At 38.0% G+C, this 144,179-nt stretch overlaps 2 protein-coding genes across 2 annotated transcripts; both read left to right on the forward strand.

The window, feature by feature from the left end:
- Positions 1 to 831: 831 nt before the first annotated feature.
- LOC128514173 (cytochrome c oxidase subunit 4 isoform 1, mitochondrial) lies at positions 832 to 18,735 on the forward strand. Its single transcript, XM_053487905.1, has 5 exons — positions 832 to 973; positions 5,143 to 5,242; positions 7,945 to 8,106; positions 9,831 to 9,962; positions 18,488 to 18,735. The coding sequence occupies exons 2-5, from the start codon at positions 5,143 to 5,145 to the stop codon at positions 18,619 to 18,621; spliced, it is 528 nt and encodes a 175-aa protein (XP_053343880.1). The 5' UTR covers positions 832 to 973; the 3' UTR covers positions 18,622 to 18,735.
- Positions 18,736 to 20,886: 2,151 nt separating this feature from the next.
- Positions 20,887 to 84,194, forward strand: bcl2a (BCL2 apoptosis regulator a). The gene is made up of 2 exons (XM_053487592.1): positions 20,887 to 21,973; positions 76,767 to 84,194. The coding sequence occupies exons 1-2, from the start codon at positions 21,467 to 21,469 to the stop codon at positions 76,899 to 76,901; spliced, it is 642 nt and encodes a 213-aa protein (XP_053343567.1). The 5' UTR covers positions 20,887 to 21,466; the 3' UTR covers positions 76,902 to 84,194.
- The last annotated feature ends 59,985 nt before the right edge of the window (positions 84,195 to 144,179 follow it).

The raw sequence follows: 144,179 nt of genomic DNA on the forward strand, positions 1-144,179 counted from the left end.
CTTAATTCACTGGGCATTCCTTTTTATTTAGTAAGTGAAAAAATTAAGTGGCTATTGACCTAATGGCTATACCATGGATAAGTGACTTTTCTTTCCTTTAAATAATAACTACAGTAAGGAAAATATTTTTTGTCAGCTTGGTGAAATAATAATAATAAGGAAGTTATACCGGGCAATAATAAAATGTTCTACCGGTTAGGCAGCTTTTAGATCAGGACCAAGCTACATTTTTAAGAAGGGTGGATTGAAGTGTGTTCATGAAAAGAGATCCAAAGTAAAAGATGAACAGTCAGGATAGAACGTTGGGTTAAAAATAGAGCAAAATGGCAGTGAGGCAGATATGCTATCTGTTTGGGGCTGAGTGTCCCCAGATGTATATGTACTGTATATGAGAGACCTTTGCTAGCTGAGTTACACAGCAACGCTGGAATATGAACCGGAAGTGTCACTTCCTACTCTCAAAGCGTTGTTGAAAGAAGATTTATTTGTGGCTTAAACATGAATACAAGTAATCAATCTGTGGACTAAATATTCTGAAAATAAATTCAATAAATATAAATATTTTATTTCTCAGGACGCAATTTGACGTCATGTCCACATTTAATACAACGAATAGATATAAATAATGAGGGAAACCATAACTGTTAGATAACTGGGTTAAAGAAATGTCCGTGTATATACATACAAAAAAAAAAAAACAATAGTGATGCTCGAAGAATAGTATACGTGAGGACGTGATAACGCTCACGCGCACCGACTCTACTTAAAACGACATTGAAGGCAAGGAGGAAACGCGCGTGCAGTTGGTGTAGCGGGACGCGTGCCAGAAGTTTCCTCTCTCCTGATTGGCTGATCGCACCGCTCGCGGACAGCACCTGCTCTATTCTAACAGGCGTATTTAAGTAGAGATCCATTCTCTAACGCATACACAGCACGTAGACAAGTTCAGCAACAGCACGTCTTTTCAAACAAGGTAACCTATAATGAGTATTTAGTTCTATGTATGTATACAGTATATATTGCTTGGTTTTGTATGCATACTCCATAATAATAGTAAATTCTCTCTGGAAAATTGCCAGCATGCCCTGTAGAGTGATGCATAATCAGTAATTATAGGATTGATTAATAATGTGCAAGACTGTTAACTAACCTGATACTTCACTCGCAGTTATTTTCACTTTAAAGAAAAAAATATATATATATATATATATATATATATATATATATATATATATATATATATATATATATATATATATAACTACACATATGCATAATAAAAAAAAAATACACAGATAGAAGATGCATTGAAAAACGACCTGTTTAACTAGGTCTATGCATGACCTATATTTTATATGATTTAGGTTACTAGGCAATAACATGGTTGTGTCTGTCACAGCGATTAATAATTAACCTTTTATATATTTGCTTTGTTTCTGTCTGTGTGCTTTGTATTCATTGAGTCTCATGTTCTAATTTGAGTTTTATACGGTGATCTAGAAATCAGGTATGTTGCGCGAGGGATTGTCGTAGCGCGTTTTGTTTGTGTTTGTTATCATTACTCGATTCTTCGTGTAAATGATCCAAGTTTGTCACATTGGCTCCTTATAGTGTTGTTTTGTTTAAAAGTGACTTTTACTTATACTTGGGTACAGCAACAGGTTCGATGTACATTTTTCTTTAAAATTTAATTAACAGATTAATCTACACGCTGTGGTTTATACCTATTAATTTGGCTACCTACCGAGTCTTGTCTGAGAATCGATTCTTCGGAGTCGTTTAAAGAGTTGAATGCGCGTGAACGTCCGCGCCCGCGCCCGAGCGTTTCAGCGCAGATTTTCCTTCTGCATAATCATTTTGGATGGATGACATAGTTCATAGTATTAACATTAAGCTGTTTGCATTTGCTATGAAATCCTATATCTTCGATTTATTAATTGTTATTAAATATTTATTTATTAATTCAACTTCAGTGACAGCTTTATCCTGTTGACTGGATCACAGTGGATCCTATATAAGATGTCATTCACTCTCCTCAAATGCACTCTCATTTGCATTTAACATGGAGGTCTCTCCACTGACAATGCATGTGTGACGGTGGCAGTGGTTTGTGGTTGAACAATGTACAGAGATGAGAAATGTTACAGAGCTGGAGGTAACACGATCTGCAGACACTGCTAATATGGGACTGGGTGGGAGCAAAGATGACCCCTGACCCCATGAAGTAATTTTTGACCTGAGTGGAGGGGGGGGGGGGGGATTGTGAGTTTGAGTGTTTATTACATTTAAGCAATTGATGAGACAGAAGGATGGAAGAGTATGGTCAGGCTTTGTGGGCATGTAAAGTTGTGTGTCATCTGTATGACAATCAAAATGTACACTGAATTTTCAGAAGTTGTGATCAAGAGGGAGAAGGTAGATGAGGAGAAACAAAAGAGGGCCAAGACCAGAGGCTTGAGAACACCACAGCTGATGGCTAAAAATTATTATTATTTTTTTATATATTAATATATTAATTTATTATTATAAATTGAAAAAACTGATTATGGTCTGAAAGTTATGAAGTGAACCAGACGAGAGGGATAATGATGAGCCCTACTGTATAGCAGCTAAGCAGACTGATAGTGTGAGAGAAGAATTACTAGTCCAGCATCAGCAGTCACCAGTGGCCGTTAGTGACCTTCATCAAAGCAATTTCTCCCTTTTCTTTTTTTTTTTTTTTTACAATTGAGACTGAAATGATTCAAAAAGTTTGTCTCTAAGGTGATTATGAACTTGTTTTAAAACTCATCTTTTTCCAGGATTTTTTAAATCAAAGAAAGATTATTGAGATTATTATGGTTAGTTATTATGTTTTTTAAAGGATAGGAGTTATTGCAGCTGGTTTAATCCGGGTAACAATACCGGAAATGAGAGCGGAGCAAATAATGCGAGTTATGAGCGAGGAGAATAAGGGGGTACAGGCTTTTACAAGCCTTTAAAATGTATGCAATGTATATAGTGGCTAGTCTACCTGTTTAATGCATATTTCACACTTTTTTTTTGTGTGGGTTGACTGTGGGTACAAAACTTTTAGATTTCCCAAAGCAATCTGAAAGCAATCTGGGGTTATAACAAAACCAGCCAGTTAGATTTTTTTTTTACTCTCATTTTTAAATAATGAAATTGGTAACAACAGATATCATGATTTTTGGAAAAAAACATGGGAAAAAATCTATAAAATTTAGCTTGAAGTATTGATTATGAAATTTTTACATCAAGCCAGTGCTTTAGTTAGGTGTGCTTTAAAACAATAAAAAAAATTCAGCAATTAAATACAAATATATATTCATATCTTGAAATCCATGAAAAGCTAATTACATAAATGCATCTAAATTAAAACTCAAACAAGCATAAGGATCTGTGCTCAAAGGGGATGATATTTGACCTAAGTTGAAGGAATGTGACCCTTCAAGAAAATGTTTCCTCCTGTAACAGTTGTACAGTATGCTCCTTGAATAAACTCCTCCACTGTGTGATTAAAAGCTGTGGTATAGAATTGACTCACATAAGGCTGAATTTAGCTGTACAGTGTTTGCTTAAACTGAAAAAGAAGAATAAGAAGTTATTTTAACACTGTTGGTGTTGGTTGAGTATTGTATGTATTTGTTCTTTTTTTTACTTACTTTCAGTTTAATTTAACACTGTGAGAGATGATTTCATGTACAGTAAAGGCTATTCCTGGGTAGACCACACGTTCAGCTTGTGTTTATCAAAAATACACTGATCTCTGAACATAACACCAAGAGAATGGATCAACAATACAGTAGTGTTTTCCAAATGCCTAACTGTTAATATAAATGTGGAACAACCTAATTAGGCTGCAGGGCAAATTACAAACAGGGCTTTATGGAAAAACTATATATTTTCATGTCAACCACTTGATTTCTCTGATTGTACCAGCCAATACAAACATAGCCACCGCAGACTCCAACTGTCAGTACACACTCTCAATTCACCAAAATACTGATTGCACGCACCCCGACTCAATCACAATTATACACATGTACAGTAAGCACGCTCGCAGCGCTAAGACTCCAGTTCAGCTCTATTCATGCAGCTGATATAGCAAGCGTTTGTTTCCTGTTTGATTATTCTGGTTATGACTACATTTTCTTTTCTTATTTCCTTATTGTACTCTTGTCTTGCCTGTGAATATCTGGCTTGTACATTACCTGGTGCTTTGCACTGTTCTGGGTTTTGATATTAATATTGTCTTTCGGATTTGTTTGTGCATGCCTGTCTTTACGAGACTCGTATTTTTAATAAAAGTATTCATGCATTTGTCAGCGTCTCTGCTACCCACATGCTGTTTTGATAACTTTATGCTCACAGTATTAATTTCTGTCCAGAATTACATCAATTTTTGGCAGAGATTTTTTTTTAAATTGATGAACTTCTCCACAAAAAGTCTTTTTCAGCACATCTTAAATACTTTCAGCCAGGTTAAGGTCAGGACTCACTGTTTATGTGTTAAAATGGTTCCTTAGCTTTTTTTTTTTTTTTTTTTTTTTTTACAATTTCAGTTCTGCAGTATGGCTATAGTCACTTTTCTTCTCTTTAATCTTACCAGGCCACTTGAGCTTTTTCCCCTTTGCCTTATTGCTTAGAAGTTATTCTATTTAGCAATTTTTTTTCATGATAAGCTTCACTAAAATGTGGTTTTCTTATGGTCACACAGCTGTTTAAATCATGTAAGATCTGGTTGCATTGTGTGCATGGAAAAGCTCTTACTTTTACTACTAAACCTAGCTGTGATTTCTGTTGTTGTCATTTACAGTAAGTGATCTCCAAATCACAGTCATTCACTGTTTCCCTCTGACCACAATTCTTTAACAAAGTTGAAGGTTCAGCACTGTCCTTTCAGGTTGTTTTCTTTACTTGACTTAGGTCAACACATTGACCCTTCTAAAACTGAAACCAGGATATATGTACGTCTTCCATAATGGTTGCTTATAAAAAATTAAAAGCTACTTATCGCTCATGTTAGGGTTAAAGAAAGTGGCAGCTGAAACATACTTCCATATCTCATGTTCATTCACAGGATATACTATTTAATAAGATCTCTTCCTTAAACACGAAACCTGTAATCTTGTGCTCTAGATGCTTTCTTCCCGTGTGCTGCTTCGTGGTTTGCGGGCTGAGACCGGGTTCTGGAGGAACCTGACCACCTCGACCAGAGCCCTGGCTTCACATGGTCACAGTGAGTCATTCATACACATTCGCATTCGTGTCATGTGTCAACACATTGGATAAATTTTTTTGTATGATTTATTTTCACTTCACATTTTACTCTTATTGCAAGATCACTTCCACCTCCTAAAACGCCAGTCCACAGGATACATGCCCACTTCCTACAGAGCTCGTGCAGCTAAGTCAGATTGTCATCTGATTTTTGTTGTTACAGCCATCTTGTCAGTTGTACTCACACCTATAGAGTTGTCCACTAGTTAAAGCACTCAGGACTGGTTATTATAGGAATTAAACCACTCGGGACCAGTTATTATAGGAAAACAATCGACTATAAGTGGTGATACGCATGATAAGCATTTCACTACATTTCGTACTGTGTATGACTGTGTATGTGACAAATAAAATTTGAATTTGAATTTGATACAAGTTAGGATTATTTACTGTACTGTAATCCATCAGATCAAAATCAGATGTCCACTAACACTATGGGGGACAGCCGTTGTTTGCCTGATAGGTGTAAGTTTACATAAATGAATAAAAAAGGCCTTTGTCTTTTAAATTGTAATACTCTTCCTGTATATTTTACAATGAAAGAGCATTTTTTATTTACTGTCAGGTAATACAATCAATTAATTTATTAATCAATCAATAAAGAAATTTGAGATCAGATTTTTTTTTCTGTTTAACATGCATTTTTCCATCCATTGTACAGCATTAACAATTTACTAAAGAGGCATTAAATATAAGTTTAATTCACAGACCTTAATGAAAAAAAAAAACATAAACAAAGAAAGTGCATATGCAAAAATTATATATAATATAGGTTCTCCAAAATGGGAAAATTAGGGGAAATTAACATTTTTAAGTGTCTTTAACTGTCTTCCTAAATATTTCATGCTTAGTTCCATTCTATTTATGATAAGGTTTCCATAAAAATATCTATTTATGTAGTAATGGAAAGATGTACAGACATGGACAGAGAAGGTGCATGGCTTTAAGAGCTTTAAAGGTCGTGTCCTAAAGCAGGTGGATAATCCTTTATGACCAGGAGCTGGTCATTTCTGGATTACAGCAATAGAGAACAAAGAGAAGCAAAACCAAAACCAACAGTTGCACAATCCATTGCACAACTTTTTAAAATTAATTAAAAAGACATTACAAATTAAAATGAAATAAAAAAAAAACCCAATAATAATAATTCCAAAAGATCCAACTTTCTTTTGTGTTGTTGCATTATGTAAAAAACAAATCTCTTGTGAATATATTGTGATAGATACTTTCTTAATAATAATAAAAAAAATATTGATGTAATGGCTGGTTAAAAGCAATGCATCTCAATTGAGGGCACATTTTTCGAAGGAAGCATTTGAAGGGTGAAATATGTCTTGTTGCGTCTAAAGCTGTCACATTTTGAAAGCTCCATCAAATGAGGTGCAGCTTTGTTTTCTCTGAAAAGAGGGAAGAGAAATATTATTAAATATTTCATAGATTTACTTACTTACTCATCGTTTATACCGCTCTATCCTGTATACAGGGTCGTAGGGGCCTGAACCCTATCTCACATTTTATACACAGTGGTTATTCAAAGTGCTTTACCAAAAAGAGAAGAAAATAATCATAATTTAAGAGGTGGGAGGAAATCCTTCTTTTCCAAGCACGAGGAGAGGAAGCAAACCCCATGCACACAGACCCGAGGCCGGAATTGAACCCAGACCCTGGAGGTGATTTTATATATTAATAAAAATAAACCATTTTAAAAATAATAAAAGGGGAACAATAGAAACTAAGGAAATTATGTGGAAATCCGCTCCAGGAGAAGCAGGTTTCACTGTTACATAATGAATAATACATTATATTGTGTACAGTGACTTCTCATTTACTGGGGATCACAGGGATCAACTATCCATTATCTCGTCCTTTATCGTCGTCATACTTTTTTTATATCCACAACTCCTCTGAAACTATTCGTGGGAATTTGACCAAACATTCACAGCACCTTTATTAGGAAACATAGATGTGCACTAGCTACTTCATTTTCGAATAAACATGATTTTTCTGAAATAAAAAAAGACAATAAAACAGTTACATGTTCAGTGGACTGGTGATACATGTCTTTGTTGCTGGGATTATAGGAGCAATATTACACTTTGAGCTTGTAATCAACCCTGGCAATGTATTCTTTCCTCTAGTATACTTCCTCTAAGTTTTGAAATCATGGTCACTGATTGTGTAACTCATGCCTTAATATATTGGGATAACATTATACCTAGTACATGGCCTTCAGTTAGTTATTTGACAGAAACAGGCAAAACCCCTTTTATATATAAATCACATAAATCACATAAGTCACAGATTGGACTAAAAAAAATTTAAAATAATATTAGTCATCCCATTCTTTTTGCTCACCTGGTCTAATTAGATTGATTTCACTGTATTTTGAAATACAGTAATTGACTTGTCATAAAAATTTCATGGCCAAAAAATATTAATAGAGAACAATACCAATAAACTCCTTCCATTAATTCAGGGCCACACACTATTAAAAAAATAACTAGCTTGCAATTTAAATCCCTGGTTTACAGAAGTGTACCGTCCAGAGGTTGCCCAGCAGGGGGCAGTGCCTGATAATAAATTTTTGGCATCCATGTTAAATGATAAACCTCCTGGTAAGGTACTACCCAAGTTTTAAATTTTTTTAATTTTTTACCTTAGGTGTAGATGTGATCGATTGCACTGTTCCTCAGTACAATAACCGCCTGGATACACCACTGCCCGATATTCCATTTGTCAGAAAACTCACTCCTGAGCAGAAGAAGCTGAAGGAGAAGGAGATGGAGCCATGGACCAAACTTTCCAAGGAGGAGAAACTAGCATGTAAATATGACCTGTTGTAGTTTGTGTGTGATTAATCATTATTATTGTTTGTTTTACTTACTGTAATTAACCGGTGTGACATGCTTTGTTGCAGAGATCCATGCTTGTGTTATAAATTTGTTTTGCAGCTGGTGAAAAACAATCTATAAAGATATAGCTTTAATGCATTAGACTTGTATCCAAGTATATTTTTCTATTCGGTCAGTTTTAAGTGATGCACCCTACTTTATGTACTTATGTACTTTATGTTAAAGTTCAAATCCTCAGAATAATTGTCACATAAAGGTTAGATACTGAAATGAATGCAACTACAGATCAGCACTGGTTTAATGATTTAAAATCATCAGGAAAAAATCCAAAACATGAAGTCAAAAACATATAGAGGTCAGGTCAAGGGAGGGCAAAATATCACAGGCCAAACTAGAAATCAGGATCAGGAACAGAGTCAGAATTAGAGTGCGAAGGTCACAGTAATGTCAGACAATGACTGAAACCGATCACTTTTTAAATAGTTGTGTTGTGTAATAAAAGTAATGTGTTGAAAGTTATAATTAGGGGACCTTCAATGGAGAACAGAGTGTTGTTGGGAATTGTCGTCTGTAGCCTGTAGTCAAGTTTGTAGTTGAGTTTCTTAATGACAGATAAGGAAAGTGAGACAATAATCAGATTACTAACTCATTCATTCACTCGCTCATGTGGGGCCTAGGAGAACTATGTAGGACACAAGGTGGGGTACACCCTGGACGGGGTGCCAATCCATCGCAGGGCACACACACACACACACTACAGGCAATTTGGGAACGCTGCTTAGCCTAATCTGCATGTTTTTGGACTGTGGAAGGAAACCAGAGTACCCGGAGGAAACCCACCAAACATGGAGAGAACATGCAAACTCAGATCCGAGGACCCGACCCCAGCCACTAAACCTCTGTGCCGCAGATTAATATTTTAAAATAATAAAATTTCAGTCTCTAATCATGTGCTCTGTATATAAACGTATGTATATGTATGTAAATATTTTACCATTTTTTAAAATACATGACATTATGATGGAACCGTTAAGTGAAATGTGTATCATTTATGATGTGCTTAGTAAATTCAGAAATTGTTTATTGGCAATCAAAGGCAAACGCTTAAATAATTATGCACTTCACATACATTATATGCAGTATATGTAATACAGGTTATACTAACACAGTCAATGATTAGTATTTTATATCTAGACTTACTATATATCGAGGCAGTTTCTGAGTTTACTCTTCCACCGTGCATTTTCCCTTATTCATTTAGGATTCAAGAGCAGCCAGGTAATAATTCTTTATCAAAAATACTGTAGGTTACACCTTGGACGCGGTGCCGATCCATCATTCATTGTAATTACATTGAAGCACACCATTGTTTATAAACAGCTAGGGAGTGTAATATGTTTTGTGCTGATGTAAACACATTCAACTGCACCAGGAAGTGGATTACTTATTTATTTATTTGTTTGCTTATTTATTCAAATGTGAAACTCTTTGTGCTGCAGGTCTAGCGGTAACCAAAAGATGGCAATGTTGCCCAATCACAATTGCTAATACTATAGCAGTCATTATAATGCATGTTCACAGCAATATAAAACTGAAATGTCTTTTTATTGTGCGTGGTTGTCGTTTGAAACAGGTTTGAGTGCTGAATACAGTATGTGTACGTGTAATGCACAGTGTTCATGTTTTTTTTCACAGTGTATAGGCTGACGTTCGAACAGAGCTATGCCGAGATGAGGAAGAGCTCTGATGAGTGGAAGACAGTGTTGGGAGGGGTCCTCTTTTTCCTCGGCTTCTCTGGCCTTTTGGTGTTGTGGCAGCGTTGGTATGGTGGGTATCATGAAATAGTAATAATATTATTATTAATAATAATAATAATAATAATAATTTGCTTTTATTAATTCTTTTATATCAACATCATCAGATTCCACTTGAACTTGTTATGATATAGACTGAGGTTTAAATAACATTGTATAAATGATACAGAAGACTACCTCTTCATCAAGCATCGAAGCTGACACTATCTATTTTAAAAAATAATCATTTTCGCCTACAGTATAAAACTCCCCAGCAAGGTTTTTCGGCTTGATGGTCTTCTTAGAATTAACATGAGAATGTGTTTTTTAATATAGACTCAAACGTTATGAAACTGATATAATGGCTGTAAATGTAAATAGTTTTATAATTGTTTAAATATTTGCCCTAATAGGTGAGAATAAGTACAATCTTTCGTAAAAATGTGAAATATATGAAATAACTAACAGTGATTAAAAAAAAATTTTTTTTTCAATAACCTTGTTTTTGATTGTCTTAAATGGTTAGATAACCATATAAAGGATAAAAGTGTAGAGGCAGACTAGCTAAAGTAATACCATAAATGCTTACAGTGGCCATCAGAACTGGACCATAGAGCATTTATTTTACATCATGTGGACAGCCTAGTGTGTGTGCGCGATGTATGCCAGCATACAAGGCAAGCCAGTTAAAGCAGCTGACATGTAATACCTACCTTAACACTGTTATGGACCAAGTATAAGCCTTTTGTGACACCAGTATTTCCTAATGGCAGTGACTACTTTATGCAGGATGATGTGTCCTAATGTATTCAAAAATAATAATTAATAGAAAAAGAGTCCCGAAATGGTTTAAGGAACATGACAAGGTAATGTTTAAGGTGTTGACTTGGACTTTAAAACAAGCCTGATCCATGGAGGCCCCACCTTGCCTGTACTGTACGTTGCTGTACCGGACATAAAGGATCTGCCTTTAGATGTCCTCTGGAGATGTCCCGACAGAGTTGTTTTGGCGGCACATGGGGGACCTACAGTACACACTACTATTGTGGTTAATGGTTTTAATGTTATGGCTGAATCACCTTTAATCCCATACCCACCTTGAATGTTGCCAGGCACATACAGTACATTTCTGATGAAAGAAAAACTCTGGTCCACTGTCTTAATAGCTTACCTATTTGCAATGCCTACAATTGCTACCGAACCTCTATAAGTATATAATGCTTATATCCCTAATGTTTATGAATTTATACCTTTATGTCTCCTAAAAGTGACTATTAATCTTATTCATAATGGAATATAATGTCTAGTCTTTCAAACTATTGTATATTTTAGCATAATTTGGGTTAAACGATCTTAGAACTGCAGCACACTGTACACTCAGATTTTATGTTCCTGGAATTCTTTCTATATGTAGGTAATTTGTTAAATAGAAGAATATTTTCCTTTTATCCTTCACGTCTGTGGCCTTGCAGACATAACAAAAAATTGATATCACCATCCCTGTCTTTTTGTTCTCTGTTACTGAGCTGATATTCCAGAGAAGTTGCAGTTTATTCGTTACTATTATTTGGTTACTGTTGTTTGGCGCTAGATTTCAAAAACCCTTTTGTTTCACTTCCTACAGCCTTAGAAACAATTTGCCTTCCCTGACGATGTAAGACTTTTCTTGAAAGCATCATATTTCTCCTGAAACTTAAATGTATACTTTTACTTTAAAAAAAAAATCATCCATTAACATTACTGAGTGATATTGCAGTTACTTCCTGAATTCTTCTTCCTACATCTAATCGTTTTTTTTTCAGCAAATCAAGGAACTGTAAAAAGGTGGGAGAGGGTGAAATCATGTAAGCGTTTTTTTTTTTTTTTTTTACCTGCAGTAGACACTCTCTGTCTGTCAGCCAGTCCTTTATACTCACACTCAGTAATTGGACAGTGCTGGGTTTGCTGGCCGTTGCTTCCAGAAACAGAAAGGGACACACACACAAAAAAAAATAAAAAAGGCTAAAGATTTAGGTGTTTGAACTCAGACTTCATTTAGGAAAATCTCCAGACCTCCAGACTAGCACCTCTACTTTTTCCAAGGCTATCTGTGTGTGTGATTGATGGTGAGCAGTTGATAATGAGCACATTGGAGCAAAAGGCTTTTTGTGTATGTGCTGGGAGTTTGAAAGAAATCAGGCGTGCGTGTGATTTAGAAGCGCTGTCGGATGCGGTTGAGACTTGCATCTCCCACCTCCTGTCTCGAAGGCCTTGGCTCTTTGAGGAAGGAAGTCTGGAGAGAAAAGAACACTGCGGTGGAGTGTAGAGAGTAGGGTTGTAACTGAACAGAAGTTGTTATACTGGTGTACATCAGGCATGGGTTGGAGCAAACAGTGGTAGCGGGATTTGCATGCAGGGTCAGACAAAACTTATTGTATAAACAAATGCAATGCTTATTGTGTTCAAGCTTTCATTAGTTGTAAGTACTAACACAGGAGTGTTGGTTTAAATGAGGCTACAGGATTGATTAGATTTTGATTAGTGCTGCACAATTAATTGAATTAAATGTAAAAGGCTGCAATTTATTACAGGTAATATACACATAGTCTGGAATTTATGTAGAGGTTGTCAATAATATTAGTATTTAGTTTTGAAAATAATTTTAAGCCGATAAATATTGACACTTGCTAACTAATGTTCCCAAATTGCCCCGTAATGTGTGTGAATGAGTGTATAAGTATGTGTACGTGGGCGAGCCCAGCAATGGATTGGCACCCCATTCAGGGTGTACCCACCTTGTGCCCTAAGTCTCCTGGGATAGCCTCCCAGCCCCCGCAAATCTACAGTATATACAAAATAAAGTGAGTCAGACAGTTTTATCAGGAAATTAGCCACTTAGTTTTACAGAGCATCCTGCAAAACCAGCCCTTCTTAGGACTTTGTCACACCTGCCTCTTTCATGCATGCAAAACCTCCAGTAGAAGCTGTTTATTTATTTATATATTTATTTTATATATATAAAATCTAAGATGTACTGACATAATAATGAGGTCATAAAATAAGCATGTATAACAACGTTTGTACTGGAAAAACACACAGGGTGCCTAAAAAAATATTCTAATTCCTACTAAAAATAGAAAGAAAAACAACCTTTCTGCTTCATGCCAGGTCTAATTCAGGGTTAAATCTGTACAGATATGGATATTTTGGGTAGGATACAGACACAGATAATGGCTTTGCTCTACATCTACATTAGACATAGAGTAGAGAGAAAGAGCAAGAGGAGGAAACTAGCAAAGCAGAGAAACATTTTTTGTTTTGAGTTTTAAGTCAAAGCGAAGGAAAAAAAAAAGTGTTAAAGTCAGTTTAGAATTTAAGAATGGGTATTTCCCACGATGTCTGCTTCATGTTGGAACTTGAAAAGCAAGGGAATGCACCTCTTCAGGCATTAAGCACTCGTCTGCCGTTGACTTAAGACACGCACCAGACCTGAAGGCTTGAGAACAGATAAAAGAAGTGATGAAAAAATGTGTGCAGAATGGGACAGAATTATACCTGGCTGAATGATAAAGTATAGCATGTGACTGAGTTTCACATAGCATTTGGTTGTGCGGCACTGTTTATTCCATTCCTGTTTTCTAGTCAGAAGATAAGATGGATTAGATATTCCATCGGGTGCAGCGTCTGTTAGGACAATTAATAGCTCCTTATCTTTGTTTTGCTGACAACGCTGATGGCTGTTGTGGTGTGCATATGTGTGCGGTGGGGTATTTAGGGGATTTCACACAATTAACTGTTTCTTTCATTCCTCTTTTTATTTCCTTTTTAGATTATGTTACAACATTGTTACTACTGACACCCTGGGATCGATTCTATTCAAGGCAATGAGGGTATTTACCCAAAAGCAGTTTCTGAAAATATTCCAAATAGTTAGCAAGTTAGTGTGGGAAAAAAAATAATAATCCCCCTCCCCCCCCCCCAAAAAAAAAGAAAGAAAATAAGACCATTTTCACTATTACCTTTTTATTTACTGTTTAATTTACAAAAGAAAGATAAAAAGAAATATATGTTTATACACAGTATATATATATATATATATATATATATATATATATATATATATATATATGATTGGATTTGTAAACTAATGTAAATGTGCACTATTCAGACACTTGCAGGCAGCACAGCATCCTGTGTGATAGAAGCAAATAATTAGAAAAGTTTGTTAAGAATTTTGACACAATCTAAAGTCATTAAAAAAATAATAATAATAAGAGTTGGGATATTAATCAAATTGTAAAACTAACAGAATTGCGAAAATAAATTGAATTGGGACCTAGGTATCATGAGAGATCCTGGGTGATTCCCACCTCTAATAGCTACTCGGCTACATGAGTGCTAATGTTGTAGAATTTACTAGTGTAGAAAGGGGACTTTGCAGTGAGCATGATAATGATGAATTGATGTCACTCTGTGGAGAAGGAACTGGTAGGTGAGTAGCTTAACCCAAGCTGAAGAATTGAAATTGTAAGTTGAGGGGGTGTTTTCGGTGGCTTTTGCCAGTTTAATCAGGGAATTTAGAAGGTGCATTTCCCCTCAAATGCTGTATAAATTTCCAGCTAAGTGTAAGTGAGTGTGTGTGTGAAAGTCTGATTGTGTCATGCAATAGACTGTATCATCCGAGGTGTATTTCTCCCTTAAGTCCCATGTTCCTGAAATAATCTCCAAAACCAAAGGGACTACAATAATGTGCTTACTAAATGATTTAAAATAGATACCAGGAATATTAATAAAGAAACAACAACACATTTTTACAAAACCGTTAATACTGTAGAGAATGATTAATTCATTTGTTCCTTCAGGAACCCTGTGAGGAAACCTACAAAGTACAGTGTTTTCATATCAGAGTAGGGTCAAAGTTGGACTCTTTATGGAAGCTAAGAATCCTTAATTATATAACAAATGCTTTGGTGCACAGATATCTATGATGGTGCTTTGTTTTGCTTCGTCATTCAGAAGACATCACCTGGTTCCTGAATGCAGCTGACTTCTCAATAGGTTTTTGTCCATACATTCATGTTATCTTTGTTCATTTTAGGAGGCATTTAAAAAGGTTCTATAATTTTATCTTTAATAATTTCTCCCCTCACCGTGACACACCCACATCAAACAAAGAAACTGCAACCACAGAATCCAAAAAAAAACAAAAAAAAACACCACACACACACAAAATCTGATCCATACAAAGTGGACTTGTCATCAATCCAGACAAGCTTTCTAAAATTGGTTTACAGATACAGACACTGTTGTTGTCTCTTACTTTGTCTACCCCACTTTTCCATTAACTTCGAGCCTACAACAAACTGCGGAAAGTGAAGTCTATTTGAGTCTCACAGCTTTGAATATCTCTGAACTGGAACCCAGATTAATAGTAACGACGTATCTCCAGCTTTCTACAAGACACTGTTTTCACATACTGTACATTCTCCGTTTAAATGCAATCTGTTCATGCTATAACAGTCAGATTCCAAAATGAGTAATATTCTAACTAGCTCTCACAAAGCAGTTTAGACTGAGTGCTTGATAAGTTATCCTTTGTGACCGTTTTGTCTGTGCAATGTCAAAGTGATTAGCATATTAAGTGAACTCACCTTAATTAACATCTTTGTACCATGCAGCACACAATAGCATGCCTAATGAATGTCACTGGTTTTAAATTGGAAATTTAGTTTATAATTTACCATTGGGTTTTCCTTAATTAAAATGAGAGTAACAATGAGAATAAGGTGCTGATTATTAAGCAGGCTGTATATAATCAGAATTCGGGGGCATTTTAAAGCACATTTTTAACGTCGATGCAACTGACAGCTTTCATAGAAAAATATTTTGTACTTACTTATACTAGTAAAAGAGACATTAGCAAGTCAGTTTTTTTGGGGCTCTGAATTATTGACCAGAAGGTCGGTGGTTCAAGCCCTTGCTTCATAAAGTTTGCCCCTGTTGGGCTCTTGAACAACCTCCAGGGGTGCAGTCTCGAGGTTGATCCTAAGCTCTGACCCGCACCTTCCTGACAAGCTGGTATGTGTGAAGAAAAGAACTTCACTATGTATTAATTGTATGCGACGAACAAAGACTTATCTTTATCTGAATAACTTTATAAAGTAATCAAATCAACTAAATAACTAAATTAGCCAATGGGGGAGAAATATACCTTCTATCACTAACTAAACAGTTTTAATATCCTTAATGTACCCACCCAACTCCCCGCGATCCAGTCTGTCAAAATGTAGTCATCTGTTTTTAAAAAAGAAGAAAGAAAATGCTCATTTGGTGGAGTTATTTTGATCCATGTAGATTGAGAACTATTATGATTTATGTGTTTTTTGCTTCCTGCTTCTTTACTTTTCCTTCATACTGCTAGTAAGGAGTAAAATAAGATACAGCATGCTAGTATAGGACATAATTAACATGCAGGGTCATGTGACGTGATACAGCTTGTTACTTCCTTGAAGTTGATCATTTACTGAAAAATAAAGCACATCTTAAGGGCGTTTTACTCCTTTTATATCAAAAGTCATTATCTCACCATAATTCTTTTTTTTTAATTATTATTATTTTTCTAGGGATTTTTTCCTAATTTTCTCCCCAATTTAATCGTAGCCAATTCCCACCCATCATTGGGGTACTCCCACACTAAGGCTACTAGTATAAGTCAAGGGAGGGCTAAAGACTGTCACGTGACACCAGCCAAAAGCATCTTTTTAAGCTCCAAAAAAGAAAAGGGAGCAGTGAAACACACTTGAAGGACAGTGCTATCTGTTCCTTTCGCTTACATGAGCTCGCAGATGTACATTGTGATTGTGGCTATAGAGCCGCAATTGAAGTGAACACACTAGAGTGCCTGACTTTCCCCCCCTCTGGGTGAGCTCAGCCAATCAGCTCTCTACAGGGCCCCGGCTGTGGGAGGCTATAGCATCACCCAGGATTCGAACTTGCTAGCTCTGGATGATCTTGTTGCCACTGCGCCACTCAGCATAATCTTTACGTTTCTATGAGAGATGGCATGGTCGCCTTGCACCTCCTGGGTTGAAGGTTCGATTCCCACCTTTAGGACTAATTGCCGTATGCTTAGGGGGTTTGGCACCCTCTTTACGATGTATCCCTCCTTGTGCCTGGTGGTCCCTGAGATAGGCTACAGGCCTCCTACGACCATGTACGGGAAGATGTCTGTGAAAATTCTTAGTCATCCAGGTGAGATTACCTAGAAGTTGAGTCATGTCAACTGGACGACTTCTTAGTACAGTAGAAACATTTCACTACTTAGACTGAAGAAGCTACTTGGATGAGTAGTGAAACATTTCTACTGACATGTACGGGAAAGCACTTTTGAAAAAGAATGAGTGAGTGAGTAGGTGTTTTAAGGCTTAGATCACTTAAAGCATTTGATATACGAAAATCTCCCGTTAATCAGCTTTCACATAAAAAATGCTAATGTATTAAAACACTTTAAGATTAAACTTGAATAAAAATTTTAATTCTGACTAATTAGATTTGCGAATTCATCAGTGCTGTGTTTCTGTTAGTGTTTTAATTTCACATGATTTGTTACTTTGATCAACATACCATAGAAATGTCTTATCTTATAATGCTCTTAAATTTAGATTCAGAATTTAAATTAGATAAATTTTCTAACAGCAGCTCTTACAATAGCTCTGGCTGAAAGGTTTATATTTTTGCTCTAGTTTTAATATTTTAACAGTTAGTAAATTCCAACATGTATGACAGATGTTCACTCACTCACCTTCTATACCGCTTTATCCTGGGTCACCTGGACAGGGTGCCAATCCATTGCAGGGCACACACACAAAACACACTACGGCCAATTAGCCTAGCCTGCATATTTTTGGACTGTGGGAGGAAACCGAAGTACCCGGAGGAAACCCACCAAGCATGGGGAGAACATGCAAACTTGATGCACACACAGACGGGAATTGAGCCTGGCCGGGTATCGAACACAGACCCTGGAGGTGCAAGGCGACAGTGCTAACCACTACACCACTGTTCACAAAAATGGTTTAAAGGTTTGTTAGCAAGGTAGTGATGTCTGGAGCAATGTGTTGTGTTTGTAAGGAGTCCCCAGTGTCAGTGCTTTGGAAGTGTAAAAGGTACAGTAAACATGAAATTTAAAAATGGAAGAGTATTCTCTTTTGATGTATCATTAGCTTTGAGGGAAAGAAAGAGAGAGAGAGAGAGATGAGGATGGTGAGGAAATGAATGTTTATGGCTGTTATAAAGTTATAACAAGACCTACATAGCCTGTGGATGGTCTGCAATATTAAATGTATCTACTTTATAAATGGATGAAATGTCTGTGCAGTCCTTGTAGAAATGTAACTGCTGGCAGGTAACTGTGATATATCAGGGAAATAACCGCACCACCACTTAGGGGGGGAGTAGCAGTAACAGGCCATACACCATTCTGTCTTTCGCCTTTTTCCTATAACAGTACGGACTGTTTTATTTTGTAATCATTGTACCTGCCTGTGATCAGCTCACACCTTCATTCTGTTTGTTCTGCAGTTTACGGAGATGTGCCACACACACTTTCCTCTGAATGGGTGGAGAAGCAAACCCAACGGATGCTCGACATGAGGGTTAACCCCGTGCATGGCTTCTCCTCAAGCTGGGACTACGAGAAAAAGCAGTGGAAGTAGAATCCCACTGTGGAAAAGCACATCCAGAGCCGACTTTAACCCTGGATTTAAATCTTAACAGATTTAAAATGTATACACTCCTTAAATAAAATAAATGACTTGGCTTGAATATAAGCTTGTGTGTCGATTTTCTGCTCGGAAGACAAACCGTTTGTCGGGTTTATTTAAAACATCAGTCAAGAGTTGTCCACTTTAGCATTAGGTCAGCATGGTAAATGTACATTATTGAATAATTTAGTGTTCACATTCATAGTGTTTTGTTGTTCGAAAGGCATTGTTGTTCATGATCGTACAAATAATTGGACCATTATCTGGGGAGTGTGACTGTGTGTTATTAGGGTGGGTCACATACACGTGAGAAGCCTGTATGCGATTTTAAGTAATCATTAACGTGACTTTGAAGTCACTAGCAAGATTTGAATATCTATTAAAGTATAGTTGGAATATCTATATAAATAAAATAAAGGTCTTATCTGTGCATTAGTCAGAAACTCACTTTTTCAATATATTTTTAAGTTTCATACACTGGAGGACCAGAAACCAGTTTCAGGAAATTTTCTGTCTGTATGTATGTATGCCTGTCCAGCAAGATTTCTTTTTACAGCATCACGCAAAACTGCCTAAATAGAATTTAATGAAACTTTGCCAGTCCTTTATTATTTACCTGATATTAAACCTGCACTATAAATAAAATCTAAATAAATGTTGAGAAAAAGGAAAGTTATGAGCAGGTATGTGCCAGAGTATAAACCGCAAATTTGGACAGCATATTAAGCATGCGTCAAACTGTGGGTGCGTCTTTAAACAACAACCAGACAGAATTTAATAAAAGTTTTGCAGTACTTAGATATCTGCCTAAGGTTTAACCTGCACCATAAATGTGCATAAATGTGAGTAAATTAATGTTCTGAACAGTTATGTGCCAGATTTATTAATTATGTGCAAGATTTAAAATAAGCTACTAATAAACTACTTGCTCAATGTAAACAAAGATCTGCACCAATAGATATTAGAAAATCTAAATCTGAATATAATTACTCGAATTACTTAACATTTTTACCACTGAAATGAAATTTTAAACTGCTGAAATCATTTTAAGGCAAAACTAAATCTTTGTCCAATCAACTTTTTTATTTTCTCATTTGTGATTCTCTCACTGATTACAGAACAGGGAGTGTATTCGGCTGACGACAAAGAAGTATAACTTGGCACAATAAGGCAGAAGATACTCAACCTTATAAAATTTTATTTCTGTTAGTTAGGCAGAGAGTTCTGCCATTTCCCCTCAATGACCGTAACAGTAGGTAGCATCGTCTACGATGGAAACTGATGCGTCGGGCTGTATATCTTATAGCTACTGAAACCCCAGATCAGTCTGAAAGTGTCTACAGCGATGGTGCATACAATTTCGTGAATGCAACCCTGGATTGTACTTAACTGTATGTACTATATCGTTAAAATGGCAGTAAAAGCCTACAGGACTTGACAAGTAATTAAAAAAAAAACAGGCTAAAACATGAAGAATGTACAGTATGGGTATGTATGTATTTTTGGATAAAATTCTGTTTATTGAATGTTGCATAATTACAACCTTAATAAATTTCAGCTCAAGTGATTGCTTTCTTTTTAACTGTTAATAGTGAAATCAATGCTTTTGTCTTATATTTAGAAGCTACTTTGGCTTATTTATTGCTCTTATATGCTACAGTATGAAGAACACTGGGAGCAGTATGTCAGACTGCACAATATGTTTAGCCTGCTCTATTTGCAAGTTAAACTACTTGAGCCTATGAGATTCAAATTTAGGAAGCAAGGCACAGTAAAACGTGACTATAAACACTAGGGTTATAAATAGAAAAGGAAATACAACACACACACAGGCCTTATGCCATGTCCATTGATGGGCCAATCGATGAGGATTCTAAACCACTGTCCTAACGTGCAAATAGCGCCCTACTGGAACAGCAGCGGGTGCAAAATGTAAGTGTTTCAAATTATTTTAGTGCCCTTTGGAGGAGCACGGGGCTGTTTGGGATATGGCCGCAGTCAGTAACCACTGCGAAACATTGAATGGGTGACGTAGAGGAAGTGCCGGCCCTCAGGAGCAACAGCCTGCGCGTTCACAGCGTCTCCAATTACACACACACAGACTGAATGAGGCAAGCTGTCGGGATCTTCACCGCCTGACGTTACGTATCGCTTCAATAGAAGAGGGGGGAAAGTGTAGCGCGTGCGCTCACTTCATACCGATCTCTCTTCCGTCTTTTTTTCCTGCGGTGACGCGGAGCGCGCGTGAGATTCTACCGCGGAGGAATATATATATATAAATAAAAAACATTTTTCGCGGCACGAATTTGAGCTGGAAACCCAAAGAACACACCACTGCGCATTTTTTTCGACCAGCAGCGCCTGAATGAGCCGCAACTTTGCTCGGTGAAAAAAAGGGGCGTGTACGCGCGCTGCGCACAAGAAGCTCTCGCGGTGGTCCCGCCGCAAAAGCGCAAAAAGCGCGTTCTCTCTCTCTCTCGCTCGCTCATCAGCTGCAAGCTTTTGCGCCCACACAACTCCGGGATCTCTCGTGTCATCGTAGCTCTCAGCCTAATGCTCCGTGCAGTCGTCTTCAGTCCCCGTCGGGATCGCGCGCAGATCGACGATGTGACCGGCGTGAAAGTGGGAATGGATCTGGTGTTGGTTCTGAGGTTCTGCTCTGCGACAGACAGTTTTCAGGTTGGTTCCGAGTGACCCCCTGCGCGAAATTACGCATTCCCCTCTCTTTCTCTCTCTCCTGTGCGTCTGATCTTAAAATAATAATCAATAATAATATATTTAAAAAAAACAAGCAAACATGGCAAACCACAGTCCCTATGACAATCGGGATATCGTTGAGAAGTATCTCTATCACAAACTTTTGAAACGAGGCTATGTGTGGGAGTTCCGCGCCGGAGCGGCGGAGGACGACGAGGAAGACGACGACGGATTGCGGGAGCCGCCGCCGCCGCCGCCGGCGGAAGTTGTGGATCGCAGGCCGCGCGCCGTCCTGCCGCTGCACCGCGTTCTGCGCGAGGCCGGCGACGAGATCGAGCGGACGTACCAGCGCGACTTCGCGGCCATGTCGGACCAGCTGCACTTCACCCCGAGCACGGCGCAGCGCCGCTTCACCGCCGTCATCGAGGAGCTGTTCCGGGACGGCGTGAACTGGGGCCGCATCGTCGTCTTCTTCGAGTTCGGGAGCACCCTATGCGTACAGAGCGTGAACCAGGAGATGGCGTCCCAGGTGGACAACATAGCAAGTTGGATGACGGATTACCTGAACGGGCCGCTGCAGAACTGGATTCGGGACAATGGAGGCTGGGTAAGAAAAGTGCACGTATATCTTAGAGCGCGCAAATTCTTTATTTATTTTTTATGCGCAATGCTTACATTTTAATAGTCAGGGGTCTTTTTGATGTCGTAGTCTCTTAGGAAGCTTCATCTTAATGCGCATGCGCACTAACAACCTCCCTGTGAAGGAAAAAACTGGAAATCTGCTTTCGGTTCCACGTGCTCCGTGTACACATGTTCATGTGGGGAGTGCTCTTTCGAATCGATCACTATGACTGCAATACATATTTTGATTCTTTATAATTAAGGTAATATAGTCTTTGCAGTTTGCTTTCTGGAACTCATTCATTCATCCATCGATTCATGCATACATTCATTTATTCATCCATCCATCTATTCATTCATTCATTCATCCAAATATTCATTCATTCATTCACCCAAATATTCATTTATTCATTCATTTATTCATCACAGGGTACCATGCTCTCTCTCTCTCTCTCTCTCTCTCTCTCTCAAACACACACATCCACAGGTTAGAATAGCCAGTTCACCCACCTACATGCATGTTTTTGGGAAGTGTGGAAAACTAACAAACCCAGCGGAAACCCAAGCAAGCATGAGAAGAACTTATGAAACTCCGGTCAGGCACAAACTAGTGACCCTGGAGCACCAAGGTGGTGACACCACCCATGCATCATCTATAAAGGCATATTATTATTTTATGCACATATTTTACCACACATTTGAGAGAGCTTGTTGTATGTTTTTGCCTGAAATGATGCCATGTTCTCTAATTGCCTACACACATCAGAGCACATTGGACTCAGCTCCACACTAAGCTACTGCAGTGCATAGTAGAATCCCTAAAATGAGTGTGTCACATATTTTTCAATATACATTTAGAGTTTGCAGATTTGAGGGCAAAACTAAAAAACAACAACAAATCAACATAGCAAAAGTCAATTGGTTAGGATTTTAGACTCATTATAACATCAGTCAAATATGCAAAATGAATGGGAGTATTTCTTCTTTTTCTTTAGTTAGTAGTGATATGCAGAGATCTTTGCACAGCTTACTGCACTGCAAAGCCAGTGTGCTGAATAATTTATAGCTTAAATTGAAGAAGCCAGTTACAGGTTTGTGCACTTCTACATGAAAAGAGGAATATATAAAATCACTGTGCCAGCGTTCTATCCTATAAGCAATCTTAAATTCAACATTAGAAGTTACACACTTTGTTTATTCATGCACGTCTTCAATATGAACATGGCACAAGCATCAGTGATGATACAGTCTCGAATCCACTCATGCTTCGCCTAGATATTGTTTTTATTTTTGCCTGAGTGCCATCAGGTGGCAGGGTGTTGCCCCAGTGGGACCATTATTTCTGTCTGGGTTGCTGATGGACGGGGTCAAAATTAATGGTGGTCATTACTTAACACATCTGCTGCAGGTTACTCCGAGATGGAGTAAAAGCCTTTCTGACAGGATGGGTTGAATAGAGCGTCAGAGATGAGAGAAATGACCACTCAGCAATGCCACGTCACCTACTGTATTTCTGATGTACAGAGGGGCGTGTTTATATCCCACTAACAAGCGATAATGGTCAATGTGGCGAGACATGCACATTTATGATGCAATTAGCTTGGCAGTATGTTAATGATGTTTTAACTCAGGTTTGCATTATTCAAAAAGCAGCTACTCTCTTGTCTTGGCCTGGGGCAATCAATGCTTAATTTAGTTAATTTTCTTAAGATGCAAAAAAAAAAACATGCTTAGGTTTTTTTACCCTAGATATTGCAGAAGGAATCTGTGTAACTTGTATATATTTTTTATCTTTAAATTTCTTTTTAATCTTACATTTTTTTTCCCCCGTCTGTGATACTGGATTTATAGCTTCCTGTCAGTATACTCCGTCCATGAGCATATAGCTTGTGCTACATTTATGTATTTATTTTTATAGACTATTAATATTAATTAAGATACCACACTTAAGACATCACTCACCCTCTGTGACCCTCATAGCCACCACTATAGAATCAATAAACTGGTGCCTTTAGTAATCCCCTCTGTTTAGTTTAACCACGTGTCTTTGCAAGCAAACAGAAGCATATACAGGGACTGAATCATCACAAGACATGTGTACTCAGGGAGACAAAAAAATGATGCTGACTGCTAATGAGTGTTCGCTAACACAGAGATTGCATCATAGTTTCAATATATAAAATGTACTTAATGGTGCTCTTGTTTGATTATTTAGTTTATAAGAAAAAGTGCAGATAGGTTCTTCATCCGTACACTGGGTCACGCTTAAATTATGTGATTTTTAAATTCAGGGATAAAACCTATGGAAGAATCGCTCAGTATGCGGAGAACATTGCACGTGATTCTGCCTTTATCTCGTTGCTTTTTTTCCTGACCCCCTGCTGAGGCTTGCTTCTACCCAACACGTGATTGAGACCTTCATCTTTTTTTGGTTCATTTTTTCAATCGGATCCGCACTCATACACGGAGCAAGAAGCAGCTATTCCAACTATAGTGTGGAATCGTGTCAGCTTTGATTTAGCATAATTGAACATATGACATAATTGAAGTAAATTGACTGGATTGGTTGGATAAAAAAAACTAAACATATATACTGTATGATTCACGTTTAGGTGGCTAAGTGAGGCTAGTTTTGTCTCTTTACAGTTCCACAGTCTCCGGTTTGATCCTGAGCTAAGTGTGTATGGACTTTTGCATGTCTGTTTAGAGTTTCTCAGGGTTTCTGGTTTCTTCCTAAAGCAGCATGCTGGGAGGTAGCTCAGCTACTGTAGACTGATCCTAGGTATGAAAGTTTATGTGCCAGGATGCCTAGTATGTTTCTAAGTTATATACTCAGAAAATAATTTTAAAGTGGAAACTGTAGTCATAAAGTGCTTCCAGAAAATGACTTAATGCACAAATGACTCGGCGGCACTGTGGCTTAGTGGTTAGCACTGTCACCTTGCACCTCCAGGGTCCGGGGTCGATTCCAGGCCAGGTTCAATTCATGTGCATGAAGTTCGCTTGCTCTCCTCATGCTTGGTGGGTTTCCTCCCACAGTCCAAAGACGTGGAGATAAGGCTAATTGGTATTTCTGGTTGTGCCTGTGGTGTGTGTTACGTGATGGAGTGGCACTCTATCCAGGGAGTACCACGCCTCGTGCCCTAAGTCTTCAGGCCATCCTACACAGGAGAAAGCGGTATTCACGATGAGTGAGTGAGTGAGTGAGTCAGCACAAATGATTCTTGTAAATGAAAACCATCTGACTTAGAAGTGTTTCGGAATCTTTGTGACAGATCAGGTATTTAAAGTAGTAGTAAAGCATTTTAACACAAATTAATCATATGACCAAGTTTGACCGTAATGGCTTCCCGTAATGGCTTCCCGTAATCACAGCGCGGTTGCCGCTGAAACATCACCAGGTGTGCTGAATGGCAAGTTGCATTATAATAAACTAGATGGAAGTTTGGATAAAACCAAGTTGTGTGCCTGAGCATTCTCGAAGGGGAACTATTTTTTCACAAGAATACATCAAATGTAAGCTGTGGGAGTGGTGGCTCAGATGGCTAAGGCTCTAGGTTGTTGATTTTTAAAATCTAATGATCTGGCTTCAGGCTCCGCAGTCGGTGGGTTTGCCATACCCCATACTACCCAGCCACTGCATGCAGTGCTGGTCCTATTCAAGAGATTTTATTTAACATATGTTAATGTTTCATATATATGCATTGCAATATTTTAAAATTTAAATTAATCATAATTAATCAGACTATGACTGGGATTAACTAGATTGACAGCACTAATTTAAAGCAACACTAGATTAAATATTCTCTGAGAAATTCAGGTTTCTGTGTTGAGTATGCGTGTGTGTGCTGTTTTCTACTTTTAGCACAAGATCAAGTTTGAATATATAGATAGATCCTTGTGCAAGAATTCACCAAAAGGCCCTAATGGAAGGGTTTTTTGCTTTGAAACTCCGCATTTAGGCCACATCTCTGTTTAACAAGGCTCGAGTTCAAAGACTCCTGAGCATGCTGGGAAAAAAACAGCTTAGACAAGCAGAGCCGTTCACTAGCATGACCAGCATAATGCACCAGTGGAACCATGTTAGAGTTTTCTACTCCAGTGCTTTGCAAGAGCGTGCTGCAAACCCAGCACCAGCACCATCCAATATAAACCTGCTTGAAAAAAAACAGTATAAAATGTATTCTGAGGAAAGGATTTTTTTTTTCTTCCCCTAATAAATAAGCTTTCTTTCCCAAACAACATTTTTCCCTGACTGTTCTTCAGAAACAGTTCTCATCATCCCACATTATCTTTGAAATAGAGACCTATCTCCGACAAAGGATTCCAAGACAAAGAGCAACACTTAATCATGAACAGTGAATGACAGTCGGCAGTGTCGTCTGTCACAATGTACAAAAGTTTGAATCCGTGTCCTGTAGCATTCTCTTGCTTTGTATTCTGTCTTTAAATAAGTACCTGAGCTGTGTAGGAGTCTAATAAAGGGTATGAGCTCTAACCGAAAATTTATGCCTCATAAACCTTGGTAAACACTGTTCAGCTACATGCGAGTTCTGGGTTGTAATGTTCGCTACTTGGGGGTCTCATTAGTGCACTTGCTGCTTCGAGTTCGTAGTTCGTCTGCTTCGCTTCGTTTCCCCTTTCAACAAATGACCGGGTACTGTTGTTTGTAATTGCCAGGTTGTTAAAATGCGTGTTGGGGGGTCCACAGGCCATTCAGTGGGTGGTTTGTTCTATTGCGACTCGTTCTACGCTTACAATCAACAATAAGAATTAGCAGTCCTGTTTATTCCATGCCCCCCTGGAGATAAGCGAAGATTAAAGTGTGTTCCCATTCTGTCCATGATTATAGATTTACCTTGAGGCTTTCCTTCTCCTGTGTTAATACCACGAGTGAGTATATTACACGGTTTCAGCGCAAGCAAAATCCAAAATATGTGAGAACACCTTCTGGATAACGCCTGGGTAAATTCTGCAGCAAAATAATCAAAGGTTACATGGTTTGATCAGAATTGTACATAAAAATGGTTTATTTAGGCTACTCCGTAACCTCGCCTATGCTTTTTGCCCCCTGAGATCATGTTAGATGATGTCTGAAGCTTGCTAGACGGTCATGATGAAATGTCCATGAGCTGAGATACAAGCTGTTGAAATGTACATGATGCTTCTGCAAGTCATCAAATCAGATAAAAAAGCGCTTACTCTATAAAAAGTTTAAACAATCTAATAAAAAAAAAATTATTTGAAGTAAATATTTAAACATAACTGAATTTATTCCAGCCAAAGTGTCCATGTCAAAAAGTGATCAGTTGAGCAAAGGTAATTTCTCCCTTTTCAATTAAGGGAATAACCCTAACGTTTTCAAATACTAAAACTGGGGGGAAAGAAAAAAAAAAACCCTCAGTTCTCTAGAAAGTAGAAAATAATAGTTAATAATTCCCTTCGTGATGGGTTTTTAGAATGTGACTGGTGTCTCTGACCTTAACCGTTGAAATAAATTCCCCAGTAACATCAATGTGAAAAACGTGGGTAAGTGATCAGATCATCAAGTGACCGTTTTAAAAAAAGAAGCCAAAAAAAAAAAGCCAGTTTTTCCTGGTACTGTTTACTAAATCAGCTTTAATTCAAAAATCTCTACTTAGCCATTCAGACAAAAACACAGCGGCGCCTCCTGTATTGAAGTTTGTTTAGTCGGACTACAAATGCGTAGGTGCGCAGCCCACACACAAGCACACCTGTGGTTCCTGTGTTCCTGTGCGTATGTGTATGTGTGTGAATGCGCGTGCGTGTGCATGAGTAAGTGCGCGCACACACACCACCTACCTATGTGTGTGTCAATACAGTAGAATTGGTGGCTCCTCGCTTTTAAAGCACATTTGACCCCACCTGCACCTTTTTTTATTTGGGTGGGTGTTACGTTCGAGCGTTTACCAAAAGACAACGAAACACATCAGAAGCACTGCCGCTGCATAGCTATTCATTTTCCAGAACATGTGTTTCAGTCGCTCCTTTCAAGTGACATTGTTTGCGAAAGCCATGTAGACACCAAAGCGAGTATGTTGAGAAAAAAAAAAAAACAAAAAAAACAGCCTCAAAGAAAATGAGAGAAAGGAAGGGGGTTCTTTTTTTGTTTTTTTGTCTTTTTTGTCCTTTCTGACAGTTTGATAGTAATCGCTGCAAACAAAGCTGCTGCGCGTTCAGATAGTTGGCACTGGCTGTAAAGGCCGATTGAACATGGTACAGGACGGGAAAATGAGATGAGACAAAAAAAAAAAGTAGAGTGAGACAAGAAAAAGGGGGGAAAAATGAGCCAAGATATTAGAGATAGCCAGGATGGGTGATAAAAAAGGGGATGTTTGTTTTTGTCTTTTCCTGCCCAGATGCTCTCAGGGAGTGCAAGGTGCAGCGCCGAGGTACAAAAATCTGCATAGTGTTCAAAATGCCTTGATTTAGAGAAGGTGCAGGATCGAGCCGTCGGGTGAGTCTGAGCAGGGGAGGAGCGAGGGAATTCCCGAATTCGTTTAGAAACGTCATTCCTGTTGTTAAACCTATGCGCATCTTTTCTTTGGTGGATATAACTGGTTTCGTGAAGTGAAGTATGCGCCACCATCCGTAATTTCCACAAATAGCCTTGTGTTGTGAATCAGACACAGAAACCAAGAGGACAAATTGGATGTGAGAGACAGGCTGAGCAAAAAGTGAGAGCTGAGTGTGGGGGAAAAAAAAAACACACACATACACTCACCCACAACTACAGAAATGACAGACTATGTACCAAAACACTAAAAAGAAAAAAATAAATCATTGCACATATTCTTGCTTTATATTTTATCTGACTTTCAGTTTAAGTCACTGAATTCTGCGATTAATCAGACAAAAATAACCTGAGCCAAAATGAAATGTCCCGGGTCTTTTTAGTCATCGGTTTTTCTGAACAGCTCAAAGCCACGGGGAGAAAGTAGCTGGGAATGCCCCTGTGTCTCCACACATATTTTTGATATCATTCAATGATATAATGCCACTGTTGCTCTAGTTGCTGTCAAACAAGTCTGGCACGAAGGAACATTATCCTGACCATCATACTGTCTTCATGAAACATAAAGACTTTAAACTTCAGTTTCTCATACTTGGGTTCCTTTCTTGCATACTCATGGTTGTCACAGAATAATTCATAAAAATTTGTGAATTACATGCTTAGCTATTAATAACTGAGCAATTAATTGGCATGATGATAATTTTTTGGGGGATAAATGCATTTTACAACAAAGCAGTTCATATTCTCTTGACATGAGTTAAATGATTTGTTAATCGTGATATTGATATGCAGTCTTATCACTCGGCACTATTGTCCACTATACTGTATCTTTGTAAAATTTTCATAGGAAGATGAATGATACATCTCTACAATGTCAACTAGGGCTGGGACTTAATGGAAAATTAACTTAAAAAACAGACATTCAGACTGTTTTATCCATGTAATCTTGCCCATGTCAATTATTATTATTATAATTATTATTATTATTATTATTATTATTATGCACTATGGTAGAAAAAAAACATGCTCCAGGTTTAACAGTTTAAAAAAAAATTTTTTTATTATAAATTTAGTCCTGTCCAATTCTTTTCCCCCCGATTTTCTCCCCAATCTAGTCGTGGCCAATTACTTCCCGTCACTAGGAGGCTCCCACACACATCAAGGCTACTACAACCACTCAGTCGGGAGGACGAAAGCTATCCCGTGTTTCCTCCGAACCACGTGACGTGAGCCGACCGCATCTTTTCGAACTGCTCGCTCACGCACCGTTAGGGGCGGAGTAACACACTCGGAGGAAAGCGCTAGCCGCTCCTTCCGTGTGCGCGAGCTCACAGACGCCCCTGATTGGCTGTAGAGCCGTGACTAATGTGGGAGCACAAGTACCTCTCATCCCTCCCCCCTGAGAGAGCTCGGCCAATCAGCTCTCTCTGTGCTTCCGGCTGTGAGAGGAAAACAGCATCACCCGGGGTTCGAACCAGCGATCTCACAGGTTTAACAGTTTAACACAAACTCTTGTCAGTAAACTACAAAGGCAAAAACAACCCCAGAAAACACAAAAATTAAATAATCATTAATCATAATCGATGTTAAATGTTCCGTTAATCATGATATTGATATGCAGTCTTATCACTCAGCACTATTGTCAGCTATACTGTATCTTTGTAAAATTTTCATAGAAAGATGAAAGTATTTTTTTGCCTAACTTCTTCCTTTTTAAGAAGTTGATTACGGTCATAGTTGTAAGGTTGAAACATCATGGAGAAATTATAATGTGCATAATAGTATAGGTTTAAAGGAAAGATTTAATTCAGTTCTAAGATATAGTAGGAGGATGGCAGATCTGGTAGTGTGACAGCTGTGGTACTACTATTGATTAATTTTTTTTTCCAGTGAAGCAGCTAAAGCAGATTTCATGCTTATTAAAACGGTGCATCCATAAGCTAATCACAGATAATTGAGGTACATCCTAATTAAATTAACTATGTATAAGAATAGTGCTTGAGTCTTTATTTATTTATTATTATTTTCTTTTATAAGATGCTTATGATGGCCTGAAGTGACTTGCCATGCTGATCAGAATGGCTTTGTATTAGTTTTAAGCGTTTTTTTTTTTTTTTGGATGCGGCAGCCATGTTTTCCCTCCCAGTTCCAGTTCTGATCTGTGCTTAATGACCACACTGGCTTAGCTTTTCTGTCAGAATCTCAAAACCAAGCACGTATCTGTTGCCCTGTGACTCCAGTTCCATTCTGTCAAGTGGTTCTCAGGCTGCATGCTTTAGGTTAATGACATAATCATTATCTCTCTCGCTTGTTCACATGGACACAGGGACACGCTGTGCCAAATGATCCGTGGCGTACATCAAGTATCTCTCCTGGCAGCTTATACACATCCTGTTGAGCGTATCGGTTTTGTCAGTGCCAGGTTTTGTTTTATTTTTTGTCCTGAATTAGACTGAAAAAAAAAAAAATAATAATAATTCTGGTACTTTTATGAAAAAGGCAGTGCATCCTTTTCCTGGCGCTTTGGAGTCAGCTGTCAAAGGGAAATCCGGATTATTTGAGGGGAAGAAAAAAAATGTGATTGAATGGTGCCTCTTTGAGATGCCCAATTCAACCTCCTACACAAATGTTGTCAGTTTTGACAGTTGGTTTATAGAAGCATTTTACAGTAAATCCACATTCCTCCATCTCATGCGTGCACACACATGCATACAGACACAAAAGAAGGAGGGAGAGAGAGAGAGAGAGAAAAGATCACCGTAGGAAGTAACACTCTTGCACAGACGCACTCAAAGGATCGCAGGCAGGCTTGTATCCGAATGGTATAGCTCACATAGGTTTAAATACATGGCTAAGCCTTTGGTAGTCTTTTGCTGCCGGAGGCTTAAGATGAGGGATTCTGTGTAAGAAATGTTGAGGAGGATTGCTAATGGAATTAGCTTGGGAGCAGTGTATGGATTTCTTCCTTTCTTTTAGATGCATTCTGCCTACAGAGTCTGGTTTTATTTGTGTTCTTATCCTACTTTCCCCTGCTGTCGGTTTGTTAACCACGGTATTCTTTGCGTACAGCCGAATATGTTTGGAAATAGACTCCCAGGTAGGCGTGTACCTGGTAATTTGTTACTATAAAAAATTATTCATATAAACCCTGCAGCTGTAACTACTGTCGGTTACATATCTAAAAAAAAAAAAACAACTGAAAAAAACTAAACAAACACCTAGTGACCAATCAGAATCGAGCATTCAGCCATGCCCTGCAGTGAAGGGCCATATGTAGGAGTGTGCTACATCTGAAGTGTGCAGAGATGTCTGTAAAATAATGACAAGCCTCCGTGACACTGGAAATGAAAGCCAACCCAAACACCACAAACGAGATCGTCAGTCAAGTCTTTAAGCCGAGCATGAACACAAAGGACGATTACGACACAAGAGGAGGCACGAAGGCGTTCTTAATAGCCACCCTTCCTTCCACCTGAAGAACCTCAGCCTAGGAAATTTGGTACGAAACACAAGAGCTACAGGTTATTTCCATCACAAGTCTGTAAAGGCCAAAACATTTAAAAGGAACTGGCTGACATAGTGAAGCTTGCCTTGTTATTTATTAACATGTGGGAGTTTTTGAAGGAAAAAAAAAAGGTTGTTTTTTTTCCATAACCTGTTTAGTGATCTTTGAGTTTGTCAATTAAAGATGAACTCCTGAACTTTCAAGTGCATTTTCAAAAATAAGAAAAGTACAACCACGGTTTCCATTAGCACATCTGTTGTCGGAGTATTAGATACCTTGATGATATAAAACAGTTTTTGAAATACGAAGTCTTCTGTTTGTGGATTAGGGACGATCATTTTCAGCTTTTCATCACTGCTGGTGCTGCTTTGTCTTGTGAAAACAGATCCATTGAGACTTGTAAGGCATTAAGGATCTGCAGCCAAACGTCTCTCTGGGTTAACCCTGGCTGTTTCGTCTGCCAGCTGCCATGGCTTTTGCACCTGGCACTGCAGGCCCTTCAATCTCCTCTTTCCTTCCAAAACGATTATCTGTCCATCCTAGAAAAGCATGTCTGTCCATGTTGTAAAATGTCACTATGGTACAGTAATTCCTTTTAACTAAGGCTAGGCTCAGATGCAGGTTTTGGTTATTTATTTATTTATTTATTTATTTATATAGCCAGCTTACTGTTTATCTGTGGGGTTGCGCTCTGATTAACAAAGTTATTTCCTGATAATGCCGAGCCTGCACGGTGTTGATGAGAGATATGAGAGAACCAAGCTTGGATGAATCTAATTATATGCTTTAGGTTAATGGCAGAAAAATTATTCACAGGCTTGGTTGAGAGTATGGAAAGTGGAAACAATATGTACGTACTGTATATTTAACAAAAAAAATGCATCTGGAGTTGCAGATTGTCTGGGATCGTAATGACTGAGATCAAGTAGTACTTGACCATCTGGGGCTTTACTCAATCCTTCTTTAGAGAGTTGACTGGCATATAGGACGACCTACAGACCTACAGTCATTACTAAATCAACTGTGTCCTGTGGGTCTAACTTAAATAATTAATGATGGGAGAATACACTTACTTAATGCATGACTTTTTTTTCAACTAGGTTAATCTGCAACCAAACCTCTATAGCCCAAAACACTCTGGCTTTTTCAAATGACTTTAAGAATCCATTGGGTAGACTCCAAGGATGTAGTATGTGGGAGATCTCCAATGAGGAAGAAATGCAGTCAGAAGGCAATGGACCACCATCTTTTAGAATTAGGTAGACTTTTGTTCTTTTCATTTGATTCATTTGATGGGCTATGCCACGTTTTTGCGAGCTCTTCCTTAGCAAAGGTCAAACGGTTCATATGTTTTGTGATTGAGCAGCTGAAGTAAAATTCATTTCAGTAAACACTTGACCCAGGTTAGGGTTGCAATGGATTTGACACTGGACTCTGTGCGTAATCCAGTTCGTTGTACGGCACCAATTTGAAATGGCCTATGCGTGTACTGACATGAGGTGTGGAGAAATTTTAAGGAAACGTACTTTATACAGACAGGGGATGACCATGCCAAGCTGCAAGAATAACATAAAGGATTACGTGTTACCTGATGTGCTGCCAATGCACCACCTACTACAGTAGTTGTCTCCTTGGAATAAGTCTTCATTAGTAGACTAATGAACGTCAGCTTAGGGTCTGATTGACTGTCTGGTGCCACGGCCAATTCTTAGCGGCTAGTGCAAGTAAAGAATTATGATAGGATTATTGCTAAAAGGCTGCCAGTTTAACATCTTGGATTGGAGCCTTTCTTGTGCCAATCATTTAAAATCTGTAGTATAACTATAGATTTGTGTTCAGAAAGGACCTTGCTGGGGTTAAACCTGTTATAATTACTCCAAAACTTGGCAGTAACACGGCACACGTTCAAATCACACGTGAGGATTGCCTGGTATGTTCCATATGACTCACCGTCAATGGGAGCTGATTATCTTGCACAAGTTGCCAAATGGTTTCGCCACTTGAGCTTGTTGAAGGTATTTTTGATCTGTTGTTGTCTTCCAGTGATTCTTGAAGTGCATGTGCAAATAAAAAAAAAAAACTTGAAAACTTGCCGAATCATGTCATGTCCGAATTTCACGTTCGCTCTTTGATCTAACTTGCTGTCTGTGATGCAATATGAGACGTGCTAACACACACCAGTTGCACATACAGCTCTAAATGTACATAGAACACAGTCTTTTGGCACACTGACTTATTCATTAAGGTCGGTGCTCCCTGTGACTGTGCGTTAGGAGCCTTATGCTGTTATTCTTTCGGCGTGTTACAAAACTATTTGATACCAGCTCATAAAGCATCTTTTTTTTTAGGTTATTGTTAGGAGTTCGGGTTCCATGAGGGGTTGGATAGTCCAGCTCGACCTTCTGTAGTTTTGATTCTGTGGTATGTCATGTGGTACACTATACTGTTCCACATTCATAGGAATCAGGGAAATCACCAGGAACCACTAGATCCAACATCATCACGATACCTAGGTTAATATTGGGATTCTGTTAGTATCAGGACACTGTACTGCCTGCCAATGTGTAAATAGTTTAGACACCCCCACCTGTAGGTATATAGTGGAATGGCAACATTTTACCACCTTAAATGCAAACATACTGTACATAAATTACCAAAATTAATAAAAAAAAAGTTTTTAGATAGCATGATTTAGATGAAGTGCTACAAAAAGAATTGCGATACATTACTTAATCAACTTTTATTATTATTATTTCTTTCAATGGAATTGATCGTTTCTGGAATTGATGTTATACTGTGCCACGAAAACATTCTCAACATACAGTGCTCTTGACAGTGCAGCATCCTGTGATTTTCTTCACCATCCTGGACCACTTGTCTTCTTTTAGTTCTATCTTTTTTTGTGGATTAACATATAATCTTTCCGATTATCAGCAACTTCTGTACTATTTAAACTTTTTTACATGAAGATAACTTGATAACGTTCAAGTTACTAAATTATTCTCTTCAAAAACAAAATGACTTCTCACATGTCATAGGCCAGCAAGAATCTTGCCCCTAATTGCAGAAAGTTCCATATCCCTGCTCCAATGCAAAAAAAAAGAGCTTTGATACACTTGTTTTTGGGATTTGTAAACCCACGAGAGAGGGCTCTTAATCATGTAAATAGGTGGCAGCGTGGGCTCAGGGAGCTCAACCGGCCCATGGCGCCTCCTCCTCCCTTGGCTCAACTGGGCTCTTTGATGAAAGCAGATGGGGATTGAAGTGCACGGGCCTCACCTGTGTAATGAGAGAAGATGAAAGAGGGGAACTGTCACAATTCCGCTGTAGCGGGATGTTTGGGAGTCTGGAGACGAGCTCCGATTTTCTCTGTGACATGCAGGCCAATTGAATGACTCGCACACATCTTTTCTTCAAGCAAGAGGAAGGGGTGTGTAATTCGCTCCCAACCACCTTCCATTGTGATGGTGTACATTATATAAAGGCATTCAAGAAGGCTGGGAAGTTTTGACTGAGCGGTGTCACATTTCTGCATTCGGCTCCTCTACTGTTTGAATACGGTGTCAAGCTTATCATCCTATTAGTCAGAGCATTGAGATTACATTGAGATTCCTGCTTTTCGAAGACTTGGACCGTTCCATATTATCTGGATAGCTTGTTTTAAATTGGTTTAGTGTTCGAACTTTGTCAGTGTAGAAGCTTAGGTTTTTGTTGCCCTTTTTCACTGAGAGAAAAAGTCAGTGTCTAGACGTGGATAACAGCAGCAATAAACAACGTGCACAGACTCCTGCAGTTAATCCCAGTGGTCAAGTAAGGCCAGAAAAGTTTCTCTTATTCCTTTTCATGCTGGAGGCACATTTTTATTTAATGTGTAATAGATGAAATATTTGAGGTAGTTTGTGGAAAAAAAGAAAAAAAAAGACAATCATTGCCCTGTCTCATGTTTTAGGTCACTAGGTAGCATAAAAGTGGTAACTAAAACATGGTTTGGGTTTAGGTAAGGTAATGAAGCGGACATAATCCACAGCTCTTAATGTTTGGACCAGATGCCGAATCGCCAAGCTTTTCCTTTTTGATATCGGTGGTTTTGTGGTTAATGTGATCATACAATGACAGCCATCTACAAACGAGACCCAGAATGCTTTGCGGGAATCGGCTCGGTGCTGAAGCAGTCCCTGGAGTCACTGATGTGGCTGGTGGTTGGGAGTGGCTGTACACATATTCATTTGGGATGGTTTCACACTGCTGCACTGGCTTAAATACCCCTGGCCAAAAATACCAGTCTGCGATGCTTATGAAAAGATATACAGTATATATTAAAAGCCTGTGGATAGACACACAGGACTTTAGCAGAAATGCGCCGAAATCGACTTGGACACATAGAGCAGCTGCAGTGGAATGAAAATTAAGGATGGGAGAGCGAGCATGAGGGGCGGATATGGCATATGGGTGATTTAGAATGCAGGCAGCCTGAAGGAGTTCTTCCATCCTTTACTTTCCCAGCTTCCCTCGTGTCTTCAACTTTTTCTTCTTCCACAGCACCCCATACCCATTCCCAAGTCTGCATGCTGATCAGAGGCAGAGGGCTGAGGAGTCAGGGTAAGACGGTGAAGCAGAAAGCCAGAAAAACAGACCATCTGTGCTCTGTACTCGATGTGTATAGGTATAGTGGATGTTTTTTGGTTGTAAAAAGGTTTATAGCCAAGACTACTTCATAGGCATGGACTATACCATGGACTATATTTTATCGTGGTTCTGCTGGCTTGCCATTTTTTGTAATAATAAAAATTTTGCAGAATTAAAACCAGCTATAAGTTGCTTAGGACTTATAAAACTGGGGACTCTGCTGAGTCTCAGCATACCTAATGCAGAAATGCATTAAGGGTTGCATGAAGATAAAACCACCTTTTGTAAGTTTACCAGCTTGCAAGCTCTCTGCAAGTTCATAATTGCTACTCGGTAGAAGTGCAAGTACAAGTATTGCAAGCAGGTGGTATTATTAAATTTTTTTGACAATTTTTATGATTACAGCAAGAAGATTGGCGTAACCATTAAATAAATCCATGTTTGCGAATGATGCGTTCAGCATGCACGTGAAATCAATATGATGCTTGGGGTAAAATGCTTTGGAATGGGTTGTTTGTAGATGATCATTCACTGGCTTGGAGTTAACCCGGTATTTTATCAGTTATTCCTACCCTGTTAGAATTTCAAGGTTAATTTATAGTATGGAAATGTGTAGTTGCATCATTCTGCGCTGCTTTCTCAATATTTTGTACCTACAGTTTAGCAACGTAACATTTCCTGACATACTGGTGTCATTTTGTGTGTCGTTTGTAACATTATCAGAATACAATCCCTGTCACTTCAAAACTGGTAGCAATATTTGACAAGCTGATTTAATGTTATCCGACAAGCCGCTAGTTGACTGTTCAAGTAATCATGCAAACAAAACAAAATGTGCAATAAAGCACATAAATTGGTAAAAAACAAAACAAAACAAAAAACTTCCATTACTACAAATAAACCCACAAGTTACTTGGAGTAGTAGCATGGATTTATGGACGGGGCTTTAAAGAAGCAAAAGATGACATCATTTTAGTCTGCGTATGTGAGTTAACCGTGGGTAGGACAGAGTAATGGGTATGACGCATTTGTAGAACACCGTCTCCAATGTGCATGACCCAGTGAGCTCATGAAGTAAGAAAGGCTTAGAAAATGGAAAGTAGTCAAGGACCTGCAAGACATTGACGTCATGACAAGTTCAATCAAAGCAACTACTCACATGCATTTTTTTTATTCCACTTCCACTTCAGCAAAGTGTGTATGAATGTTGCACAACAGTATAATGAATAATCTCCATTACGACAGTTACAAGACGTAGATATCAAAATGCATATAATATAATATATGCTTCTCCTCATTTGTCTATCATATGACGTTTCTGTATTCAGTAAAGTGCTGACCTCTGGGATTGCTGCATGGAAAGTTTGTGTTTAATTTAACTAGTATGGAATCTAGTTTCCTGGTTAAAGATGTTTATGTATTACCATGTACAGTATTTATCATTAACTAACCTATGATCCGTCGTATAAAAAAAAAAAAAGCTCAGGCATTTTCTGCAGAAGGTCTTTGAGACTCATCCTGAAAGTTCAGATAAACTCCTCCTACGTCTGCAAGCCTTTTTCTCAATATACATTTGAAGGTTTCAAAACTAGATTTTGAGCCAAACGGAAAAAGGGGGCCAAAAATACTGTTTTGATGAGAATGCAAATGAATGCAAAGGTAAAAATCCCCATTGTAGTTTGTGCCATGTTTTGCAGCTAGCCAAAAGTCCCCTTTTGGTATTCCCCCTACAAAAGGAGAACCAAGTCAGAGATCCAGCCCAGCAGTCAGGGCCTCGCAGGGTATACCAAATCACCTACTGGTGCTCATGGTAAACTAGAAACAAGGCTGTGACGTTAATGATCATTCAAAGCAAAAGAAATGTTTTATTCATATTAAATGTTAGTTTGGTATGAAGGGGGAAAATACGCAAAATTGCTTTTCTCCAAATGACTGTATAGGGTTGGTGGAAAACATTGACCCTCCTTTCATAGTCGTCTGCTTTTTGTAAGTGTGTATTCAGTTTTGAAAAATGTCTTAGGGTTTTATGTCATGATCCAATACCGAGCAGTATTACACCGACTCGGAACTGAGCCACGTACCTTTTTTAATAATAATCAAAAAAAATTCAGAATGAAACTTGCAGCGAAGGTTTTTTTTTTTTCGTTGTATTGCACAGTAATGAAAAACATATTCAGATAATGTTTTTTTTTTTTTTTTTTTTTAGTAGTGCGGTCTTCAATTCAAATCACACGTTTACATTACTGTTTCATTCAAATAAGCTGTTGTTCCTTTAGTAACAGTTAATGCACTTGTAGTTAATGGGCGTGTACTGTATGCTAGATATTCCACATAATATAATTCTTATAAACATATCAAATTAAAAACATGTGTTGAAGTTGAGTATGGTTATTGGTGTGGTGGTGTTTCCTGTGATGGAGTAGGAGACATTTTATGAAACATAAAGAAAGTCTTGGGTGTCAGCACTTCGTCTTGGGTGTCAGGGCCGTAAGTTTACTGCTGCAGGAAAGTCTTCAGGATGGAGGACCTGTCTATTTGAAAAGCCTTAATTGAATAAAAAAATCGTATTTAATTTTAAGAGACAGGTGCAGAAATAAATAAACTGCTATAATGTGCGGTAAGTGGATGTTCCACAACAATACCAATGAATTAGGAATGTCCCTATACCGATACCGGTGTCGGGTGTCAGTCCCGATACTGCGCTCGTCTACTCCTACTCGTAATAGTTTTCCGATACTATTACCCTGACAACTTGTACACTAGCTTAGCAGTGCATCTCTCCTTATAGCCTGTCCAAGCCTAACTGTGTATCTCTTTCGTATCAGTGTTTCATTTGCTTGCCAGTCCCTTCTAGAGATGTGTTTTGTGAAAATAGTGACAAAAGTGAGAGTGAAATACAAGAGTTTATTTCAACGGTTTCGAATAAATGCTATATTGGTAAAGATAACCGCGTCACGAGTCGAAGCGCTTTATTTGCGCGTGCGAATGATCACGTGCGCGCCTGCATGAACTTGTGCGGTGTCACAGTGCTACCAAAATAATATTTCAGTTTCCAAAATATTTATCTTTGGCTTTCAGATGTTGGCAATGGTGGTAAATGGATGTCTTTCTTTACAGACATGTTGATTTCTTTTTTAAATGAATAATTTTTTTTATTTTTCTTCCCACGTTGTTTATTTTACGACCGCAGCGATAACGTCTCGGTGCTGTTGTTATGGTACTTCGAAGACGCCATGAATGCAGACTGGTCAATAAAGTATATTTAATCTTAATTACAATGATTAGAATTGTAATAGTGTATATATAGCTTTTAAGTGAGAATGTAATCTAATTTTTTACTTTACCCTAAAGACAAAAAAGATGTCGATTAAGTGTGTGAAAACAAGCACTTGATTGATGAGGAGTTTACTCCACAAAAAGTTGCTGTTTAGCGTTCATACACTAGTAAAGCAGTATGATGTGCTTTAGAATGTGGGGCAATAGTTGTTTTCACGTTGCGCCCGAGGAGATCTGCAAGTACCAATGCTTGGTATTTTTGACTTCTCAAATGGAAGCATTTCTATTCGGTGTAAAAAAAAAGGGTTTTAGGCCATCCTGACTATAACTAGTTCAAATTGTGGTATGTCATGAAAGATTGTGATCGTGAGCAAATTGCTGACTTATGAGGTTATAATTCAATTCAATTCGATTTTATTCGAAATAGCGCTTTTAACAGTTGACATTATCGCAAAGCAGCTTAACACAATCAAAAGAATTATTTAAGTTTGTATGAGATATTAATGTGTATGAATCAAAATGGTAAGAACGTCTCTGATGAGCGAGCCGAGGACAACAGTCCCAAAGAACCCTCCCCCCCACCGAGATGGCAGTAGGAAGAAACCTTGAGAGGAACCAGACTCAACACGGAACCCATCCTCATTTGGGTGATAATGGATAGCAGGGATTTGATCTGCATCATACTGTGGGAGATGGAAGTTCGGTATAACAGGAGATGTATTATAAAACACGGCCACTGGTGGCTTAGTGGTAGGTTTCTCATCAGCCATGCAAAGGGGCCCGGGTTTGATTCCCAGGCAATGCCCAAATTCCAGCCACTCGATGCAGTGCCAGTCCCAAGCCCAGATAAAATGGTAAGGTTGCGTCAGGAAGGGCATCCGACATAAACCCTGTGCTAAGCTTGTGTGCGGATCGGATGGTCCCCTGTGGCAAACCCCTGCCGTGAGCCCCCGTAAGACCAACGATGACAGTGCTTCAGGATATACTGTTATTCGATGATATTCATCTTTATGGTGGCAACTATTTACTATAACAGCGTGAGATTTTGTGCTATATTCCTTACAGATAGCGCATTTGCGTTCCTTCTTCTACTGAAAGCACTGGATTCTGGTTTTCGGCAAAGTGATGTTTTTGCCTAGCCCGGCATATTGAAAAAGGAATACAAATAAAGGACAGCGTGTTAGGATAAATTGTTCCTTCCAAAATTTTTATCCTGATTATAAGGTCACAGATGTTGCCACGGCCCATTGTGCATTGCTGCTTAATCAAGGATTACGAGTTAATTGTAGATAGCGCGAGGACCTTGGAGCATGTTAGTGTTATTCTTCCGTTTAGAAACAGATAACTTTGAAAGGGGGGAAAAGTCCTGCCTTTCTCACTAATTGGCTGCTCTGGCATGCGGACAGCTTGTTAGAGGCTTTCGGATAATTGTGAGCACAACACTGAGCCGGTGTTGTTACAGTTAAACTGCTGTTATGACACTCGCAGTTAGTTATGCGGATTTCACCTATGAGGGTTGTCTTTAAATTCCCCGTTCTCAGTAAGGCAGAATTAGCTGTGGTTGCTGTAGGCCGGGTCAGTCCACCGGCACTGCTCAATAATACATGATACAGACTCAAACGACTGCTCGATTTGTTTGCAACCCCACAGAGGGCCTATCGCTATTATGTCACTCTCTTTTTTTTTCCCAGGCTTTTGCACCAGTCTTTTACCTACATTCTACCTTGAGGACAACAAAGCAAGATTGTCTCACGCCCACATAACCACATTCCTCTCATAGTTTTTCCTGAGACCAGGGCGAGATCAGCTGATAAAGAGAAAGAGGAGGAGGAAAGAGAGAAAAAAGAAAGGTCATTGAACCCTTTCTGTTTTCTCCATTGTCACATGAGGGGAAAAAGAAGTGGGAGAGTGTATGTGTGTGTATGTGTGTGTATGTGTGTGTATGTGTGTGTATGTGTGTGTATGTGTGTGTGTGTGTGTGTGTGTGTGTGTGTGTGTGTGTGTGTGTGTGTGTGTGGTATTGGGGTGGCGTGGGCGTTGGGGGAAGCTGGGGGTGGAGAAGGAGGGAGAAGTTGATTACAGAGCAGCAGGGCAAAGAGAAGAAGGAGAGGGCGTTTTGGCAAAAGCACTTCCAGAAGGGCCCCTTCTCCTCCAGTCTGGCTGAGCTAATGCTGGAAAAATGTTTTCCTTCTCTTACAATCCCACCATCCCCCCCCCATCCGTTTGTGGGGCCGAGTTGGAAAGACAGAGGTGGGGTGCTGAGTCTGGATGAGGGTGGATCTATGCATCTCTGCCGCCGCATGGTCGCCACCCACGCAGAGTCTGTGAGCTGGGGCTCAACTTTCTCTTTCTGTCTTCCTTCCCTTTTCTTTCTTGAACTGTTGTTACTTATACCCCCCCACCACATTTCAACGTCCAACGTTTCCTCAGCCCTGTAAACTCGATGGCTGTGTGTGGTGGCTTTTGTCCCTGTGTGTCGTTTATCTGTGCTTTTCTGTCCCTCTCTCTCTCTCGCCCCCTTCCTTTTTCCCGCACTGGCATGTGAGCTTGGTTGAAAGAGTGAAAGAATGTAACCCCTACTGGAATGGCTTATGGTGGCGACAGAGCTGTCAGGAAGCAAGGCCTTCCCTGCTGCTGCAGCTCAAGCTTTCGTTCTTTCCTTCTTTTTCTTTGCTAGTCTCTTTGGGTTTTTCTGAGCCACCCCCCACCCGGCACTTGGTGATGCCTCTCGCCCTGCTTGGCATTTTCAACTTACTTCTTCCGCACTCTGCTTTTTCACTGAAAAACAGAAGTTTCCGTATAAACACCAATTAAGGCTATTTCTGCCAACTGGGATTTGAAAAAAAAAAAAGGCTAGGCATGTCCGCATTAGATCTTATTGGATCCAAGCCAGCCCCCTGTTTAACTATCAGCACACTTCCAACCAATATACAGTATGTTGCTTACAGTTTTCTGTATAGCAATATTAAAAACTGGCTTGCAGCTTGGGCTGGGAAACATTTGGGTCCTCATGATGAATCATTGCTCGTCTTTTTGTGAGCTCGTGCTTGTTCTTGCGCTCATGTTGACCTTTTCGTCCTGCATCTTTAAGACAGCTGGAACCCTGAATATCAATAAAGGCGACATTACCGCTATGGCGAGGGCTAACATGCTCTGTTTGGCTGCAGCTACTGATGATTCATTCGTAGCACCAAAATAAGAACCCCTCTTCTACAGGGACATTTCCCTAATTTGCACAGGATTACTCATACACATACAGCCCTGCAGTCTGTGCTGACCCTGTTAGATATATTGCATTTTTGATTTAAGAAAGAAAAAAAAAAGAAGAAGAAGAAGAAGGAAAAAAAAACTGTGTGCAACATGTCTTGGTGATAACCACAAATGCATTGTTTCACTTTTGTCTGGCCCGCTACTGTGTTCCGATATACGTGTTCTGGTATTTCTGTATTACTAAGCATCCCATCTTTTGCACTTTTACATGATAATTACACATCCCCCTAGGAGTTACAGTACCGACACCTTCGATATGAAACCGTGTGTGTTTAGAGCCTGTTTTCGTAGGTTTCAAAAGCAAGAGCCGCTTACCATGGGGAAACGCAGACATTGCAAAAAAAAAAAAAAAAAAAAAAGTAAAAAAAAAAGAGAGAGAGAGAGTGAGAGAGAGATGGGAATGCAACTTTTGTAGGTTTACTGAAGGATGGCGGTAGAGAGCGATGATGATGATGATGAAGTGAGAAATATATAATAGAAATAAAGGTGGTACATAATTCTATTATTACCATTCTCTCTCTCTCTCTCTCTCTCTCTCTCTCTCTCTCTCTCTCTCTCTCTCTGTGTTTAACCAGTTAAAAGTTTGGACACACCTGCTACTTCCTGATTCTCATGCTGAAGACATCCATAATATGCAATAATCTCTTTTGAACTGTTGATATAGAGATGTATCTGCTACTTATGCCTTGTAAAGCCTTCCTAACAGCTCTAATCTCAGGTGCTGTTAATTGGTGGTTTTTGAGGCTGGTAACTCTAAATAACCTCCTCTTCTGCAGCAGAGGTACGTTTGGGTATTGCTTTCTTAGAGATGGTCTTCATTAGAGCCAGTGGTGCTCGATGGGTTTTGCAAATGCACTTGCCAATGCTGTTCTTGCAAGAGTTGTTCTAGGAAAGCTGATGTTTGTGTCTTAAAATAACGACTGACTGCTGTTGGTATTTTTATTTAATTACCTAATGCCATATGTCATAGTTTAGAAAGGAAAAAAAAAAAGTCCAGTGTTGTTCAACTAGTGTCCAAACTTTTGACCGACGCTAACAGTTCATCATAGTTCCGCTTTATTTCTCTCGCTCTTTAAACAATAAACACTGCCACAGTTCAGACTAAAAGAAATCTGGAAGTGGGTTCAGATTTCTAACGAGCAAGTGTGAAAAGGTAAAACTCCCTGGAATAACACGAGAAAAAAAAGTATAAAAAAAAAAAACAGTATTGCCTTTTGTGAATTAGACTCCTGAACAGATGATCATTAATATAGTAAGGTACAAGTCTACACTATCCAGGTTAGATTATATATTAAAGCAAGGGCAAGATTTGGAAAAGCAGTGGAAATTCTTTCTGGATCAGGCAAAGATTCATCAATCCACATCAACAGAATTGTGCCTGGAGGATCAGGAAGCGACATCGAGTTCACGTGCACCTCAGCAGAGACAGAACAGATTATTACAGTAGATATGCTTTTTATCTGACAGCGGTTTAAAGTGTGCAAAGGGAGAAAAAAAAGGGAGAGCCAGAAAGTAACACATGCTTGATTTCACATAAAGCATACCAAGTGTATCTCATTACATCTTATGAATCGTCCTGCACCTTTACAGATCAGAAGAGCAGCGATTGAGAGAAAAGTTAAATGATGAACTGACTAAACGAACAGATTTGTCCGCATGTTTGAATGGCAATTAAATGGCCGGTGCATAGCTTTGGGGAATTTGTAGGGAAAAAAGCTCCGTAACATTGCGCTCATGTTGTAGGTTGTATTGTTGTAGGTCCTGATGAAGAATCTTGGAACAAGTGTAGTATGGGTAAGACTTTTCTGGTTGGTGCATCTAAAACTACAATACTCAAACCTAGAGGTATAAAAAGCATGAGCCAGTTTTCTATCATGCACATGTTTTAGCTTTTGGAGATTAGTATAAATTGCAGAAACAATATACTGTATGTGGGACTTGCAGAAGAATTATGTAATACTGTCCAAAATTCTGCATGTTGTTTTTGTTTCCTTATATGTTTCCTTATACTGTATAGCTTATATATATATATATATATATATATATATATATATATATATATATATATATATATATATATATTATATATATATATATATATATATATATATATTATATTATATTATATATATATATATATATATATATATATATATATAAGCTATACAATAACCTATGCAGTGTAAAGAATAGACTAGAGCTGGGGGACTATTCTTGGGTTGTAAAGCAAAAACTTTTGCTTTCGGTCTTTTTTAAGGTTTGGTGGTTAAGCGTCACTTTTATCTCGCACTTAATTAGAATTACACATAACGTCAAGTTACAAAGAAAAGCCTTTCCAAGTACTGAGGCTGGCTTCCGGCAGCACGCAGTCAGCTGATCTGAGGCTTCTGTCTGTTTAAGCGGCAAGAACAGCTGGAGGCTTTCTCGAGCGAAACACCATGTGTGCAGCGGCAACGCGCGCACTGTTTACGGAGACCCGTGGTGTGTTTGACCATTGAATGAAGCAGCTCTCGTCATTCATAGAAGTTGGAATATGTGTAAAGAGGAAATAGGATGGGGTAAGAATAGAAGTGGGCAGAGTTTAAAGGAGGGGCTGAGCTTGGTAATGGACTGAGACAGAGAGAGATCACATGATCACATACAGGCAAAGAAAACCTCGAAAAGAATGACATTAGTGCACGACATTGACATGACTAAAATGCATTTTATTTTGTGGTGTGTGTGTGTGTGTGTGTGTGTGTGTGGAGTTAGAGAGAAACACATGCACAAGTTTGTGCAACCAAGTGCTCTTAACCAACAACCGAGTGGGAGCAGTTCTGAAGAAGTCATTACGTTATGCTGTCCTTCTGTTCTCACGCTTTTTTATCATGTGTAAAAAGAAAAAAAAAAAAAAACAATGTCATCTCATGTGCGCTGTCATCCACCTGCTTGCTGTTTCCTCATACATCTCAACCGAGACCCACAGTTGGAAGACTGATTGAAAGGGTGACGAGTTAACAAATACACTGAAACTCTCTTGGCGAACACCCGTGACTAATATAGGTCATGTGACTTCCTCGATGATCTTTGTTATTGAAGCACATTTTACATTTCTTAATGGTGCATTTCACCTTCAGGTCGAGAACGTTTCAAACTCTGAACCGATTCGAAGTTCACTGTCCAAAAAAAAAAAAAAAAAATAATAAAAAAAAACAGTTATATTAGGATGCACTTAATAGAAAATGAGAAAAAGGATCGAGAGAGTTTGTTTCAAAATGACAGTGTGCTTGTACAATTTCTGTAATTAGAAACAATTTTCAAAATTCATGCCTCAGCCCTAACTCTAAGAATACCGGTTGTGGTGAGACACGTTCTAAGAACTAGGCTGAGGTTTCCAGAGAATCAAGCCTGTGACATTTCACAAGATTAAAGGGAAATCAAAAGCAAACACAGATACGCGCTGACATTATTGCCAGAGAAAAAGTCAAGATTGGGCAGTAAACCAAACAAAATTCTCGCCTGCACCATCCAGATGTTAGGTTCAGAAGCTGCCGTAGAAAAAACGTTCCTTATTGCAAAAAACACGCGTTCAGTTCTGCGGTTGCGTTTCGCCCCGTCAATGAAAACGTTCTCTTTATTCCGCCTGTTAAATGAATGAATTTAAGCTCTTGAGTGATGGCTGAGGTCAGTGGTTTCATGTTTCCTCTTGTGCATGCTTGTGTTTTTGCTGAGTGGGCAGTGTCCGTGTGAAGTTTACTTTTGCATCAGAGTTTAAGAACAGTCCTTTCCTAAAGGCGTCATTATTATTATTGTCATTATTGCTATTATTATTATTATTATTTTTATTTAAAATTACTTTAAGAATTTAAAAATACCAAAGTTAAAAATACTCAACGTGAATGTTACACCGGTTTCTAATTACAGTGTAAAATGATGGCACGCTGTTGATTCCGATGCTTAACGTGACATTTACGCAAACAAACCACAATGTTAATTGCAGGGTTATGCTGTGTTACAGACGTGTGAGTCTGTGTGTGTGCGCGCATTTAAAATGCATACTGACCTCTACCATGAGTTGTTGCATGAGTAAGAAGAGACTTGTGCGAGGTTCTAATCATCAGCCCAACTTGCACATACTGTATACTGGTGTGTATAGAAAGAGAGAGAGGGAGGGAAGTTTTGTTTTGTAACTGCTCTAGCCAAAACCGTACATTCTTCATTTGTTTTGTCTGTGTTCAAGCCGACTTCAATAGGGACCAATGTCACTAGAGGCAACGACATGGCTGCCAGAAAAGCGCAGGAGTCTGTTATGGCCGTTTCCAAGGGGAATAAATAAAAAAACAGCCATTCTATACTACTAATCACTTTAACGCCAATTTGGATTTTGAGATTTTTCTTTCCAGGAATCGTGATGTTTATTTCGTTTCATATATGTTGCTTCCTGCAGCCCGTACACTACTTCCTTACTTCGGCTCTAAATAGCTTTCTAAGTAAGGAGCTTTGCAATTACCTGCAAGCGAAATAAACGCCCATCTCAGTGAGGCGTCTCAGCAGTGCGTAAAATGAACACGTACGTACGCGGCCACTCGAGGGGACTTGTGTCTAATTTGTAGCGTTTATGGAGATTAAACTGTGCTCAGGAGTACCACCATAACAAGGTAATGTCTTGCTTAGCTTATACAGTCGACTCCAGGAAGCTGCACTTCGAAGCCCGGCGCGTGTATTATATATAAACATTATGCAAATTGTTTAAAGATTATTCTCTACAGAGTATAAAGAATCACTGGATAAATTTCCCAGCGCTCCTTTAGGAGCAGCATCCTGACTAGCTTTCTTTTCTTAGCCGCACTACAAGTGGCTAGATGTTAATGAGTTGAAGTGCTGAAGGTACAATTGCCTGATTTGATCCATGTGGCTATATATAGAATCGGACAAATTACTAGCCCACATGCCTGAGGTGCAGCAAAACTCAAAAGTTTGGTAAGTCCCACAGGACCGGTAGGTTCGCCATAGTGATGGGACGTTTTCATGATTCATTTGGTTTATTGCAATATACAGTGGTATCTCAGCATATAAACGCCCCGCCTCACCAGTTTTCACCCTAAGCACTCAAATTTTGCCAGTAATTTGGCTCGGCTTGCGAAGCATTTTTGGCATATGAGCGAGTGAGTTAAGCCAAGCTGAGCCGAACTAAATGCTGGCCGGCGCCAACGTTGTGTGTATGTCCGGCTTACGCCTACGTTGTGTGTATGTCCGGCGTACGCCCACGTTGTGTGTACGTCCGGCTTGCACCTACGTTGCATGCACGCATAAGTTGCGCGCACGTCTGGGAACTATTTATAACTTGTTTAAGGCAGTGCATCATATTTGCAGACTTTTCGCAAAGAAAAAGCCAAGCGAAGAGAGCTTACATATTTTTTGTGGGGTTTTAAACTCTTGCAAAATTTTGTGAAGACATAACACCATGGGTTCCAAGAATGTTATCAATAGTAGCAAAAATAAAACAGAGCCACTTTCAGGTTTGATTTTAAAGCAGCTGGTGCCAAGAGGATTCATAAATTAAGGTTAAGTGAGGTTTAATGTCTATTTATTTTAAATTTTACTTTATTTACATGTGTTTTTTTTATGTTTTTAATTGTTTTTATATGCAAAAAGATTTTTTAAAAATTGTTGAAAATTGGTAATATTGGTGGCTGGAACAGTTTATCTGCATTTACATGCTTTCCTATAAGAAAATGCGTTTTGCAATACGAAATTTCACCTCAAGAACTCGCCACTACACCACTCGCCAGGGACCACTGTAGTGTTTTAATACCATTTTTCGTTATGAGATATAGGTGTACAAGTTTACATATGTATATCTAATTTAAAAATAAACTCTAGGAATGCGATTTTTAGAATTTTAAACCAATACAAAAGAAAAACACAGGTTTGATAAATGGCTCTCCAGTCTACACTCCCACACACTTACGTAAAAAAAAGAAAGACAATTAAATAAAATGTCAAAATAAACAGGCAGCACTTTACCTTGGCAAAAAAAGGTTTAAATATCAATTCAGACATATGAAATTGTACAGGTTTGCAAAGCACAGTGCTGCTCTTAACTTAGGTTGGAATTACAGAATTTTTGACCTTAGCATGCTGAAAAAACGGACATGGCATCCACGTTCATCTTCTATCGGCAAGAACTTCGCCCTCTAACTGTGATGCACGGCATAATAATTTGATCTAAACCTAATGCATGGAAATACAGTATAACTCTTTTCAACATAAGTGCTACTTCGTTTATTTTCGATGCTGTGCACACTCAGTAAATGGGGAAGGAGTTGAAAAGACTACTTCAAGTTGACTTCTCATTTTTTGGTGACATTGCATGTTGTGAAAGACATGGTCCTCATTTTATCTGCTGAGAAAAGTACCATCTTGATTATTCTTTAATTAAATAGCCTTTGTTTAAAAAGATCCATAATTTGCATGAGCCATTATACTCACCCACGAACTGACTCATCGTCTATATCACTTTATCTTGTATACGGGGTGAGAATCAAACCCCGACCCTGGAGGTGCAAGGCGACAGTGCCTCTAAGCCACCATGCCGCCGCGAACCATTATAGATAATGGTAATATTTCAACACATCTACATTTTTCAAAGTCAGTTCGAATGAAGAAGAAAAAAATTACCTTGCAAAAAATCTTAGTGAGTGAAAATATCTAGTAGCTAGTCAGATTTATCTACAGTTTCCTGATATAAGATTCTAGCAAACCAAATATAAGACTATTTAGCCTATTTCTAGGCAAATATTTTTATATTATATTATATTACATTAGATCCACTTTGTAGACCAGACAATTACGTTTTCAGGTTAGAACATAAATTAGAACCATGAATTGGTGGGCTAGCTTATGAATTTATGATTTGTCTACCCTTGCCATGTACGCTATCAGTATAAATCACAGCTATGTTTTTAATAGTAACACACAGTATAAGGAGAACTCATCGTATTGGGATTAAACCAGTGTGTGGCTATAAAAAAACCCACTTGTTAGTGAGGCTAACCCGTGGTTTTCTTTTTTCCAAAAAAAAAAAAGGGGTGGGGGTTAAATATGCTGGTTTAAACATAGCGATTTGACTTTGGAGCAATAGAAATAGGTCATTTAATGTCATGAGTCTAGATTGGGTGTGGCAGGATCAGAAGGGAAGCACATCTTGCATAGTCCCCACTGTAAAAGGCTCTCAGGTCTCGGCTTAATGGGAGACCTTGTAGCAATAAAATGAAGTCAGCTGACTACCTGAATGTACTTAATGACTTGCGTTGACCCGCTCTGGTCAAGGCAGTGGCCCTTATTTCTTTGGCAGAATCCATGAAACGCATTAAATGTGAGACCAACTATGAGTTGCCACATCAAGTCAGGTTATTATGTCGTGTTTTAGGTGATTTGAGCTATGCATATTTTCAAGCTCTATTTTGATACCAAGTTTATTAATATATCATGTCCAGTTGCTGATATATGGCCAATGCAAGTTTGTTTTTTAGAATATTTCAATGAGAATTCCATGAAGTAATAAGAGAGAGAGTGAACCCTGAGCTTCATTTTGACATCAGGGTTTCCCTGCTACCCCTAAAAAAGTTTTTGTTTAAAATGTTAATACTTTATTAGGGATAAAACATTCTCTTTTAACGTTAAGGTGTTGATCAACCGATATATATTTCACCTACAGCTCACTATTGGCCATGGAGCAAAACTAACCTGTGCAACTTGGTAATCAATACCTGACTTGATCGCAAAAGTCGATTATTTAGGATCCCAAAAGAAACATTACTTAAAGTTAAAGATAAAAACAAAACCTCTACAATTTAAACTCCAACTTTGAAGCAGAAAAGCAGACTGTTGTTCTGATTATTCACTCCCAATCCCAGCGCGGCTACACGCGCCTTCTACCGCAGCTCGAACTGTTTCTGTACGAGAATGACTTTATCTGAAACTACATGGAAAGTTAAATTCTAGTATGTTGTACATACTAGGAACATAGGGTGACATATAAGAGTGGAGGCAGAAGCACTCAGGTCGACTACATCTTGTGTCGACGTTGTAACCTGAAAGAGATCAGTGACTGCTAAGTGTTGGTAGGGTAGAGTGTAGCCAGACAACACAGAATGGTGGTGTGTAAAATAACCCTGGTGGTGAGGAAGGCGAAGAGGATAAAGGCAGAGCAGAGGACAAAGTGGTGGAAGCTGAGAAAGGAAGAATGTTGTAAAGTCTTTAGGGAGGAGTTGAGACAGGCTATAGGTGGTCAGGAGGTGCTTTCAGTTGACTGGACAACTACAGCCAATGTTATCAGGGAGACAGGTAGGAGGGTACTTGGTGTATCATCAGGTAAGGGGAAAGTGGACAAGGAGACTTGGTGGTGGAATGAGGAAGTCCAGGAGTGTATACAGGGAAAGAGGCTAGCTAAGAAGAAGTGGGACACTGAGAGGACTGAAGAGAGTAGACAGGAGTACAGGGAGATGCAGAGTAAGGTGAAGGTAGAGGTGGCAAAGGCCAAACAAAGAGCATATGAGGACTTGTATGCTAGGCTAGACAGTAAGGAGGGAGAGGGGGATCTGTACAGGTTGGCAAGGCAGAGAGATAGAGATGGGAAGGATGTGCAGCAGGTTAGAGTGATTAAAGATAGAGATGGAAATTAGGGATGCACCGAAATTTCGGCCGCCGAAAATTTTCGGCCGAAATAGCATTATCGGTTTCGGCCGAAACGTAAGAAAGCGCCGAAAATAAAAGCCGAAATTGTCGCCACGCTTCTCCCATCCTCCCGTCTCGTTCGCGCTGTCATTACGCATCAAACACGGAGTATGTCGGCGGTTTGGAAGCACTTCAAAGTTTCAGATGAGGACAGCAAAGTTGCAATATGCAACATTTTTTTTATACAAACAAAAAGAAAATATTTTAAACATGTTTTTTAATGAAGCCATTTTCGGTTTCGGTATCGGTTTTCGGCCAAGTGCATCCAAAAATTTCGGTTTCGTTTTCGGCCCAGAATTTTCATTTCGGTGCATCCCTAATGGAAATGTACTGACAGATGCCAGGAGGGTGATGGGAAGATGGAAGGAGTACTTTAAGGAGTTGATGAATGAGGAAAACGAAAGACAACAAAGAGTAGAAGAGGTGACTGTTGTGGAACAGGAAGTAGCAAATATTGGTAGAAGTGAGGTGAGAAGGGCGTTGAAGAGGATGAAGAGTGGAAAGGCTGTTGGTCCTGATGACATACCTGTGGAGGTATGGAAGTGCTTAGGAGAGGTGGCAGTAGAGTTTTTGACAAGTTTGTTTAACAAGATCTTGGAGAGTGAGAGGATTCCAGAGGAATGGAGGAGAAGTGTATTGGTGCCAATTTTTAAGAACAAGGGAGATGTGCAAAGCTGTGGCAATTACAGAGGTATAAAGCTAATGAGCCAGACAATGAAGCTGTGGGAAAGAGTAGTGGAAGCTAGGTTAAGGGCAGAGGTGAGCATTTGTGAGCAGCAATATGGTTTTATGCCTAGAAAGAATATATCAGTTGCAGTATTTGCTTTGAGGATGCTGGCGGAGAAGTAAAGAGAAGGTAACAGGGAGTTGCATTGTGTCTTTTTAGATTTAGAGAAAGCGTATGACAGGGTGCCAAGAGGGGAGCTGTGGTATTGTATGAGGAAGTCTGGAGTGGCAGAGAAGTATGTTAGAGTGGTGCAGGACATGTATGAGAGCTGTAAGACAGTGGTAAGATGTGCTGTAGGTGTGACAGAAGAGTTCAAGGTGGAGGTGGGTCTGCATCAAGGATCGGCTCTAAGCCCCTTTTTGTTTGCTCTGGACAGGATGACAGATGAGGTAAGACAGGAGTCCCCATGGACTATGATGTTTGCAGATGACATTGTGCTTTGTAGCGAGAGCAGGGAACAGGTGGAGGAAAATTTGGAGAGGTGGAGGTATGCTCTGGAAAGCAGAGGAATGAAGGTTAGCCGCAGCAAGACGGAATACATGTGTGTAAATGAGAGGGACCCAGGAGGATCGGTGAGGCTACAGGGAGCAGAGGTAAAGAAGGTGCAGGATTTTAAGTACTTGGGGTCAACGGTCCAGAGCAACGGAGAGTGTGGAAAGGAGGTGAAGAGGCGGGTACAGGCAGGTTGGAATGGGTGGAGAAAAGTGTCAGGTGTGTTGTGCGATAAAAGAGTATCAGCGAGAATGAAAGGAAAGGTGTACAGGACAGTGGTGAGACCAGCGATGCTCTACGGCTTAGAGACAGTGGCGCTGAAGAAAAGACAGGAGGCAGAGTTGGAGGTAGCAGAGCTGAAGATGTTGAGGTTCTCTTTGGGAGTGACAAGGATGGATAGGATTAAGAATGAGTTTATCAGAGGGACAACCCACGTTAGATGTTTTGGAGATAAAGTCAGAGAGGCCAGATTGAGGTGGTTTGGACATGTTCAGAGAAGAGATGGTGAATATATCGGTAGAAGGATGCTGAGGTTGGAACTGCCAGGCAGGAGGTCTAGAGGAAGACCAAAGAGGAGATTTATGGATACAGTGAGAGAGGACATGAAGTAAGTTGGTGTGAGAGAAGAGGATGCAGAGGACAGGGTTAGATGGAGGCAGAAGATTTGCTGTGGCGACCCCTGAAAGGGAACAGCCGAAAGACAAAGAAGAGGAGACGCTTTATAATGACACTAAAGCCTTCTTCTTCTTCTAACCGCAACCCTGGTGCAATGCCTTTCGCCAGTCTTGTTTCCTTGACATTTGTTACGTGAGGCTGCTGCATTTAGATGATGGGTTGGGTTAAGTGTGGTAGCCCTGAACCTAAGGAAAGGAAGGATCAGTGTATCCAGCGTAGTTGTCGATTTTATATTAGTTATATTGTGTTGTCAGTTATCACCTTGATGCTTCATGCCTGTCATTTGTACAATCATTTGTTTCGAATATCATTTAGGCTTTTAGAATAACTGAGTATTTAGTACCGTATATACAGTATGTTGTTGTATATCTTTTCCTTATTGCAGTGCAAGATCACTGACTAATATCATCAGCACAGAACCTACGGCTGTTGTGATGTGCAGCGGAGGAGGAATGCGTTTGACACGGTGCGTCATGCCTGTCAGGGTTCTTACACATCTATCCCACTCTGTTCCCACACTGTTTGAAATCTGTCCCAGGGCCAATCCCATTCCTTGGCTTGAAAAAAAAAAAAAAAAATCACCCCCGCCTGTCCTCTTACAGCCACCGCACATTCCTACACGCCAGAAATGCTGCACCAACAGCTAACCCCATTCCTGAGGTGTCGGAAGCAAATCCAGGCTGTACCAGTTGAGCAGTCACCATGGCATTTCAAGGGTTTCTTGTTTTAATTTGTCTGTCTTTGTTCTGTCGTGTTGCCATGCCGACAGATGTGCTAACCTGAGACACATCAATGCTGTATCAGACACAACAGCTCAGGATCAATCAGCCAGCGACGGTTAGTGGAACCAGTATCGATAAAGCCGAGAGGAGAGCTGACGCACAGGACATGATGTATTCCGAATATTGAACTTCACACAGTCACAGTTTTTATCTGAGAGGATTGTGAAAGTAGGGATCACAAGTTGGCCAGCAACTGAGTCTGGACAGGACAAGAAAATAATGCTTGTCTAATGTTTTCTCCTGGTAAACAGCACAAAGATGACTGAGTGCACAGGGATTGGGTGTCACTAGCCAGCTGCTGATGTTTTTGTCTATTCGCCATTAAATTGGTGTGTGAAGGTGTGTTTTTAAGGTTAAGAGGTTAAGGTTATGGTTACATTTACATTTAGTGTCTAGGCATAAAAGTCATTAGATATATTATTAATTGTGCTTATTGAAAAAGCCATAAAACAAATGTGTGTGTTTGTGTGTGTGTGTGTGTGTGTGTGTGCTGGATGACTTACAGTTCCAGTAAGTCTGGCCTTACATGATCTGGTCTTCTGGCTGGTTCTCAGAAGGACATCGTGATTATCAATGAGTCATCTGTTCTTGGAAATGTGCAGAGCAAACCTTAATTTATATTGTTTGCATCATCTCTGTCATAATGAAAAGTTTTCTGAAGTAACCTTGGCAAAGAGTTGCGAAACTTGAAATTGAGAAGTGTAGGCCACAGTGAAGTTTGTTTCTATTAAAATACATGTAGAAACATTTTAGATCATTATGGACTTAAAAGGGTTAACCCTAACCCTATTATTTAACAAGCTTTTAAACACACTGTTTACTGTCCAAAATCCATTTGTATCATTGTAGATATGTTTTTAATCTTCGAGGGGCGTTCGAAGTGACCCAGACCCTTAAATTGTGCTGAATGCACTCTGATGAACTTATCTCGGCATTTTACTAGTGCTCAGATACCATCAAAGTAGAAAGCCTTCTTAGTACACCGGAGCCATGTCTGCGTCACGCATGTCTGAAACGCTGGCCTCCCAGGAGCTCCATTAATGACCTAGACATGTGCAAATGGCTTGGAGCGAGGTCAGGACTGTACAGAAGATGTGACAATAACTCTCAGCTGAAAGTTCAAGTGGTGTTAAGATAGGTGGCTCAAGAGTTGCACTAGCCCAATGTTCACGGAATGACAGGAGTGGGCTCCGAACCATGTCGACTGGGATCGTCAGTCACGGATGAGTTTTATCACCGTATTGCGCTTGAAGTCTTCTGTAAAAGTCAATCAGTTTTACATCCTCATTCACAGTTAGTCCCAGTGACTAGAGCACCCTATAATGTATAATGAAAAGTATTAATATGAATTTTGACTGATAGGCGTGAGTTTACCTTGTCAAGTGTAACTTGGTTATTTATTTAAGTTATTTCACAAATTTAATAAAACTTTTTAAATATCAAGTTATTTCATATTAACGACTTGGAATAAGTCAGAACACTTTATAATAAGACTAGCTACTCAATTAGGATAAAATAAATGGCACTTCTATATTGGAATACAAGTTTGTGCCTGTGTTTATGATGGCTGATGTGCTGCAATGGCTCTATTAGTTGAAGCCCTCCAGGTGTCATTTTTTTTTTCTTTTTTTTAATTGAGTTTTATGGTCATCACTGATGAAAATGAGCTGTTCCATGAATAATCTTGGTAGCTCGGTAAATAAAAAAAAAAACTGTTTTACTGAAATTTTTCTCAGTCTAGTATGGATTTTTAGCTTGCATTGGTCTGTGAAAACATTTACACACGACTTTAATAAAAGATTGATGAGGTGCAGTGAGGCCCTCCAGGATCACCTCTCAGACTATACACTCCGCAGCAGCTCGGCTCTGAGGGACCCTAGTCGCATAGCAGCCACCTGATCCCAATACATTTTCACTGCCTGGCGGAAGTCCACTAATGGCACATTAATATAACTGGGCCTCCACCTTGAGCGAGGACTGTGAGGGTTAGCACTATCTTGTAAATGGAATTGCCGTCTGGGGGCTGGTGACTCGGTGTGCCAGGCTGGTTTCTGCAGGCTTCGTCTCCTTAAGCCCTTCATCTCTGGCTGCTATCAGCTTTCCGGACAGATAAAAAGAGTCTTAGTCAGAACCACCTGCTCCCTACCAGAATCTCTGACGCCAGCAATATTCTACCATGTAATTCGAATTAGCAAAGCCTGGGGAAAATTCACCATGTGCTGTAGTGATCGTAAGCCAAAGGATGCTAATCTACAGCAATTGTTTGCAACCATGGTGCAACCACGTAGAAATATCATGTTTTTCCCATCTTTCCTGCTGACTCTTAGTCAGCTCCAGCTGAACATGACTCACAAGCCCCGACACTGTTCTCAGTCCCACCACCTTCCCTTAACTCTGTCAGGGAAGCCGCCATACCCCCTCACCATGGACCTTTTGGTGCCTCGTCAATGGCAGAGGTGTCTACAATTCAGGAAACGGGTGCTCTGCTTACCGGAAGCTTAGCCTCCAGGGTTTATACGCAAACAAATTTGATATATTGTATGTAACACCATCTTAATCCCTTGGCAGATGAATATTTTATGCATTTGTAGTAGTAATAAGAGAGTATGTATTTACAGAAGCCATCGAGCTATTAAATTATGCATAAGCCACACTGATGCTCATCAGGTTGGGTTTCATGACTGTTGTCTGCTCTGGATGGCTAAAACAAAAGTGAATGCAGTGAAAAAAAAAGAAAGAAAACCTATAATTTTTCTCAGATGAAAATCAATTGATAGCTTTTAGCAATTAGACAAGGTTAGAAGGCATTGCTTCTTTTCACTTTGTAATTGTATGTATTTCATTTCTTATTAGAAAGAATTCTGCACAATTATTTACAAATGCAAAAGCTTGATTACGATTATTGTAAGATTTTTTTTTAATGAGAATTTATAGGGAAAAGGAAAAATAATTTCTTGTATTTCTTGTATTTCATCTCACAGTTTTGATGGTTTTGATTTAAAATTAAATGGTTATATGGCATATGAAACGGAGTCAGAATTAGTTTTTTGGAGTAATTTGTCAGAATTTTTTCTTCTGAATTGCACACAATTACACACATGGCAGCGTGCATTAATTGTATTTTTTGATAAAACCGATGAAATGAGAGTGCGTGAGGTTCGAGCAGTGTTTTTCCATTTGAAAATATCTTTCAGGTGTTTCTAATGGTGTTGTTTCTGAGAAGAAAAAAAAAGTGCTAAGTCATTTCACTCCAAAAATCTCTTCACGGCTATTGTGCTTCATCATTTATAGAGTGTGCTGAAAAACATTTAAGTTACGTTTTGCTTTCTTTAGTGCTCCAGGCCCAGTTTGCTTGTAGACAGGCAGACAGGAAGGCAGACAGGCAGACAGGCAGACAGGCAGACAGGAAGGCAGACAGGCAGACAGGAAGGCAGACAGACAGACAGACAGACAGACAGACAGGCAGACAGGCAGACAGGCAGACAGACAGGCAGGCAGGCAGACAGGCAGGCAGGCAGACAGGCAGACGAATGAATAGATAGATATATAGATAGATGAATAGATACTTCCTTGTTCCTAAAGAAACCTGCATCCAAATTGTATATCTTACACCCTGTATAGTCAGTAGACACAAGGTAATTGTGAGAGCTGATCAAAGTTACTACTGCAATGCTAAACTACAGGAATATATATAGTGCAGTATAAAATGAGTCATAATCATTTAAATAAATTAATAATAATAAATGAAATGCAGTGCAACCCTTGATGTGCAGTTGTATTTATGACTAAGTGACACCAGTGCAAATAGCAATTAATGTGCAAAAACAGCTAACATATGAAGCGTATTGGCATACCACGTAATACTGATTGACCAGGGAGCGACATGAACATGAAGTATGGGACCATTGAATCCACAGCTACAGTCTAAATTGCCCAGCATGCCATTTTGCCATTGTGCCAGGCCTCACATGCCATCTCAGTGTCCGGGCCTCCCATCTGTTGCCCTGCCAAGCTGACAATGACCTCTCGTCAAAGCCCAGCTGAGTGTGTGTGGCTAACAGTCGAAGCAGTCTGAAAAAAGAGACAGATGGAGTGAAAAAGTTTAGAGAGTGAGAGAAACCAGGATATGAGTAAATATAAAAGACAAAAAAAACTATATAAAGAGGAGAGTTAGCCATAATGAGATTGTTTTATTCATTTAAATAAATGATATATAAACTCCAACGAATATCATTTTTTGACAAACAGACTTCACCTTACACCTCGTCCAGCTGCTGAGGCTGGCAGCGAGCTTTTTGCGTGTTGCTCGAGTTTGTGTGTTGGTTTGAGAAAATTTCTGCTCGCACAAACCTTGCTGAGCGCGCACGGCCGTCTGTGCAGGGATTTCACCTAATGCAAATGCACCGCTGGTCCGCTGATCCACGGTGTGACTCAGAACCTCCACTAAAACACCCACACCCCAAACACACAAGCACATACACACATACATGCACTTCTCAAAATTACTGACTAGCTGGAATCCATGTCAAACTTCTTGGTTGCTGACGTGCACTTTTTTTTTTTTTTTTTTTTGAACATTGGACTTGTTTGTGGCTCGTTTCAAACAGCTGGTCATTTTCAAACGGGTTTTTTTTTATTGTTTAAAAAAATACATATACATATATATAATAATTATTATTATTTTTAAAATCAATTAATTAATACATTTTTCCTTTTTTTATATCCCAATCTACCATAAAATATCCCAGTAACAGGTGCACTCCAAGGGTGATTATTCAGGAGCGAGCCCTCTTTCCACAATAGCTAATAACATTTTGATTATCTTGCTAATCCCGTTCATTTGGTTAATCCGCCTGCATTAAGGTAATTTGCATGAGATGCTGATTATTCTTTGGAGCTGTAAGATGGGGAAATGCTCATCAAGGGAATTTCCTCAGTTCAGCTTCGGGTCAGGCTGGACTTTAATATGCTCAAGAGCTCTCCCTCTATTTTTCTGCTCTCTCTATTAATTTTCCTCCGATGGAGAAAGCATGCCTTGGCTGTGGTCCCACTTCTGCATTTATATCACTTTACTGCTGGGTTTCCCTGTTGCTCTATTTCTATCTGCTATGTTTAGACAATCATCTATCTCATTATTTCTTATTAAATATCTCTCCAGACTCTCTTGTTTGGTTATGCCACACCTGGAAATCCCCTTCAATAACTGCTCTGAGTCGGGGTGTCTCCCCAAACTCATCAGTGAGTAAACGTTAGCACTCGGCAACACCTCATAAATTGTTTTCTCGCTCTTCCGGTTTTATAAAAAGGTACCGATCACCCACTTTTAGCGTTCATTTCCACTTCAATGGACATCCAGTTAATTTATAGTGCCGAAGATCCTAATAGCTTTCATATCTCGCATCTGCGGTACAGCTGAAGATTCATATGATGTCCCATGGATCTTGGATACAGGCCCAGTTCATAAGAAAAGAAAATCTCCTAAAGCTTTTTTAGTCTGAGAAAGAATGGCAGGAGGAAGTGGTTGGAGAGTTGTGTTTGGGGGGGGGGTCGGGGGGAGGGGGGGCAGGCAGTTATGCTGTCATACCCAAGGGCACCTGGCAAGTCTTAGGTTAACCTCCTCCCCCAACCCTTCACCCAGACATACTTCTACTACAACAGATTTTTTTTTCTGGCGGGCTTTTAAATACGGCTCAACGGTTTTTAGAGTATTCGAAACGTGTTTCAACAGAAAGATGAGTGAGGGGGGAAAATAAGTCTACACTTATCAAAGCAACCCACCCTGTGGCATGGCAGTTGAGCTTCCACTTATCATAGACACAAGCAGAGCTCTTTCATAGTTTAACAATACAAAGAGTCAACCCTCAATGCTTTGGGTTGTGGCAATCTTTTTGTGAACTCGTTGCTTGTATAAATGGGACTGAAAAACCAACAAACAGTCGTTGGTGCTACCGATGTCCACCTTTTACCCTTGAGCTGAACATCCGCCTTAGTGAAGCATACACAGAGTGTATCTGAATGCTTGGAAATTGAATCGATTATAAAGGATGTAGCGCATGAGATCAAGTAAAAAAAACAACAACTTTAGGGTGGATTATGACTCTAGCATCATAAAAAGTAGGGTTGCATTGATATAGACTGATTATGAATGTGAATGCATGTTTTTCAGATTGAGTATGGATATGAATGCAAATGTAAATGATTTTTTAAACATTTGTTTGCTTCAGCATGTGCACACAGTATGTTACGCTGCTCTTCTCATTTAACATTCAGCGTTCATTAGTTAGAGTGAGTTAGCAGTCAGAAAAACTGGGTTTGTTGGCTTACGGCTGTCCGCTGCCATCAGAAGACACCAAGTACTGACTTGTATGTTAAAGAGGCAAACTGTGGATTCGATTTTTGGGCGTTGTGTTTCAGTTCCATTTGATTGAATACCATTAAAGCAACTTGTCTTGTTTTTGAAGCTTTAAAACTACCAAAAGTATCTAAGTCTGTATACATTATGTTGCTGATGATTGCGATAAAGTCGGCACTGTGGCTTAGTTCTTAACATTGTCGTCTTGCACCTCCAGAGTCCGGGTTCGATTCCCGGCCAGGTTCAATTCTCTTGGATGCTTGGTGGGTTTCCTCCGGTTTCCTCCCACAGTCCAAAGACATGTAGGTTAGGTTAATTGGCGTTCCTAAATTGCCTGTACTGTGTTTGTGTGTGTGCGCCCCGCCTTGTGTCCTTAGTCTTCTGCAATAGGCTCTAGCCCCCTGTGACACTGAATACAGGATTTAGCGGTATAGACGATGAGGGAGTGAGTGAGTGGTTGTGATGAACTTTTTTTTTCTACCAAGCTTCTGCTACTTTTGGCCGGATCAGTAGGTAACTGGCCATATACACAAAATTCATAGACGGCAAGCTAAACAGTATTATGAGAGTACTTTGCAGAAGATGGATGCAGTTTGTGCAAGTTTACCTAAATAATTTAAAAAGTAAGAATTGATTCTGAATCGACCAATAAAACAAGCACGGTCTAGCTGTCTTGGAGCTGCTTGATCATTGGTTCAACAGCACAGTCTATACCGTCATATGTAATGATGAGTCAACAGATAATGTACATGTCTATACTCTGATCGGTATTAACCCCAGAGTGATTAAGACTATGTTCACGTTACCAGCCTGAAGTGACTCAAATCTGATTTTTTTATTAATTAATTAATTAATTTTTTTAATCTAATGTGATACAGATCTGATTTGATGAGCGTATGAGCTGTATGAGCACACCAATCAGATGTTTTTTAGATCAGATATGAGTTCATTTCAGATCTTGTCCTTGATCCGATACATGATCATGCAACTTGAATGAGAATGAGATCAAAATACATTTTTGCTTTTTTGACTTTTTGCCTCTGCGCATGAATAGGATGTTGATGTCATCAGTCAGAGATTTCATGGCAGTGCTAGCAGTAGCTGCTAAAACAGCTAAAGCGAGGCATCTGGCTTTGTTCCTTCTTCTGGATCTCAATAAAGACAGCTGACTAACTGCTTTCCCAAGCATATTTTTGTTCAAATCACATCCATTGTTTAAACTGTATAAGAGGTTGCACAAATATGAAATCTTTTAACAAAGATGGCACAAAGCAAAGACTGTTTCAGAAAACAGACGCATCCACATTAGGGTCAGATAAAAGTCACTTCTAATTATGACTCTGAATCGTCTTGACATACAAAATAGATCTGACCAAATAATCATGATTGAACAATGTGGCTTGTAATGTAAACGTAGCCCCTCTGTAAAGACACTTTTAGATTCTCAACAGAGCCATTCAATTGTTATTATTATTATTTTAATTTTTAGATTGCTTTAGAATATTCAAATTGATATTAATAGGGTTTTCATTGACCAAATTCTCAAACAAACGCTAGGTGCCCTTATAACCTCATCCGAACTCCAGCTCCAGTTTTAGGGCCGGATCAAAGACCTCTCATGGATCAGAGGTCAAAATGCCGTTGTTTTTTCCCCATTTTAAATTCATTGGGGTTTGGAAGCATCAGAAGGTTTAAATTAGCAGACCGCAGATATAAATGCACCCTGGGAAAGTGTAGTTCACTTGGTTCACACTGCGAGCTGAGAAGTAATGTTTTTTACAACTAGGCCATGTGGGCAACAACTTAACTAAAAACAAGACATCGCAAAAGCTGAAGTCAGCATAGGTGCATGTGAAAAACGTTTCACGGCTGTGTTGTTTTTCTGATTCGATTTCATGATGACATTTTGTTCTTCATTGATAAGATCCTCAGAGAAGAATCTCGTGTCTAATTATCACATACCTTCAGTGCCTAAAGTCTGCCTAGAGGGCATGAAGCTTTGTGAAGTCATGTTGCTGCTTTTGTTCTGAACGAGTCTATTTAGAGAGTTAATGTTCAAGAACTCAGAAAGGAAGAATGCAGATTATCTGACAGTTGGAAACTGATGAAAACGTCTTGATCATGTGTCAATTAAACATATACAGTCGAGCAAGAACTAAATCTGGATTAGATATAAAATCCAGCATAGCAAACCAGGCCTCTAGCTTCGCTAATGAATCTGAGGGAATAAATGCGTCCAAGTCCCGCCTACTTAGGCAGAAAGAGGCGAATTGATTGACATGCCAGATGATCAACCGCACACCATTTTCCAGTAGCCCATCAACAAACATGGGGTTATCTTATTTACTTCCTGCGCTCACAAATCTCTTTTAATGAAAGGATTGTGTGACCATTTTTCAGTCCAGTGACTATATCTTGCTTCGAAAAGCTAATTTTAGCACTGTTTTTTCATACTGTCTTCGTCCACACATGGAATTGCAAAGAGCCAATCTGATCGCAACCTTCAGGATTAAAGATGGTGGCCAGAAAAGTGTACAAATGATATCAGAGATCGCATAATCCTTTTTGTGGTGCATCTGAAACTAGGGCTAATGTGGGTCCCACTTTGATGTTAAAGCCAAGAAAACTGCTGTTCTGCAGAAAACCCACAGGCCCTACAGTGGGATCGAGTCCTTTATGGTCCGTGAGATGAGGCAGGAAGTGTGTTTATCCTTGTTAAGCAGTCTGTAATAGATAGCGTGTCAGAGTTGCATGTTTGTATGGTGCTACACTATGAATCGCTCTGTGCCATGGGAAAAAAATTGCTGCTTTGAGGAACTTTTAATAAAAAAAAAAAATCGATTGGATGTTTCCTGAAAGAAACAAAAAGAGAAAGCATATGCAAAACAACTACAAGCATGTCTTCCTGTGTGCATGTTTGTCTATGTGTGTACTGTACTATTAAAGTTTCAGCATTATTTTTGGTCCAGCCTTTGTAAGCTATACTACACAATATTTTCAACTATAATACCAATCCCTTGGAATACACAGCAGTATGTGAACATTCAGCGAGTGGAACGCCTGATCCTGATCCTGCCTACACACAATCATTCACAAACACCACTTGCACGTTACAGCAACTCATTTTTTGCCACATTCCCCGTACAGTCCTGATCTTGCTCCAAGCTGCTTGTTTACGTGTTTCAGTCATTGAAGGGGTTTCTAAGAGGCCAGCATTTTACCACTGCCCACACGATTATACCACTTTACAGCACACTAATGGAAGTGATTGCCTCCCTTGTTCCAAGCCTTTTCCACATATTTAGACTGTTAAAGGAGTTCCTGGGAGGCTAGCGTGTCAGACATGAATCAGGCAGTACGATCATGGCTCTGACATACTAAGAAAACTTTCTACCTTGATGGTACCCAAGCACTAGTGTAAGGCTGGGGTAAATGCATTAATGTATATATTGTTATAAAGGTAGTTCTTACTCTCATAACTGTCTTCTGTTATTCAGCGCATAAAGTCAAAAAGTCATAGTTTGGCCTGAATGAGCCTTGTAAGATGGACCGGTGTTCCATCCCAGGTGGATTGCAGCCTTACGTCCAGTATCCCAGGATATCCTCTTGATCTGCAACTCTGACAATGACATATCACTGAATCAAAATGACTAAACCATGGAATCTCTGGTTTAGTCATTTGAATATGGCAGGTATTCTGTCTAAACAGTAGTGTAATAGTAATATTTCTGCCACCGAACACAAAAGGACAAGGCCAGTTTTGGGTTCACATGCATGTGTTTGTGTGTGTGTGTGTGTCTGTTCGCATTTGTGCAGTATATCACGTATCTTCCCCCTTAGAAAATATCCAGAGTCAGGTGGTGTGTTCAGTTTAAAAACATGAGAGGTTTAAACTGATTAGCATACATTACAGTTCTGCAAAACAAAAGCACTACATGGGTGGTTTCTCTCAAGCTGCAAAGCACTCTCAGTGTATAGTGAAAAGGGGATGAAATGTGTTTTAAATCTGTTCTTAGAGGTAGGTTTTACTAGATAGTACACTGCTGGTATTTATGAGGTAAGGGCCCTCGATTTACAAGCTTTGATTTTTTTTTTTCTTGACTGTCTCTCACCTGGAGCTTGTTTTTTTGTGCACATTTCTGACCTCTGCATCTTGCTTTCCCTTATTTTCATCCCTCAATCTGCTCCGTATTTCTGCTGTAACATGCTAAGAGGCATTTTGACTTTTTTTTTATGTTTCTTTAGATTGAATGATTTTTAAAGATGGAAAAAAAAGGACGGGATGAAACCGTCTTTTAATCCTTCCATGTCCTCGAGCAGTGCTACATGAAATACTCTTATTTTCAGCATTGACATATTACACAGGTGCTGCATTTAAACACTGATCATTTTGCTACCTAAGGCTCTTGTTTTTACCATCTGCTCTTGTTCGCAGTTATATACTGTCTACTAATAACTTGTCTACTTCCATGCTGAAATTTTTCATTGTCAAAACGTTGTGGCGACGGTAATTTGACAATGTTATGGATGTTGGGACAATGCTGGTATTAGGTTGTTTTCGCAAGTTAAAATGACTTTGATAAAAGAATGTGGAAACAGTGTTGACTATATGATGATGAAAAATATAACAAATAGCGCCACAGACAATATTTTATAGTACGGTAATTTGAAAGGTTAGATTTTTCATAGGTAAAATTTACTAAATTAAATTAAACAGAGTGGTTACATTATATCATTAAGAGATGTGTAAGGAGGTACACACGCAGTGTGTAGGAAGCTGTTGCATTGCATCCCGATCTAAAATAGAAATTCTAAGCCCTGTTAGAAATATAGGAGACCATTAATGTACTTACGCCAGATCTTGTTTAAATATGTTAACTGCCATAAGTGCTGAAATTAACAGTCAAAATGTCCTGTTTGGATCATTCGTTCAGGGATATTTCAACATCATTTTATGTCAAATTTATTGCCAATTTCCACCAGTTTAATTCACCAAATCTATAAGCAGTGAATATAGAGAAATCTTGTAGCAGGACACACAGCAGAATCGAGCCTTGAGCAAGACAAGAAATCATGAAATGAAAGGGAGGAGTCGGAGTACAGTTTGGAGACTGCTTACTGCTGCAGCACAGATGTCAACTATCATGCTTGGAAAAGCAGATTCCAAAATTACATTTCAAGAACTGTTGACAAAACAGTGGACTAGGATTGATAATAGAGGCACTGAATTTAGCTCTGAATAAAAAGGCTCTACTGTGTAGTGAATATAATAGAGGGCGTTTAAGTCAAATCGGGACTTTTCATCGTCAGACAGTAAAATCCCCTTTATTTCTGCTACACTAATGCACTCATCCAAGTGTTTTACTAGTGCTTGGATACTATCAAGGTAGAAAGTTTTTTTTCAATACACTGGAGCCATGACCTAACATCTTGGACTTCCATCTTAAAATGTTCCTTTACTTCACTGTAGATTAGCGATCTTCTGTGCTGGTTGAAGGCGGAGAGCTTTCTAGGTACCACCTTCTGGAAATGTTTGCGAATATTAATTGTGCGTACCGTTTTCAGAGACAGATGCATATCTCTGCAAGCTGGCACTACGTTAAATGTGAATTTTTGAGGATCAGATATTCAACTTGCGGAATGATAACGGCTATGACTGCAATGGTCTTTGACCCAGCTCAGCCAGGATCATCATTCAGATATGTATGGCCCTCCTTAAAACGTTTGGGTGAGTCGGGGATGTTTAATTCTGCTATCTGCAGAACGATATGTGTTGTTGAAGCAAATAACTGGTTAAACAAACAAATTAATAATAATCTGTTGATAATAAATATTGTTTGTGGAACTGTTGTATAAAAGCGATATCATACCTAAGGTTGTGCTGTTGTGCTGAATATCAGCACGGATGTGATGCTTTCAGCCCTGGCTTCACCCTTGTGTATATAATGAGAATTGTTCGTCTGATTCTTAAATGATAGGCCTGACTTTCAATTTTAAGTATCAAATTTAACTTGATTTTATTTCAGTTACACTACAAATTTAATTAAATTATAATATAAATGTTACTGTAAACTTCAATCAGTTCACTTTTCTGTTCATTAGACGACAATTCACGGTTCGAGTTGAACACCCCATGTTGTACAGTATAGTGAAAGAAAAGCCTAACTTTATGAAGATGGAGTTGGCAGTCCCTGGTATTCTGCAGTATTAACTGCTATTCTACTCTGCTTCTGGCACCAAATAATTTATTCATTCATTCGTCTTTAGTATTCACTTTATCCTGATCAGGTCCACTGGGTGTAAGATGGGAATATATACCCTGAATAGGATGCCAGACTTTTTGTAGGGCAACCTGCACACGGACACACTTGGCCACACTTCTGGGTAACCCAGAAATCCTGAAGCAACCCCAATTTGATGTAAGGATTAGATAAAAAATTAGACCAGACATTAACATGAGCTCAGGAACTAACTGGAGAGCTGCGAGAAAACAACACCACCCTCTATTAAGGGATATTTTTAATTCTTTTTTTTTTTTTAAATGCAATCACTATAAAATGTTACGCTTATAGGAATTTGTTTATTCTGGTTGTTGGCGGACTTGGTAATTGAATAGTGAGATGTGCTGCAGGCTCTGAGCATGAACGAGTGTGTGTAGTGGCGTTGTCGGGACCGAGAGTGGGAGAGACAGTGAGGGATGGATGTTCAATGAAGGAAGTCTAAAGGCTGAGGGCTCTGTTTTTTGTCTGTGCTGCCCTGTATTATGCCGGGAGTCAAACAGAGAGCAATTACCTTTTAAGGGTACATTAGAGTAAAGGGTCAAGGTGCAGTTCCGCTTGTTCTTGTGTTCCCATCTATTTCTGTTTTATTATTTATTTGTTTTTCCACTTGATCTACTAGGGAGATTTTTTTTTTCCCACACCGAAGACAATGAACCTTAGACTAAGTTTAAACTCTGGACGTTATGCAGGTTTAGGGTGTTGATTCTTTTGCTGCTAGGCTTGTTGGTTGGCTAACTCGTGTCACCTTGATCAGAGACAGGGATCAGCTGTTTCCATCACTGCCACCCTGGTGAGAAATTAGATACTGTTCAAAGACCAGGGCCATGGTAACGGTCTCATATGTACAGTATTTCTGCACAATGTGTTGGGGAGACTTGTGAAAAGAAAGGTCACAAGTCACAGTACGGGTATATATATACGATAAAACAAGCATTAACTGTAAATATGTAAGGACATTTCTTTCAACATGCGGCATGAATCACAATGAGTGTGCTTATTCTGTACAGGGTGCAAGAAGCCTGCACTGGGATCTTGGGATACACCCTAGACAGGGTTTCAGTCCTTTTGTTGGGCACACACTCATTCACACATTGCAAGGAATTTGGAAATGCCAGTTAGCCCACTCTTTATGTCTTTGTTACAGTAAATAGGAGAAAACCCAGCAAGCACAGGGAGAACATGCAAACGCCATGCACACAGACCCGAGGCAAGACCCTCAACCCTGGGGGTGCAAGGCGACAGTGTATTGTCACTATTATGTAAAATTGCAGTCCAAATGAATTTTATTACAGGTAATTTTTACAGTAGTTGTATTGGAAGATCATTACTAAGAAGTAAGATAATATACAGTATATTTTTCAATTTTGTTTTTAGGTTTTGTATTACTTTACACTTGTTAGGAGAGAGCAGAATGTTACTATTAGTAGGGGAAAAGTGGGATATGAATTTGAATAAGAAAGAATTATTCATTATGTTTCTAATGAAAAATATAGTGATGTTAAAAATTTCATATTGCTGTCACAGTGTACTGTACTGTACATGTGTCCCTGTGCATGTGTGATAGTTTTATCTCCCATGTATGTTGCTGGCCACGTTCCACTATTCAGTCCTTTTGCATTTGTTGCCCAAGTGACCAACAAATGCCCTCTAAATAATTTGGAATGAGAAAGGGGGTGCAAGAGGGCACAATTGCCCGCCAGTGGTGATCTTATTTCATTCAACGTTTTGACAGTGGATATCCTGAATGACCTATTACACGTGATGTGTGGGTAACGGAAATGCAATTATATCTATGTCCAGCTGCGGCCTCCTAAACTTACCTCTTCTCCATTGTGTTTTAGGGAACAAAGACTAAAGGGCCGCGCATAAAGCCATCAGTGCTTTCTGTTCACCTTAGGGAACATGTATTGAGAAATTCAGAATGTTGTGATTGTGTTACGTCATAAACATTGCATATGCCTACCATAAAGGTTGCATATCCACTGTGTTGTAAGTATAAGCTATGAGAGTCTTAAATGCTCTTTGTGTGTGTGTGTGTGTGTGTGTGTGTTATAGCATGCAAGCATCATCCCTCTACTTCAGATTCTTTGAATTGCTTGAGTGGGTGACACAATTATACTCCTCAAAATGAAAGAATGAGGAAGTAATTTGGCATGATATTTCCGCGAGGTTCATGTGCCGAGGCATCCGTTCCAGTGAAACGAATCAGGTCGCAGATGTTCTTTAACGAATTGGGCCAAAATACTCTTCAGATGGGCTTTTTGAGCATGCACTCATTTGTAAAAGGGAAAATCGAAGGAGTTGTACCCCCAGGGTGTGCGTGATTGGCTGACGCGAAAGGCGTGAGGTCATCTCCTGGCCATGTGCCCAGTAAGGAAATCTGGAGGATGTGATGACAAATGCGCTGACACTAAAAACCTGCCACTCTTCTGCTTTCTTATAAGGGCACAGCCCTGAGCATCTCTGGGTCAAATGGCCATTCACAGAGTTTATCTTGGTGACTCAAGTAATACAGGTTGTGTTGCACTCTCGGAGTACAACCTAAAATAATCTTCACACAGACCAAGTGAGAGTACCACGGAATGTCATTAAAGAACATGGGGAAGGTGTAGTTTGTCACTTTCACAAGGCACACCAAATTAGTTGTAATAACGGCATGCACACTCAAATAAACCCAAGTGTGCTAATATTTTACCATAGTACCAGTTAGGCGTATAATGCACAGGATACAATCAACACCACCACCATATTAAACTCTGTGCAGCATTCAAACAATAAATGGGATTCATCTTTGCTTTGAAGAGGACTCCATTTATTAGGTCTATTAATAGGTAAGTCAAGCTGTGCTGTATATCAAGTCAATCTGTAATTGTTCAGAATTTTTAATTTCCAAAAATACTTAATATAGATATGATACAATTGCACAATTACTCTCAGTCATCCTCTATACCACTTCTCCCGTACAGGATTGCAGGGGGCCTGGCGCGTATCCCAGGGGACTGGGTGCACTAGGCGGGGAATCCATCGCGGGGCCCAAGCACCCACACACTCACTCACTCACTCACTCACTCGCACACTACGGGCAATTTGGAAACACCAGTTGGCTTGTCATTCGATCGTGGGAGGAAACCCACTAAACATGAGGAGAACACACAAACACCATACACACTGACCCGTTAGGTGGGAATCGAACCCTCGACCCTGGAGGTGCAAGGCCACAGTACTAATCACTACGCCAATGCCAATAAGATTTAGTTCATATCAGTGTGATTTTTGTGTCCTTGTTCACATATGCTCACATGATGTTTTTGTCCTTGATTATGTTTTCTCTTTTATTGTTATTCCTTATATTGTGGCCTTTGGTTCATGCTTCGAGTACTCGGCATAAGACAGGGATAAATATGGTTGTTTTACAACTCGTGTTTAGTCTATATTGCACACGCCGACTAGTTATCTTGTTAAACCCTGGCTCCAAGTCTCCTGATTCCTTCGTCTCCCAGTTTGCTGGTCATATCAAGAAGGATTTACAGTAAGATCACAGATTTGTGGCTATACTATACTATACTATACTAGAAAAAACATTACATTATATTTAAGCCCACTATTTTATCAGTTTGTCAGATTTTTGGAACTGTCCTATATTTTGTGAGAGAAATCCAGATCAGTAACTGTTTTGTGATAGCTTCTCTGAGGCTTGTTTATACTAGTGAATAACCTTTTTTTTCGCATAATTTTAGTTTAATGGCTGTTCCTTATACTTTTACTCTACCCCTAAAAATACAATTCCTTGTACCAGTGTTGTAGTCATAAACAAATATAATAAATGATACTAAAGCAATATTACATGAGAGGAAATGCTGTTGGACACGTGGTGGAACTAACTAACCGCGGATGGCAGAGCTGGCGACAGACAGTTAGTGTAACTAACAGGGGTGAAAAAAGTTTTAAATCCTTACCGGTACTACAGTATGTAGCCAAAAGGTGACAAGAATAAACCATGGAGGTGGTGCACAGTCCTGTAAATCTCATTAGTTTTTTCTTTATATTCCCACTCATTCCACTCAGCTACAATAAATATTAGTTCAGGGTTGGAGTTTTCTACAGTCTACCTCCAATAGGGCCTCCAAGAACAAACTGGACTCCATATTACCTTAAACACTTCCAGCCTCCTAACACTGCAGATCAATCCCTGGTGAGTCTGGTTCCTCTCAAGGTTTCTTTCTATTACCATCTCAGGGAGTTTTTCCTTGCCGCTGTCACCGTCGTCCTCGGCTTGCTCATCAGGGACATTCTTAACATTTTGAGTCATACATAATCACATTTCATACAAACTTGAATAATTCTTTTGTCTGTGACAATGTCATCGTTAAAATCGCTATACAAATAAAATTGAATTGGATTAACGTCCGGGTTCCAGGGTTGAATCCTAAATAGAGTTAAATGGAAAGCAAGTGTGCTAGGGTATTCAATCACTTCCACGCCCCAAGTAGTGCCCTTGATTAGGAGTTAGAGAGTGATTTGGGATTCAGCCTTGTGTTAGAAGCTAGTTAGTTTTGTCACTCGACTTAGTCATAAATAAAACAACAGGGAGGCGATTCGGAACGACTTAGACGTAGTTATTAGAGAGTCGGTGTGTTAAGATGACAACGCTATCAGATGCGTAACCCAAGGTTTTGTCAGGTAGCTGCTCTGCATACAGACCTACTTTCACCCATGCTGGTGACTGACGATAATTAACAGTCATCAGAACACCTTTGATGCAGAGTGCTTATACATATAGTTAAACATTCCATTTCCACCCGTGGAATATTTCACGTTCAATCAGATTATTCTGTGGGAACTCACTTTTGTATAATAAATAATATCATGCATTATCTGTACATTAACATCCCTTTTTTTTTTAATGTTTGCTGAAGCCGCGCCTCATTCAGAATTTATCATTTTATTATTTAAGGAACTGCTGTCGACCAATCTATCCAGATGAATAATGTTCATAGGCATAGGTTTCACTGGAAATGATTTAAATACCATCAACCACAAAAAATAGAAGAAGTTTTGCATCTTGCAGGTCGTAAAAGAAAAAAAACAACAACCAGGATTCAGCCGCAGGATTTTACTGGGTTCCTTAGTAGCTTTCAATATTGTTTTTCATCATAACAGGTGGTATAGCCTGTTATAAAACAAACCACAAGATGTATTCGTTTGATGTCTGGGGTTGGATTAGTCTGGAGAAATCATCATGATGAATGGTGAACATCTTTATTAACATAATTATACACTAATTACTGCATGAAGAAACATTTGCTTCATACATCATGTGAAAACCTTGATATCTGATAAGGAGCTTTTTATCATAACTACTATACAGCACTGTGTAAACATCTTAAAATCCATTTCTCCTCAGCGTTTAAATCAACCCAAAAGTTCCTTTTTTTTTTTTTTCACGATCACAACCTGACGATTTTTCGCTCGAGTCGCGCTATCTAATATTTGTATCTCCGGAGCAATAAGCTTAACCAGATGAACAGCATAAGATGGAAGTGTGACTGACAATCCCTCTGTGCTCCCTGCTCCACCTTCCTTACCTTTCACTGTTGCTGAAAGCCGGGGTCAGAGACAAGGCTGTGTTAGCGAGGCCATTAGCAGCGGCCTTGGGCAAACATAGGCAGTCTGTTCAAACACGGAGCGGAAGCAGCTCTAATGAGGATGTTTACTGAGGTGGAAAAAAAAAAAAAAACCCGGCTTGAGCAAACAGACATGTGGACACACATCGACACTTCGTTCTTGTCACCTCTCCTGCTCTGGGGCCTGCCACAGGCCCTAATCACACCAGCACACAGAAATACCAGTAAAGAAAGGCACATAGCACTGCCAGGTTGCCACAGGATGACATCTCAAATGGAACAGGGTGTCCCTTCACTTGTTAGTGTGCTATTTTATGCTTACCTCATCCTTTTTTTCCCCCCTTTTTTTTCTGTTGGAGCTGAAAAAAAAAGAAGAAAAAAAAAGCTTGTCCTTCAAGCGGGGCTTATTGCTTAGAGCCAGGTGTGTCGAAAATGAGATGCTGATAACCTGCAGGAAAGAGAGGTGGCTAGTCAAGAGATAGACAGCGCAGATAACAGCGATGTATAAATAGAAAACGGTAACGGAAGCATCTTGGGAGATCGTGCCAGTTTTTTAGTTTTTTTTTTTTTTTTCGGTCTGTGTAACAAGCCTGGTGCCCATTGTTAGTGGTGTAAACACACTGTAGGCCTGACTCTTGTGTCATCGTTAAATACGTTGTGCTGGCTCAGCAACACATGCTGGAAGAAACTGTGATCTCAGTCCATCTGTCCTGGTAGCGAACAGTCATTAGATGATTAGGGTGTGACCTAGTGAACTGTTGGTCATGTTGATGATTGACACAGCTGATGATCTGCTGGTGTGTGTACAATGACTCGATTGGACGATAGTGCTTGGCGAGAGTGAGAGTTTAGCCAGATGAGTTGGTAAAACCTGCCATACTGCCTGTCTTTTATACTCAGCGGCTAATTAAAACAGGGTGATGTGTGTGTGTGTGTGTGTGTGTGTGTGTGTGTGTGTGTGCATGCCAGATGTTATTAAAGAAGACAGTTGGACAGTGCATTCATGGTGTGGTTGGAAGGATGGCGCTTAAAGTGGCTTGCACAAGTATTTACTCTTTTGAACGTTTCTATATTTTATATGGAAGCAACATGTACCTGATTGCGATTATATGGTACAGGAGCTTTTATTTACAAATGAAACTAGTAAATAGTTATTGCAGTTATATGTATCATTAGACCTTACTGTTCTCCCTATTGCATTATTATGGCTTGTTTTTGTTCGAGTTGTGATGCAGTGCAATCAGAGTTAAGTGCCTTCCAAGCCCAAGGCTACAAAGTGTGGAAAAGTTTGAAAAGAACCACTAGGCGAGCACTATGTCCTTGTTTTTTTTTCGGTCACTCTTATAAAACAACTCCTGCGTACAGTACCTTAGACCTTTACCTCACACAGAGCAGTATGCCAAGTGCAAACTGAAGCAGAGTTCGCTGTCTTTCACAAGGCGCCAGCTAGTTAATATTGCATTAGCACATTTGGAGAAGCTGTTGAAGAGAAAACATGAAACCCTTTTGTGCGAAAGAAGCAGGGTTGCATCCGAACACCTACACACACACACACACACACACACACACACACACACACACACACACACACACACACCCAAAGCTGACCACCTGTTTCATCTTCATACGTGTAGTTTGATCTAATGGGTGTGTACCTGCGCCTTCTCCCCGCGTGAAGTGTGGAACGCCTGCAATGCAGTCTTTCTAACTCCCGCCCACTGCCTCCCTCTGTATCTCTCTCTCTCTCTCTTATTTGTTTTTTTGTACAGTCTTTCTTTCCGTCTGTCACTTTGTCTTGTTCTCAGTCTGCCTTCTTTCGTCTCTTCCCCTTCCTTCGCTGTTCAGTTTCTCCCTCTGTCTTGAATCATACGGTTCCCTTTTCTCGATTTGTCACCTTGTCTCTCTCAATCAACCCCGTGTCTGCTTTGTTTCCGTCTCTTCTGAGCATTTTCTTTCTCTCCCCATGGGCTTTTCCAGCGCCCATGAGACATGGTTTCATCTAAAACAAACAGTAGGGCATAGGGTGGCACTGCACTGTGCCATCTAGAGGCCGGCAGCAGGAGGATGCTCTGGTGCGAACTGTCATAAAATCCCTGATTTTTGTATTAGGCAGCATGCATTGGGGGATGAACACATGCTCATGCATAAACATACATGCATATACGTATGCATAAGCAGTTAATAATCTCCCATATTTGCATCAACAAACTCATTTATTTCGCCATTATTCATGCATGGATGACTTATTACCGAGCACTCTATATCTGACGCTAGAGGCACTATCTCACATTATCTGCATAGACTTGGGGCAACTAAAGGTACTTGGGTTAATTATGAAGAAGAAAAAACACTGGATTGTATAATGTGTGCACATTTACCCTAAGAAAGAGAATGTCAATGAGGCTCTTTAGCGTGCCTCGACTGCTGGGAGCCATGTCCTCTATTTCCACTAATCTATGATAATATATCACTGCAGTAGCGCCAGTTCGTCTCAGGCCAGGCATAATTTATTTTATTTCTGGGAATGGGGTTTAATAGGGGTTCTCCCGCTATTAATTCGCAGTCACCTATCTGGGGAAAAGAGGCTCATTATTTCCTTATAAATGGTCCAGCGAGCAGGAAGGGACGATGAACTCGGCTGTTTCCTCGTGCCAAAGGTTCAGATAAGTGGTGATATTTTGGGTGCAGAGCGACAGCAGCCCGCAGAGCAACACATGCTGTGGGTTTTGGCTGCACTGTTCTGGGTTTTACCTAGTGGCTTTTAAGCCTGCTGTCTGAAATGCTACAGGACAGGGAAGCAACAGATGCACTGCGGGTAGGAGGGAGGAGATGGAGAACAGACTAAAGAATAAGACCCAGATATTTCTTTTCAGTTTTTTTTTTTTAATTACTGTATATAAAAAAGAAAAGCATTAGCAAGAATAATCTGAAACAAATTAAAATAATAATAATAATAATTATTATTATTATTATTATTATTATTATTATTATTATTATTATTTTAGATATATGTGTCAGGTCTGATATTTGTTCTGTGATAAGTTTGAATTAAAAATGACACGTTCTAGAAATCTGTCTTTATTCCCCCATCTGTTTCCATCCTTCTCCCGTTGTATCTTTGTTGGGCTGACTGGTGGCCTGCAGGGATTCTGGTTGCGCAGATGTGAAGTGTCTGGTTTATAAAACTGTGAAAACTGGGAGGGGCAAAGACGAAAGGGATCCCCAAGTCCCCAAAAATGGCTTTCAAACACTGTCTATAGTAAATGCCCTACATAGTGTAGTGTATAGTATATCATGCCAGAGAATTGGAATAGGACGTGGCACAGTGTTACTCATTCAGTTCCATTTCATTTGTATACTGTACAGACCTGGTCACAAAGCAGTTTAATGGAAATCTGGATAGGTTTCTAAGAAACAAGCCAGAAAAGTATTTGCCTTTTTTTTTTGCATTCTTGTCACACTTCAAAAAAATATATATATATCGTCAAAAAATTTTTTATTTTACACAAAGATAACTTTAAATGCCTGTAAACAGGTTGAATCCTCCAATGTGGCTGAGTTTAGACAATATCTGCAAAGCAGAGTGGGACAAAATTTTTCCCCTGTGATGTAAAAGACTCATTGCCAGATATCGCAAACGCTTGATTGCAGTTGTTGACACCAAGGGTTTTACCACCAAACCACCAGTTATTAGATTTAGGGCCAGGCAGGTTTGTGTAGCTTTTTTCTCGTAATAAATCAAATCATCATCCAAAAACTGCATTTACAAAGGTTATGTAATATAAAAATTTGTTCCATGATATAAAAAATAGTTTGAAGTGTGACAAATATACAAATAATCACACAAGCTAAAAAGGAGTTATAATGTCCTGAATGACCTTTGTTTCTCTATTTCTTCCCCTTTTTTTCCCCCCAGGATGCCTTCGTGGAGCTCTACAGTCATCAGAGGGCATCCATGTTCCACCCCTGGCCCTATTTAAAGACAGTTTTCGGCCTGGCAGCACTGGGGGCAGCAGGAGTCACCATCGGCGCCCTTTTTTCTCAGAAGTGATCATCCGGACAGTCAACACCTGTCCTTTTTTCTTTTTTTTTTCCTGTGTCTCTTCCTCTGGCTTATAAAGACACTTGGTTTATCAGCGTAGCACTGCCCTGCTGTTCCGTCCAGCTGTTTTTTAAAAATGAAGAGGGAGAAATGCAATGATAAAAAAACAAAAAAAAACAAAAAAAAAACAGAAAAAACAATACAAAGTAGTTCCTATACTACTTTACCTATCCATGCCATGTATAGATCTAGGCCCAAAAATCTAGTTACACTTATACACAGACTCGCAGCAAACTCATACAAAGTACAACTTTGAAATTCATGGACCACATAATCACAGATGAATGACAGTTAGTTCTTTTATTGTGTACGTTATTATATATTTGAACTTCTATGAACCTACAGACTGCGCTCCACATGATCCTTATTATGGTTTTATTACTGTGTGTAGCATGGAATGATAGATGTTGGAAAGCAAAAGAAAAAGAATTGAAACGAGACTGCTACAAATGCTCCACTGTCTGCATGCATAGTGGGAAGCGTTTTTTTTTTTTTTTTTTTTGTGCATGATAACCTTTTCAGCATGGAAAAGCACCACCTCTGTAAGACATTGTTGCGTGTGATTTTTTTTTTCTTTTCTTTTTTTTATATATATTTTTTTATTATTTATCTGTCTTTCTCCTTCCCAAATGTTTTTTCCAGCATACCTCTTAAAAAAAAAAAAAAAAGCAGCAGATGCTTCCCATTCCCCATTAGGCATGCTCGCCTGTTTGATTGGCGGGCGAGTCTCTGGGTTCGTTCTTGCCGGATAACCGCTAAGCACTCGCTTCACTTGCTTTCAACAGCTTAAAAGTTGTGTTCTGTGTTATACCACACCTGAATGTATAATATTTGTCTCTTTGTATGGTGTGACTCTGGGGACATTTAACCCTTCTCATCTCATCTCATCTTATCTCATCTCATCCGCTGTCACTTTTATTTCATGTCATTTTTATTCGAAGAAAAAAGACATTTTAAAGGCTAAAAAGCCATCGTGTAAAATTATTTAAGGGGTAGCAGCCGAAAAGGCAGGAACCAGTCAGAGAGATGTGTGTGTGTGTGTGTGTGTGTGTGTGTGTGTGTGTGTGTGTGTGTGTATGCATGTGTGTGTATTTGTAACTATAAGTAGAATGTTTTTGAGTTTAGTCAGAAAAGGTGGGTACCTTCCAGTCTATTGCAGCACCAGAGATAAGGCAGGGCAACTGGGGTTAGCCAGGTGTGGGATGGGTAGGAGGAAGGTCAGGTAACATGGAGGGACTCCATGGACTCATTTATCCTGGCATATAACAGCACTCATCCAGGGAGCAAAAGCTTTAGAAAGACTATAATAATAATAATAATAATAATAATGGCGGTGTAGTAGTTAGCACTGTCGCCCTCACCTCCAGAGTTAAGGGCTTGATTCCCATCTTGAGTCTCTATGCGTCGGCTTCCTCCAGGTACTCCTGTTTCCTCCCACAGTGCAAAGTCATGCAGAATAGGCTAATTGGTCTTCCCAAATTGCCTGTAGTGTGTGTGTGTGTGTGTGTGTGAGCACCCTGCGTTGGATTGGCACCCTGTCAAGGATGTACACCACCTCGTGCCTGAAGTCTCCTGGGATAGGCTCCAGGCTTTTCGTGATCCTGTACAGAATAAGTAGAAAATGAATAAATCATCATCATCATTGTAATAATAATAATAATAAGTAAAGTATTATGATTATAGTTTTTTTCTTCTTTCCTGCACACACATAATTTTCACGCTGTTAGAATGTTATACGTTGTGACCCATCTGGACCACTGAGGCGGTCCAGTGGAGCTCTGATGAAACCTCGACCCATCACCCTTTTGGACCTTCTAGTCAACAAATCCGGCACCATGACTGCAGAGTTAACAATGCACCACTGATAAACCACACACCACAGAAGTGCTTGGGCTCTTTTGCCTGAAGGAATTCGTTTGAAACTAGACAACCTGATCCTGTGTGCTTCTGCTGCTGCTTTCATCCGGAACAGAACCTGAGCAGTATCGGATACACCAGTGCTCTCTATTTGGAGAATTTGCAGACATTGACATTGACCACATCTGACTGTCACGTTCAGCATGGGACCTATAGTTTTCCCTGGCAGGTGGAATCTTTGACAATCATAACATAGTAAAAATATGTTTACTTGTAATGTAATGTTTTTTTGTTTTTTTTTTACTATCATTTAATCTCGTCTTAGTGGTGCAACCTAACCTATCCAAAAGTGAATTAGTTGTGTCTTCAGAATGCACATCATTGAGTCAACTGAAGTTGATGACAGAACTCATGTTTCATGTTCTAAAGGTACAAAAAAAAAAAAAAAAACATGGACGTAATGCAATTTTAAGCTTCTGCTATGAACGCAGAAGTATCATGTATCTTATGAGTATCTTACGGGAGAGAGTTGAAGACTCGCACTGTAACATCATGTATTTTAATGGCTGCTAATAAGACGTGTAGCTCTCAGCAATGTAACATCTTTGTCATTAGGACACCATATGATGCTGCTTTACAATACAGCAAAAACTGCCACTTCTGGGGAACTGTAACGAAAACTCCCTATTCTGTAAGCTTCAATAGCTCTCAGCAATGTAACAGCCTCGTTATTAAGACACCATATGATGCTGCTTTACGATACAGCAAAAACTGCCACTCCTGGGGAACTGTAACGAAAACTCCCTATTCTGTAAGCTTCAATCGTCAGGAACGAGGAGGGTAAAAGGGGGTAAAACTCAGACAGCCTTAGTGTGATTGTATAAACACTCTGGAACAAGAGTTTGACAAAATAGATCAGGGCCCGAGTCGCCCAATATAATCATTCTGTAGATAATAGTTAAGTAGTGTGAGTTTATTGAAAACAGTTTTCTTTTTTTTTTCTTATTATTTTTTACTGAAATCATTCATTTCTAAGACATTTTCAGGCAACTCTCCACTGTATCTTATAGAGAATTTGCAGAAATGGTAGCAATCTCAGATTTTAACCTTAACTTCGGTTGAAATATGTTACAAATTATTATTATTATTATTATTATTATTATTATTATTATAAAGGTGTTGGGTACATTTAATATTTCCCTGCCCAGTGCTTTCTAAAATGTAATTTGAACCAGGAGTATGCCTCTTTTGTCTCCTTGAGCTATTACAACAAATACAACAAAGTGATGTAAAGAATCATAATCCTGGCACAAGCCTCATGTAGACACTGAGAACCAGAGTGAGTGTAGCTAAAGTAAAATACCTGAGGGTAATCGGGTCGATCCTGGAGCCGCTAAACATATTGAAGCTCACATGCTTTGCAGTATGTTCTTTTTAATTGGTGCATTTTTTTTTTTATTTTATTTAATTTTTTTCATGATCTCTTTCTCATAATAGTTAATGGGGGGGAAAGTGCGTTTTTATGAATGAGCTACCTGGACACAGTTCCTTGTTGTTGTTATTGTTTTTTATATATATATATATGTATATTTTCTTATACTTTATTAGTTCTCCCATTATCGAGACATTTTAAAGCCAAAATGGGATGTTTTTCAGTTTTATAATTGGAACAATGCTAAAATGGCACAACAACGTTTATTATGATGGCTCTACTGTTCTACTGTTGATTTTGTGTCCTTCTACCACTATGCATTGGTACCGTTCATGTCCAGTGATAAAGCGTGAAAGCATCTCCCCAGGGTTTTTATCAGTTCAATTTATCGAAGAGATAGTGCTCAGCCCTAACGAGTAAAGGTAAAACATTTTCGCCCAGTTTGAATTGATCTGTTGTAATTTTTGTCCTCACGGCAACGCCAGTTGGTATTTAAGCCTGCTATTTACATTATGTATGAGTGTGATTTGTGTTTATTATTATTTTTCTATTATTATTATTATTTTTGGTTGCAGCATTTTAGAATTGCTTTCAGCTATGTGATTTTTATATTCGTTTCTGCAATGTCTTATTTTCGGAAAAATACCCGAAACAGTTTCTCTTGCATTCTGAAAAAAATACATGCACTTTAAAAAGAAAAAATTTAATAAAAAAATCTGTTTAGGCAGCTAATATCATAGAACCGTTTATAACATAAACCACGCCACAATGAAAGAGCCAAGCCAGTTATCGAATCCATTTTGTTTTGTTTTGTGATTTTATTGCTTCTCTTTTTTTGTACCTTCCATTTCAAAGGGTAGCACTAAATTTAATTACAGGACCTTTAAACCTGAACAAAATATTCATGGTATTTTGTATATTAAAAAAAAAAAAAAATCATACCTAGAGGATCGTAGTTTATACTGTACTTTATTACCAAATCCTCTTGTCGCAGTCATTATTTGTTCTGCTTTCGAAATGTAGCCTGCATAATTCACTATTTGCAATCACCATTGTAATCACTGTTGCAAAAAAAAAAAAATGTTGTATTTTGTTTTAATTTATCTTTGTAACACTTCGGTGTTCTGATGTGCCCACATTATTTTGTCAACTTCTTCCTATCATAAGCTAACAATGATGTGTCTTAATTAAAAGAGAAAAAAAAAACACCTTACCATATGTGAGCTGTCACTGAATCACTGAATCATAAATTTCAACCATAGCACTTCATATATATATCACCATATTGCATACTGTATAAAGTGAGTCGGTAAAAAAAAGAGATGTTTCATAAGCAGATTGTGTTCCAGAAAATCAACACAGGATTGAGATATCACCTCTAAAGAACGCAGCGCTAAATACAATTCCCCGCTGAATCTCTGCTGTTTATTCTGTTTTCCTCGAGGGTTCATTGTTGTGAGACTTAAGATTGTGAATAGAATTATTGGGAATGTGATTTATTTCGGTCGACAGATCACAAACAGCATAGAGCCTCGGAGTGGGGAACCTGTGTGTGTTCTCTAACCTACCGAGTATATTCTCAGTAGTTCTTAGTAGTTTCTATCACTCTGTCATACAGTAAGTGATGCAGCAGGAATCCCACAGCTTGTCAGATTCCATCTAAATCTCTAAAGTGATGAGGAAGATGGTCACGATAGCTCCAGCACATGATGCTCACACTCTAAGCATTCATTTCTTCATGTCAGTTAGGACAACTGGGACGGCGCTCGAACTGCACACAGCGTTCCCACTGGAAATCTCCATCGTTAGACATTACACCAGATTAACCTCCTCCTGCATTCAAAGCCCTGCAGCCGATTCACAACATCCTCTTTAGAAAAAAGGAATGAGAAAGTTTAGCGTAGAGAGTTTAGCTCATGGGAACGTGAAGGCAAAATTAGCTCAGGTTTTAGAGTTCTGTGTACAAAATACTATTCTCTCAGCACATGAAATATTTAAATTTATATTAGACATTTTTTATGCTCCAAGCATTCATGCTTAAATGTGATGACATGATTTATGAGCATTTGAGAGGAAATGCTCTAATTACAAGCAATCAATGCAAGTAATATTTTTGGATGGGAGATTTACATGTATATAATCTCATAATATCATCTGCGAGATTGATTCAAATTTTTTCCCACTAATCCTATATTTTACAATAACACTTCAGAAATCTGTCATATTTTAGATTTAAACCTATTACAAAGAACATTGTAGATCTTATTTGCATGAGACAGGATTATACAAAATAACCTATTGTGTAACAAAGCATTTTTCCTACCTGCATTTGGTAATCACAGTTATGCATGAATTAAATTTTAAACCTGCCTATTTATGTAGACAAGGTTTTCCCAAACACTTTGTACATGTAAAGAATAAAATCTGACATGGAAAAATGATTTAGAAAAATAATAAATGATGGGGTGTGAGATGTGGCCTGAAGTGAAGTGGAGAACCTCTTACTAGTAGAAAAGCACATTATTTTCATTTAACAGCATGTCCCACAAGTAATATATCCCACAGGTGATTGTGGAGGCCATGTCATCTGTCGCCTTCCTTCACTCTTCTTCCTGGACAAATAGCTCTTACATTACCTAGAGATATGTTTTGGGTTCGGGTTTGTCCTGTTGGAAAACAAATGATGGTTCCACCAAGTGCAACCCAGATCAGATGGCATGTTGCTGCACCCCCACACCATCACACCACCTTCTCCATACTTTACAGTGTTCTCCACATCTTCATGAACCATCTGTTTACCCTGAGTATGTCTAGCAAAGACATGGCAGTTAGAACCAAAAATCTCAAATTCGGCCCTATCAGACAAGGTCAGTGTTGTACTGATCTATTGTTTATTCCTTGTGTTTTTTGGGCCAAGCAAGTCTCTTCTTTTTGTTGTTTTTGCAAAATAATGATTTCTTTCCCACAATTCAATTATAAAGAGTCTTTTCTGAACAGTGGATGTCGAAATTTGTCTGCTGCTTGAACTCCGAAAAAGCATTTACAGTATGGGGGCTCTTATCTGATGTGCTGTAAATCAGCTTTTTTTCGGAGGCTGGTACTTCTAATAAACTTATCCTCTGCAGGAGAGGTAGCTCTTTATCCTCTTTTCCTCGGACGGCCCTCCTCATTATAGCGTTTGAGGTTTTTTTGCGACTGCATTTGGAAATACAGTACATTCAAGCTCTTAAAGCAATCATGGACTGTCTTTTCCCTTTATTTGACAGAGCTTTTTTTTTTGGCCATAATATAGATTTATACAGTAGTTGTAGTACTGTAGCACTAATAAGGGTATTTACTCAAAAAACACTTTGGACTGTTACTGTACATACTGTAACAGCAAATGACTGTCACTCCCTCCTTGAAGTTAATTGGACAAACATATTCTGCTTGGCAACTTTTCTAGAAGTTGAAAAACTCTCCATCCTGAGAACTTTACCTTTACCTCTGACTGTTATAAAGCTCTAGCACTGACTCTATACTTGCAAAAATAGTTCATATTTGTCTCGTTTAAACTTTTAATGAAGCCACAAAAGTCTAGAGGTTGTTATTGTAGAAACAACAGTTTATTAGAATGCATAAATATTAACCTGTGATTTTAATTAACAAGAAAATAGAAATTGAATTAACAGCTTATTGGGATTTTCATTAACACAAATTAACTATTTAACATTATATCATGGACACCAAATTGAATTATAGATAGGAGGATTTTTATGATCTGATCTATAGTTTTATAATTACAGTTAGTACAATAACATCTCATTTACCTTGTATTCTTGACACGCCACTGTTCAGAGGTGATATGTCTATTAAAAAAAATTAACTGTTTTTTATAATTGTTTTTAATTAGATCTACTAATCGAAGTTTGAAGCCAAATTACATTTTAATATGTTTATATTTCTATTGAAAGTCTGAGTGGTACACAGACACTTTCTGTTTAGGGTATTTTGTATTGACCTCAGTCTGGGTTATGAGTAACCAATTTCAGCATGACATTGCAACCATTTTTCTTGTATTACTTTAGGAAAACTGCTGGAATATATTTTTATAATTTTCTTTTGCCAGTCCAAATTGCCATAGGCATGTTTTTTTTTTTTTTTTTTTTTTAAACTGTAGGGTTAAAATAATATATATATATATATATATATATATATATATATATATATATATATATATATATATAAAAAACCTACTAACTTTGTCACTGGGGTGTTACCACTTACTTGGGAAAGAGAACGTAATGTTTCTTTAACAGTAATTACATTAAGGTACACAGTGTTATTCAAAATGACAGAAAATTATTACGCCATTGAAAGTACATTAACATTATTTAGAGTTTGGTAAAGTAGGATTAAACTGAATAAAAATTTTAAAATTTTCAGGATTATTCCATGGGCCTTGTAAATAGCATTATTATCATGTAGTGTATAATATAGCCCCAATTATTTTATCATTTTTTTGTGTCATTGCTTAACAGAACAAATGACCATAAATAGTTTTCTTATTAAGACTGGGAATCCCTATATAAATCAGGTCATGTTCCTTTCTCAGAAACAAGTGCAGTTTGCACTGTAAGAGTGACAAATCATCTTCCTCCCTCCAAATTATAGACATTTAGAGTTACGGTTCACTGTTTGTCCATCTGACAACAGATGTTACTAATGCACAACAGACTAATGTCACTAATGCCAGACAATGTTAGCTCAGTGGTTAAAGCTTTTGGGCTGTTCATTTTATATATATATAATATGAATATAATGTGTATATATACAGTGGTGTGAAAAACTATTTGCCCCCTCCTGATTTCTTATTCTTTTGCATGTTTGTCACACGAAATGTTTCTGATCATCAAACACATTTAACTATTAGTCAAAGATAACACAAGTAAACACAACATGCAGTTTTTAAATGATGGTTTTTATTATTTAGGGAGAAAAAAAATCCAAACCTACATGGCCCTGTGTGAAAAAGTAATTGCCCCCTGAACCTAATAACTGGTTGGGCCACCCTTAGCAGCAATAACTGCAATCAAGTGTTTGCGATAACTTGCAACGAGTCTTTTACAGCGCTTTGGAGGAATTTTGGCCCACTCATCTTTGCAGAATTGTTGTAATTCAGCTTTATTTGAGGGTTTTCTAGCATGAACCGCCGTTTTAAGGTCATGCCACAACATCTCAATAGGATTCAGGTCAGGACTTTGACTAGGCCACTCCAAATTTTGTTTTTCTTCAGCCATTCAGAGGTGGATTTGCTGGTGTGTTTTGGGTCATTGTCCTGCTGCAGCACCCAAGATCGCTTCAGCTTCAGTTGACGAACAGATGGCCGGACATTCTCCTTTAGGATTTTTTGGTAGACAGTAGAATTCATGGTTCCATCTATCACAGCAAGCCTTCCAGGTCCTGAAGCAGTAAAACAACCCCAGACCATCACACTACCACCACCATATTTTACTGTTGGTATGATGTTCTTTTTCTGAAATGCTGTGTTACTTTTACGCCAGATGTAACAGGACACGCACCTTCCAAAAAGTTCAACTTTTGTCTCGTCGGTCCACAAGGTATTTTCCCAAAAGTCTTGGCAATCATTGAGATGTTTTTTAGCAAAATTGAGACGAGCCTCAATGTTTTTTTTGCTTAAAAGTGGTTTGCGTCTTGGAAATCTGCCATGCAGGCCGTTTTTGCCCAGTCTCTTTCTTATGGTGGAGTAGTGAACACTGACCTTAATTGAGGCAAGTGAGGCCTGCAGTTCTTTAGATGTTGTCCTGGGGTCTTTTGTGGCCTCTCGGATGAGTTGTCTCTGCGCTCTTGGGGTAATTTTGGTCGGCCGGCCACTCCTGGAAAGGTTCACCACTGTTCCATGTTTTTGCCATTTGTGGATAATGGCTCTTACTGTGGTTCGCTGGAGTCCCAAAGCTTTAGAAATGGCTTTATAACCTTTACCAGACTGATAGATCTCAATTACTTTTGTTCTCATTTGTTCCTGAATTTCTTTGGATCTTGGCATGATGTCTAGCTTTTGAGGTGCTTTTGGTCTACTTCTCTGTGTCAGGTAGCTCCTATTTAAGTGATTTCTTGATTGAAACAGGTGTGGCAGTAATCAGGCCTGGGGGTGACTACAGAAATTGAACTCAGTGTGATAAACCACAGTTAAGTTATTTTTTAACAAGGGGGGCAATCACTTTTTCACACAGGGCCATGTAGATTTGGAGTTTTTTTTCTCCCTTAATAACATAAACCTTCATTTAAAAACTGCATTTTGTGTTCAATTATGTTATCTTTGACTAATAGTTAACGGTTTTTGATGAGCAGAAACATTTAAGTGTGACAAACATGCAAAAGAATAAGAAATCAGGAAGGGGGCAAATAGTTTTTCACACCACTGTATATATAAGTATATATATATATATATATATATATATATATATATATATATATATAGTATGACTTTGTGTCCTTGAGCAAGACTCTCTTGACCTCAAGTTACTTTTTAAATAGTCATTCACAGTGGTTCCTCTTGAAGGGTGTTCTAGAGACCCCACAGAGCATCACAGAAAGGTAACTTCCTAGCAGAGGGGAAATCTGAATTCTAAAGAGGTAAGTGGAATTTTAAATAGTACTCAACTTTCATACTTAAAGTAGATACAGTACTAGCACGCGATCTATTGTTTTCCCTCTGTAAACTCCTAAAAGAATTTTAACAAATACCTTATGGTTCTGTGTTGGACCAACAATATATTTTCAAAGGTCATACTGTGACAGTATTCATTTTCATATTTTTGTTCTTTTCCCAAAAAATTTAACTGTCTTTTAAAAGGAAAGTCACAGACTCTTAGATTTCAATCACCTTTAGCTTTGATTACAGCACACAATGTGGAGGCCAGTTAATGTGTGAAAATGATTCCTCATGCTCAGAGGAATCCTTTATTTTTAAGCCACTCTGTCACAATTTAATTCCGAGAATATGCCCATGCCAAAAGGAAAGAAAACGGCATTTATCCAATAACCTCATCATTCAGTACATTCAGGTCGTCAGCAGACTTTATTTTATTGCAACATAACCTTGCAGAGTCTAGACCTGGCCAACTGAAGCAATCCCAGATCATAACACTTCCTCCAGAGATTTGTAGTGTTCTTCCCCTTTGTTCTTTGTTCTTATGAACCCATAGCTCTGGAATAGATTGGAATCAATCTCTATTTAATATCTAATAGGGTAAAACTCATCTGACCACCGGACCTTTTTCCATTGCTTTACAATAATTTTTTTTATGCTCCATGGCAAATTGATGCCTTTTTTTCCCTGATGAGTCTTACTATTAGGTGGATTGTACTCTTTCACATTGGTTGTTCTCTTAACATTTACTAATAAACACAGCTATGATTAAGGTTTTATTTGGTCATTTTTTGACCATGCAGTTGAAGTATTGAAGTGTTTTTTATATATTCCGACCACATTTCCTCCACAAAGCTGATGGTTTTTAGCACTATTCTTTCAAGTTTATTATAATGTGTTAAAGTTTTTCTCAGCCAGTTCCAGTAATAATTTTTTTTATGCAGCCCAATAATTTGACCATTTCAAAATGGTGACTTTTTTGGCCAGGCAGCATATAATCCAATTAATCATCCAACCCTGACCAGGTCTAAACACTTCCAAGAGGATTTTGGTGTCCTGTGAGTTTGACCACATCTCATATTCAAACCGAATGCTACTCCAATGCTTAAGAACGAGATTACCGAAAGTGCTTCGCCTAAATCTTAACAAATGGTTGGGCCACCATCAAGGGCCCCTCCAAAGGGACATTTTAGTCTTTTTATGTCTCTGTCTGGGTAAGTGTTAGGATCTTGTCATCTCACATTTCTCTTTTTTCCCCTTTATCCTCTTCACTCCTCATACTGTATGGCACTATATGGTTCATTTCTATCTATTTTGTTTCCTCCATAGAACATGCAAATGTAGTAACAGATGGACAAGATACTGTACTTATGTACTCTGTAATCATTCAGGAAATGACCTGGGACTTAAAAACCTCTTCTCCTTCTCTTCTGGTAAGTGATCGAAGTGAGACGGACACTTCAAGCAGTTCATCCTTCATTTTAATCTTAACAGTTAGACATAACATGGTCTACCTAAAAAAAAACATTTCTTAACACTCCTGATTGGGCTGGGGATCTGGATTTACTGTGTTTTAGTTCATTTATTATTCCTGCAGAAGACATTTTGTTTCTTCTTTGTTTCTTCTCCAGATTCATGCTATTACTCCACCCCCTGGCCATCTTTCACTTACCCACACTGGCATACACATTGCCTACTTCCTTCACCTGGTATCTTTGTTCTTTAAAAATATTTAGCCTGGTTTCAAAATACTCACAGTATGGTCACTTAAATGCCATTAACTAAAGATCTGTATCAGTATACCGCATTGCTAATATAATGTGAACACTTTCCTTATTACGGTAAGGAAATCAGGAAATTTCTGCATACCACTACACTTTTTTTTCTACAGGGAATTTACACACTTGCAGAGACTAAGTTTATGAGTAAGCAATGCACACAGAGAGAAAAAATGGTTCTTGTATTTTTATTATTAACATCTCCCTTCTACCTCCCTTCTAGCCTGTGATATACTCTCCCAGCCTCATCCTTAGGCCCTGGGGTTTCAGTGCCTCTGGTTCAGCCTAAAGCTCTGAACTTGAAAGCCTGATTTTCAAACAGAATTTCTATTTGATTCTTGTGCACCAGAACTTTTCACACAGACTCAGAAATTGTTATCTGGGTGGGCTGGACAACAGGCTACTTTTTTTTTTGGGGGGGATGTGTTGCTGATTTAGTATTATGTCCATTTAATATTTTTTCATTATTGTTTTCCTAAAAGAACGATGTTAAAAAGGAAATAAAACTGTTGATCTCCTGAGATTTTTATGCACTAAAGTCTCTAGAGTTTGCACAAAACTGTCTTTAAAACTGCAATCTTTTGCAGCTGGAGATGCCTCATTGTGTAGACAGTTCTTAAAAAGAAGGGCCAGACAGGTTTGAGCTAACAGGAAGGCAACACTAACCGAAATAATCATTTTTAACCGCAGTCGTGAGTATTGTCTCATAATAGAGAAAAAAGATCCGGTTCCACTTCTGTCCGACAGGTGAAGATTGGAAAAAGAGAAACGGTGACTGAATAAAAATATCACTCTCTCTCACTAACTCATTGTCTATATGACTTTATCCTGTATACAGGGTCATGAGGGCCTGGATACTATCCCAGGGGACTTAGGGCATGAGACAAGGTTCCAATCCATCGCAGTGCACATACACATACACACACTCACATGCTTATTCACCCACTGTGAGCAATTTGGGAATGCCAATGTGCATGTCTTTGGACTGTGGGAGAAAACCAGAGTTCCTAGAGGAAACCCAACAAGCACAGGGAGAACATACAGACTCCATGCACACAGAGGTGGGAATTAAACTTGGCCGGGAATCGAACCCAGACCCTGGAGGTGCATGTTAAGGTGGGGTTTGGTAAACTGATGAGGCTTTACGAAGGCTGTAGCAGTTGATAGGGATCTCATGTCGGAAATGATTGCAGGTAGGTCAGAAGGCAGAGACTTAGATGTTGACTCTTAAGGAGAAAAAAGACAGAAAAAGATTCTAAATCCACAGGGCAAACAATTGTTAGAGACTAGGTAAACAACTATATCAGTTACTGAGACAGAATCTAATTTTAATAACCGGTCAAAAAAGACAAATAACAGACAATGAGCAGGTAGTAAACAGGTCCAAGGCAGTCAACTCTGATTCACAGGCAAATCCAGGAATGGAATGAAGCTTGGAGAGCTTAAACAAAATATGGAGAGACATTCTGGCATAGAGTGAGCAGAGGCTGTGTGATAATTAAATCAGAAGTGGATCCTGACAAAGGTGAACTGCAACAGAGAGGAGCAAAATGTGACAATAAAATTATGAGCAGCTCATGGCAAAAAGATGCACAGAAAAATCTTCCAACTAGAGTGAAGTAATCAGATACAATGCTAATAAATGACTAATATTTTTATATTAAACGGGGTTATCAAAGGTTTGCACCACTCCTTTCATTCTCAGGACAGTCTGTCCCAGTTAAGGGGTTTACAATGTGCTTTTTTATTTCAGTTGAGCTCTTATTTCAATTATTAGAGGAACATAAGGCTCTATGTAAACACACATACTGTATTGCTATGCTGTCTTGGCAGAGGCAGTCAGAATTTAATTGAAAGTTTCCTGATACTTCATGCATTTTATAATATTATGTATACAATGTAAGAAAACAACCACAGATCATCCACCAAACTATTCTGTGTTGATTATGTACTTGACCAACCTTCTGGCTAGATTAAAAAAAAGGTTTTCTTTTGGCATGCCTTACAAATAGGTTGTTGGCCTAGAAACTTTGTGTCCCTGAAATCCCATCGTCTTTTGCAAATCTCCAGCTGTGATACTTGGACAGATTTTTGCCAGTTTTTTTTTTTTTTTTCTTATTTAATAATTAAAAGTTAGATTTCTGTCATATTCTGCATATCAGTTTACGCTCATTCAAAGGCATTTTTAGTATGTTTTAGCTCCATATTTCTGGACCTGATTGTATGTATTATAGTTCTTATTTCATAGACGCATAATTACAATAATTATAAAAAAAAAATAAGTTGGATTGCACCAGACCCTATCAACAGAACCACAATATCCTCATTGTGCACAGGAGCTATCAGGAAACAATAGCGAAAGAATTTATGCATAAAAGACAAAGACACTCCTTCTTCACGGCTAGAGTGGATATATGTAGATCTCTCTTACTTGGGCTCTTCCATTCTGACACAGAGAGCCTAGGTCTGGCCATCTGCTAGTTTTAATAGGTCACCAACAGACACATTTCTTCTTGAAGTGTGCAGGGTGCTTGGGGGACCGCTGAGACAATGACAGTGCTGTCAGTGCACAGCGGTATGCTGGGAACGAGTGTGCACGACATGAGCAAGGAGCCAGAAGATGATGCCAGGAACTGCAGGGAGAAAAAAAGTGGGAACGGAAGGGGAGAATGAAAATGTTTACAAAGGCAACCGGTGCAAAAAAAAAAAAAAAAAAAAAAAACACAACAAACTGCTGCTGCTGCAGATGCAGATACAGACTCCCAGAGCAGGAACTTTTCATTTCTAAAACACTGGCCAGAGAACTAAATTTCCAGTGTAAATGTGCCTCCCTGTTCACTTTAGACGTGGTGCTAATTAAAGTCATATTAGGATGATGGGAAAGTTTCTGCTAGGTCTTGGAGATGTCATGAAGTGTGAGGGAAGTCATACTGTATATTGAAACTCTTCTAATTCCATGGTCTTTCCTGATTTATTTTTATTTCTTTCTACATTGTAAACCAATGCTGAAGGCAACGAAAAAAAAAAATGCAATTATTTCCTTTGATATTGAGATGTGTCAGATACCTACTGTATGCTCTGTGAAGCCTTTATAATGGCTCTAATCAGAGGCGCTGTTAATTAGTGATTTTTCAGGCTGGTAACTCAAAATGAACTTTTCCTCTCCAGCAGAGGTAAGTTTTGGTCTTGCCTTCCTGAAATGGTCTTCATGTGAGACGGTTTGTTGATGGGTTTTGCAAATGCACATTACAATACTGTTCTTGCAAAAACTGTTCCAGAACAGCTGACCTTCTTAAAATCCTAAAATAGCAAGTTGCTCCTGCTGTTGTTGTTACTTACTTGCTTAATTCCATGTTTTATTTTATTATAGGTTATTTAATAGTATTGTACTAGAATGTAAAAATAAAAATCCAAACTTTTGTCCAAACTTTTGACTGGTACTGTAATATACTAATAATAAATAAATAAACTAATCTTTATTGCATTAGTCTGTTTAGGGTAATTTAATCCCTAACATTAATACTCACACTTCCAATCTCGTATAGGAAAGTTAAGCTGAATGTAAAATAACATTATCAAAAACATTTAAATGGTATCAATGAAATCAGTCCAGGCACAGAGACTCAAAGCCAGTCAGCTAAATTGTATGGGTTATGACATGAAGTGTTTTTAGATCAAACAATCTGAATGTTTTAGGGGAAACCCTAAAATAATGGGACAATAGCCCAAGAAACAAATCACTGTAATGTAAAAAAATACAAATAATTTGGTACTGTACTTACTGTATGTAGAACTTTTATTTACAGCTACAGAAAAAAAAGAAACCACTGCAGTATAATCAGTTGCATGTATTGGTGAGATGAACAGTTCTGTTGAATTTGTTTGTGAACTGCTGACAATATTTCTCCTAAATTAAAAATATAACTATTTTTATTTAGAGTGTATATTGTATATATCAGGAAATGACACACATTACAACAAATCAAAATAACCCAAGATCATGCGGTATTTGCAGAACTTTAATAACTTAAATAAAACAAAATGCAAATAATTTGTAAACAAATTGTGTTAATGCTTTGGCTAAATAACAGTCAGAAATCAATATTTGGTGGATTTGCAATTACAGCTTTCATGCATTTGGGCATGCTTTCCACCAGTTTTTCACATTGCTTTTGGGAAATTTTATACCATTCTTTTTTGCAAAAAAACAAAAAGCACAGCTTTGCTTGATGGTTTGTGACCATCCATCTTTCATAAGTTTTCTGGGGGAAATATTAGTGTTTTTTCTTTCTTTTTTTCCCCAGAGCCATATCTGTACTTTACTTCATTATTTATTTGTCTGGTTTCACTTTTCCTTCACTATATTTCTTAAATAAAATCTGTACTTTTATTCCCTCCATACATTTCCTCTAGGCAGCCATATTACTCATTATTGCCTCAATATAGTTTATATATTAGCTTTGTATACATATTTTATATAATCAAGCTTTAGGAGTTGAGTTTAACTAATATAAATCTCTAACTGTTTGTGAGAGGTGTGAAGTGAGATGCTGCAAAATTGCAGCACAGCTCGGTATGGTGGTGCATTTGCCGTACATTGTTAAATATCCACTAGGTTGTGAAAGACACATTCATTTTTTTCCACCAGTGCAGCTATTGAAATGGGAAAACAAAATTAAATAAAATAGAATAATAACCTCGGCTTGTTTCGTGCTCAACCTGTTTTCAGCACCACACAGGAGCCCATTTCACTCACTAGCATGTTTTAAAATTCAATCATTCCAAATGATATGCACATAATATTCAGCCTGGTGTGATTAATTATATACAGAATGTATTTGGTTTCTTTGTAGTTGTGTAAGAATCCCTTTTGCAGCTTAAAAATGTGCATAGTCTGCCCCTTAGTGGGCATTATCTGAAACTGCAGCTTTTATCTAACTCAATTGAAAAGTCATGTTCATGTTTTTATTTCTGTTAAGGTTTTGTCTTTAAACATTGCATATTAACTACTTTTTTGTGTTTTGTTTGTGTGTGTCCCAGGGTAAAATTCCTATGGTCCTTGAAAACATTAGCAATCGTTAGAACTTAGTCCATCCATATTTAATCAGTATGTCGGTTAAGTGCATCTGACAGGGCCTTGGTCCAGATTCATCCATCACACTTAGGCACTCAGTGATGTTCACGCTCTCAATGCTGATTTGCTGCTGGATGAAAGAGAAATTTAGTAGTGAGTGAGATTCAGCTGCTGGAGCACAAGCGCATTTTAGCGTTTATATTTGGTAAGGAAAAGGGACTAAACATGACCCTGTCAAGGACATGGTTTTCATGTGGATGCAGTTAATCAAACAGAAGGATCTGGAGTAGGTTATATGTTTTAAGTAGATGCAGATGCAGGTTGAAGATACAGTTTTACTTTTTCACTCGGGCTAAATTATCCCAATATATTCGTCCCCAAATTTGTGAATCTTGTGAAAACAAAGTAGTCCCAGTTGTCTGTTTGTTGACTTGAATGTGTTTGTGTGTGTGTGTGTGTGTGTGCACAGTGTATGCTATACTGTACCTGTACATGTCCCAAGCGGTGTGTATTCTCACCTCACAACCAGTGTTCCCTCATTTAACCTTTACCATTAAAACAACCAAGGTTTTGAGTTCCATTTTGCCACCAGGGCAGCTCTGCCCCTTGGAGTTGTGGGTCTGCAGCGCCTCTGGAGTTGTGCTGTGGTGTCAGGCACAACACATTGGCAGCAGATCCTTTGGGTGCTGTAGATGAGATGGATTGGACTTATTCGGATGGTTAATCGAATTGTGATCTGGGTAGTTTGAAGGCTGGGTTGTGTCCCCTTGGTCCTGTGCGTGGCAGGCTGTGGTGCACTGGGCGCTCTGGTGCTGAGTCCAGTATATTTGTCAGTGGTCGTTATGTTACAGCTGATCAGTGTACAGTATGTGTAAATACATCCTTCTTGTCAGTTGTAACACCAAGCTGACTCACTAGAGGGCATCAGAGTTTTCATTTCAGTCCAAGGTTTAAGCCAATTGGAAAGTGATCACTACATTGTAATAGTTGTCAACAGAGCCACAATGCTGTAAATGAGAAATTGCTTTCTTCTCCTTGGTGAGGGAACAGTGTGCTCATGAGTCCAATTCAATTTTGTTATGGCCATACAGTAAGTGTGATTGCCTGTATAACTGCTTACATAATAATAATCATAATAATAACATACATGTCTGGTAAAAAACAACCAGTTCCCCTATTGGTAAAGACAGTTGCAAACACAGATAAAGGTACAGTAACCCCCCCCCCCCAAACTTATTGATGTGAAAAAACCTTTATTGATATAAAGGGGGCATGTTATTATTAGATATTAACAGCTCTTCACATGTGTTTAATTGGTCTTTTTGACCTGATTTTTGTATATAGGTCTCTCCCTTAGTCAAGTAGATAGGAGTCTGAAATTACATGACTATAAATAACTGGCACTCATTGGTGGTACAGCCGCATAGTGAAGAGATTTTAGTAAAAAGACTAAAAGTGTGAGAAGTGATTTACTCATCTGATTAATAACAGCAATGGTCTAATGGCATTTAAGATCAACATTCCTGAACAACCAGAATACAGAGGCAGAGGAAAGAAAATTCTAGCGCTAAATGATTTGTCAGGCTACAGTGGTGAATGCTAAGGTTTGACATTACAAAAAAAAGAATAACCTTGACGGGCAAATCTTAAAAAAAGAAAGAGAACGAAAATCGGCATACCTTAAAAATGAGGCAGAGGCTAATTTCAGAGGAACAGGTGCAGAATGACCGCTAAACACCAACCTGCAGGAGCAGTAAATTAATTCATAGTGCATAAAGCCATGTGTAATACAGGGAAGATATGAATAGGTTTAAAGCAATAGCCAGGCGTATATTTGAGAGAGGCTGCACTTGATCACCTGCAATCCTTCATTTCCATATCCTTTGGATTATATTTAAACAATATTGCAGGAGTTATACTGAATATTGGTATGGCTGTGATTCGGCCTGCTTTAGCTAGTTATCTCATGATTGCGAGGGTGATATTACTTATATAACAGTTATATATAAATATACAATTTAAATTGTTAAAACATAAGTGACTTTTTTGAACACAATATTGCAAAATGTTTATTTTCTTAATGCTGGTAAAATTAAATCCTCAAGAAGCCATCCTCATTTTTATCAGGTTAGATCGCTAGCTACTGTAGTTTGCTAGTTGCTACTGTAATTGTACTTCGTGTTAATGATGCGTCTGGTAAAAGTGATGTTTCTTCTTCCTTTTCAGCTGTCATATATTATAGAATTCTGTAGAATAGATGTATGGTTTGCCATTTCAAAACTAGGAAGTATTAGATTTTTAATGGTTAACACAGTGATGCAATACACAAAGTAAAATGACCCGATGCAGTTGTAGGAAATAATGGGTACTGTTTTAGGGTAGACATTTCAAACAAATTGTTGTTTTGCAGATATTAGCTCCTAACAGTCTATTTTAATTTTTTAAATAAATTCAGTTACATTTTTTAATACATTTTTATTAAATTTAGTTTAATTGAGATGGATTGTGGATGAACATGTGGATTATATTTCCACATTACTTATATTTGATCAATTTTAAGACATTTAATAGAAATTAGCATTTCATATATAATTTGTTGACTGTGTGACTTTACAGTCTTACTACCAGTGTCCATCAGGGGTCATTGTTGGGTCCTCTCTCGTTTTCTGTTTAAATTAAATCACTGGTCTAGTCACCTACCGTACGTCCCAAATTTCTCAGAAGATATTGAACTGTATTGCTGACATCTTTGCTGACTCAATCCTAACAAAACTCGAATGACATACATACTGACACTAAACCTGTCAGTCATCTTGTCACCATGTTGTGCACATATCCTATCAGGTATATGCAGAAAAAAGGCTTTTAGATGGTGTATATCTCAAATGTTCAATCACATTAACCGCCTATACCTTACCAACTATTTCTGACTACAGAATCTATCTAAATTTAAACTCCTAGGTATTTCTAAACTTGCCCATTGTAGCTGTTTTCTTGTTGGTCTTACTTCATATAGCATATCTATTGCACAGATTGTTCAGAATGTTGCCACCCACTCGAACACTTTCTCCTGAAGTTTTCTCTTGTGACCCTATACTAAGGTCACACCACTGCTTTCCTGTTGCAACAAGAACCAAGTTTAAAACTTTTGTCTTGGCTTTCTATATGTTGAAGTGTTGCATCACTTCTCTGCATCCTGACTAAAAATTGCACAGCTGTACACCAACTCAGGTCTTGTGCTACCAGGGTCTTTGGCATGTCCACATCGGTAGTGTAAAGATGATTGCTTCTCTAAAGCCCATGGTTCTTGGATAAGAAATGAGCTTTTAAAATATTTTTCTTTAGGCACAACAACATCTACAGTAGAACAGCATTCATTTTCTCTGTACAGTACATGACTTTATCTTGTTATTTAATTTATTTAAAATAATATTCATTTAAATTGATATAGGATTGATTCATTTGTGCACTTAAAATCGTTTAAAATGACCATTTTCTGACCACATAGATCAGGGGTTTTCAAACTTTTTATTGTCAGACACTTTTGTATTAGAGTTTAGCAGTGATGTGAGTCAGGTGCAAATGAGTGAGATACAGGTGCATGCTTTCCTTTAAGAAGCATTGTTCACAAAACATACTTCACAACACAATATGAATCCAAACTGGATTTAAAATAAACCAATGGGCATAAACACAAAATATGTGCATTTGTTGTAAAACATGTAACTTGCAGTGGCTGATGGGTGCTGTAGTCAAGTGCCACCATGACACTACCATTACAGTTATAAAACTCAAAAAGAAAGGTCTGGAGGCAGGATGACATTCGCAAAGTGACATTACGATTCCATTCTGTTCAGTCAGGGTGATGTAGCATTGCTTTCAGCATGAGGCATGGTAACAGAACAGGGCAAGGTGGCAGATTTTATCATGGAAGTCACCATATAAACCTCCACCAGGAGAAAGGATGTGGTAGTCAGCACATTTACATGTGCTGTGGTAACGACCTGTGGTAGTCACCACAAAGATCTCAAGCTGTGTAATGAGTCATCCTGTCAGCCTCGAGCTGAAGTTTTGCATTGAAGGCCAACCTATTGGCCTTACCCTGAAGCCCTGGTGCTACAGCTTTTTGTTAAAGGATGTTTGAAACAGGCCTAGTTCCATTAAGGCCTTGTTTCATTTACACTTAAAAAACAAAACAAAACCTAAAGATTATATTTATTTTCAGTGTAATAGAAAGCAGTGTAATAGAGCTATTAGGAAGACCCACACAGTCATTATTTCTACTTTTCATCCCACACTGTGCTTCAATCTATTTAATGTAAAGTATGCGAGAAGCAATATTCCTATGCTAGTTTATTCAGCAATATACGTATAAGTTGATGTCTTTTCGTTTCAGCTGTGAGTGGATGCGCTGTACTAATCCACGTTTCATACGAATTACATAAGCTATTTTTTTCCCCCATTAGTTTATATAAAAGCAGACATTTTCCTTTTTGTAAGTATATATTTTACACGTCTGTGAGGCAAGTATACACGGAGTTTCGGTTTATTTTCTGACGCTCAAGTCTCACAGAAACCGAGACAAAATAGCGCTGTATCCCATTTTGCTTTCATTATTTTACAACATCCTAACGTTTTGTCATCATTGAGCATGCACTTAAATAAAAGTAAAGTCTTATAAAGGCTATGAGGCTTATATAGGTTTATTATTTAGGCTAGTTTTTGCCCATTCATCTGACAACACCTGTGACTCACACACGTTTTCTGATACACACAGCCAGAGTTTTCTGAAGCAATGTTTTTTAGGATCTGCAGCTTCAGCTGCTCTTGGGTTTGTCTATATTAAAGCTAAGTAAAAAAAAACACTAACATCAGATAGCACACATATGGTGACTATGCACTGGAAGCTTAAGGCAGGAACAAATTAATACATCTCCAGATTATTATTTTTTTAATTATGTCTAATATTATAAATGGCAAGAAACCTGTAAATAGGAAATAATTATGACTGACAGGCCTCAGATTCTTATCCATCTGAAAGTGATTTAGATTTATATATCTGCAATCCAAATGTCTGGAAAAAAAGCATGTCTCTGGCTGTCCTACATTGGCCAAACTGTATTCCACTTGATAGTTTCTCATCTCTTTTCTTGTGCCATGGCCTGGCTTTCGTTCCTATTGGGGTCAGGCAATATGAGGCCACAGCAATTTTTAGCTGGTGCAATAATCCTAGACCCATCAGAATAGAGCAGATATAAGAGCGATTATAAAGTCGTCTTCACCAGGGACCTCTGTCGGATGCCCTTTTGATAATGTTATAAATGTAATAAATGTCACACAAAAGCCTTTGATGGATGTCATCCTTTGGGGCATGGCTGACAGCAGAACCACTTCTACCTCTAAAGCTGAACTTTTTCAGGCCGACATCATACAGAATGCAGAAGGAATTAAAATGTCTGGATGGTGGAGCATGTTCGTAAGATAAAGACAGCTCCTGAAATGCCACAAGCGCTTGAGCCAATCTTCTTTCCTGGCTCGGGCCTATAAAAAGCAATCCAAGAGTCAATACCTAAAGATTTTTTTACCCCAATCCCCCAAAAAGAAAGTTATTTTTGATGGTGGACCATATTGTAATACCTTTAACTGTGACCTGGATTTATCCTTTATTTCATGATATTGGAATGCATTTCTCTAAAGGTTTCTAAAAAGCAACAATACAGTAAATGCAGAAGGGCCCCATCAAATTAATGTGGCTTAATGACTGTTTTATTGTGAAAAGTAAAAACTCACAGAGTCTGTGCTATATTCATTTATATATTTTTAAAAACTCATAATAGTTTATTTATATTAATATTGTTTTATATTTAAATTACACTTGATATACAGTATGACACTTTATGACATTTCATTATCAATGATGAAGACCGGAAGGTACAGGCCAGCTTTTCTACAGGATATAATCTTACCACAATTTTATGTGTACTCTGCACTTCATTCTTTTTTTATATATAAGTTATGATAAAAAATTGGGTTAACACATGCAAAACAACATTAACAAACATTTAACATTAAAATTATCCTAAATTGCAGCAATCATGAAGTTTATTTCTTCTTTGTTATCACTTTCTTTCCAAAAGTATAAGCAACTTGTAGCATTTTTTTTTTGCATTTTTAACATTTCTAAATGAAAAAAATTAATGAGCACAATGTACATGGATTTTATAACAAGTCCTAATGTTTTTTTTCTTTTCTTTATAGGATCAGAAACTAGAGGCAACAGACCATTATGAAGGGTGGACAAAAGTCCAGATATTGACATTAGCTTCTTGTTTCTGGGTTATAAGAATTGAATGACTTTTGTCTGTAAGTATAGGTAAAATAAGCTCTGTGACATTTGTGGATTGATTGAATTTAAGGGAAATGATGCAGGTAGACATTATAAATTCCAAAATCATAAAATAGATTTTGTGGCACTTTTTGTCTTCTAGATTACAGATAATCTGTCTGTCTACCATTTCTGTCTCTGTTTCATAGTGTTGTAATTTATATCTCATGTGCTTCTTATGGTTCAACTTGCTCAGATTTAAGTTATATTTCCTTTTCTCTGACACCACAGCATTAATCTGACATATCACTGTCAGACACCAGTCTGCACACGCAGTGCATGGTAGTAAGATAAAATGTATTTCAAGACGAATGATTGCTGCAGTGATATTTCAGTGCTGCTGCTGACTTTCTCTTGCAATGCATTTCATATTGGAATGATGACATCATACGGCTATTGCATTATATTGGTTTCTGAAAGTCGTTTCCCCTCATCTTTTCTTTTAACCCTGTATCCTATTGACATTGTAAGTAAAAATAAATTACTTCTGGGATCAGTGCTTTCTGCTTAGCTTGCATTACTCCAGTTGAATTTGATGTGCTACATTAGACAATGGGATTGCAGCACCCCAAGGCTGTTTGTATAAAAGGAAAATAATACAAAAATGTTTCCCCCTTTTTCTGCTTTCCACAATTTTCCTGAAATCTGGAAAACAGGTATGTATTCTGAAAATTGGGTAAAAAAAAATCTGTTTGTAAAATGTTTTCTGTCAAGTAAAAAAGGATTTACTGGTAAAAAAAAAAGCCAGTCTGCTCAAAGATGTCTAGTAAAGTAAGCATGCTTTTCACAACCTAAATGTCATCCTTTAATCAGATTTTTACAAAAGTACTATGCAAAAGTCCCTTATTTCTTTATATTCAATTTAATTCAATTCAATTCTGTAGATAAAATTAAAGAAATGGATTTTTTTTTACAGTGATAGGCTGCAAATTGATTAATGTAACAACCTCCGCATCGACCTCATTTCCCCTCTTGTCTGTTCCAACCACTCAGCATTCAGCATCACCAGTATACTAATCACTGGCCTGCTCATCTGTCATCTGTCAATCTGCTCACCTGTTTCTTACTTTTCCATGCCTTAAGTTAGATTTTTTTTTCCATGCTTGAATGATTCATAGGTCACTGTGTGGCTTAAAAAACAATAAAAACATTCCTCTGAAACTGCTCAGGTTCAGGGACTGGACTGAAAAGGAGAGCCAAAAACCTTCCAAAACCAAAAGACAAGAGAACCAACACTACATTTAAAATACAAGAATGTCTGTAAGAATGTCATTTATGCAAAATATGAAAAAATAAGGGGTGATTCAAGACTTTTGCTAAATACAAAATTTAATTTACATAAAAGTTTGGACACAAATTTGCATTTATTTTCTACATTCTAGAGCAATAGTTTTTTTTTTATTTACTATGAAATAACATCTATAGAATTAGGTAATTTATTTTTAAAAGGTAATATTTTTACGACATGAAATAGTTCTTGCAAGAACAGTATTGTCAAGTGTATTTGTAAAACCCATAAAGCTCCATAATGAAACTCTATGGCTCTGCTCTTTGGAAACATAATGGCTCTCATGAAAATGGAAATCAAGACTAAAAGCTCTGCTGCAGAGGAGAAGTTAATTAATGGAGTTACCAGCCTCAAAATTCAGTAAATTTACAGAAACTTAGGTTTGAAGGCGCATCAAAGGTTTGATAGAGCATAAAGTAGCAGAAACATCATCTCAACTCGAGATTCTCAACATCAACTGGATATTAATACATGTTTTGGATGTATTTCGCGTTGCTTTGCAATGTAAGAAGAAATAAAAATCCAGAAAGACCCTTCATTAGAATTAGAACTTTTGACTGGTACTGTAAATATAATGTCTTCTAATAATAAACTCATTTTGGTTGTTTTAATTAATTTTTTTTTATGAATGATATATTGTACAAGTGAAAATGTACCTATAAAACAACTATTGAGTTTTATGTAATGAAATTGGCATGTCCATGCAATAATACTGACAGCAAATTAGCTTGTGTAAGCATGCTGTTGAAACATCCCATTGAAACCCATTGACTGTAGATGGCTAAGATGAGAGACAGTAGAACTCACCCCTATCCATTGAAGAGAAATTAAGAAAAAAATCACAGACAAGGAAAATGGACAAAAAGCCATTGAAATGTTCGTTAACATTAAAAAGTTATTAGACTTGACATCACTTCTAAGCCTTAAAGAAATCAAGCCCTCAGGCTCACTTTACTATTTACTTGAGTGTGAGATGGGGTAAAAAAAAAAAGATGGGGTGAAAAAAAGAATCATTACCCTGTTAATGTCTGTCTGTGTGTGAAATCGTACAAATGCTTAATGAATAATTTAAACTGCCTATATGCTGCCAAATAATTATCCACCCATTATAGAGGAAGCTGAGGATTAATGTCGTCATATGGATATTTTCTTGATTAAAGCTTCCTGAATGTTGTGCAAACTGCAAAGGTTTATGAGTTGCATTAATGGAAGTGTTTTATGTTAAAGTAATGACTTAAAAAAATCAGAGGAAAGTGAGAGGAAAGTGCAGGACTGAGTACCAAAGTACTAAATCAAATCAGAATCCAACTACAACAGATCATTTTGAACTAATCAGGCTCACTAATGTCGCTGGCAATAAAACTAGTGAGATGTCACATCTCGGGTTTTCCTGTTGTCTTTTTTATGTAGGTTTGTTTTACTGGTAGTAATTCATGTAATGATGATTAGAAGTTCAGCTGTGAGGATTTGTGTCCCAGAGCACCTGCTCGGTTGCATTCTGTTGCTTGTAAATTGTTTTGCATAAAAGCATCAGCCAAATGAGGAAATGGAAAGGATTGTGTAGAGTTAATAAAGGCTGGGGAGAGGGATGTGGTGAGAGGGTTCCCAGGCAGATGGTTGGGTTATTAAGGAGCTCGCCCAACAAGCCTGTTAAAGAATTCACTTTAGTTTGTTTTCCTTCCACATGGTTTCCCAGCAGTCTGTAGCCTGTAATTTCTCCTTACATCATTTCCTTACTTTATTCTTCCCTTCTCAATTTTCCTTCTTTTTCCTGTATTAGAATACCGCTTTGAAGGCGCCAGAACTAGTTTTTTTCTTCTTCTTCATGAATCGTTGTTTGTAAATCATAGATAACCTACAGTTAACACAGACCTATCTACTTAGAAGCTAGGGCCAGGATACAGCGCCCCTGAGGCAGATAGGGTTAACGGCCTCGCATAAGGCCGTTGGCAATACTGGGGCTTAAACCCCCAACCTTCCTGTCAATGACTCCTGTCACAGCCATAACCGATTGAGCCACCACTCCTCCCTGTGATGATGGTGTGTGTGATAGAGCTACGTAGTACATCCTTGCAAACTCTTTTTTTAAATAGGGCCTTTAACTAATTAACTTAACAGTGTGGTAAAAAAGGACAAGGAATAAGTTAGATGGTTGACAAATCTGTCACTTGCAGAGGCTGTGTCAGCAGACAGCATGATTAACACTTCCACCGTGACTATATGCAGCGAATTCCTGGGAATGCAGCACATACTAAATTATGATTGATGTTCTGCCTGCTGCTAGGCTTTTGTGTAGCTCTTTTGTGTAACATTTGATGTGACATTTAATGTAATAGCTATCTAAGCAGTTAGTAAAACTCAAGGCAGCAGTGATTAATGAGAAACATTTTGTCCCCCTTTCCATGAAGGAGGCATGTGAGTTTGTCCTGGTAAGCTGCTTGTTCTAATTAATAATGTGGATATCGTGCATTTGAACGAACCCATTAAAGTTATCACAGATGCATTAAATGTGCTAAAGATTCAGTCGGGTCAGTGGAATGGAAGATTGAGCTTTGCAATGAGGTGGAGAGGGTAGTGTAAAAGAATGTAAATATCCTTTGTGTTAATATAGTCTTATAATATTTAAAGTGCTTTCCAGTTTTTCTTTAAAAATTTTTTTTTTTTTGCTAGTGGAATTTATGGCAGGTTCTATTCTTTAAAAAAAAAGCCTTACAATAGCTTTCAAATGACTCTGTGTTGCCTGTGAAAAGCTTGCAGAAATCACACATTTTAGTCAGTTTTTTGACTAATTATGGTTTAGCATTACACCAAAGGTGCTGCTATGAAGCTCATCAAGTTCCAGTCTGTCATTGTCAAAGTCTTCAGGTCAAAGCCTTATTAGGAAATTGAGAAACTATTATTGAGAAAGTTAAACAAAGAACAGAGCAAATTTGCTGTAGCCTTGCCTTTCTAGTATGGTAGCTGTAATGAAGACAACTAGCATTTGTAAAACTCTAAATTATATTCTTTCAGCTTGCATTTGCTCTATCTATCTATCTATCTATCTATCTATCTATCTATCTATCTATCTATCTATCTATCTACAGTATCTATCTATCTATCTATCTATCTATCTATCTATCTATCTATCTATCTATGCACTACAATATGTATTGTATTGTAATAAAACAATGATGACAGTAACTCACAGTTTTAAACAGTATTCTATTATGAAGCTAAAGATAAGCAGTTCAAGATATTTGAATTAATATTGTACATAAAGAAACACCACCTTTACGCCATTAAACCTTTTTTCCCTTAAAACACACATTCCCTTTGAAATGTATTTTATGACTTCTGTTATTCATTTTAGACAGGTCAAAGAGTAACAATCATGACAGTCAGTCAAGACAACAGTTTTTCACAGGTAGTCTACAGTATATTTAAAACCCAGATACGTTTGTTTTAAGGACTGATTAAATCGTGGAATTGTTAGTGTGAAAATATTTTAGGGTGAGTGACAGACTTCTTGGTGGAAATGCCTTGTTGACGGAAAATGGTCAGATTTTTTACCAGGAAGGGCATAAAGTGCTGTCAAATTTATTTTCCCTTTTTATTTTTAATGTAATTTTTTATATATAATTTTCACATTTAAATGATTTAGATCATCAAACAAATGTTAATATTACACAAAGATAACCGTGGTGAAAGATAAACACAAAGTGCAGTTTTTAAATGATGATTTCATTTATTAAGGGCAAAACTATGATGTTTCCTCTCTCTTTTTAACCCTTTCCAGCCTGAATCATGTCAACTACTCAGTTTCTGAAATGTTGAATTTATGTAGATCACAGCATAATGTGTTATTTTTAAAAAAAAATTTAGTGTCTTTACTTTGTCCGAAGGGTTCTCGTTAATAGATTTCTTGATTCAACAGGTCTGGGTGTGGCAGAGGAAATTTAAAACAATATAAATCATTTTTAAACCCGGGGAAAATTTTTGTGTTAAAGACTGCTAAAAGAGCAATAAGAGTAAAAACTATATATGCAGTGAAGTGATAAATAAAATAAAATAAAATAAATAAACTCAGCTTTCCACAAAAAACACATTTTGTATTTATCAGGGTTATCTTTGTGTGACATTTAAAATTTATTGGATGATTTGAAGCATATAAGTGTGACAAATATATATATATATATATATATATATATATATATATATATATTTGTCACACTTATATGTTTCAGATCATCAACAAGGTGATCATGAAAGCATGATGATCATGATTCAACAAGGTGCTGAAAGCATTCTTTAGAAATGTTGGCCCATATTGATAGGATAGCATCTTGCAGTTGATGGAGATTTGTGGGATGCACACCCAGGGCACGAAGCTCCTGTTCCACCACATCTCAAAGATGCTCTATTTGGTTGAGATCTGGTGACTGTGGGGGCCATTTTAGTACATCATTGTCATGTTCAAGAAAACAATTTGAAATGATTCGAGCTTTGTGACATGGTGCATTATCCTGCTGGAAGTAGCCATCAGAGGATGGGTACATGGTGGTCATAAAGGGATGGACATGGTCAGAAACAATGCTCAAGTAGCCCGTGGCATTTAAACGATGCCCAGTTGGCACTAAGAGGCCTAAGGTGTGCCAAGAAAACATCCCCCACACCATTACACCAGCACCCACCTGCACAGTGGTAACAAGGCATGATGGATCCATGTTCTCATTCTGATTTTCTGACTTTACCATTTGAATGTCTCAACAGAAATCGAGACTCATCAGACCAGGCAACATTTTTCCAGTCTTCAACTGTCCAATTTTGGTGGGCTCATGCAAATTGTAGCCATTTTTTCCTTTTTGTAGTGGAGACGAGTGGTACCCGGTGGGGTCTTCTGCTGTTGTAGCCCATCCGCCTCAAGGTTGTGCATGTTGTGGCTTCACAAATGCTTTGCTGCATACTGTACCTCGGTTGTAACGAGAGGTTATTTCAGTCAAAGTTGCTCTTCTATCAGCTTGAATCAGTCGGCCCATTCTCCTCTGACCTCTAGCATCAGCAAGGCATTTTCGCCCACAGGACTGCCGCATACTGGATGTTTTTCCCTTTTCACACCATTCTTTGTAAACCCTAGAAATGGTTGTGCGTGAAAATCCCAGTAACTGAGCAAATTGTGAAATACTCAGACCGGCCCGTCTGGCACCAACAACCATGCCACGCTCAAAATTGCTTAAATCACCTTTCTTTCTGACATTGAGTTTGGAGTTCAGGAGATCTGACCAGGACCACACCCCTAAATGCATTGAAGCAACTGCCATGTGATTGGTTGATTAGATAATTAGATAATTGCATCAATATATATATATATATATATATATATATATATATATATATATATATATATATATATATATAAAGCCATGAGGTGGATAAGCTGCAAGAACAGAAAAACCACATCTGGTTCCTTTCTTGTCAGCCAGCAACAGGAATCACAATCATACTGTAGGATCACCCAAACTGGCCAGTTAAAGAGTTTTTAACTGAGTCTTTATCTCTTCAGTTTGTGCTTATGATTGCCTCTGATTCTGGCTCTTAGCTGACAGGGGTACAACCTTCCACTGTTGTAGCTCATCCACACAGGTTTGATGTGTTCAAACCCATCCACAGTTATAGAAAAAACCCCCCACCTTTTTCCATTTCTGATGTTAACATCATTTAAAGCTTTGTACCTGTATCTGCATGATTTTATATACTGTGCTGGTGTCAGATGATTGATTGATTGATTTATTACCTAAATAAAAGAATATTGTACAAGCTTATGTACCTGCTTCTATCTTTTTTGTTTTGGCTTGGGATCACATTATGGCTTATGTATGGCACCCTGAGGTATTTGTTATATCTGCTCTGTCAACAAAATAGAATATCTTGTGCTAATTTTTTTTACCCTTTCCGTCTGAACGTTTTTTTTTTATAAACAGCCTTATAAATTTATATTTACCCTTTTGCATTGTTTTTCTGCATCTCTTTTTCTTATTTTACAAATTCTTTTGTTCTGTTATTTTAAGTTATTTAGTCTTTTATGAATATTCTTTTTTAAATGTTTGTCTAAATGTTTGTTTAAATGTTTGTTAAATGTTTGTTAAATGTTTGTTGGGCTAAATATAGAAGTTAATTAATAATAATAAAAATTAATAAGTAGATCAGAAAATGTTTCGGGCATCATGGTGGTGTAGTGGTTAGCACTGCTGCTTTGCACATCTAGGGTCCAGGTTCGATTCTCAGCCGGGGCCGATTCCCTTCTCTGTGTGTGTGGAGTCTGCATGTTCCCTTTTAAAAGCTACACTCGATGCTGCGTGAAAACGCTATGGTACCATCTTTTTGTGTTTTGCTGGTTGTGAAGCATGTGTGTATCAAACACGCCAAATTTTTGGCTTATATAACTGTAGCTGCGTCCGCTATCCAAAAACGACAGGTTCAAAAAGCTTGATTGTTTCTAAAATCCAACCAGGAGATTGGTTTGTGACAATCGACGCCTGGAAATATTGCCACAACACAGGAAGTTCCTGAGGTTCGCTTTCGGGGTCCTTCCATTTGGCCTAGCTCTGTCACCCGCACATTACGAAATGCATGGATGCAGTTTCTGGCTCCTTACGACTCCAGGGCATCCGTATTTTGTATGACATAGGCGACTGGCTGATTCTGGCTCAGTCGCAGAAGCTAGCTCCAACATAGGCATGTCATCCTAGCTCATCTTGATTTTTTAGGTTTGAGACTCAACACCATAAAAGCGTTCTCTTTTCTGCTCAAAACACAACATATTTGGGTGTCACGTAGGATTTGATCGCAAGGCGGGAACAGGTGTCTTCTGCGCGTGTCAAATCCATTTCTAACACCCTGAAGGAAACCAAGCTAGGCCAGAAAGTGACTGGTCCCATGGCAGCTGCATCCACGGTGATACCTTTGGGCCTTCTGCATATGAGATTTGGTTGTGGCTAAAAGCAAAGGAATTTTACTCAGGGCCAATCCCTGGAGGTAAATAAGGGTTACGCGCCAAGTGCTTCGTACCCTTTCTATGTGGTTCAGACCCTGGTTTCTGACTTTGGGTCCCACACTATGTGCGTTTTGTCGTCGCGAGACGCTAACAACAGATGCTTCCCTCATGGGCTGGGGTGCGGTCTTAGATGGCCGTCCAGCCCAAGGGAGCTGGAGAGCCCATCTTCTCGTGTGGCATATCAATTGCCCCAAAATGATGGCTTTATTTTGGCCCTGAAACACCTCCTCCAGCAGTTATGGCTACCATGTTCTAGTGCGGGTGGACAACACTGGTAGTCTCTTACATAATTGCCAGAGCGTACTTGAATAAGCTAGCGCACCAGGTTCTGCTTTGGGCACAGGACGAGTTCCTGTCCCTCAAGGCGATTTACATTCCAGGGCATATGAAGTTGTAAGCCCTGAAACCTTCACACACTAGAAGAACTTATGCCCTCAAGGTGAGGGTGTTTGAAAGTGGTGCATGGCGAAACATGTAGACCCAGTCCACTCCCGAATTGTTTCAGTGCTGGAATTCTGCAAGAAAAGTTGTCCTTGGGCTTATGGCCTAGTACCCTCAGAATGTACGTAGCCGATATTTCGGCTTGTCATGTTCTGACTGATGGGGTCTGGTTGACACCCCTTCCAAACCACTAGAGTCAGCGCCTGTCTGGCTTCTGACCCTTAAAATAGTTTTTCTTATAGCTACTTCTTTCAAGAGAATTGTAAATCTGCAGGCAACCCCTGGGCTAGTCAAAGCTATTCTGCATCCTTCCCCGAACTATTTTCATTCTTAACCATGTACCCACTTTTTCTCTAAGCCTTTGTCCTCCGCCTTTTACAGCTCCGGAGCAGGGAAGGTTTCACTAACTGTCTTCAGTACGCACTCTTCAGATTTACGTCCACCGCACTAGCCAGTGGCGTAAGTCAGAGCAGCCTTTTTTATGCCAAACGCTGTCACATCGGGTGAGAGATGCTATTGCCCTAGCCTATAAGGCACGTGGTCACACTTCGCCTCTAGGAATTAGGGCTCATTCGACCAGGGGGATTGCCTCATCTATTGCGCTGACAAGAGGTGTCCCCTTGCAGCAAGTGTGTTATGCGGCAGGTTGGTCCTCTCTGCTCACATTTGTTAGATTCTTTGGTTTGGATATTCATGATTCTCCAGGCTTACAGGTCCTTCAGTCAGCCTCAGAGAGCTAGGTCTGAGACCTCCTTGGTTATTGTGTGCACATGCAACACAACCCTGGGGGTCCAGACACTTGCAGTGCTGCAGCGTTGGTATTCAAATTTTATTTGTTACATACACAGTCATACACAGTACGATATGCAGTGAAATGCTTATACGACCGCCAGTGACCTTAAAAAAATTATAAAAACTTGTACGTAAGAAATAAATATGGATAAAGAGAAATACTAAAGAAAATACATTTAACTAGTAAAATAAACTGTACAAATAGGGGCATAATAAAAATATTACAAAATATAGAAATATAGAAGAAAAAAAAAGTATATATATAAAAATTGTATAGTGGTATTCTCGTTCCCATAGCGTTTTTACGCAGCATCGAGTGTAGCTTTTAAATGGGAACGTCTCGGGTTACTTTTCTGTTACCCTGTTTCTGTACCCTGTTGGCACGCTATACAGGGTGTACCCCGCCTCGTGCTCTACAGTAAGGCTCCAGGGCCCCCCCTCCAAGACCCTGAATACAGGATAAAGCGGTATAGACAGTGAGGGAGGAAATGTTTGGGCATGTTGTTAGCATGCTAATATAGCTAGGAATATTTTCTGCTTTGCTATAAGAAAATTACTATAAATGCAACAAGAAGCATGAGGCATGTACCATAAAGTGAATGAGGAAAACCATCTGAACTGTGACTGTTAAAAAAATCTAACAAATAACTTCAAGCATGAACTTCCTGGAAAACATTCAAATGCAAATACAACACATTGCAAAGGATGCTGCTTGTCCACCCACAGCATTTTTGAATAGTCTGAGGTGCTGCTCTTCTGAATGCACATGAATATTAATAGTAAGACCACTCATGACTATCTTTTTAAATGCATGTGTTCATACAGTATAAGTCTACATTGGTTATGATGGATATGTTTTTCCAAATCATTACATGTTGGGGTGATTGATGACTAATGCAAAGTATAATGTAAATATTCATCTTATTGCAAGTTTAAACATCGAGAATCATTTTACTTGCAAAATTGGATAATTTGTAGGTGTTTGTTGCACTAGGTACTAACACTTATTCCAACCCCTTTGATTTTATTTCTGGCTTCCTCTGTTGTCTCTTACAACCAGCTTGCCTTCATAACATAAATAAGCTTGTATTGATTTTATCTGCTTTATTAGCCATATATCTAAATTGCATCTCTGCTGTGAATTGTTTGAATAAAAGCTTCTACTGAATGAACAAATGTAAACTGTTATTTAATTATTGATTGTGATTTTTGTACCCACCTCATCTTTAGTTGCATTGCGTAAAATCAATTACAGTATGCCTTGGATGAAATTTATATACTGTAGCTGTGGATCCATTGTTAATTTGTCTGGGGATTGAAAGACTTCATTCAGAGAATGAAAAATAGTGTATAGAGATGGTATAGATTAATGTGTTACTGATTTAGGCACTTTATGGGGTGTCCTAATGAAACAGAGAAAACTATAAAGGTTCAGTAGATGTTGAAAGTGTACTTTCTCTATTTTGCATACAATATAATATGTCTGTCATATTGGCTGTTTATCTATCTTGCTAACTAATATTATACTGTATTAGACTGTTGTTCAATACTGTTGTGTAATGCAACCACGGGGGGGCGCAATCCAGTGTCTTCTTGTGCCAGTCCCAAGTCTGGATAAATGCAGAGGGTTGTGTCAGGAAGGGTATCCGACATAAAATCAATGATGCGAATCAAGAATATAATTCCCATACCGGATCGGTCGTGGCCCCGGTTAACAACGACCGCCACTGGTGCTGTTGACCTACAGGGTGCTGGTGGAAATTGGGCTACTGTTGGTCGAAGAAGGAGAGGAGGAAGGCGTGTTCGTAAGCAGAGAGAGAAGAGGAAAGGCAAGAGTTTAGGAGTGATAGTAGGGACTTTGAATGTTGGGACCATGACAGGGAAGGGAAGAGAGTTAGTTGATATGATGCAGAGAAGAAAGGTGGATATACTGTGTGTACAGGAGACCAGGTGGAAAGGTAGCAAGGCTAGAAGCTTAGGATCAGGGTTCAAATTGTTTTACCATGGTGTGGATAGGAAAAGAAATGGAGTAGGAGTTATTCTAAAAGAGGAGTTTGTAAGGAATGTTCTAGAGGTGAAGAGAGTATCAGATAGGGTGATGAGTCTGAAGCTGGAAATTGAAGGGATAATGTTCAATGTTGTTAGTGGTTATGCCCCACAGGTAGGATGTGAGTTAAAAGAGAAGGAGAAATTCTGGAGTGAGTTAGATAAAGTGATGCAGAGCATCCCCAGGAGTAAAAGAGTGGTGATTGGTGCAGACTTCAATGGACATGTTGGGGAAGGGAACAGAGGTGATGAAAATGTGATGGGCAGGTTTGGTCTTCAGGACAGGAATGTAGAAGGACAGATGGTGGTGGACTTTGCAAAGAGGATGGAAATGGCAGTAGTAAATACTTTCTTCCAGAAGAGGCAGGAACATAGGGTGACATATAAGAGTGGAGGCAGAAGCACTCAGGTCGACTACACTTGTGTCGATGTTGTAATCTGAAAGAGATCAGTGACTGCAAAGTGTTGGTAGGGGAGAGTGTAGCCAGACAACACAGAATGGTGGTGTGTAAAATAACCCTGGTGGTGAGGAAGGCGAAGAGGACAAAGGCAGAGCAGAGGACAAAGTGGTGGAAGCTGAGAAAGGAAGAATGTTGTGAAGTCTTTAGGGAGGAGTTGAGACAGGCTATGGGTGGTCAGGAGGTGCTTTCAGTTGACTGGACAACTACAGCCAATGTGATCAGGGAGACAGGTAGGAGGGTACTTGGTGTATCATCAGGTAAGGGGAAAGTGAACAAGGAGACTTGGTGGTGGAATGAGGAAGTCCAGGAGTGTATACAGGGAAAGAGGCTAGCTAAGAAGAAGTGGGACACTGAGAGGACTGAAGAGAGTAGACAGGAGTACAGGGAGATGCAGAGTAAGGTGAAGGTAGAGGTGGCAAAGGCCAAACAAAGAGCATATGAGGACTTGTATGCTAGGCTAGACAGTAAGGAGGGAGAGGGGGATCTGTACAGGTTGGCAAGGCAGAGAGATAGAGATGGGAAGGATGTGCAGCAGGTTTGAGTGATTAAAGATAGAGATGGAAATGTACTGACAGATGCCAGGAGGGTGATGGGAAGATGGAAGGAGTACTTTAAGGAGTTGATGAATGAGGAAAACGAAAGAGAACAAAGAGTAGAAGAGGTGACTGTTGTGGAACAGGAAGTAGCAAATATTGGTAGAAGTGAGGTGAGAAGGGCGTTGAAGAGGATGAAGAGTGGAAAGGCTGTTGGTCCTGATGACATACCTGTGGAGGTATGGAAGTGCTTAGGAGAGGTGGCAGTAGAGTTTCTGACAAGTTTGTTTAACAAGATCTTGGAGAGTGAGAGGATTCCAGAGGAATGGAGAAGAAGTGTATTGGTGCCAATTTTTAAGAACAAGGGAGATGTGCAAATCTGTGGCAATTATAGAGGTATAAAGCTAATGAGCCAAACATTGAAGCTGCGGAAAAGAGTAGTGGAAGCTAGGTTAAGGGCAGAGGTGAGCATTTGTGAGCAGCAATATGGTTTTATGCCTAGAAAGAGTACATCAGATGCAGTATTTGCTTTGAGGATGCTGGTGGAGAAGTACAGTGAAGGTAACAGGGAGTTGCATTGTGTCTTTTTAGATTTAGAGAAAGCGTATGACAGGGTGCCAAGAGAGGAGCTGTGGTATTGTCTGAGGAAGTCTGAAGTGGCAAAGAAGTATGTTAGAGTGGTGCAGGACATGAATGAGAGCTGTAAGACAGTGGTAAGATGTGCTGTAGGTGTGACAGAAGAGTTTAAGGTCGAGGTGGGTCTGCATCAAGGATCGGCTCTAAGCCCCGTTTTGTTTGCTCTGGTGATGGACAGGATGACAGATGAGGTAAGACAGGAGTCCCCATGGACTATGATGTTTGCAGATGACATTGTGCTCTGTAGCGAGAGCAGTAAATGAGTGTAAATGAGACTGACCCAGGAGGATCGGTGAGGCTACAGGGAGCAGAGGTAAAGAAGGTGCAGGATTTTAAGTACTTGGGGTCAACGGTCCAGAGCAACGGAGAGTGTGGAAAGGAGTTGAAGAGGCGGGTACAGGCAGGTTGGAATGGGTGGAGAAAAGTGTCAGGTGTGTTGTGCGATAAAAGAGTATCAGCGAGAATGAAAGGAAAGGTGTACAGGACAGTGGTGAGACCAGCGATGCTCTACAGCTTAGAGACAGTGGCGCTAAAGAAAAGACAGGAGGCAGAGTTGGAGGTAGCAGAGCTGAAGATGTTGAGGTTCCCCTTGGGAGTGACAAGGATGGATAGGATTAAGAATGAGTTTATCAGAGAGACAACCCACGTTAGATGTTTTGGAGATAAACTCAGAGAGGCCAGATTGAGGTAGTTTGGACATGTTCAGAGGAGAGATTGTGAATATATCGGTAGAAGGATGCTGAGGTTGGAACTGCCAGGCAGGAGGTCTAGAGGAAGACCAAAGAGGAGATTTATGGTTGCAGTGAGAGAGGACATGAAGTTAGTTGGTGTGAGAGAAGAGGATGCAGAGGATAGGGTTAGATGGAGGCAGATGATTCGCTGTGGCGACCCCTGAAAGGGAACAGCCGAAAGACAAAGAAGAAGAAGACTGTTGTTTAAGCTTTCACAAAGGAGTATCATCAATCCAAATTCTCTCTTGGGGAGATTTTTTTTTTAAATTGTTATTTCAAGTACTAAAGGAAGATGTACTAAGACTGGAAATGACTCAGCTCTTCATACTGTACATCTGAAGGACATTTATTTTATCACCTAGTTGCCGAAACAGAACAGACAAAAAAGTTGTCGTTTTTTTTTTTTTTTTTTCCATTGTCCTATTTGGACATCTCAACATATGAGATACTCCTCATCAAATTGGTAGTACAATCCTTACAGTAAAAGATGTTGGTGCAACCACCCTGCAGCACACAGCCAAGACAATTCTGGAGTGGCTTTGATACATGTCTCTGAATTTCGGTATTAGTAGTCCGGCTAAGTGCTAGACTTGACTTCAAAAATGCTCCTTATCCAATCTGATTGAGCTCAAGAGGATATTCTAGGAAGAACTGGAGCAATCACCTAAACACTAAATGTTTTTAGTAGCTTGTAGAGACTTACCCAAGAAATGTATATACAATGGAACCTTGAATTATGAACATAATTTAATCCGGCTTGTATTTCAAATATGCAATATATATAAAATATTTCCATAAGCAATAATGGGAACTCAAATTATTTATTTCACAGCCCCCAAACAATAAATACATAAAAATAATAAAAACAAAATATAAAGTAAAAATAAAACAAATTAACCTGCACTTTACCTTTTTTAATAAAAAAAAAAAAAAATTTTTTAGCCGATTTTCTCCCTAATTTAGTTGTGTTCAATTCCTTCCTATAAAAAGTATATTTTTAAATAAAAAGTAGTAATAAATATCGACAAATAAGTGTTTTCGTTTATGCACGCAGGTGCTGTGTGTGTGTGTGTGTGTAGCTAAAGTTAAAAGAAGGGAGGAATGAGCCACTCCCCTCTCCCTCTTCTCATCTTACTAAGTAAACCATCCTCCTCTCTTATTTAAGTTTTTCACACACACACACACACACACACACACACCACATTGTTTGCAATCCGAGGTTTTACTGTACCAAGTTTTTGATATTTAAATTAATAAAAAGTTTTACTTGATTTGGTTATTGACTGTTGTAATTAATTAAAATGTTAATTTATTCTATTTTTAAATTAAACTAGGTTCTTCCTTATATACTTAACAATTACTTTCTTATATACTTATTTACAGTATATACTTAATTGCTTAGGTACTCTCTTAAATACTTTAGTAGATACTATATTTTTTTTAAACCTTATTGTTGTAAGAATATTATTGTACAGTAAATCCTACAGTTTACGACAGCTGGTAGTCAACTACTATAGTAGAAGCAGTGTTAAAGTCAAAATGGTACATGAAGGTAAAGGCATAAATCCAATTGACATTTATGGAAGACTTCAAGGACAATAATGATGAGACTCTGAATGATGCAGAGGTATTAAAGTAGGTTATACATCCGTGAATGATGATTTCAGCTGAGGTGGCTTGGAGCCTACTGCAGTAGTTCCTCTAAATATTCAGTAAGTAGAACGCCTGATCCTTAAAAATTGGCGGGTAACTTCTTTCTAACTTAAGGAAAAGAAACACCCGTTGGAACTGTACAACACAATCATTTACAAACACCACTTACACATTACAGGAACGGCTCCTGTCCAGACCTAACCTTGCTCCAAGGCTTTCTGCACTAAGAAAACCTTTAACTTTAGTGGTATCCAAGCACTAGTGAATGCTGCAATAAGTATATTAGTGTTCTGTTACTCTGAACAATCAAATGTTATGGTTTGACGGAAATAATAAATAAATACTACAGTTTACTATACTATAGTAATTACATTTTTTTTCTTTGGAATCTTAACATTAGAATTAGAATAACATAGAATTTCAGGCTATTTTATTATGGGTCAAAAGTTTTTGCACTATGCTATTATTTTGATTTGCTTAAGAAAGTGACAGGGCTAAAGATTTTGCGCAGTAATTTCATTAAAATTCAAAGTCAAAAGAAACACAGGATAAAGGGTCTAGATGGAAAGGCAATGGGCACTGTGTGCCTTGACTGTGCTACTGTGTTTGCATTAGGTGAACTGATGTGAGGAGGTCTGCGTGTGACTTATCACACTGAATAAATGGAGAGTGGTTTCACACAGAGCTGCTGAGCAGATGAAAGCGAATGGCAGGCAGCTTGTTACTGTGCACTGATGGTCAATACCATAGCCACCATAACTCAGGAGTGGTTCACATTGCCACAGGCTTCAAGCAGCATTTGGACCTGGCTTACTGAGGATGGAAAACTCTTCAAATGAATACTGAATTATAATACATAGAGTGCATGACATCTTATATTTTTGCCTGATGTAGCCTCTATACTGCCTCTATACTGAATATATGCCGAGATATGTGATATATATATATATATTCAATTCAATTCAATTTAATTTTATTTATATAGCGCTTTTAACAATGGTCATTGTCTCAAAGCAGCTTCACAAAGATGAAAGAAATTCATAAAAAAAAAAAATATATATATATATATATATATATATATATACATATATATATATATATATATATATATATATATATATATATAAAATAAAATAATAATAATAACAATAATAATAATAATAATAAATTGTGTATGTGTGAGAAAAATGTGTGTGTGTGTGTGTGTGTGTGTGTGTGTGTGTGTTTGTGTGTATATATAGCTCATCACTTACATATGAATTAATAGTTCCGATATTATTCATGACTTCTGGTGATTAAATACATGCAGCTCATACCTGATTTTATAAAGAGGAGTAAAAGTCATTACTGTTATACAAAAGAGGCAGATGCAGATGTAGGTATGAAAATATAAAATATTGAAAAAATATGAAGCAGGGATCACAAATGTAGAACAGGTAGAAGATCAGGTGATCAGCACACAGAACGAGGTAGACAAAACCAAAATACAAAAGAAACCAGGAATGAACCATGATCAAATGCAGCACTATTGTATTGAGATAGAATTATAAGTCAGGCAAGCGCACAGTGAGTGTAACTCGTAAATGAATAAGTGTCCAAAATCAATGTGTAATTAGGACTGGGTGTGTGATTAGAGCTCTGGATACGGTGTGCATGCTGAGGGTGGTAGTTGGCGGGCCATGTATTTGAGCTTACATGTATTGTGGGAATGCAGAACTTCTGGTGGATTCTGCCATTAGTGTGACAATTTCCTATTTATCTGCTTTAAATGTCAAGGGCAAAACCTTATGGCTTTGCATTTTTATTGAATATACTGTATTTACACTCACCAACCATTAGGTACATCTGATTGCCCTAATCTGATTGCACCTGCAGTATAATTAGCCAATCACATGGCAGCAGCACAATACATTTAGGTATGTACAGTTGACATGTTTACAATAATCTGCTGAAGTTCAAACCAAGCATCAGAACAGAGAAAAAAAGTTATCTAAGTGACTTTGAACGTGACGTGGCCATTGGTGCCAGACGGGCTTGTCTGAGTATTTCCAAAACTGCTAATCTACTGGGATTTTCACACACAACCATCTCTAGGGTTTATAAAGAATGTTCTGACAAAAAGAAAATATCCAGTGAGAGGCAGTTCTCTGGGTGAAAATGCCTTGTTGATGCCAGAGGGCAGAGGAGAATGGCTAGACTGGTCTAAGCTGATAGAAATTCAACAGTTTCTCAAATAACATCTGAAATTAAAATTAAAATTTTATCTGGCACATACACAACCAGACATAGTATTATATGCAGTGAAATGCTCATACAACTGTTCACGACCTAAAAATTACAGGGAGGGTAGGGTGGAAGGACAGAAAGATAGAAGGATTTTAATGCAAGGAAAATTCATACTGAGAGAAATGTAAACTTTAAAATGTAAAAAATTAGTAAGTGTACAAGTTTACAGTTTACTTTTTCAAATAAAAAGTTTCAGGTGCTCCAGCTTGGTTTGAGTTCAGAGGAAACATGTGATAGTCTTCAGCCCTCCCAACTGAGTGGTAGTAGTAGCCTTAATGTGGAGCACCCTAATGAAAGGGAGGAATTGGATATGACTAAATTGGGGGAAAAAAAGTCATGAACTTTAGTCACCAAACAGCATTTTAACATAATTCCCCTTTCTACTGTTCAGGTTAGTTAGGTTGTGTGAAGAAGGTGTGAAATGACATCGTCTATCAATCAGTTAACATAGAACTAGAGCTACAGTACTGTCAGAAGGGGGATTTGAACCAACTCCTCTAGGAGAGACTGTGATCATAACACAGAATCTTAGACCACTCAGCCACCCTAAGCCTTACAATTTGAGGTCTGCTGAATAGGAATAGGAAACAGAGGCTGCAATTCACATTCATTCACCAAAACTGAACAACAGAAGTTTAGAAAAACAATACCTTATCTAATGAAACAACATTTACAGTATATGGTAGGGTCAAAATTTGGCATAAACAGCATGAAAGCATGCCTCTATTTTTGCCTTGTATAAACAGTTCCAGCTGGTGGTGTTTCTGTGATGGTGTGAGGGATATTTTCTTGGTACACCTTGCGCAATTCAGTAGCAATTGAGCCACATTTAAATTTTCAAAGTTGCTGACAGTGTTCATCCCTTTGTGACTACAGGATGTCACAAAAATAAAATGGTCTCAAATTGGTTTCTTGAACATGACAATGAGTTCACTGTACTCAAATGAGCACCTTTGGGATGTGGTTGAACAGGACATTTGCATCATGGATGAGCAGCAGACAAATCTGCATGCTGTCATGTCAATACGGGACAAAATCTCTGAGGAATGTTTCCAGCACGTTGTTAACTATATGGCCGAAAATTAAGGCAGTTCTGAAGGCAAAAGAGGGTCCACAATATACCAATGTACAAAAAATGCTGTATATCATAGTAACCTACGGTATATCACATACACAATAGCCCACTCTAGTTAGTATTTTAACTATATACTGGCGATTACTGGTAAGGCTACAAATAAAACTCTTAAATCTGATTACTCCTGCAATCACAGATAATTTTTTTTGGTAGAAATATAGAATTTTATACTTTTTAATTTATATAACATTCTACTAAATTATGTATAGGTTTCAAAATTGAGTTCTGTCCATTTGTGGGCAGTAAATCGATACACTTATGGATATCAATGGAGCGGTGTTCTTTTTTCATTTTCTTTTTAACTTGTCACAAAGGTTTAGTGGAAATCTGTTTGGCTGGAGGCATGTATCTAGAGACAAACAAGTACCTCATTTATTCTTTAGTAATGGCGTGGTCAAGGTGGTTGTGGTGTTCATAGGCTGTTGTTTATTTTTGTTTTAGAAAATAAAAAAGGACAAAATACATGTACAATACAAACAAAATCAATATCTGTACAGATAGTCCCTCACACAGTTAAAAGCAGTTATCAGTTTGATCGATGAAGCTATGATTGAGGAACCTTCAGACTCAGAATTCACAGATCCTGCTGACAATGATGGCATTTCTACCTCTAGGTTGTTCCCCCAGCCTTTCCACGGACATAGTGGCAGGAATAATACATAATCCACTTTGGCCTATGCACCCTTGGAACACTAAACAGATTGGGTTAGAAAACCCAATGTATTCTGCTGGCCAAATAACCCTAGTAATATATTTAATACATTATACTATCAATTAATAATTTTGTCTTCTTACTGTACATGTGGTATGGGGATGATCTTTGTGTCCACTGAAATACTTACTCTTACCACTTCTATTTCTGGGGACACAATGCACTGACCTGTTTTATAGTCTAACATATGAGGAGTAAAGAGCAGATGGTTCCTAATATATTATGGATTAACTTATGAAGTTGTAAGCATTCTGTAAAAATCATATTTTGAATTTGGAATTTTAATCATTTCCTGGACTAGCATTATGTGGGGCGATACAGTACACTGTTTTCATGCTAGGTGGCTGTGCATGTTATGGCAGTAAATGGAGATAGAACAGGTCAAATCGGCTAACACATAACAACTCTCACTAAGTTTTAATACTGTCTGTTTGTGTCCCTCAGTAACCAGAAAGAGAGAGAGAGAGAGAGAGAGAGAGAAAGAGAGCGCGAGAGAAAGAGAAAACAAACTAGACGCAGAGAGACAAAGAGGGAAGGAGAGAGGGAGATAGACTGCTTGGTTGATCTTGCAAAGACATAAACATGCCAATAAGCAAGAACTTATGGAGCAAAGGCCGCAAGTCCAAGACTGATCCATTTTTGTTGTTGTGCTGTTTCTATTGCATTTTTTTTTAAATGTGCTGAAATGTGTTTAAATGCACACAGATCTCAGCTAAAGTTCTACCTGCCTCCTGAGTCTTTCTCTACTCTTTTCACACAGCTAGGTTTTACCCCTATACTTACAGTATAACCATTTTTTTGTTTTTACTTTAAGTACAGGATTCAATAAATTACATGAGATATTCAACTTTTTATTATATGTAATCCTTTGTGTCAGATATTTTTTTTCAAATTTGTCACTTAATATATTTTTTTTGTTGTTGAAATTATAGGGTTATCCGATCACATGGCAGGAACCATTAAATTCAATTGCTGATTCATGGATGGATAATCTGTTGCATTTCAGTTCTGTTGCCAGACACTTTTTCTACTATTATGCTTCTTTAATAGTTAAAAAATTAAATAATTTACTATGAGCTCTGTTGAGTATGGCTGATGTGGCATGCTCAATCTACAGGTTCTTCATGGTTTCTACCTTGTAATGTACAGTACAGTATGGGGATGTGCATTGTCATGCTGTAACATAACATCAGAACACAAAAAGTCCTGGTGGTTTTGACTGGATTGGGGTTTTAAATTATCAAACTACAGTATGTGGTACAGGTGATCATACAATATTTGCTGCACTTTTAAGGAATTTTATTAAAATCACCCTTGTAACTGACTTTGCCTTGAAGAGTTGGTGATTGCTGCATGGATCAATAAAAAACTGCTGCTACAGTAAATTATTACAGAAAAGAAATGACTTTCTTTTCTGATTCAAATGAAAGTGTGATTATTAGTACTTAAATTGAAGCCAAATGAATCAATAGAGAATTGCTGCTATAGTAAATTACTACAGAAAACAAATTATTTTTATTTCTGATTGAAATAAAAGTGTGATTATTTGTACTTTAACTGAAGCCACAATTTGCTTTGTCACTTTTTCACCATTTTGCAAAAGCAGTAGAGGAGTATATATCTGTTCAGGGAATGGGGTAAATTAGGTACAGTAGCAAGTGAACAGTCCCTTATTAGGGATGAAGTTATGGAAGTAGTATACCTGGGCAAGTGTAAAGATCTAACATAAACATGCCAATAAGCATGAACTTACAGTACAATGAAGATAAGCAAATTTATTTAGGCAATTTTTGTTGTTGCGCTGTTTTTATTGCATTTTTTAAGTGTGCTGAAATGTGTTTGAATGCACACAGATCTCAGCTAAAATTCTGCCTGCATCCTGAGTCTCTCTACACTTCTGACACAGCAGGGTTTTACCCTTATATAACCATTTTTTATTTTGAGTACAGGATTCAATAAATTAAATGAAATATTCAATTTTTTGTTATATATTATCCTTTGTGTCAGATAATATTTTCCAATTTGTAGGTTAATTTATTAGTTTTTGATGACAAGGGCCAAATATTGGCTAGACAACTGAGTCAGAGGATGGGCTTCAGAGCAACAATATTCCATAATGGAAGTAACCTCTTTCAGCAGGTTAACATGGCCTGCAAACATTGCACATGGCAAACATTGTTCAGAAATGGTTTGAGGTGCATAACAAAGAGTTCAGGGTGTTTACTTGGCTTCCGATTTCTCCAGATGTCATTCTGATTAAGTGTGGACAAACAAGTTTGATACATGGAGACCCCACCTTACAATTCACAGGATTTAAGAGATCTGCTGCTAATGTCTTCTGCTAATGTTCAGGTAGCTTGAAAGTGTCAAAGTAACATCCACATAAAGGCCAGGACCCAAGTTTTTGCAACAAAACATTTCCGAAAGTATACCACTGATTCCACCGATTCCATCCTTTCTATGGGCTATTGTGGTTCCATCTCTTCCCGTAAGAAACACACACCAATCCACATTAATTTAAAAAAGTGATTCAGTTTAGTTCACCTTCTTCCATTGCTTTATTGGCTAGATCTGATGTTCATGTGCACTGAGCACTTTAAAGGGTCTATGGCTACGGAGTACTACTGTAGAACTGACTGTTTACTTGCTGCCTAATATATCTTGCACCAAAACAGGTGCAACTGAGAATGCGATTCCTCCTCACCTTCCCTTTATTTCCATAACAGCTGCCATTGTTTCTTACTTATACAGTTAAACCTTGGATTGCAAGCATAATTCGTTCCGGATGTAAAGAAAAAATAAAACAAATTAACCTGTACTTTACTTTTGAAAAGAATCCTTACAGCGCAGTGGGGTTTTTTTTGTGCAGAGAGGAGGGAGGGGGCTACTATATTTTAGTTTGTGCTCAAAAACACACACAGAAACACACACACTAACAGAAACACTGCTCTGTCTGGAAACGTTTTAAACAAGAAACCTCTCTAATGACACTCACCTGCTCACACACACTAACGAATTTCACTGATTTCTGAAAGAGAGAAACTCTGGTAAGAAGCATCAATCATCACTCATAGTGCCTACTATACAAGCCTCTTGAGGCAGTTTTATGATGAGGTTGCTTCAGTTGGTTTAGGTCTAAGCTCGGCAACCTTATATGGCAATAAAATAAAGTTAGTGGATGACCTGAATGTATTAAATGTACAAAGACTAAATCAATTCTTCCTGAACACCCATTTTATTTGTGTAGAGCTTAATATTCTACAGATCCATGCTTTTTTTTTCTGACAGGAACATTATAACTCCATTAGCTAACCATGGTTGTCAAACCATAACAGCTGTAAGAATTTTTTTTACTTTTCTTGTTCCGAGGCATAAAGTGTCATTTCCCAGTGGCTTATACCTAAAGTAAATGAAAAAGCCAAATTTTTATCTTCAGACTTTGCTTTTGTGACTTGTGACTCAGCAATGAATAGCTGAGTAGAATCTTCTAGAACTTAAAACTAAATTAAAATTGTTTTTAGAACTTTAATTTTCAAGAACTTTTGAGAATGTTGTAGAAAATATAGAATGTTTGTACAAAATTCTTTTAACATTTTCTAGATATCATTGTTGGGTAGCAATGAGTAGCTGAATAGAATTTTCTAGAACTTACAAGTACTTTCTATACATTTTTAAAAATCCATTGTTGATGAGAAGCAAAGTAACATTTTCTAGAACTTACAAGAATTGTCTATACATTTCTAGAATTCATTGTTGATTAGCAATGAATAGCTGAGTAGATTTTTTTAGAATTTACAAGAATAATAAAAGAACCCTTTATAATAAATACACAGGCTTGTCTCTGACCACTTAGTTCTAGCTGCCTGAGGCAACACATTAGTGCTAGTGCTACTGATTTGTCCACCCATCTGTAATGAAAGACAGACTTGTTTATATAATGCACCGTTGTTCTTACTTTGGCTTTTAAAGAAGGTGTTTTGCTTCTCTGTATGTCAGTGTGCACTCCTTTGTCTGCTTGTGCTCAATAGTTAAGTATTGACACAGCACCCATGGTTTAAACAGTTAGGGGAAAGTCTTATCGGAATCATAATATACCCAATAAAATCTACCTGACTCCACATCTGAGTCACAGCGCTCTATTCCTGAACTCCTCTGCATGCCTGAGATTTATTAATCTCTCTGGCGAAAAAAACTTGTGTTATCACCAACTCAACAGTACAGCATCCAAATCAGAACTGTATTATTACTTGCCTAATCTCCACAATGCCCAGTTTAGCTGTTATTCCTTGGGCCCTGGCTTAATTTTTCTCTCATAAAATCATCAGGTATATGGGATTTAACGATTGAGCATTGTGAGATTTTTTTTTTTTCTGTATAGATTGCAAACACCAGCTTCTGTGCTAAACTTCAGGTCAACCAGACCTGCAGATTCAACTCAAAGGTTGAAGATATAAGATCACCCTGTGTTGCACATGATGGATGTGACCTGCTTTCTGTGCTCTAGCATACAGCAAAGGACAATCCATAAATCATTCTGCGGCACTAGCCGAAACTCATGGCCACTGAAAACCTTTACAAAATCTTACAAATAAATGATTGTTTTTATGTGAGTGGCCTGTAGGAGGCACTGTTGTTCCTGTTTTTCTGTGTCCTGTAAAACCATCCAGCTGCAATCCGGACTGTCGACTGATTGCAGCAAACGTTATTGTTTCCTTCAAGCAGGAGAGCAAACACTGATCTGGTTCAGCAGTGCAGGAGAATCCATCATCACTGAATACAGATACAGAGGCACATTTTTTTTTTTTAAACCTGCTTTAGCCTGCTCCATCGTTTCCATCCAATAACACGTTCCCACTCTAAGTCGTATGCAGTAATAAAATGTGTGGAAATGAGTAGGGATGCTTTTATGGAAGCGTGCTTTCATAGAGGATGTGAAGTGACTTAAATTCCTGTGTGTGTGTGTGTGTGTGTGTGTGTGTGTGTGTGTGTGTGTACAGTACATGCTTGTGGTCCTTCTGCTTGTCCTCTTCCTGTGACCCACTGGTAGTGGAGCAGCCATGCCAGCACACATTATGGCAGCCATTCATCTCCATCCTGCCTTAGTGCATTAGCACAGACTTTGGTGTCTTTGCTGTGCATGTGTGTGTCTGCATTGTCAATTTATGCCAGAAAGCATGAAGCACTGGGCTTTATCTCGGTGTTTCTAAAACTATTCCAAAAATAATTTAACAAAAACACGAATATGAACACGCTCATGGTGCTGCATAGGGATGGCAAAAAAAGAGAGAAAAAAGTCTTTTAAATGCTTCTCTAAAGATAACCTTATTATACACTGCAATGTATATTATGATTCTGCAAATATTTATTACTTTCTTTTTTTTAAGTAGTCTGCTGAATACTGGCCTGGATATATCGTGCCCTAAGCCTCCTGGGATAGGCTCTAGGTCCCTGCGACCCTGAATACAGGATAAAGGGGTATAGAAGATGAGTTAGTGAGTAAAACAGATTTCAAGTGGCTGTTTATATTCTTTCTGAAGGACTAACATCTGTCTACTTGCAAATCTTTTACAATTTAAAAGGACTGGACAAATGCAGTGATAACAAAAATTAATAAACAACCTAATATCAAATGTTTACTTACATTAAAAAATGGGACAGAATGACAATAGAATTATAAATGACTATCAAACATTTCCAGTGAAAATTGCTTTATTAACCTGTTTATTTTTATCACATTATTAAAGAACATTTATTACTTGCATTTCTTTTGGTTGACAACCTTGCATGTTTAACTCGTGTGTTAAAAACTAAAATGCACACTCATGGAATGCTTCCTCCTCAGGTGATCACTCATACATGTTGTGCTTATGTTCCAGGTAATTCACGTTTGCATAAACTACACTGAGTTATACCATTTCCCCAAACATCTACATGATTTTATTGACAGTCAACAGTTTTCAGTTGGATGCAGTTCGAAATATAATTTACATGCTACAGATTTTTTTTTGTTACCACAAAATAAAAATTAAAAAATATGTAAGCATGTAAATTATGCTTCTAACTGCACCTTGATTTGAATTCAGACATTTAATACTAATAGTGTGAAAATATTTAAACAATATAAATGAAATAATATATTAATATATATATATTAAATAATATTCTTTTATAAATTAAAGAGTATGCGAAAGATTACAACATTAAACCAGAAACAAAAGGGAAAGGGTATACATAATTAATATGACATTAAACATTATAGTAAATGGGTGTTTATCAGTATTGATAATCATCATCATCATGTAACCCAGTCCTAACATTAAAAGCAGGAAGATTTTTTGTGATGAATATTAAAATACAATGAAGTGTCAATTACACACATTCTCATCCCTACTACTATAAATGCCTTTTGTTATCCAGTGCTCCTTAATTAGGTGATCTGGTAAGTTCAGCCTGACTCGTATCTCAAGGATCTGTACACATTCACACCATCCAGGGTAAATTCTGTTTCTGCTTGCCCCTTGCATTCTCACATACAGACCTGAACAAAACATATTAGTTTTCCCTATGGTGTGAGTGAAACATTCTCACTAGTGAGGATATTGAATGATATGGGGACGAGTATGGGACAATAGCAGAGATGATGGCCACTTTTTGTTTCCTGTGGTAACACCGAACAGAACAAGGGCTCTTGTGATGACAATCCGCCTTTTTGCCTTTTCAGTGCTCCATTCTCACTTCCTGATTGATTTCATGTAATTGTTAGAGACAGTTTTTACACTGACTTGTTAATAGCAGCTCAGCCCCCTGAAGGGTCAATTACACAGCTGTGTGGGCTGGCATCAGAATTACTATAGGAAAAAATATGATTTGAAAATGACTCATCCCCTAGTGTCTCTCTCTCTCTCTCTCTCTCTCTCTCTCTCTCCCGCTCTTTGAGTGTGTGTTTACCAAGAAAATTGGGTCACAATCTGTTAGAGAATGGGTTATTACAAATTAGACTGTGCTTTTTCATAATTTAACAAAACATTATTTCTAGTGTTCTTCACAGCCATTGTGCAGAGTTGAATGTCAATACATTGCACTTAGAGTAGATTTGATTCCATTAAATTATTCCTATATGAAGCTGCCTTCACATTTTAATGACCACTGTTCTTTGACTTGTTTTGTTTTTAAAATATTTTAAATATACTATAAGAGGCTTTAATTGGATAATGTTTCAGCTGGCAACAATCCTTTTAACCATAACTGATGCATTATTAGGATGGTATTTCGACCTTTTAATGTATATTGATATATTTTGAAAGCAGAGACAATACCATTTATGTTGATATAGGTTTATGTAACGTTATATGACATGTTTCTTTCTCTGCCACTTTTTGCATCTCTCTGCTCACTCTTCACCTTCACCTGTGCTTAAACCTGATGTTTACAGCGTGTGTTGCCTTGCTAAAATATGCTGGTGTGCTAAACGGATGGCGTTACCATTAAAAGTCAAAAAGGCACGTTTTCAGCATTGCAATATCAGAGTTGTAACGTTTCAAAACTTGCAACAAAATTGCAGAGGGGGTGTTGATATTTCACATGAGTCAGCTGTGACGTTGCTGACTTATATATATATATATATATATATAAACTGCATATACTGTATGGAATGAAACCTGAGATAGTTACATATACACACTGAATGACGCATAGATAGTATGCACGATCCCTTGGGCCATCTGCTGAGAGAAATGAAAATCACAGGTTGGAAAAGGCAGGAAATGCCGCGCAGCTGCCAGCGATTTCACGTAAATAAGAGCAAAATAGCTTTATACTGGATTTTACTGGTGCGATTTTGAAAATGTAGGTATGCAGGGTGATTAAGCACACAGATCTAGAAAAAGTCATGAAAGGAGGGTCCTGGAATTTGATCGAGTGTGAAGTATTTTTTTTTTCCCCAGTGCGGTCAAATGACCGGTGCTCGGCAAATTAAGGTGTTAAACTTATGCCAAAAAGTAGTTAATAACTTCCTGTAAGACATTATATTAAGTGACATCACGTTCAGTGACATCACAGTGAGTGACATTATAGTGTGATTCTTTTTCCAGCATCTGGGGCATTTTGGAGGTCTAAACATAAAATTCCCCTTTTTCTAAAATTATGTTTTAATGGTATTGCGATATTCCCTCTACTGTATATGATCGGTGTGCCTGCTGTCTTGGGGCCGCTCATTGTTGCTTGTAACTCTAATAGAGTTTATCATTCCTTACAGAACCATGTTGTAAGATATATGGTTGTGGCTGTGGAAAAGAGGTTACTGTATTTTAGAAGGATTAAATTAAGCACAAAGAAAGCAAAGAAACTAAACTGAAGAAATTGCTTAAATTACTGGAATTAGGTTAAGAACTGTCCAACATATTACTAAAACCTGAAAGGTTAGTGGTGACCCATCAATTTATCAACAAAGTTTGATTAGAAAAAGTCAATTATCATGAAAATCTAAAAAATGTAAAAGTTACATAAAAAAAAATCAACAGTAGAAATCAAGGCAATGTTAAACAGCTAATAGTAAAAGTAAACATTGCACACACACACACACACACACACACGAGAATGTGATGAGAACCCACGGGATTAAAGAGCTGTGTGGCCATAAGAAAACTACTTGTTAGTGAGACTAATAATAATAAAATGGCTTCAATTCGCTAGGGCGCATAAATAATATACTTCAGCAATGACAAAAGCCATATGGTCTGATGAGTCTAGATTCACAATAATCCAGAGCAATGGGTGCATCAGGGTAAGAAGTGATGCAGCCATCATTAATAGCACCAATGTACAATCCTTAACAACAACGACAACAACAACAACAACAACAACAACAAAAGAAAACAAACATGGGTCAAAAACAGGAAATACTATAGCATATGGAGCTCTATCAAAATTTAACATTGTAAATGAACTATCAAATAACTGAGAGTTTGCAAACCAAAAAAAGAAATAAAGACACAAGTACAGTAGGTATGGTGAATACAGTATAGGCAAACTAATCAATCTATGAAAGATCTATTTTTTGAAACAGGAGAAGAGACTGGAACAAAACAGAAACCAAACACCCACTTGAGAAATGTAACATGTGGAATGTGTGACAGTGTGTCAGAAAAATGTCTTTAAAATATTTATCATAACTGTGCCATGTTGTTGCAATGATGGATAAAAAAAAATCAAAATTCTCTTAATCTTTAACCCGGTGTCAGTGTTAATGCACACACTCAAGCAAAACACACACACACACACACACACACACACACACACAGTTCTGTACCATATTAACAGAAAAGTCATTGTATGAACTATTGAAGAGTGTAACGCACCTTTCATAGTTTCTCTTGGTCTCTATTTCTCTGAAGACTAGTTTAAGAGACTGTTGGCAATAGACAGAAAATTGGTTCCATTTATTTTAGCGGCAAGCACAAGTGGTTATCATGTGCAGTGACAGTAAACAACACTTTTTTTTGCCACCTCCACTGTAGCAGATTTTCTATTCTATGTGCGAATGTGTGCAGATTGGCCACTTCAGAAAGACTCAAGTAGTGCTGTTTGCCAGTCCAGAGCATTTATTAAAGCAGATTGCTCTATTCAGCATGACAATATTGTGCATTTCTGCAGCCTCTCAACAGCTCTATTATAAGAGAGTTTTCAATTTGTAGCAGATTGCGTGCCTGTTTGTGCGTGTGTCCATGAGAAGCATTGTAGCACAGGTAGCCTTTGTGGTCATGTCTCGGAGTAAGAAGCACAGAGCTGCAGTTCAACAAAATCCTTTAAACATCTAAAAGTACATCTTAACCTCACCCTAACAGTTTGTGCACAGGAAGTAAACCAATGTTAATTTAGAATATACAAAACATTTATGCAATTACATTTACATAAGTAACTTCTTGTAGTTGCTTCTTACTTGAATAAACATATAATGGTTAAAGTATTTCTATATCTTGATGTTTTGGTTTTTAATTTGTGTAATGCTTTCTTTAGCAATATCACACAAAAGGGAGTGCTGATATACAGCAATACTATTCAGCAATACAGCACGACCTAAACTGTAATATTGCTTTTATACAACAGTTGCACAAACATGATATATTATCAACAGAATATGCTTTGTTTCTTTGTTTACCCAGTTATTTTCCTTCCGCAACTGGTGGAATTAACAAACCTCGACTGGCGACCAACAGTTAGCGACTGAAAGCTTTAAATTATTTCTGGTACTACCGTATGTAGCTAAAAGGTGAGACGAATAAAAACTGGAGGTAGCGGACATTCCTGTAAATCCCATAAGTTTTAGAATAATAACTCTGTTAACTTCCCGGGTCCAGGTTATATCCCAAACAGTGTTAAATGAAAAACCTTTGTGTTGAGGTGCATAATCCACTGTGACACACACACACACACACACACACACCAAGTGATGCCAAGGGGTTGGAGATCATTGTAAAAGGAGCTAGTTAGCTTTGTAAACTAGACAGATACAATGAGTCAAAGTGTTGTTTAAGATGAAATAACTGTAAAAGGTGTGCTTTCTTGCTGAAAGTTTTTTAATTTGTTTTTCGTTCTCTTCTCTTTATCATGGATTGTACAGACAATTAACAGTAATTAAAACACTCGGAATGTAAAGTGATAGTTAAATGTTCCAGTGGTGTTACCGTCCATTATCACTACTCGTGGAATGCCTCTCGTCCAATCAGATTGCTTTCTCAGATACTGTTGTATTATAACCATTTTAGCCACACCCTCAAATCTTTTCAGTGTTACAATAAGGCCACTTCTTTGTAAGTTTGCACAACCTGATGACAGTATGGAAAAGAAAACCAAATATAGACATACTAAATTTTTATTGTCTTTATTTGAACAGTTTGACAGCAAAACAGGATAAACTCAATTTTTGGACTTCTCATTTTGGAAAATGATTACTCTACAGCACACTCGGTTGTCTATAACAAAACACAGTTCAATTTTAAAACCACTAAATACTTCCACGTTTTAGACAAACCATGACCTGTAGCAGCCGCATTTGTGATCAAAACCTGACACCTTCTGAAAATAACTTCTTTCTGTCACAACTAGTCTAAAAAAAAGTATAAACTTTGCAAAAAAACAGCTGCTGTGAGTGAATTAAAATGATTTGCAGAATGCTTACAAGAAAATGATATTTACACAATCTAACTGCTATTGCAGTCACTCCAGTAGTAATAAATTACAGGCACGTGCTGTTTAATGTCTGTGATATGTTCTGTGAAATAGGACATTATGTGATTTGGTTGTTGTGTGATCACTGTAATATAAATTTAAAGCTTTGTGGAATACTGTAGTGTTAGCCCTGTGGTGAAGTTAGTTTTAGTGCAAATTGCTAGTTTAATGCATTACAGCAAAATAAACAAAAATTAATAAATGTGTAACAAAACATAGCACTTTACCAATCACTACAAAATTAAAAGCGAAGCATGAGTTAGCATCTTTTTTTTATTTAGAAACATCTCACTAAATTTACACTTACATAATCATACACACAAACAACATAAAACGAAAACATTCACAAAATATTTTTTAACAATTTGCAATACTTCTTGCATTATTTAAAAAACTAAACAAAAAAACTATTTTTTTTTCCCCTCAAAACTTTGGAAAAAAGTGTTCACATTGTCCATTCAGCTGCTTATGTACATACTGTGCTTTTGGCTTCTCTCAGTTGTGAAGGTTATTTCTATTTTAGCTCAGTATTTCTGTTGAATGTGATGTGTCCACATTTTGTTTAAACATTTCAGATACTAACCTTGTAGTTAAAATGCTGTCAAATGTAAGTGGCTGTCTGCTACATCCAACCAAAAACATATGCATTGGTCTGTGATATCACAACACTGATAAGATTGCACATGTCATCTAACTAGCAGGTAGAAAATGCTACGGTGGATAAAAGATCTAGTTGGTATGACATTTTTGGTCACTCACTTACTCATCGTCTATACTGCTTTATCCTGTATTCAGGGTTGCAGGGTACCTGGAGCTTATCACAGGAGACTTAGGGCACGAGGCAGGGTACACACTGGACAGGATGCTAATCCATCGCACACATGCATACACTCACTCACACACCACAGGAAATTTGGGAACACCAGTTAGCCTAATCTGCAGGTCTTTGGACTGTTGGAGGAAACCGGAGTACCTGGAGGAAACTCACCAAGCACGGGGAGAACATGCAAACTCCAAGTACACAGAGATGGGAATCAAACCCGGACCCTGAAGGTGCAAGGCGACAGTGCTAATAACTACATCACTGTGCTACCTATAACAAGATCAATGATTACAAATGTTCTGCTAATGTATACACAGTATTAAACAAATCACATATTTTCATTTATTTCCCCAATTTAGCAAATTTCATGCACAAATACATCATTGAGGAAGAGTTTTGGATCCTCTGACCACCTCTGGTCATGTAAATTGGTTTTGTTTAATTTCAAATTAGCAGTTTTGTGTAACGGAACCTTTTCCGAACCTGTTGTGTAACGACAAATATGTCCCAAGCCATGTCAGTGTTTAATTTTTCCACTATATGATCTCAAAATGACCATTAATTGGAAGGGCATGAACTCAAGAATTCCAAGACAGGAGCTGTGTCAAGCTCCCCCAGGCTTGATAAGCCTTGATTGATCACCCTGAACTCCCAAAGGAATATGGCAGGAATAGAGCATTACTGTTTATTATTGATGAAAGTAATAATTAGCAGCTAGGCCTTGAGTCAATGCTGTCATACAGTACACATCCGGTAAAATAACTGTAGTTTCATGGCCTCTGGGTGTATCACAGACCATAGATGCATGCCTGTAGTACAGCTAAGAAGCATGTGACCTTGCTCCAGGCTATGCAGCTCCTACGAGAGTCATTTGACTCAGCCTGACTCTAGATCTGTTTTCAGAGTTTCATTCATCTAATATGACATTTATGGATATTTCACCTCATTCAACTTTGACCTGTCATTGATGCAAGAACTATGACTAGGGATGTCATGGATCCAGAGTATACTTGTTCAAAATGCTACTTCTAGCAGTGTATTTTATGATATAAACTCCAGAGAGCTGGAAAGTATCTCCAGAACTACTTTTATATATATATATATATATATATATATATATATATATATATATATATAAAAAAATATTGATATATATATAAAAGTATATATTGATTAATGGCCACCTTTTTGAGAACATTAAATAACTGTTCAAATCAACAGAACATATTAAATGTCAGCTACAGGACCGTGCATAAGTATTTATCCCATTGCACCTTTTAACATTTTATAACGTTACAGCCTGGACCTGAAATAAATTTGCGATAAATTGAGATTGTCCCATTCGAATTTTACAATTTGTCTAACAGTACAATATAATGTACAGTAGCACTACATTTCTAGGCTGACAAAAAGATCAACTTAACATTAATACGAACACTTTTCCACGAAGACGTCCTGTCCTCGGCTGATGCAGACAGCTGTTCTCTGAGGACTTGTGACTTCAGTCGCTCGATAGCTCAGAACTGGAGCTTCCTACAGTCTACCCAAGCCTCCAATAACCAACTGGATTCAATTTTAACTTAAACACATCCCCTGTTATACTGAACTTCCAGTCTCACACAGTATGATGCAGATCAATCCCTGCTATCCGTTTAACCAAATGATGGTGGGTTTCCTGTTGAGTCTGGTTCCTCTCAAGGCATCTTTAAGGCACAATGCATCAAGAAAAACTGTTAAATGTAAACTCCTTTAATACAGTTTACTAGTCATTTGTTGAACTACAGTATAGGACTGCATGTAAGTCTGTTTGTAAATGTCCTTGTTTCTAATGTAACTATATATGAATAAAATATTCCAGATAATGTATTCAAAACAGTGGAAGTTTTTTTTTTTTTTTTTTTACTGTTATCTGGGTATCATTTGTATACAGTATATGCCCCTAGATCAGGCGGCATGGTGGTGTAGTAGTGTGTGAATGAGTGTGTGGTCTGCGATAAATTGGCACCCTGTCCAGGGTGTACCCTGCCTCGTGCCCTAAGTCTCCTGGGATAGGCTCCGGGCCACAGTGACCCTGAAAACAGGATAAAGCCGTAATGACTATAAGTAAGTGAGAGTGATGCCCTTGATCACATCATGTGTCCTGTTTTTTGTTTCTGATTGATTGGTCTATTTAAGTTCTGGTTTGTTTACTATACTATGTAGACCCTCTGGTTCTGCTTGTTATGTTTTTTTTTGCATGTCTGTGTTAGCCAATATAAATCTACATAATTCTAAACAAACCTACATAATTTAAAACAAAATTTAATATGAATAAATAATTGGTGGCTCAAGACTTCTGCACAGTATCTGAGATGGTAAAAAAATCCACAAAGTAATTGTGTCTAGTAAGGGAGTAATATAATCTAAAAATAATTTAGTGTCATGATTATATAATTATACATTAATGCCCAAACATTATTTGCCATTTTGTTAATTCTAGAAATGGTTAATACATTTTCTTGTGTGTGTGTGTGTGTGTGTGTGTGTGTGTGTGTGTTGGGAGGTGGGGTCGGAATTAAATATTGATATTTATATCAAAAACATTATTCTAAAGGGAACAGAAAAGTGGGGCAGCGATTATAGGATACAAACTTTTTAATCTTGTTAAAATGACATATTTTGAGTCACCTTCCTCCTCATGCAGATAGCTTGCTTCCTCACTGGTTGTCAATTAGTGTGCTCCTAATGAGCAGTCTGTAAGAAGTTAGGATGTAGTGGGCTGTCACTCAAAGCTATGATGATGTTTGATGATGGCAGGAGGATGGAAGAGGGGAAGCATAAATGCCACAAATGACATCTGAAACGGAAATGTTCCGACTTTGGCTGTCACTAGGAAGCTGCATTTAATTGGTCTTTGCATGATGTTCCACAAGGGAGGTCGGTCCCTGAGGAGACAATCAAACCGGAGGAAGTGGTGCTTAGACATAGCTGAGTCACAAATGCACACACATTTCCTCTTGTTCTCCTACGCAGAAAAAAATATTTTAAAAATATAAAGCTTGAATGATGGGTTCAAATGAAAGTTATATTTTACTTAAAAGCCCCTTGGTACTAGTCAAAATTCATAGGTATTAGAAAAAGAGTTCAGGTGTACTTATGCCACAGCACCTTTCTTCTTCTTTAATATATCTACCTTAAAGAGTTTTTACTTTACTTTCTCCTGAAACTAAAGTGACATTTGAGACCTTTGATATAAAAGTCTTACTGTACCTATAGTTCTGTCAATTTTCACTTCTCTTATTATGCTTGTATAAATTTTGCAATAATTTGTTTGAACCAAATAACATGAAAAGATACCATAGTCAAGGCTAGGGCTAGAGGTGGTCTTTAAAGTTCATATTTTTTCTTATGGCTTCATTTAGATAAAATGGAAAGAAATCCAATCCAAGTCTGTAACACTTTCTATGGCGCCCAAATTCAAAGCTTATGATTGTTTTCTTGTATGCATTTTTCTAAACACAAATAAAAATTCTTAAAGCTGTAAAAATCTGCTCTAAGTCATTTTCTTTATAAGTATATAAAACTAAGTGTTGTCCTGCATGGTGTCATCTTTGCAATAAAAACAATAAAACAATAAAAACCTGTTCATAATTATAAAGTAACTGTAATATTTATTACTAACTATAAACATATTAGTCTAGGGTATATAAAGAATTTAAATTGTTTCTCATCCACATAGGTGTGTGTGTGTGTGTATGAGTGTGTGTATGTGTGTGTGTGTGTGTGTGTGTGTATGTGTGTGTGTTTAGAACTGACTATAAATTACTCTTAAAAGATTTTTAGAATGTCTTCAGGGTCTTGCTTCACAGTATTTCAATGAATTTATTGTGGATATTTTCTAGTGAAACCTTCATCAAGACACAATAGTCTCAAAAATACAATTCCAAAATATTAACACTTCAAAAATATAAAAAAAATATTACCCCCCCTCCCAATTTTTTATTTTTTTTTACAATCAGTAACTTTCTATAATTTTTATTATGATGAACAGTGGCACTTGCATTACAACATTAGTATTAGCATGATGTTAGAGCTTCATGATGCATGATTTGTGTTTTTTAAACATTCATAAAATATTTTTTCATGCACCAAAAATGTTTAATATTGTGGCGTAGGTGGGGTTTCGGCTGGCAACCATCATACCTTGCGGGAGGGGTTGCTGTGTGTTTACCCTGTTGGGGAAATGGGTTAGTGGCTTCAGCCATATTGTGTGTGTGAGTATTAGTTGTGTGTGTCCTGTTGAATGTTCTCCAGTTCATGCTTAGGCTGAATTGGTGGTTCTATCGTGTTAATGTGCTGTTCATGCTATACATACTGCGTGCTGAATAAAGTACTCCCAGCCATTTGCATTGGGCAGCAAACAAGCTCACTCATATCTCCAAGTTCCTTTCTAGTGGTGAAAAACACTACAATATCATATATTAACATATTGAATATTAATTCATTTAAAAAACTTCCATTTAGGTAAAATATGTAAATGTAACATATATATATATATATATATATATATAGTAATGGGAAATAATAAAACATTTAAGTAAAATTACATATAAATTATTATGCAAAGGCTACACAAAGCCCTGTACACTATAATTCACTATTTAGTTATATTGGACAGTGAGTACAGGCTCTGTACAGAGTATTATCCGGCAGTCCTTGCTTGTGTGAATTTGTATGATATACAGTACCTGTGAGATCAGGTTCCATTATTAGATACCAGTGCTGAGGCAATCACAGCTCAAATAAAGCAAAGAAGTAAATCTTTGAGCAATGTCATTCTTTAGTCATGTCTTGGGAGATTATTGATTTATAATAAACAATACCGGCAAATCTCTCAAAAATATTCAGTAGTTTTTGTAGTTAAACAATTCTACATATTAATATTTATAGCAACAAAAAGTTAACAAATCTATTACTTATACAGAACAAAAACCCTCACTCATATTGAATTTGAGAGCGAAGAATTATTTTCTTTGGAACAAAGGTGTTCCAAGAACACCTTTTGAGTTTGAGTATGAAGGACATCTTGTTCTTTTTTATTGATGGACTTTCATACACTACAGTACTAAAAACACCACTCGTTTTTTACACTAACAATGTTACAATTCAAGACATATTGTGGCAATAATCACTAGGAAAGTTTCATTTGAAAGAATATAATGATATAATGGCCAAAAACAATAAAAAAAAAAGCATTAATAAAAAAGCCACACATTTGACATTAAATTCACCCTGACTTATTTTCCCCTAACCCAGAAGTCCACGTAGAGAATAAGAAATGATGAACTCATATCAGTTATAGGCTGAGTCTTCTAAATGGTCCTTTTCTTCTCTCGTCCATATTATCATGATCACCTCACATGTTAGGGGACTACATTGAACAATAACAACAATGTATTACACTATAACCTTACTGCCAGCTGTATAGAAAACAATGATGACAGATTACCAGTACTATGGAAAGAACATCTCCTATCACATCAGAAACATATTAGACCTAATTCTTGGTTCCCCCTCCTCTTTGAAGGACCAATGAGACATTATTGATATTGATAGATGTTGTATTGTCTATGGCCTATTATTAAGGGAGAAGAAATAATTTCAGTAGAAATGTACTGTAATACACATTTAAACATACTGTAAATATAGTAGTGAGTGGTGGATGTAAGGGGTAACAGATATGCCAGGCAACCAGACAGTAGATATGAAACAGATGTATTAAATTAAGATAAAGAGGAAAATAAAAAAAAGACACACCTTACTTTAATTTTACATCTGTGCTTAAAAAAAAAAAAAAAGCTTTGTGGATATTATGACCTTGTTCTAGTCTGATATTTCTTCTGGCTCATGTTCTTCCCCAAGCCTCTGCTATTGATTTTTTAATAACAAGGAACCTAAAACTGGCCTGATAAGGTGAACTCAGCATGTAGTAAATGTATTAAAGTCTGCTACTGCAATCTGTTACAGTCTGCCATTTGTGCAATAAAAAAAAGCTAGTTTGGTGTTTTAAGCAAATCTGTATGTCTTAACTAAGTGGTGTGTCACTGATGACACAGTGTAAACCTAACAGTTGCCAGTACACTATAAAGAACAGTACGATTGTACTGAATCAGTCTAGTGTTCAGATGATGTATAGATAAAGACCAATCATTTACCAAAAATAAAAGATTAATCATTCGCCAAAATATTTTTATTTATTTTAGATAAAAGTCTGACACAACAAAGACAACGAAGTCTAGCCACGTAGCCCAGGTACACAATGATAGACCAAGAGAATTAGAAATGAACATATATTTAATAAATATAATGCACCATTTTGTCTGTACAACATTATCTTAGTTTGTGCAAATGGAGTACATAATGTTGTTTAGATCACCGCATAGCATGTAAAATTGAGGTCAGAGACAGGATGTAGACTGCCCAGCACTAAAATTCAATTCAATTCAATTCAATTCAATTCAATTTTATTTGTATAGCGCTTTTAACGATTTACATCATCACAAAGCAGCTTTACACAATTAAAAAATTAAGTTTGTATGAAATGTGAATGTGTATGAATCCAAATTATATGATTGTCCCTGATGAGCAAGCCTAGGACGACGGCGACAGTGGCAAGGAAAAACTCCCTGAGATGGTAATAGGAAGAAACCTTGAGAGGAACCAGACTCAACAGGGAAACCATCCTCATCTGGGTGAAAACAGAGTCAAACACTCATTACAGCATGTAATGTGGTGGCAATAAATGTATAAAATAATTCCTCATGCTCCCTGAACCACTACTTCACAATTTGAGTTCTGGAATATGCCCATGTCATCAGGAAAGAAAAACTCCATTGATGGGATAATTTTGTCATTTAGTACATTCAGGTTGTTAGCTGACTTTATTTTATTGTCTCATAACATTGCTAAGCCTAGACCTGACCAATTGAAGCAAACCAGATCATAAAACTCAATCTAGACTCATCAAATCGCATAATTTTTGTCCATAGCTCCAAAGGCCAATGTTTTGCTCCACAGCAAATTGAAGCCTTTTTTAGTAGTTTAAAAACTTATTTTCTTTTGGCCAGACATCAGTTTAGCCTTAATCCTGTGAATTATATTAAAATAGTTGTGATTTCTACTGTAAATTTATTTATTTATTTATTTATTTATTACAATGCAACTTTACCAAGTGTTTACAGTATGTGATCTCTGCTCATGGTGATGATTATGTTTTTGTCTGACCACATTTCATTTGAGAAGTTGACAATTCTGTGCTATAGTTTTAGGTTTAAATAATGTGTTGGACAGTTCTTAACTCAATTCGAATAATTCCAATTTGTTCTTTGCTCAAAGTAGATTAATTAATTACTGTAATTTCTTTTTTTTTCTTCTTCTTCTTCTTCTTCTGTTTAAAACGAAAGAGTAAAATAAAAAAGAACTATACTTTTGTTCTCAGGTCAATGAATAATAGCAATACCTCTATATTTATGTTGTAATCTGGCTGCTTTATTAATTTCAGGGGTTAAATACAACAAAGTGCTATTTGTATTGTAACATGAAAAACCCACATTAAAGTTATTAAGTTTTTCCATTTTTAGCTGATTGCTCTGCATTTACTCATGTGGTAGCCACATAATATTCAGGGTCACTGCCTTTTCGTGTGGTGGCCCATCCAGGGCACCAAATACACTCAAGGGCCACTTTAATAGCAACATTTGTGCAGTTAACCCTATTAACCAATCAAGAGATTATGTAAAAGTTAACAGGAATCAATGTGGTCACAGTGATTGTGGCATGGTTGTGGTTCCAGTTGGGGTGGTTTGAGCTCCTTGTTAATGAGGGAGTTAAGAGGAAAATAACCAAGCTGTCAGGAAAGCTAAGTTTATAGAAATTTAAACAATATGGTGAAAACAATCTTATTTTCTTTTATCACATCCAGTGCTTTTCTTCTTCAAAAGGCAGATGTGCCATAATTCACATGTTGCACTTCTTGACACTATAGTTTCCAAAGTTTAAATCAGACATTGGGCCCAGAGAGACATTGTAACCTTGTAGTCAATAAAGAGAACTACAAAAACACTAAGGGCTCATTTGGGCAGGATTTGCTTTAAACGGTTTGCGCTGTAGGATTTGCTTTAAAAGGTTTGCGCTATAAACATGAAAAAGGAGCAGCGAAACTAATATCGTAACAAACAGCCAGGTTGGCAGGTTTGTGGTTTTCAACCCAAACTAAGATCGTTTAAAATTACTAAATGACTGCCAATATCTTGTTTTATAGCAAATAATTGTAAATAAAACTATAGCAACTGTCTGAGAGACTACTCTTATTTTACGTGCTAGAAGGAAACTAAAACCCAAGACAAAATCTCGAAACCTAAAAAATTTAATATTTAGAAGCTTTAACTGAAAATACTTTATTAGAGTGGCACTAAATACTGTATGTTATCATTTTGTAAAGATAAGTTAGAATACACTTTTATTGGCTTTTAGTATGACTATGGAATTAATCGACCCATTATATTTTCTGCTCATCTAGTCCCTGAGGCAACACCACATATAGTAAAAATACCTCCTATGAACATGTTGCTGGTTCTTTTTTTGTGACATGCTCCTGAATGTAGACATTATAAAACTAAAGATATATCATTAGATCCTTAAGTGCCACTAGGGTTCTTTATTATGTCTGAGAATTTTGCCTTTGCAGTGATCTTTGTAGGAAGCACACATCTAGGGGGAAAAGCTATGGCAAGGAATTACTTTCATCTGTAAAGCACCTACCAAACTGCGGATTTGTGGAGCCCTTTATAAACCCCTTTTTTTCTTTCTTTTTTTTATATTATTTTTGACAGATCCACATTATTTAAAACAATGCTTTGAACCACATTATACTTAAATAGACCCAAAGCTACTTTTTTGCTCTATGGCCTAGTCAAGAAAATATAACTGCTTGACTAACACAACTAAACAAAAACAAACAATAATAAATTTAGCATAAAATTTACTGGGAGAGATGCGCACTAAGATCCAGCAGCGGAGACGATGACCCACAATTCCCACAAGAGAGAGAAAAACCTCGTATTGCGAGTAACGCGGTTTGCGAGTGTTCCGCAATAAATTTATATGAAAAAAAGGAACAAGTCTTGGTTTACAAATACAGAGTATCATGTATTACGAACACGCTTCTTGTTTTGATGCCAAGCATCACGTGATCACAACTGAACCAATGGTTTTTCTCTCTCTTGCGCTGTGGAATTGTAGGTAATCATGTCCTCTGCTAGGTAAATACACACACACACACGCACACAAACACACACGCACACTCTCTGCCTTACACAGAAACTCTGCAAGCACTAAGACCCAGCAGGGGGGACAATAGGTAATCGTCTAAAAAACTCAGCTCTTTCGCGATTCTTTTCAAAGATAAAGTGTGCATGTTCATTTGTTGTTTTTTTACTTTACAGCAGTGATTCCATTAACATGCGCTCACGCGAGTGTGACTAGCGATGTTCCTTGCTAATGTCTCTCTGTTAATGTGGTGTGTGTGTGTGTGTGTGCACGCACATTACACACACACAGTGCCTGCGCACACAAACGGAAACCCCTATCTGTCAGAATTTAACTTTTTTTTTTAAGGTAAAGTGCAGGTTAATTTGTTTTATTTTTACTTTATATTTTGTGTTAATTATTTTTATGTATTTATTTATTTGGGCTATACTGTAGAACGAATAATTCGAGTTTCCATTATTTCTTATGGGAAAATACAATTTGGTTTAGGAGTGTTTTGGAATATGAGCCTGCTTCCGGAACGAATTATGCTCGTAATCCGAGGTTCCACTGTAGTTAAATTATTATAGCAGTATTTTGCTACCGGGTTTGGGGCTCATTTTGCAATCCATTAATTTGTTGTTCAGCAACACCTTGGCTGACACGAGTGTGGTTAAGTTGCAACTGCCCCAGTAAAGGGTTATAGACGCCTTAAACATTCTGAGACTAATTACAACTGCAATACCCTGGTGACCTGGAAGGGTTTGTTCGTAAGTTAATGAATATTTTATAACTTTGTCTCCAGGTCTGTACATTAGATGTAGTATTTCTTGTTTAGGCATAGATTGTGATCTAGTGTGGATCATTCCTATATGTTTTCTTGTTTAAAATAAAAATAGAAGTGTAAATAATGAACATAAATTAATGGATAATTTAACATGAAGAAATCGGCAAATAAGCCAATTTACTATCAATATAAAAATAAAGGAAATAACCCAAGAAATCAGAGCCTGCAGTAAACAATGTCAATACCATTACAGAGTTAAACGAATGATAAATATGACTGACACCTTAATCAGTAGTTGTGCAACTGGACTTGCACTTCTCTGTGCAAGCCTTTGATATTTAATAAAGGTTATACCAGTAAAGCGATTGGGCCCTTATCTCACTACATAGAGAATGAAATCCATTTTAAAATTAAAAGGCAGTGAATTAGCCAATGCTCACTGAATTTTGTGCATACACCCAAACTTATATAAGCCGAAAGATCCGGGTCTCTTGTCTTGTTCAAACTTTAAGTGAAGAAAAGTCAAACCATTTGAGAGTTATGGAGGTCTATTTGGGACCTGATAAAAACAGATTTCCCCATAGGAATCCATTCATTTTGCACTGTGGCTAATTTTTCCACACAAAAAAAGCCTACTGAATGACTTTGGACAAATTGCCACCCTGACCCTAATTTTTGAAATATACACTCACAAGACATTCCGGAAAGTTAAACCCTCCTCTTGCAAACAAAGGACAAAATCTGGATCCTGGGAAACAAGTATCAGAAGCATAGAAATGTCTTAATATACAGTATAGGGAGGAGCTGCTTATCCTGATTTGCAAATATGTTATTGCTAATGCTACAGTAAGAACAACAATACAAGGACTTTTAGGGCAAATTCTCTATGCGATCTAAGAGTTACAGTAAACTTGAAGCTCAAATATACTGTAACAGCGTTTAGTTTTTACTCATTTTTAGTGAAGGTGGATAATAAGCAATATAGACCTCCTTTTATTTATATAATTAATTGACTGCTGTATATCGGTCTTGTATTTAACACTCTTACCTCTAGTTTAATTTATTCTAGTTCATTTTAGTAGCATTCAGCAAATTGCAGAATAAAAAAAAAAAAATTTTTCTTATAAAATACACAGACTAAAATGTAGCTGTTTTTCATGATGAATTCTTATGGATGTTGATGTTAACACTGCTTTTTTTTTTAAAGCCTGGAGATTGAGAAAATCTTGGCAACACTTAAAGACTTCAGATTGTTGTCTTGTTGCAGGGTTCATCCACATTTCATTTTCAATATTATTTTTCAAATTCAGGTTTTGTAGATAACTTGTAAAATTGGGATACGTTTGCTTTTTTTCCATTAAGATTCACCTAAGGCACATAAGATGCTATTTCCCTTGCCTTACTCTGCATTGATTATTTCCTGTGAAGGTCACTTTGACTGTCAACAGCAAAGTTTTCACAACCGAGAGTTTCCCAAACCCTGCAGCACCTCTGTCATTAATCTCATAGAACAGACCCATAACTGAGGTTTAGAGCAGGAGGTGGCAGACTACAGAGAGCGTCATGGGACAAGCTGCTCCTGTGAACTGCCAGAATTACTAATGCTTTTTTAAGACACGCTCATCTTGGCTAATGAGCATTAGTGGGTATGATGAGCTTTTAAAAGCTCTGCACGCTCCATGGGGCTGCAGTAATGAACTCGGCTGCACTCTCTTTCAATCCTGTATGTACCCTCCTCCTTCTGCACCATCAGACCTGCTGGTGTCCTGCCAGATCCCTTTGCAAACACTAACCAACAGCACACTAATCATATCAGAAAAGTTTTAATCACTGGAGTGTTCCTAGTAGAAGTAAGTCAAGGTAACTGGGCTTGTGTTGTAATCATGAAGACGATTTGCGATTCAGAAGTGATTAAGTCTTCAAGATTATAAAGCCTGATTTATACTTGTTGTTAACTATAAGTGTGTGTACAAGAAGGCTTCTGTGTGCATTATAAGGTTATTTGGTGCATCCATGTAATCGGAAATGAATGTGGTACAAGATGAATGTAAATATTAGTGGCAGTATGTCTATATAAACAAACTAACATTGTATATCAAACTATATCATACTTATGTCCTATTTTAGACCACTATTAAATACTAACACTAATGCTTTTGCAAACTACTTCTAAACATTAAT

This window comes from Clarias gariepinus, chromosome 26 (genome assembly GCF_024256425.1).
Source record: "Clarias gariepinus isolate MV-2021 ecotype Netherlands chromosome 26, CGAR_prim_01v2, whole genome shotgun sequence".
NCBI classification, from domain to species: Eukaryota; Metazoa; Chordata; class Actinopteri; order Siluriformes; family Clariidae; genus Clarias; species Clarias gariepinus.

What these genes read in the sequence shown, in the direction of transcription:
- LOC128514173 (XM_053487905.1), top strand. Translation starts at nt 5,143, where the DNA reads ATGCTTTCTTCCCGTGTGCTGCTTCGTGGTTTGCGGGCTGAGACCGGG. An exon ending in CCTGGCTTCACATGGTCACA is followed by an intron (nt 5,243 to 7,944) that starts GTGAGTCATTCA and finishes TTTTTACCTTAG; the next exon opens with GTGTAGATGTGATCGATTGC. An exon ending in CAAGGAGGAGAAACTAGCAT is followed by an intron (nt 8,107 to 9,830) that starts GTAAATATGACC and finishes TTTTTTTCACAG; the next exon opens with TGTATAGGCTGACGTTCGAA.
- bcl2a (XM_053487592.1), top strand. Translation starts at nt 21,467, where the DNA reads ATGGCAAACCACAGTCCCTATGACAATCGGGATATCGTTGAGAAGTAT. An exon ending in TTCGGGACAATGGAGGCTGG is followed by an intron (nt 21,974 to 76,766) that starts GTAAGAAAAGTG and finishes TTTTCCCCCCAG; the next exon opens with GATGCCTTCGTGGAGCTCTA.